The sequence below is a fragment of the Magnolia sinica genome, chromosome 1, assembly GCF_029962835.1.
Source record: "Magnolia sinica isolate HGM2019 chromosome 1, MsV1, whole genome shotgun sequence".
Lineage (NCBI taxonomy): Eukaryota > Viridiplantae > Streptophyta > Magnoliopsida > Magnoliales > Magnoliaceae > Magnolia > Magnolia sinica.
In genome coordinates, this window is record NC_080573.1 from 108,490,619 (window position 1) to 108,634,797 (window position 144,179).

The following is a 144,179-nucleotide window of genomic DNA, read 5'->3' on the forward strand; positions in this document are numbered from 1 at the left end:
GCACTAGTTATAATGCATTTTTCTCCCATTGGAAGCACACGTATATCTGAATTTAAGCTTAAATGTTGGCCCATTGAGGTATCCACAAGCCTAAAACTTCAACAAAATGGGTTTTCTGTGGTGCCGAGTTTGATGAATGGTATGGATTTTAAACACATGGCACATATGAACATGTGTATGAGTGACCATCAATCCCATGTATGGCAATCCAGTCCATCTAAAGGACCACACAATGGATCAAACGTGCCCAAAAGTGTTTCCAAACTGTAAGATCCAAATCGTGCCATTTTTTGGCCTCTTTCAAATTAAATGTGGACAGTTGTGATATTTCTTTTCTTAACCGTCTATATTATGGCCACCTATGGAAGGACCATGATTGTGCTTTTGAGAAATTGTCCATCAAGTGTGGGCCTATCTTACAGGTGGGAAATGAGCTTCACCGATCTATCTTACAGGTAGGACCCACCATCCAAATTCTCAACCCACCAGTGTCAGATGCCTCCCTGGATCCAGCCCAATTAATCACTCAGGCTAGGGTCCAAACCAAAGGTCTTGATGATCAAACTCGATCCCTAAATCTCGATTACAAAAGTGTAGGCCGAACAATACGAAGCAAAGGATATAATCAGCTCTAGGGCTATTAGCGGGCCAAGCTGAGATTTGTCCAACTCCGGTCCGCATAGTAAATCCCTAAACCGAGCCTGTCCTTGTTCATGATGGGCCACAACAATGAGGACCAAGCCCACCCCATGATGATTATGGGCGCCCAGAGTCCGAGTTCAGCCACCCAGCTTTGTGCAACATCTTGGTTGTTCATTACATGTGCCTCAAAACGCATGATATATGACAAAAGTCCCATTAAAAACCTAAATGGTTGACCTGATAGCCTAAAAAACACAGCTCTAGCCCAGCCCAATTAATAGACGGGGTTAAAACCCAGTGGGCCAGCTATGCACATTGATAACCCCAGTTAGGCCTAGGTGGATGCATCATTTTGATCATCTATCAATTTCTTTCATTGTGCAGGTTTACACATATAATCTAATTACTTGACATATAGGAAGCGAGCTTAAGACATGCCATCCTTGATGTTGAAAACTGGATACATGCCAACTTTACTTAGTATGACAATGATTATGGGCTAGGTGCGACCATGGGGTGTAACACCCTGGTTCTCAACCCGTGGATAGCCGCTCCTTATTGAGAACCCGAGTATTATGTTATAAAATGGACCATCATATATCCAATTAATAATCAATTTCAAAACATAAAGTAAAGCAATTACTATATAAGCCAAAGATATCAAGAATAACAAAAAGAAAGTTTAATACATGTAAATGGAAGCAGAATGAAATCCCACAACATGAAAATTTTTATTACAATCCAAGTAAAAGGTAAAGTATGAAACATGAAAATATGTAAATCCAAAATTATCTGTTGAGCTCCAATGGCTCAACTACATCGGTATAAAGGCTCTCCTTGCCAAGCTTCTCCTCAGTTATCCCTAAGTTCCTGTCATAGGAGTCTCCACCTGTCATCAATCCTGCATCTATTTGGTGCAACCGCATGATTGAGTGAGTGAAAACTCAGTAGGAATTTTCCGCAATGATTCATACATATCAAGTCATTCCAAAATAGTTCAAACCAATATACTAAATCACAAAAAGAAGAATATGAACTTATATGTAATGTATAGAGGTATGAATGTATGCTCAAGTGGCAGTCTGGGGATGCACATCCAGCTGTCAAAATAAAGGGTCGCCCAAGGCGAACTAGTCACTCGGAAAAATACACATAGGTACGTCTAAGGAGAACTAGCCACCCAGAAAAGACCATACAGGTGAGTGCGCTTAAGGATATCTCTTGAAAAAATACACGAGGTACATCCGAGGAGTGTCTAATCCCAGAAAAGCCTCATGTAAAGAAAGAGCACCCAAAGTGGCACAAATGCACATGTTCTATGAGTTTGACTGAAATATTGGAACTTTCAGTAAATCGAACAGAGTGTGGCTTACATTGGGCACTCGGAAAAGCTCATATGTCATGCGTGAATGTTATGCACCATGATGCTCATACACATTCTATAGGATTAACAAGATTACTCTCATAAGCATGATCGAGACCTGTAGTCGTGTAATAGGATATCTAGCATTCAAACATGAACTCACTATAATTTCATTTACTTTTCAAAGGTCCAAAGGAGGGCCCAAATATAATATTTCAAACACATTAGGATAGTAACATGATTACTACCTATCTTAAAAAAAGAGATATTTGTTTGTATTAAACTATAACAATTTTAACCCATATAATGAGAAATGGAGCAAGCTTATTATTATATGGAAGCAAGAACTCTTACATTTAATGCAACTAGAAGATGTATATATGTACTTAAGTAATTTCAAATGTGGTATAATGAATGTGTAACAAGTAGAAATGTATGTGTACATAAACAATTCCCAATATGGCATGGTGATCTTAAAGCAATTCTCATAAGATATTTTGGGGTAACATAAATTGAGGCATTCCCACATGTTTATTCATGTCAATTCAAAGTTAAAGGAACACAACTACTATTTGCACAATTATAATATCTTTCTACAATTATTTTAGAATTCCATGAAATGATGAAGCCATGTGGGATATCCCTCACCTCTCGAGTCAGGTCCACTTTTCAACGTTTGATGGAACTTGCGTGTACACTTTAGGATCAAATCCTAGCTAGTAGGACGGAAATGACCCCACCATTGGCCAAGATTGGCTGGATTCGATGACCAGCTGAATCAACTCGGAGTGACTCAGCTCTCCCCTTTCTCTCTCCTCCTTTCTCCACTCTCTTCCTTCTTTGCTCCTCTCTCTCACTCACTGTTTTCCTTCTTTCTTTCTTGCCCCCCTCCCCCCCATTCTCTTCCTTCTTTGCCACCATTGGCCAAGATTGGCTGGATTCAGCGACTAACTGAATCAACTCGGAGTGACTCGGCTCTCTCCTTTCTCTCTCCTCCTTTCTCTTCCTCTTTCTCCACTCTCTTCCTTCTTTACTCCTCTCTCTCACTCACTGTTTTCCTTCTTTCTTTCTTCCACCCCCCCTCCCCCTTTTTGAGATGTTTAACAGCTGTTGGCCATGAACCAGCCTGCAAAATTGTCTGACTCAGTGAGTCGATTCATAGAACTTGACAGTCAGTCGAGTTGACTCGGCTAGCATAAAAAAGTTCTCTCCACATATCTTCTTTTTCACAATTTTCTTCTACCTTCTCCCTGGGATGACATGTACTGAATCTGAACTCAGTCCAGATATGCCAGACCCAACCCATGACTTGAGCGAGTCGAGCCGAGTCAGTGCGTCACAACCAACACGCATGCTCCCTCTCCATCTTTCACTTCTTACTTTCTTCTTTAGCTCCCTCTCTTCTACCCTCTCACTTCTTTTCTCAGCATGGATGGGTCTGGACTCGACCCAGACTCGGATCGAACTGGGCTGACTCAATGCGGTAGTCGGCTGGATGGTGCTCTCTTTCTCCTTCCATCTTCTTTCTCCCTTTTCCTTCCTTACTCTTCATTTTTTCTGCTTCTCTGCTGCCAGGGCCCAGCAACTGGACTCGTTGTAACTCGACTCGCAGCTACTCAACCGAGTCATTACTTAACCCGATGCGGCATGAAGAGCGGCGCATTTCTCTCTCTCTCTCTCTATCTTTTCCCTTTTCGAAAAGGATTGCCCTAAAAGGCAACCTTTTATAGGGTGTATTAATCCTCTTCTAGAGGATTCGAATGCAACTAATCCAGGGAATTAGTTACGATTTCTCGGTTTCAAAGTACGAGATTTTGGGACGATATAATCGAGCTTTGGTTGGGTGGATTCAATCAAGTGTTATGGATGCACATCTGGCACCATGGCCCACCGGATGGACGGCCTTGATCAAGAAATGGGCCCCATCACTAGGTGATGGGTTTCACTAGCCGGTTGGAGAAGAAGTGTGGTTGATCATGGCGAAATCTCATCAGAGGGCTGATCTCTTGATCTAAGGCATATGGATGGTTTGGATAGGATCAATGATCATCGTAGGACCCACATTTTGGAAGGATAGGAGCGTTTTCTAGATAAGGCATGAGTTTCCTCCACCACAAACCATCCCGAATAGTTGTTTGAAGAAAACCCTAGTCCTGAGCTCTCTAGGCTCTTGGAATTGTCTAAATGGACGGGCAGGATTAAAGGAGTCTAGCTAGCTCGGTTTGCTAGCCTGGCAGCAAAAGGCGGAACGGCTTCCGTTTTTGGAAATGTGGTTGCGCACAGTCATCTTGCACGTGCGTTTGTGTCTGCAGCAGAGCAATCCAATGGGTGAAAATGGGTAGAGTTGGGCAACTTTAGGTTCTCCATAATATGGACGGTTCAGATCATTGGTCAGACCTCCAATGGAGCCCACTTGATTGAAATCTGCGAACATAGTATGCTCATTATCTAATTTAAAAGAAAATGGAGGGAAGTAGCTTCCCTATTTCAGAAATCATCGGATCAACACACGGTTGACTCGCTTATTGGTTTGGTATGTTGTGGGTGCACATGCACAAGGCATACTCAGCTCATAAGTGGGGCCCACAGTGATGTCTTTAATCAATTTATTCCGTTAATTTGACTCTACTACTACTGCTAGACCATCAGACTAATTTTCCAGTGGATCCATCCGTCAGATGACCCATAAATTTAGGTTTTGGCCCCTTAATTGTAGATTTTTGTTGATCAGATGGTTTGATGTGAGACCCAACCCTGGTTCTCATATGTGCATGTATGTGTGTGAGTATGCATCTCGTTTATTTTGGTCCCGCGGTCCTACCGGTCAAATTCCGGCGACCCGCGACCCTCGAATTGTGTTTGTGATCATCCTTGAGTTCGGTTATGTAGACTCGACTCGGATCGACCATAGACCTATGCCATCTCGTTCGTATCGTCGTTGCAGTTCCAACGACGCATCTTGTGCGTTCATCCGACTTATAAATCAAAAGTTATGAGCATTTCATTTGTGGCCCACTTTTTGTACAAAAGCATATGGACCACTCCCATGGCACAAGTTCCCATGCACACCACCCACACACACTACAATTCTATGGAACAAACACCGCTTATTCTAGATACCACCGAAACCTATAAGTCTACAACTTTGTTTATATCACCCTACTTGCCATGATGAGTTTTCCTTCCCAAGGCAAGAGGGCTCATGATTACCCCTCTACAACTCTCCCTCACTCTCTCTCTCCTCTTTCATTTCTTTCATTTCTCTCTACTCTCTTCTCTCTCTTCTCCTAGCAACATTGCAATATTCCAGCCCCTCATCTCCCATTTCTCTCCCCATCCATCCATCAAAACCCCATCTCACCCCTTCATCTTGCTTTCTTGGACCCTTAGAAGCTTGGAGTGGAGTTTTGGATAGAGATCTTAAGGTGGGTGCTCCTACAATTGCCAATCTCCTTCCTCTCTTTTATTTCTTTTGTTTCTTCATGCTTGAGACATGTGGGACCCACCAATCCATGGTGGGGGCTCCATCTAACCCTTTGGATGAGCCCATTGGCTATCCTTCATGCATGTATCACTCCATGATGGGGCCATTCTCCATGGACCCCATCATGATGCATTTCATAATCTCAGCCCTTCTATGGTCATCTAGATAGTGGGGATGACATCCCCACCTCAGATTTTTATTACAAAGGTTCATGCATGCATGATCTATAAGATGAGTATTGTATGATTGATTCTCTATTCGTGCATAGGGGATTTATAGTGGCAAAATCTTTCTTAAATGACCGATCTTTCTTTCTTATTCTCTTTCTCCCTCTTTTTCTGTCTAGTGTTGCTGATCATGGTGGCTCACCTAATGTGCAAGGCACATCCAACCGTCCACACTTGATGAGACACCTCTATGTTTTGTTAGACATATGGAGACCCATCTTGTTGTCCACTTGTACATGCAAGGTCCGGATCGGTTGAGAGCATGTTCCGGATGTGTGTGGCCCATCTAGGTGGCCCCACCTTGATGTATATGAGGATTTTTCTTGCTAGATTTCTATTTATGGGCTGCCTTAGGCAGCAATATACCTTGTTGTCCATAAATTATATGAGTTAAATAAAATACTTTTAATATCTCAAAAATTTTAAAATTTTGTAGGGAGGTGTTTCACCCATGGTAGGACATACCTGCAAAATTTTAGGGCCAGTGGACCCCATTTGGGCATCCAAAAGGGTGGGCCAACATAGTGGACTACCGGAAATTTCTGCTGTGCAGTGCAGCAGCATAGTCCCATAAAAAAAATCTTAAAAATATTTTTCTCAAAAGGTGGGCCATATTTCTGAGTCCCACCTTTTTGTAGGCTTGATGAGGGACCTTAGTTCTAAATTTCAGGAATTTTTGAGGCCCAAAACCCACCCATTTGGATGGTCCAAATTCAGGACAGTTATATTTCCAGCAGTATTTCACTCTAAACAGGTTATAATTCCAAAATTTATTAAAATACTTTTAAGTATTCAAAATTTATAAAAATTTACAGAAAAGTGGAGCACCTATGGTGGAACCCACCTATAAATATTTGGGACCAATGGACCCCTGTGCACACTGTGGCAAAGGCTGGATTGGCCCACCACATTGGGACGTCCAGGATGATCAAAATTTTTGGGTAGATTATTTTTTATAAATAAATTAAAATATTTCTAGATGTCTAAAAATCCTGAAATTTTGTGGGGGTGTGGCCCACCCATGGAAGTATCACTCTGAAAATTTTAGAGTTATCAGGCCCTTGTACTACCCGTAGTGCAGCCTGGAGTGGCCCACCAGGCAGGGACGCCTAGGCTGGGGCGGCATCCAGCCTTGGCTGGCAGTCCAGCCCAGCCTGCTTTGTGGGCCCACCTAAATGTGTTGTATATCCCATCATCCATCCATATGGGGTTCTTAGGGGACTTGATCATCTTTCCCTTCGGTGGTTTCTAATTGGGGCCCATTTGGATGAGCTTTTGGGCTAAATACCCAGGCCCATAGGGCTGTCTACACATGAGGCATCCCTGTTTTGGGCTGCTGTTGGGCCTGCACTCCAATGGCTCGTCCCACTTGATATATGAGTTGTATGTCCCCCTATCATCTGGTGGGACCCACTTTTATGTATGTAGGCCATTAAAAATTTCATATACTATAAAATAATTTTTGTTATTGAATTCCAACCAACCCAGAAAATGGGTGGGTTGGAATTTGGCAATGAGCCCAATAATTATTGTTTATAAATGTTTGTGTTGGGGTAGTATGGCCCACTAGATTTGAAGAGGATTTAAATCAATTATCTTACCATTCTTCTATAATATTATTGAGTGTAATTAGGGCCCATATGAGGCCCACCCAAGTTGAGTTTTAATGGAATATTGTATGTGATTGAAAGACTAATTCCTTAGGCCTTGTGGACTAAATCCTTTTAGATGGGTCTATTAATCTTGGGCCAATACGGTAGTGTACCATCATCCATGACCATTTGATCCTCTACACCATGAGGACAGAAAATAGATATTATATCTATAGGTCTAGACTTAATATTCAATTGCAGATCTAACAATATGATGTCATTTGAAGAAAAAATGTTAATGAAAATTAGCTTTTATACATAAAAATTTCTTCAGAATCGTCATACATATAAGAGAAATAAATTCTAAAACAATTAGAGAGGTGGTCATATTATAATTAATTAATTATAATATATATATAATTAAAACATTGATCTTAATATTATGGTAATTGTATTATATTAATATCTTGATCTAATATAACTATAAGTTATATCTTACTAATAATTAATTAAAATTACTTTAATAATTATATGAAGAGTAATAGTTGTGATTATAATTTAATATAATTAATATTATGAATATATATATATATATTATATTATATTATATTAATTATAACATATGAAAATGTATATTTAACTATATACATAATAATTAACCATTTATATGATAATATTGTATTTGGAATAGTAAGGTTATACTTATAATATATTAGGTAATATAATTATTATATTAAATATTTCACATCAGGTGGGTCCCATGAGTGGTCCACCGGTTATATAATATATAATTATTATATATATATATATATATATATATATATATATATATATATATATATATATATATATATATATCATTTGATATATTATAACATATAAGCAGTATATATTATACCAATAATATTATATGGCTATAATATAATAATTTATATTATATAAACTCTGCTAGTAATTATTGCTAATAATAATAATAATAATAACGATAATAGTAATAAATGTTAATTATTATAATTATTGTTATTAAATTAGTATAATATATATAGTATAATAATCGAACAATATATTAGTATATATTAGTATGTATATTTATGTGTGTGAAATACCTAAAATATACATATATTAATAGTGATAATATATGGTTAATATTATATGTGTATCTGTGTGTGTGTGATATTATAGTATACTGTATGTATCATATATAGTATATACATAGATATATAATAATATTAATTATATTATCAAATAATATATACTATATAAAATATAATATAAACTCAGATTTAGATATAGTGTGTGTGTATGTATATATATATATATATATATATATATATATATATATATATATATATATATATATATATATATATATATATATATATATATATATATATAGGCATACTCTCCTACTCACCTACGCACGTGCGCACCTTTGCACACGTGTCATGGGTGTCGAATCCGAACGGTCCATTAGATGCGGAATTTCATGAAATCTTAGGGGGTAAATTTTCACCCTGATCTAAGATTCTATTGGGCCATAGTAAAGAGAAATTCAAATCAAGGGAAGAAATTGTTTGCATTTTTATGACCCACCGAAGTTTTGGTTCAAAGTAAAAATTGGTACCAAGGGGTTTCATGAGGTTTTGCTTCATGTGGACCGTTCAGATTTTCGAGAATCATCAGATATGATGAGTTCTCAAAAAAGTTTGTAGGTAGTCCGTGCGAACTGGGTCGCAGGTGAGCGTTCCGCATATATATATATCCACAAGTTACATCTATTTTGGTCCATGTAATAAAAAAACTATTACATTTAAACTATTTATTTAAAATCACTTATTGTTTTAAAATATGGATCATTTACTTATTGGATAGTTTTAATTAACAAAATGTTGTTTGTAAATATAAAAATGATAAATTTATCTTCTTCAGAATTGACCAATCATAGTGTAACGCCCTGAAAATCGGGGGTCGAGTAAAAGTCCAAATCTCGAGTTCCAACGCATCACTTATGCAACATATTTAATGATGGTTAAATGTTGTCTGTATTAGTGCATAAAACATGAATAAAATTAAGCCAAATCAGCAAAACATAATACAGGGACAGTTGTAATACGCAAGCAGAAGACTGAAACAAATATATATAAGTTTACAAATTAGTATAAGTCCCCAAAGTATGTGTGCATTGCCCGGTTAATAATTACATATTTGGTTTCAAAATACAAAATGCCAAAATATAATAATCTACTATAAGTATAACCCTTAAGCCCCGCCGATCAGAGCGGTTTATGTAAACCCGCCTAAATAGTGCATATATGAGAATGCCTCCTCATCATCCTCGAAGTCCGGCTCCGCCTCGCAGGCTGCGCCATCATCTGAACCTACAACAGGATCTGGTTGGTGTTTAAAATATCATCCCGTAACGTGGGAGTGAGTGATCAACTCAGTGGAACAATAAAGCAAAGGTTAAGATGTTATCAATTCAGTCAAGCAGTAATGATAAAGCAATACAATCGAACATCCTTAGATACTCTGATTAATGCAGGATGGTATGAATAAATGATGCATGCTCTCGCCTGCACTCCCTCAGCGATCTTCATCTAATGGTCGCGCATGTCAGTCACTTCCCCGTGCTCTCTACACATCGCCAAACGGCACATGCAATGTGGTGCATGAGCGTGATTATCAAGTTCTTATTAATCATTTTCATACAGCAGGATTGGGAAGTTAAGGTATCTCCCTTATATCAATTCTCAAATGATGATCCAATCTAGGGTCGTCAATCCTAGTAAATCTCATACGATGTTATAGTTCTAAGTCGCTGCATAGGGCTCGTCACCTTATCAATGCATGCCTAATATACTCATGTTGCTACGTAAGGGCTCGTCGCCTCTACGCAGTCTTAGCGTACGCTCGAGATCACTACAAAAGGCTCGTCACCTTATCAGTGTAGGCCGATAACTCGAATACAGTGTCCCATACCACTGTATTCGGCTCATGAGTCTGGGTTGCTCACTAGTCACTACGGGGAGGCTCGTCACCCCAGCATAGGTCGACAGCTCGACTACAGTGTCCCATACCACCATGCCCAGCTCATGAGTCTTAGCGGATCGAGGTACCAAGGTTAAAGAGATTTTCACTGGTGAGTTTGGTACCTTAGATTCAAACAATAGCATCCATACATGGTGAACATACATCGGGTCAATCGGGTTACTTGACGAACTCGACTGGTACGAGCGCACATCGAATTGATCGACATGAAGTGCATGAGAACTCCATGTGGCCTAACCACTGGCGACAATTGAAGTATGACTCAAACTCATTGAACACATCCTGTGGGGCGAAAATAACCTCAGCCACCAAATCAGGGCCTGTTACCGATTGCTTGAACTATATCGCAGTCCCAAACACATTCAATGATAACAAGTATTCGTATGAAATAGTCAAAGCAGTAATAAACATATAATTCCAATCCTACAACCATTTGAGCATGTTATGAAGTACATCATATACAGGAATTCACACATGCGCATTTGATAAGTAAAACAGACGATATAATATAAATTGCATGGAGGAAATCATACACATAGTCAAGGTAGTTGAGAATCTTATCTCAACACCCAAATAAAGTACATGTTGCCAAGTACTTGCTCATTCAGACATTTCTACAAACACTTAGACTACATATTCCAACATATATGACGTATGTTGGTGATAGCACGTATTAGGGCAAATCTTTTCGCCAAGGAGTTGTTACACATACAACTAGTATAAATACACGACAATTAATTATGGCAAACATACTTTCAGATTCCATACATATACGGTCCTTTCTACAAATTCATGGAATACACTAGACTCCACATAGTTCATACATATCTGCAACGCAAAACAAACATCGCATTTGGCATGTGAAATAGCACTCACATCAATAATAAACCATTAATCGACATTAAAAGCCTTGAAAACCATAACCTATACGTTTATAGTCCTCACCTTTCGCCGGTAGACTTGTAACGAACTCAGTTTTAAAGCAAAGTCTTTGTCTACAACAGATTGACAACCTATAACATAAATTAGGTTAGCTATTTCATAACTTACACTATTTGAAACCTTAAAACAGATTAGGGTTAGGTTTTCTTACCCAAGTACGTTGTCAAAAATGCCGAATTTGTGATACAGAGGGGGTGGTTAAGTGCGTGGAGTAACGGGATCGAATCCCAGGAAGAACTTCCAACTCTCTCTCTCTCTCACTTTCTCTCTTTTTCCTTTCTTTTTCCTCTTCTCTCTCTCTTAGGGTTTTAGAATTCGTATGGGATAAGAGGGAGAGGGTTTAAGGTCCTTATATAGGCCCAGGTTTGATAGAAGGGCCAAGGTATACTTAGGTTATATCCAAATATGGGTCGTTCTGGACGGAGCACTTCTGATGGCCCATTTTTCACGTGCGATCGGACTTAAGCTCCTTAACCATGGATTAGTCAGTAATTTTGTTCGATCGGGTTTGTAAATACCATTATATCGATATTTTGAATATAAGGTACTCACTCGAGTCAATGTCTAAAAATAACCGACATGTATGAACATTTACTCGAATCCAGGTGTATTTGGGTCGGATTAACATAAGCGAATCCTTATATTTGGCTATGGCAAATGACTGTATTACTTAAATTGAATTTTATTTCTAAATATTTTCACGTTTTTCACACTTTGCATTGAGCTCAAGTTGTACATTTCTTTTTAAACACAATTAGGACTTGATTTACGAGACCACGTCAATAAAAATATATATAATAGTATATCAGTATAGTTATATGTAATCGGACTTTATTTAACGTTGTGGTCAGTCTACTGTATACAGTTTACGGTGTGCTCGATAAAGAATGTGATTTTAAGGTACGATATCTAGTATATATTGATAATGTAGCGTCAATGATTCTGCACGTTTTGGGTCTCGCAGATCATATTTAAAGTGATTAGTGCTAATTTCACAAGCACTCTAGTTTAGCACTTGCTAACATTAACCTAATTTTCTAAAGGTTTTGGTCTTGGGTAATTTCTACTTGAGGTGGTACTCGGGTCCTTGTACGGATTTTTCTGAGATGTTACACATAGTGATATTTAAAATTTTACTAAATATTTCTACCGTGATCATGGGCCCCACTGTGTTATTTAAGAAAAAACTAATTTGTCCATCATTTTTTCCATATGATTTTAGCATTTAGGCTTAAAAATGATCTAGATCTAAAGCTTAGATGGACGACATGGCAATTAACAATGCATATTAAATGCATGCCCTTTGAACAGTTATGAGGCCACAAAATTTTGATGGTTGCTTCAACCACTTGAAACAACATTTTAAATGGTTAGAATGTCATTTTAATGATTTTGAGGACCGATAAATATGAATAATGGATTATTGGTTGTTTTATGATGGTAAGTCACCAACCCACTTATTCATCTTGTGAGACCCATATATGTATTAGATCTAAATGGATTTTGGACTCATTCCCTAAAATAAGATGGTGAAAATGGTGGATGATTCGGATTTACGACAACCATCATAAAAGTGTAACCTGTCAAGATTCAGTGGATTCACGCCTAGTCTCACATCTTACTAACTCCTCATGTCAGTCTCACTACATATGGTTTTCATGATCGTGGGACCCAACGTGATTTTTAAGAAAAATCCACCCTGTTTACAATTTTGGTCATGTGATTTTACTTAATGGAATAAAAGATGAGGTAAATCAAGCACTCAAATGGGCCGCAAACTAACAAATAGTGACCATTAAAGACCATTATCAATTATTTTTCTATTATGTGACCTACCGGTGAATTGGATTAGCCTTGATTTTGTGCCAACACCTTAAAATTAAATGGTTAAACTAGTGAACGGGTCAGATTTATCATAAACATTAAGAAAGTGGCCCCACTGAGATTCAACAACAGCTGACGCCTTGTCATAGCTCTAACTCAGCGTCAAATTTCATTTGAAGACGAGTGCCTTGATCATGGGGCTTACCATGTTATTTAGGAAAAATATATGCTATGAACTATTGTCCTCATACGTTTTCTTGACTTGGGATACAAAATACTACAGACTCGAAGCTTCAGTGGGTCAAATGATAAGTAACAATGCGTATTGAATGTAAACCCCTCAATTCATTGAGTGGCCATAAAATTTATAACTATTCGTAAAAAATTCTTTAGATTATATATATAAATCCAGTGGTTACATTCGGCCCACTGAAAAATGACCTTTTGAACAGTCAAAGTATCATTTCAACCGTTTGGATAACCTATAAATATTTTAAAAAATATACCATTAATAGTTTTAACAACGTTAAGTCACAGACCATTTTTTAAAAAAAAATCATGGAACTCATCAATGCATTGACTCTACTTTTATTTTGAGCCCATACCTTAAAATGAGATGTTAAAATAGTGAAAAATTCAAATCTGTGACAAACATCACAAAAGTGGCCTCATCCGGATATAATAGATTAATTCATGTCATATCTCACCAACTCCTCATGTCAGTCTCATTGATAATTTTTTTTCATAATCATGGGACCCATCGTGATGTTTGAGAGAAATCCACCCTGTTCACAAGTTTGGCCATATGATTTTACCTAGTCAACCAAAAGATGGGGTAGATCCAGTACTTAAGTGGGCCAAAATTTAATAAATAGTGGATCGTTAAAAGCCTTCATCTAACATTTTTATGTTATTAGACTCGCATATACATTGGATCGACCTTAATTTTGAGCCTACACCCTAAAATTAAATGGCTAAACTAATGAACAGGTTGTATTTCTCACAAGCATCACAAAATTAAGCCCCACCAAGATTAAGGGTTGCATGATAACAACTAACACATCTGTTATACTTTGAATTCATGTCAAATTTTATTAGGAGATTGTATCCGTGATGATGAGGCCCACCATGTATTTTGAGAAAATCGAAGTTATCTACCACTTTTTTAATATGATTTTAGAGTTTGTGTTATAAAAATAATATATATGTAAAGTTTAGGTGGGCCGCATGGCAAGAAATAGTGCATATTGAATACAAGACTTTTAAACTAACGTGGGAACACAAAATTTATAGATCATGTGTAAAAATTAGTTAGTTATATTCATCCCATTGGGAATGACCTTCTGAATTGTTGGGAATGTCATTTCAACAGTTTGAATGTCTTAAAAACATGATAAATGAGCCACTAGTAGTTTTCATGGTAGTAAGGCACCAAGTCTTTTTTTTTTTTAAAATAAAAATAAAAAATCATGAGGTCATTTGTGCATTAAATCTACCTGCATTATAGCTTACGCCCTAAAATGAGATGATGAAAATAATTGATGGTTTAGATTTAAAACAAATATCATGAAAGTGGGCTTCACTTAGCTTTATTTATTTCTTTAAAATATTTTTATGTTAAAAAAGACATGCATAATTTCATAATATGAAAATATATGCTGACTGACAATAAGCTATTTTAAAACTAATGATGAAAATAATAGATAATCTTATAGATATAGTTTAAAAGTAACACATTTTTCGATCAATTAATTAAAACAAGGGCAGTTTATAGAAAAAATCATTAACAATATAATTAATTATAATATGTTTATATTATAATATTATAATACCTATTACTAATAATATTATAATATATACTATTAATAATTTTATATAACTAATAGGGCACACTATGTTGTGCCTTTCGATCTTTCATCCTTACAAAATCAATTGAATTCCCCATAGGTGAATTCACCACCATTATCTGTCGTTAACACTTCCATCTTTGGCTTTAACTATTTTTTCATCATCGTCTTCTAGTGTTTAAAGCTGGTGAAAACTTCAGATTTATTTTTTATAAAATAAACCCATATTTTTTTTGGAATAGTCGTCAATGAATGTAACAAATCATGATAACCTTTCACTAAAAATGACGGGCGACGGCCCCCATACATCAGAGTGCACATAATCTAGAATCCCCTTACAAACATGTTTTCCAGATTTAAAAGACAACTTTAACTGTTTACAATATATACAATGCTTGCATATATTAAAATCAATGCTTTTAAAAATCGAAATTAAACAATGGCAAAAAACTATATTCATACCTTACTTACTCATGTGGCTTAAGAGTGCATGCCACATACGCGCAGACGTGGAATGCACTACGAACACTGTAGTTCCACTCAATGAAATACTCTCGATTAACTTGTAAAGGTTTCTATTTTTATGTGCTTTTATGACTGTAAGTGCCTCCTTTGAAACTTTAAGGACGTGATTGAATCCAGTGAATTTACACTCTGATGCCTTGAGTGCACCGATAAATATCAGGCTATTCCTTAACTCAGGAACTGTTCACACCCCAAGTATTGGGTTGTGATGTAGTAATGAACTCGGTAAGACCGAGGTCGAATCTACAGGGACTGAACCTTATACGTATTCTGAAAATAACCAGAACTAGAACTAGACTAGGATGAAATTTAAATCAAGAGGAGTTAAGGGAATAATTGTGAATTTATTTAACTTAACTTGTAAAATTTAAAGGTAGGAAACTAGGGTGTCAAGGATCCACTTATTGAGATCAGGGAGATCTATGCTTGATTCATAAACACAACTGGATTTAGAGTCCCATCTTCCTCCAGTTGGAAGATATTTCATTAAAACCTAGTCTGAACTTCCTTTGATCCAGTTTTCAAGAGATAAAAAAGGATGTAAATTAGAATGGATTCCATCACAAAACCATGCCCATAAGACAAAGCAAACAATAGAATTTAACCAATCCACAACTAATCTGAAAAATGTATGAATGTTAAAAAGGATTCCATTATCCAACTACGTCCAAGGGGCGATGGTGAACAACAGAGCTTCCTAACTTCATAATCAAATTAATGAAAAAGAAATACTCAAAACCATCGCAGATCTATTGTATTTTAAGTCACAACAAACTATTAAAAATTAAAGGTGTTCCTTATAATCAAACTAGAATCAAAATCCATTCATAAACATGAATCAAAGTCGTAGAAATCACCCTATCACGGTACAAGCTTCACCTTTTAGCCCTAGCTAAAAGGTTTAGCTGATCATAATCATGATCAAACTAAAGATCTCATAAAACATTGATAGGAAAGAATAAACTAAAGAATAAGAGGAGGAGAAATTCAATAGAGATGGCCTGCTCCATGGCTCTCCTCTCTCGCTCTGTCTCATGTCCACGCCTCCACGGTTGCCCTGAGATCTGCCCTGAGATGCCCCTCCACGTTCTCTCTCTCTTTCCTTTTATAAGAGAGGAGAAAGTCGGTGGCTGGAGTCGGTTCCTGCATAAGGCTGTTTACGCAGTCAAGAAAACAGCCATTAAACCTCCCACTTTCCTCGTATCTTTTCCAAAGAACCAACGTCCCTTAGGACGTTTTTGGACGGCCTACACGATGGATGGTTTAGATCGGTCATCTGATCAGAATTGGTGGCCCACAACTGATCGGAATGTCTAGAAATTCCGGACGTGTATTAGTCTTCCAACCGACTTACACTGACGTGTTCGGTGGGCCCCATAGTGATGTTTTATGAGAAATCTAACCCATTCATTGGATTCCTGGCGAAAAACCAGTCGGAAAGGGATAGTTTTGGTTGAGTTTTGGTGCGGTCCACTGATTTTTTCTTCCACCGTCCATCTTACGTTTGAACGATGATCTTCTTGTCTGTACATATATGGGACGAAGATTTCACCTTTGTGAGGATCACGCCCCCCTCTGGACACAATGGACGGTCCAGATCATCCGAACGGATTCTGGGTGGGGCCCACTGAGATCGACCAACGGTGGTAGCGTTGGACGCTATCTCCTGGCGCGAGATGGATCGAGTCAAGGCAGTCAAAGTTGCCTTGATGTTTTGGTGTGGCGCGGGAGTGCACCACACCGTGCACTCGCACAAAACAGGAGGGGTCCAATATGACGTATATGTAAGATTTGCTTTGTCTATTTGTTGTGCCACCCCATTTAATGTGTTGAGACCAAAATTGAAGTATATCCAAATATCAGGTGGGCCCCAAATCAAAGATTTGTGGCCTGATATGTCCATTGGACCACTTCCACAAGGATCCAATAGCTGAAATTTGATGTGTATGGTTAATTTATGGTCCTCAAGCCATATATAAAGTTTCAAGCCGAACAAGTAGTGGAAACCCTGTGATCTTGCATTTTGGACGATTTTCAGGCCCGTTTAACTTGAATGACAGGATTTTCTCGGATTTATGGCGTGTAAATTCTTCCATCTCGGTCCCTTAGGGTCCGTCCCTTGCCTTGGTGACTTCAGAGCATTAAATTCATGCTTTTAGTACCCTTTTTCAATCCAAGCTCATAAATACACTTTGCATTACAAACACGATTAAAATAAGATGTTAAGCATTATTATGTACGTAAAATCAGGTAATAATTGAGGTCTAATATACAATATTTGACCCTCAGTAGGAACATGTCTCACATCGATCAAGATACACTTCATGCCATCAAACATCTTGATATGAACCGATCCAACACCAACCACTTTACAAACATTATCGTTGCCTAAAACACCTTGCCACCGTTGCATTCATTATAACCAGTGAACCAACTCCTATGAGGGGATATGTGATACGAAGCCCCCGTATCTAAAATCCATTCACCGTTGAAGTACCCAAATTTTGATGTGGTCAGCATGTTGCTACCATTCGTCTCCTCACTAGATTCTGCAATATTAGTATCTTTGAAGAACTCTTTGATTTCTTCATCATTGACTTAAGATTCTACCAATCATTCTTCATGTACCCTGTCATACCACAATTCCAGTACTTCAACTTGTCTTTGCCCTTACCTTTGCCCTTGGATTTGAATATCGATCGTGAAGGTCTATTGTCCTACTTAGAAAATTATCCCTTCGTAACCAGTACATCTATAGAAGCGCTCATGTCACCTCTTTTTTTTCTCATTGCTCTCAACTAAAGTGTTGTGACAACAGTTTCAATGTTAATAGTCATCCTACTAGTGCACAGATTTTTGAATGACTCATACAATGCTGGAAGAGAATTCAACAGAATACATGCTTGATCTTCATCTTTCATCGTCTCATCCACATTCAACACTTTACAAATAAGCCTATTGAAGTTACTAATGTAGGCCTCAACGTCAGCCCTCTCTGTCATCTCCAAATTGAACAATTACATCTTCAATTATAAGCGATTCTTAAGACACTTCTTCGCATAGATATTATCTAGTTTCGCCCATATATCCATTGCAGTTTTCTCTCTCATAATATTATAAAGTACCTCATTCATTAGACACAATTGGATTGAGATATTTACTTTTTTTTTTATCTAACTTGTTCCATTTATCTTCTTTTATAGTTTCAAGCTGCTTTCTAAGAAGTACTTCGTCCAATCCTTGTTGAACTAGGATGCCAACATCTTATCTTTCCATAGTTTAAAATTGTTTTTTATCAGAATACTTCTTTATATCGAACTTTATGTTGTATGCAATTGATAGATGTTTTCAGATTCGATCTGCTTCCCAATGTTAGCTCTGATACCATTTGTCGGGACTCGCAGAAGCACGTAAATCAGAATCAAGTAAATAATTGCAATCGCACAAACAAACCTAACGAAGAACAATCCGATTTTTACATGGAAAAATCCTCGTGGGAAAAAAATCACGACACAAAGCGACGAGTAATGCACTATGAAAAGCACTATTACAAGAGATAATCGATCTTACCGATTCGAACAACACCTTGCATCTCATTTGAACCTTAACTATTACCTTGAAACCCTTATGAACATCTTGGAAAGCCTTTAATATGCCATAATTCTAATTACACTCGATATAAATATATATACACACACACACACACACACACACACACACACACACACATTTACTATTACAAATAAAATAAAATAAAAATCACGCACTTACGCAATTCTGCACATGCCATCGATCATAGTGTTGAGCAATCGACACTGATCGAGCACCCTTCGATCACTCAAGCAGACCAAAGTTTGAGTGAACGAACTAGCCAAAAACTATCTAGAGAGTAAACAAGGATATTTTGAATATTCTTGATCGATCAACTTAGAGGTTCGAGCGATCGGGCATGGTCCAAAACTGTCTTGCAAGCAATCTATCTAATTCTGGAGATATTCGAGCTATCAAATCCCCTGATTTTGCATAGAATGAAGACATCCATTAACAATTTGTTCATTGTAGTTCTTTTAATAGATTTATTACATTTATTGATGAAAGAACAAGTTCTTAAACACGGAGTAAAAAGAATTCATTAAGAAGGATTAACCTACACTCTTTCACAAATTGATTAGTTGTTGATCACAACTGGGTTTTAAAAGGATAACTGAATATCCGTCCGGATTCAAATCAACTAGACTCATCAAAGGGCACAAATGTCCAATCAATCAAACATCGGGTGTGAGTGTTTGACACTCCCAGACATCTTAACCATGTACTAAATCTAAATTCAAGCCTTTGCTAACCCATGTGGCATCGTATTTGATTGAATTCAACCAACGTATCTAAATCTCAATTGGAACACATCAGAGGAAGCAGTGCTGATAATGGTGGCCACCGTTGAAACTGTCCTGGGACCACCGTGATGTTAATTTGCCTTCCAATCTGTTCGCAAATTTATACAGGCCTTGATGAAACAGAAGGGAAAACACAAATATATGCTTGTTCGGGACTTCTGCAACTCGCGTTAAGTTTTTAACAGTGTTCCTTCAATTCCCATTCTGTGGTCCACTTGAGCCGTGGATCTGCTTGATTTTTAGGCTCATTCACTAAGGTGATATGGAAAAATGGATGGACGGCGTTGATAAAACAGACACGTCACAGTAAGCCCCAGCGCCACGGAGTCCCTGTTAGGGCTCGCAATCTGCGTCCGCTTTAAACCTACTGTAAACTTCAAAATTAGATTAGCCGAATAATCCTAACCGGTGATCTGTAGACACCTTTTTCTTGAAATAGGCCAGTTGCATATGGAAGCGGATTGGCTGCTGTACCATACACCAAAGCTGATGTGGGTACGCGTCGTGCGAAGACGAGGACTGACGCTCCTCGAGCTCCGAGTTGTACGGCCGGTTCAAAGGGGATCAAAGTTACATGCCCAAAAATGGTGTATTTATTATATCTACACCGTTCATCCATTTTTGGAAATCATTTTAAGGGCATGCTTGGGAGCGTGGATTTGGAACCCCCTGGATTCGCAACCCCCGGGATTGGAAATCCCCTGGATTGGCAATCTTCTCGGTGTGTTTGGCACCCTGGAGTGTGAATCAGCTTTAATTCAAAAATACCTATACATAATATATTCAGGGGGGTTTGAATTTAATTACTAAATCAGCTTTAATATCCCCAATTAGTGAGATATATAATTTTTGACACTATGCTTGTGATAAGCCCGCTAAAATATATGCTTTGCCTAAAATTGATGAAATTCCAAGTCTCAGATGGACCGCAAGCAAAAGATCATGTTTGAGTAACTAACCAACGATTTTTAATCGTTGATTAATATGGACAATGTTTGGATGGTCTTCAATCTCCCAATCCCGAGCATCTGGTCCTGTGCCAATTCCACTCCATGTTGGGGAAGAATGAGAAATTTGCGACTTTACGACCCATTTATGGCCCATTTAGGAAACTACGCCCACCTCATTTTCCTTTGCGAGAATACGCCCCGGCTGTACGGAAGGCTTGCCAAAGGTCGAAAATGCCCCTGCTTGTTCCTTCAAGCGGATATGTGGCGCTCGAAGACGAGCGCTGACACTCCTCGAACTCCGAGTTGTACGAACGGTTCAAAAGATATCAGAGTTACATGGGCCCCACAGTTACGTATTTATTATATCCACAACGTTCATCCATAGTTCGAGATCATTTCAGAGCATTATCAAAAAAAAAAAATTCCTATCCAAAGATCAACTGGACCACACCATAAAGTGCAAAGGGAAAATTGATTTTAACCGTTAAAAATTTTGTAGGGCCCACCATAACATTTATTTTCCATCCAATATATTCATAATGTCACAAAGACCTGGATGAAGAGGAAAAACAAATTTTGTAATGATCCAAAACTTCTGGGACCCCTAAAAGGGTTTCAATGGTAGACGTTCAATATTCCACTGCCTTTTACAGTGTGGTCCACTTGATAGCTAAATCTGTCTTATTTTTCTTCCCAAGCGTTAGTACGAGTTCGCCAAATAGATGGATGGTTTGGATATAACACATACCTCATAAAAGGACCCACAAAGGTGGTGGGGATTACAACAGGGAAAAAAAAGAGCTGGTATCTTTGGCTACGGATTATAACCGTAGCGATAACCATAGCCAATGCTTTTTCAATATATCCTCTACTATACATCGAAGGTCTTTCGATATGTACTTCGATATATCAAATGTCTTTCGATTAATCGGAAAAGGTCCAAAACTGCCCAGCAACTTTGCATAAAAAATCCTGCAATTTTCGATTAATCGAAGTGTATTCGATATGTATCGAAGATATAGCTACAGATTATAGTTGTAGCCATAATTGTAGTCCGAAAAAGTCTATGCAAATTTTTTTATTTTTTTATTTTTTATTTTTAAGTTTTTATTTTTTACATGGAGAACTTTATTCTACTTACAATTTTCTCTAATACATATCTATATAAATATGTATATATAAGCATATAAAAAAAAATTCTCTCTTTTTTTCTTTTATTTCTCTATTCATTCAACAAGAATATCTTATAAACCAAAATTAGTTACTTGATGTACCCTATATGATTTTGGGGTAGGAGAAGATACTTTAGCCAACTAACCTAGTTATTTTCTAAGATTCCATTAGGTCGATGGTCGAAAATCCATTTCATTCACTTTGCGGTCAATTTCAATCAGTTCGTGGTCATTTCTATGCATTTCACTGGCAATTCCCTCCACTTCACGGACAATTCCATGCATTTCACGGTCATCCCAAACTATTTCGTGTTGATTCACGGTCGTTTCGAGGCATTTCGCGGTCAATTCCCTTCACTTTCACGATCATTTGCATGCATTTCGCGCTCAAATCGCTTCAAACCATGATCATTCTCATGCACTTCACGGTCATCCAAAACAATTCCGTGTTGATTCACGGTCGTTTCGAGGCATTTCGCGGTCAATTCCCTTCACTTCACGGTCAGTTACATGCAACTGACCGCTGATCATGAATTGATGCGATTTGACCGCGAAATGCATGCAAATGACCGTGGAGTGAAGCGAATTGACCGCGAAATGCCTCGAAACGACCGTGAATCAACACGGAATTGTTTGGGACGACCGTGAAGTGCATGGGAATGATCATGGTTTGAAGCGAATTGACCGTGAAATGCATGCAACTGACCGTGAAGTAAAGGGAATTGACCGCGAAATGCCTTGAAATGACTGTGAATCAACACAGAATTGTTTGGGACGACCGTGAAATGCATGGGAATGATCATGGTTTGAAGTGATTTGACCGTAAAATGCATGCAAATGATCGTCAAGTGAAGGGAATTGACCGCGAAATGCCTCGAAACGACCGTGAATCAACATGGAATTGTTTGGGACGACCATGAAATGCATGGGAATGATCATGGTTTGAAGCGAATTGACCGCGAAATGCATGCAAATGACCATGAAGTGAAGGGAATTGACCGCGAAATGCCTCGAAACGACCGTGAATCAACACGGAATTGTTTGGGACGACCGTGAAGTGCATGGGAATGATCATGGTTTGAAGCGATTTGACCGCGAAATGCATGCAACTGACCGTGCAGTGAAGGGAATTGACCGTGAAATGCCTCAAAATGACCGTGAATCAACACGGAATTGTTTGGGATGACCGCAAAATGCATGGGAATATGCATGAGAATGATCATGGTTTGAAGCGATTTGACTGCGAAATGCATGCAACTGACCGTGAAGTGAAGGGAATTGACCGCGAAATGCCTCGAAACGACCGTGAATCAACACGGAATTGTTTAGAATGACCGTGAAATGCATGGGAATGATCATGGTTTGAAGCGAATTGACCGCAAAATGCATGCAAATGACCGTGAAGTGAAGGGAATTGACCACGAAATGCCTCGAAACAACCGTGAATCAACACGGAATTGTTTGGAATGACCGTGAAATGCATGAGAATGATCATGGTTTGAAGCGATTTGACCGCGAAATGCATGTAAATTACCGTGAAGTGAAGGAAATTGACCGCGAAATGCCTCGAAACGACCGTGAATCAACACGGAATTGTTTGGGATGACCGCGAAATGCATAGGAATGATCATGGTTTGAAGCGATTTGACCGCGAAATGTATGCAAATGACCGTGGAGTGAAGGGAATTGACGGTGAAATGCCTCGAAATGACCGTGAATCAACATGGAATTGTTTGGAATGACCACGAAATGCATAAGAATGATCATGGTTTGAAGCGATTTGACCGCGAAATGCATGCAAATGACCGTGGAGTGAGGGGAATTGATCGCGAAATGCCTTGAAACGACTGTGAATCAACACGGAATTGTTTGGAATGACCGTGAAATGCATGGGAATGATCATGGTTTGAGCGAATTGACCGCGAAATGCATGCAAATGACCGTGAAGTGAAGGGAATTGACCATGAAATGCCTCGAAACGACCGTGAATCAACACGGAATTGTTTGGAATGACCGTGAAATGCATGGGAATGATCATGGTTTGAAGCGAATTGACCGCAAAATGCATGCAAATGACCGTGAAGTGAAGGGAATTGACCGCGAAATGCCTCGAAATGACCGTGAATCAACACGGAATTGTTTGGAATGACCGTGAAATGCATGGGAATGATCATGGTTTGAAGCGAATTGATCGCGAAATGCATGCAAATGACCATGAAGTGAAGGGAATTGACCGCGAAATGCCTCGAAACGACCGTGAATCAACACGGAATTGTTTGGAATGACCGTGAAATGCATGGGAATGATCATGGTTTGAAGCGAATTGATCGCGAAATGCATGCAAATGACCGTGAAGTGAAGGGAATTGACCGCGAAATGCCTCGAAACGACCGTGAATCAACACGGAATTGTTTGGGATGACTGCGAAATGCATAGGAATGATCATGGTTTGAAGCGATTTGACCGCGAAATTCATGCAAATGACCGTAGAGTGAAGGGAATTGACTGCGAAATGCCTCGAAACGACCGTGAATCAACACGGAATTGTTTGGAATGACCGTGAAATGCATGGGAATGATCATGGTTTGAAGCGAATTGACTGCGAAATGCATGCAAATGACCGTGAAGTGAAGCGAATTGACCGCGAAATGCCTCAAAATGACCGTGAATCAACACGGAATTGTTTGGGACGACCGTGAAGTGCATGGGAATGATCATGGTTTGAAGCGATTTGACCGCGAAATGCATGCAACTGACCGTGCAGTGAAGGGAATTGACCGTGAAATGCCTCGAAACGATCGTGAATCAACACGGAATTGTTTGGGATGACCGTGAAATGCATGGGAATGATCATTATTTGAAGCGATTTGACAGCGAAATGCATGCAAATGACCGTGAAGTGAGGGGGATTGACCTCGAAATGCCTCGAAACGACCGTGAATTAACATGGAATTGTTTGGGATGACCATGAAATGCATGGGAATGATCATGGTTTAAAGCGATTTGACCGCAAAATGCATGCAAATGACCGTGAAGTGAAGGGGATTGACCGCGAAATGCCTCGAAACGACCGTGAATCAACACGAAATTGTTTACTAGATGCAATATCACATCCTCCAGTCCATTATCATATCCTTCTTTGAGCACTTCGATCAATAGAGATTCTTTACCAGATGATGATGGGCAATCATTCTCAATTGACCCATACAACAACATACCCTCGATTCCATCACCATCTCCTCCCCCTTCTTCTTTTAAATCGAGCTTCTCGATTAGCGAATGGTGACCCATCTCCTCCACTTAAAACCCTTTCCCAGTCAATAAGATTCTGGTTGCTGGACCATTGAGGTACATTTTCGATATATCGATATTTACTCGATATATACTTACTTCAATATATCGAAATATCGGAGATATAATCAATAATTGCACTAAAAAAGCAGTTTGACACTCGACATTTTCTGACAATTTTCGATATATCGAAATCTAGTTGATATATCGATACCTCGATATATCGACATCTACTCGATTATATCGATAATACAATTTAAAAAGTATTTTGTCGCTGGACAGTGTGTGACTATTTTCGATCAATCAAATAATAGTCGATATATCGGTCGGTTGTAAAGATGACTTACTAATATTATATCGACTAGATTTCGATATAATCAACAACTTACTCTACCATTAATCGATTAGGTTTCGATTATATCGAAGAGGTTCGATATATCGTGTTCTATTCGATATATCGAAGTGTAATTTTTCTGTTTTTTTTCTAATGTGTTTTTTTAATTTTTTTTTTAATATTTTTTTTGTTTTACTTTTTTAGGTTAGCTTGTTAGTACACACCCATGTCGGTACACACTCCATGTTTTCCAAGTTGTGTTCATAGTGTGCTTCTTCTAGTCTCTTAAGTTGCATGGTCATTTGCATGCATTTTGCGGTCAAATCGCTTCAAACCATGATCATTCCCATGCATTTCACAGTCATCCCAAACAATTCCGTGTTGATTCACGGTCGTTTCGAGGCATTTCGCGGTCAATTCCCTTCACTTCACGGTCATTTGCATGCATTTCGCGGTCAATTCGCTTCAAACCATGATCATCCCATGCATTTCCCGGTCATTCCAAACAATTCCGTGTTGATTCACGGTCGTTTCGAGGCATTTCGCGGTCAATTCCCTTCACTTTACGGTCATTTGCATGCATTTCGCGGTCAAATCGCTTCAAACCATGATCATTCCCATGCATTTCGCGGTCATCCCAAACAATTCCGTGTTGATTCACGGTTGTTTTGAGGCATTTCGCGGTCAATTCCCTTCACTCCACGGTCATTTGCATGCATTTCGTGGTCAAATTGCTTCAAACCATGATCATTCCTATGAATTTTGCGGTCATCTCAAACAATTCCGTGTTGATTCACGGTCGTTTCGAGGCATTTCGCGGTCAATTCCCTTCACTCCACGGTCAGTTGCATGCATTTCACAGTCAAATCGCTTCAAACCATGATCGTTCCCATGCATTTCGCGGTCATCCCAAACAATTCCATGTTGATTCACGGTCGTTTCGAGGCATTTCGCGGTCAATTCCCTTCACTCCACGGTCATTTGCATGCATTTCGCGGTCAAATCGCTTCAAACCATGATCATTCCCATGCATTTCGCGGTCATCCCAAACAATTTCGTGTTGATTCACGGTCGTTTCGAGGCATTTCGCGGTCAATTCCCTTCACTCCACGGTCATTTGCATGCATTTCGCGGTCAAATCGCTTCAAACCATGATCATTCCCATGCATTTCGCGGTCATGCCAAACAATTCCGTGTTGATTCACGGTCGTTTCGAGGCATTTCGCGGTCAATTCCCTTCACTCCACGGTCAGTTGCATGCATTTCGCGGTCAATTCGCTTCAAACCATGATCATTCCCATGCATTTCACTATCATCCCAAACAATTTCGTGTTGATTCACGGCCGTTTCGAGGCATTTCGCGGTCAATTCGCTTCACTCCACGGTCAATTGCATGCATTTCACGGTCAATTCACTTCAAACCATGATCATTCCCATGCATTTCACTGTCATCCTAAACAATTCCGTGTTGATTCACGGTCGTTTCGAGGCATTTCGCGGTCAATTCGCTTCACTTCACGGTCGATTCCATGCTTTTGCGGGCAATTCGCTTCAAACCATGATCATTCCCATGCATTTCACGGTCATCCCAAACAATTCCGTGTTGATTTACGGTCATTTCGAGGCATTTCGCGATCAATTCCCTTCACTTCACGGTCAGTTGCATGCATTTCGCAGACAATTCGCTTCAAACCATGATCATTCCCATGCATTTCACGGTCGTCCCAAACAATTCCGTGTTGATTCACGGTCGTTTCGAGGCATTTCGCGGTTAATTCCCTTCACTTGACGATCATTTGCATGCATTTTACGGTCAAATCACTTCAAACCATGATCATTCCCATGCATTTCACGGTCGTCCCAAACAATTCTGTGTTGATTCACGGTCATTTCAAGGCATTTCGTGGTCAATTCCCTTCACTTCACGGCCATGTCCATGCTTGCGGTCAATTCGCTTCAAACCATGATCATTCCCATGCACTTCACGGTCGTCCCAAACAATTCCGTGTTGATTCACGGTTGTTTCGAGGCATTTCGCGGTCAATTTGCTTCACTCCACGGTCATTTGCATGCATTTCGCAGTCAATTCGCTTCAAACCATGATCATTCTCATGCATTTCACGGTCATTCCAAACAATTCCGTGTTGATTCACAGTCGTTTCGAGGCATTTCGCGGTCAATTCCCTTCACTTCACGGTCAGTTGCATGCATTTCGCAGTCAAATCGCTTCAAACCATGATCATTCCCATGCATTTCGCGGTCATCCCAAACAATTCCGTGTTGATTCACGGTCGTTTCGAGGCATTTCACGGTCAATTCCCTTCACTGCACGGTCAGTTGCATGCATTTCGCGGTCAAATCGCTTCAAACCATGATCATCCCATGCACTTCACGGTTGTCCCAAACAATTCCATGTTGATTCACGGTCGTTTCGAGGCATTTCGCGGTCAATTCGCTTCACTTCACAGTCATTTGCATGCATTTCGCGGTCAATTCGCTTCAAACCATGATCATTCTCATGCATTTCACGGTCATTCCAAACAATTCCGTGTTGATTTACGGTCGTTTCGAGGCATTTCACGGTCAATTCCCTTCACTTGACGATCATTTGCATACATTTTACGGTCAAATCACTTCAAACCATGATCATTCCCATGCATTTCACGGTCGTCCCAAACAATTCCGTGTTGATTCACGGTCATTTCGAGGCATTTCGGTCAATTCCCTTCACTTCACGGTCGATTGCATGCATTTCGCGCCAAATCACTTCAAACCATGATCATTCCCATGCATTTCACGGTCGTCCCAAACAATTAGGTGTTGATTCACCGTGCATTTCGGTCAATTCCCTTCACTTCACGGTCATTTGCATGCATTTCGCGTCAAAGCGCATTAATTCATGATCAGCGGTCAGTTGCATGGAACTGACCGTGAAGGCGATTGGACCGTGAAATGCCTCAAACGACCGTGAATCAACACTAATTGTGTTTGGGAGGACCGTGAAGTGCATGGGAATGATCATGGTTTGAAGCGATTTGAGCGCGAAATGCATGCAAATGATCGTGAAGTGAAGGGAATTGACCGCGAAATGCCTCGAAACGACCGTGAATCAACACGAAATAGTTGGGATGACCGTGAAATGCATGGAATTGTCCGTGAAGTGGAGGGAATTGACGGTGAAATGCATGGAAATGACCACGAACTGATTAAAATTGACCGCAAAGTGAATGAAATGGATTTTCGAACATCGACCTGATGGAATCTTAGAAAATAACTAGGTTAGTTGGCTAAAGTATCTTCTCCTACCCCAAAATCATATAGGGTACATCAAGTAACTAATTTTGGTTTATAAGATATTTTTGTTGAATGAATAGAGTAATAAATGAAGAAAAGAGAGAATTTTTTTTTATATGCTTATATATACATATTTATATAGATATGTATTAGAGAAAATTGTAGGTAGAATAAAGTTCTCCATGTAAAAAATAAAAACTAAAAAATAAAAAATAAAAAAATAAAAAAATTTGCATAGACTTTTACGGACTACAGTTATGACTACAACTATAATCTGTAGCTATATCTTCAATACATATCGAATACACTTCGATTAATCGAAAATTGCAGGATTTTTTTATGCAAAGTTGCTGGACAGTTTTGGACCTTTTCCGATTAATCGAAAGACATTCGATATATCGAAGTACATATCGAAAGACCTTCGATGTATAGTAGAGGACATATTGAAAAAGCATCGGCCGCGGTTATCGCTACGGTTATAATCCGTAGCCAAAGATATCAGCTCTTTTTTTTCCCTTGTAATCCCTACCGCCTTTGTGGGTCCTTTTATGAGGTATGTGTTATATCCAAACCGTCCATCTATTTGGCGAACTCGTACTACGCTTGGGAAGAAAAATAAGACAGATTTAGCTATCAAGTGGACCACACTGTAAAAGGCAGTGGAAGATTGAACGTCTACCATTGAAACCCTTTTAGGGGTCCCAGAAGTTTTGGATCATTACAAAATTTGTTTTTCCTCTTCATCCAGGTCTTCGTGACATTATGAATATATTGGATGGAAAATAAATGTTATGGTGGGCCCTACAAAAGTTTCCACGGTGAAAATCAAATTTCTGCTGCTTTGTGGTGTGGTCCAGTTGCTCTTTGGATATGATTTTTTTTGCTTGGATAATGCTCCGAAATGATCTCGAAATATGGATGAACGTTGTGGATATAATAAATACGTAACTGTGGGGCCCATGTAACTCTGATCTCCCTTGAACGGAACGGATTGGCTACTCCCCACGACACCAGCCAATGGCTAACCGTCCATTCTCTCGGGGCCCACCATGATGTATGTGTGCCATCCATGCCGTCCATCTATTTTTATATATCATTTTATGACATAGAAAAAGAAATGAAGTATATTTCAATCTCAAGTGGACCACATTACAGGAAACAGTGATGAATAAATTTTAACCATTAAAAACGTTTTGGTGCCATAAAAGTTTTTGATTAAGCTGATATTTATTTTTTCTCTTCATCCGGGTCTTTATGACCAAATCAACATATTGGATGTCAAATAAACAGTATAGTGGGCCTTAAGAGGATTTTAATGGCGAATATCCATTCATTATTTTTCTCCTGTGGTGTGGCCCACCTAAGATTTATATCCCTATAATTTTTTTTTATAAAAACATAAAATGATCTTTAAAAATGGATTAACGGAATGGATGAAACACTTACATCATGGTGGGGCCCACAGAGCACCGACCACCAGCCACGGGGCTGGTGTTTGGGGGAGTAGCCAATCCGTCTCCCTTTTGAACCGTTCGTACAACTCGAAGTTCGAGGAGTGTCAGCGCTTGTCTTCAAGCGCCACATATCCGCTCGAAGGAACAACCAGGGGCATTTTCAACCTTTGACAAGCCTTCCGTACAGCTGGGGCGTATTCTCGCAAAGGAAAATAAGGTGGGCGTAGTTTTCTAAATGGGCCATTAATGGGTCGTACAGTCGCAAGTTTCTCCAGTGACATACATTTATACCTATAACTATTGAAATAATTTTAGGTGTAATCCAAGCTCTCACCTTGGATTACAAACCCCCTCAATGAGGGGATTAGGAACCCCCTAGATTGGCAATCCCCACTTACTTTATGCTGCTAAACAACTAAGGGCCCGTTTGGACGGGAGTATTAGGGTGGAGTACATTGCAGTGGGTTGGAGTGCACAGAAAACGAAGCTGAGTACAGTCGCACAGGTGTTTGGACGGCAAGGGATTGAAGGCCGATGGGATTCACCAGCGATCCAGTTGGAATCAGCAGCTGGATTGGATTTCTCCTGCTAGATTTGGCACAACGCCTGGTCGCCTGGTCATCTGGTGTTGGATACCCCTATTCTCTAGCTCGTGGCCCACTTGTATACCCTCAGACCCTGGATGACTGACACCTGTCGCCTTGTGCCCACCCAAAATACCCTCTTCTCTTGCTCGTGGCCCACCTGTACAGCCTCATACTCCGGATGACTGACATCTGTCGCTTTGTGCCCACCATAAAATACACAGACAAATCAAAGTTCTAAAAACAATGAAATCCATCTAACGGCCTAGATTTGCTACTGCTCAGTTCATCTTGTGTCCATCATAATGTAAGATTTGTCATGTGTGGGCCTGCATAAATCCCGTTGCTTCAGAAAACCGGATCCAGACCACGATGAGTGGACTAGATGAGCCGATTGATGGTTGTGATTGTATTTCTATGTAATAGGCTTTGGTGGACCTCATACCACCCTATAATTCTATTTAAAAAGGCTTTTAGTGAGGATGTCACCAAAGCCTGTACGATGGATGGCTCATGCGGTCCGCTCATTACCATACAGCGTATCAATCGATCATCATCTCAAGATATGGTGCACAAAAGCCCATAATCACAACCGTTGATTGTCTCTATCTAGTCCACCACACGATCCACCAAGTGAAATGACCAGAATATCCTTAAGAAACATCAAATATACTAACGTTTGAAATGACTGGAGTCCCATGCCCGGCCAAGCACGCCTCCGCATCTACAACGTTTGGAATCGTTGGACTGCCCAAACGTACACACCATACGGGCGCTGGATCGTCACTCCAATTGGATAGGAGACAATCCGCTGATTTTCAATAAAGAGCTTCGTTTTATGTGCACTCCAACCCACTGCAACATACTCCACCCTAATACTCCCGTCCAAACGGGCCCCAAGTGAAATGACCAGAATATCCTTAAGAAACATCAAATATACTAACGTTTGAAATGACTGGAGTCCCATGCCCGGCCAAGCACGCCTCCGCATCTACAACGTTTGGAATCGTTGGACTGCCCAAACGTACACACCATACGGGCGCTGGATCGTCACTCCAATTGGATAGGAGACAATCCGCTGATTTTCAATAAAGAGCTTCGTTTTATGTGCACTCCAACCCACTGCAACATACTCCACCCTAATACTCCCGTCCAAACGGGCCCTTAGGATTTGAAACCCCCCTCTAATCCTCTCCAATCCAAGGTGCCAAACGTCCCCGAAAGCATGAGCTAAAAAATAATCATATCCAAAGGTCAGATGGATCACACCATAAATAGCCGCGGATATAATGATTTTCACTGTTGAAACATTTGTAGGGCCTACCACAACGATTTTATTCCATCCAATCTGTTCATAAGGTCTCAAAGACATGGATGAAGAGGAAAAAAATATATCGATCTGGTCCAAAACTTCTGTGACCCTGAAAGGGTTTCAATGGTAGAAGTTCAATCCCCCACTGCTTTTTTGCAGTGTGGTCAACTTGATCTTTATATCTGTCTTATTTTCCTTCTTAAGCCTTATGCCGAGCTCGCCAAATGGATGGACGGTTTGGATATAACATATACCTCCTGATGGGACCCACAGAACTTGCTGACGTCAATACACCAGCTATATCGCTGATGCGTGGTACACCAGCCCATCTGCTTCCGATCTGAGGTAGGACTGTCATGAAAGAAGAAGAACGGGGAAGCTGCCATTATCTGCAAAACAGAGTCTGATTCTTCGAAGCTGGAAAGAAGGAATTCATATAGAGAAGGCCATGAAACCCTGATTCTCACTCAGAAATCTCTCTCATTTCCTTTCAAAAGATGGAGGGAAAGAAGGAGATAGCAGCGGCAGCAGAGAAGGAGAAGAAGGAGAAGAAGGAAACGGATCCTGAATTCTTCAGCTGCTTCCTCCAGCCATCAAATGCTGATTCCGATCCCAATTACATTGGGATCCGCCGTCTCCTTCTCTATAAGAAGGCCCAGTCCGGAATTGATCGCCGCAAGGTAGGCCATTGGTGTGTTTTTCTTCCTTCGCCTCGATTTCATTTCGCTCCGCCTCTTTTATCAGGCTTTTGATAATTTCCATTTCTTTTGAGTCGTTTGGCAAACTGGAATTTGAAATTTACTTAAGAATCCAATTCCAGGAATTGAATCCCTGACAATACATTCTGTCAGTTGTGTTTGGCGACCTGGAATTGGAATCTAGTTCTCAAGAATTTGCAAGCTGCCGTTTCAGCAAGAATCATTAATGGCTTAAAATTAGGTATTGAATTCCTGCAGAGACTGATTTCTGGCTAAATTCTAGGTCGTCAAAAGTGAAAATTGGCCCCGGAATTCCAAAAGAGCAAATTCCAGGTTGCCAAATGATTCCTAGGGGTCTTGTTGGCAACCTGGGATTTAGAAGTTTTTAACGAATTTATTTCCAGGATACATATTCTCTGCGAAATGATTTCAATGGTCATGTTTGGCAACTGTGAACGTTGTTCTGTGGAATCCAGAAATTTTGTTGGGTACTGGGAATTCATTCCCTTGGAAGGTCTATTTATAAATCAGATGAAAAAAATATGACTGTTGCGAGGACATTCATTCTGCTGGATTTGCAAGTTGGCCTCTGGCCAGGAATTAGAGAACTTGCATTTTGGTGGGATTGGATTACAACTTGAATCCATTTCTTACATTTTCAAGGCTGCCAAATACAAGAATTTTCCCTAGTTGAGGTTTCCATTTCCAGCAGCATACTTTTCCAGGTCGCCAAACGACCCCTAAGAAATGCATTGAAATGATAATTGCATAGAATTCATCACTTTTTTTTTTTGGGGTCAAGTAACAAGAATTGGAGGGTCGTTTTGGTTCCCAATGTGTTTACACCTGATCTAACACGGTTAAATCAGATGATTCGGAAGATGCCACGTGGCAACATTATCTCGATGAAAATCTTTACGGCTGTTAAAATGACAAATTTGGCCATTAAGACATAAAATTGGCCATTAAAAATGGAAAATGGCCAACTAACGGTCACAATGGCTGACAATGCTCATAATGGCCAATGACAGACGACCAACCATGGCAGAAACGGCCTAATGACATAAACAGCTAAAATAACGACATAAGCGGCCGAAATGATGACATAAATTACTAACGACTGACACGGCTGGATGAAGGAAGGTTATTGTAGGAAATCAGATAAAGACTAAGTCAAAGATTGCCATGGTTGTGGGACACCTGTCACACAATTGAAGCGATAAGAACAAATAATCACAACTACATGTGACGAAATAGGCCATGACTGCTTAGTGTCCTAACTGGTCTAGTAACCATCCACAATAAAGAAAGTGACAAAACAGTTACATAACTACCTCATGTCATCTTAACGGCCGACAACTGATCATGACCAACAACAAAAACGACCAAAATAATGTTAAAAATGGCTGTTTGAGTGACAAAAATGGCTGTTTTAACGTCAGAAATGGCCGTTTCGACAGTAATTGCTATTTACATGTGGCAAATAGTAATATTCTACAATTACTTAGTGGCCTAAATGATTGCTCACTAAATAAGGTGGGGAAACGGTTACATAAGTAACTTTCTAATCACCACCCACAATAAAGAAGGTGGCAAAGCAGTTACATAATTAACTCTCTAGCAACCTCACAAAAACTTCTATAAATAGAAGAATGATTGAAATTCTCAAGGCCCTTGCTAACATAATCAAACCGCAATGCAATGCTGCTTATCTTAGCTTAGTTTAATTCCTGTCCGTCTACACTACCACACTGGACCGACTTTAGTTTAGCTTAGTGCAATCCCATCCGTCTACACTATCATGCTAGATTGACCTTAGTTTAGCTTAGCATAATCTTGTTCGTCTACGCTACCACGTTAGACTAACTCTTTAGTTTAGTTTTTATGTAATTCCCCTCGTTTATGCCACAATCGCTGGATTAAGGAAGATTGTAGTTTTAGGACTTGCCATTTACGCCACAGCTGCTGGATTGCAGATGATTTACTTCTGTTTATAAGTGTTTATCTTTGTAAACATTTATCCATGCAACTTTATTTTCTTTTGGTTACTCTTGCTGTGTTATTGATTAATTAACTGTTGCTATCACGGTGGAAAAAGTCCTTTCGGTTGAAAGGCAGAAAAAACTCATTAGAAGGATAGTCCCTCTCTTTTGCAAATTGCCTGATCTCTCTGGCAGGTGGCTGGATTGATCCGTGAGGTTTTTGGTCTCTCTGTCTATCTCAATGCTTGGGGTTAAAGGTGTTCGATTTGGATCGTGTCGCATTAGGCTTTGGCACACCCAACATATCACACAACCGAATTCGAGCCAAAACTGTTTTTGCCACGCCTGGTAGGACAAGTGTGCAACAGCTAGTTCAATAATATAACAATATAACTAGGAGATCTAATCGGCTTAGTATAGGCCCGGACGAGCAAGAAGTGCAACATGTGCAATAAAACATGCCTGTAGAGGCCGAACCTCAAGCACATGAACCATTTGAAACTGGATCTTCCTCCAGTTCATTGGGGAGTGTCACGCCCTAAACTCGGGAATTAGGCTCACTAAATTTCGGTGTTGACAACCTTTGTAGTATCATATTCTTGGCTTCTAGCTCCCATACGGCAGGTTTCGATACTGGGATCCTGCAAGAAAGATTTTCAAGTTTTTTTTTTTGGTAAAGGAGCATAACCACAAGTGTACCCAAGTCACAAAATATCATCACCACATATATACTAATATAATCTTAGAGTTTAGTGCTGGAAGGGAAAAAGGGTGATGGGGGTAGGTGATGGATTGATGGGAAGTGATTGAACTACTTAGAGATTTGTGCAAGTGGGGCTCGCACCATGCGTGTGTTGCATGGCCTACCTCAGATTGCAACTTCTAATATGGGTGTTGGAATGGAACATGCCGCACAACATTTTAATCACAGTGCTTGCGCGGTCGCAAAGGTATATGTCTTGGGTCATTACAGTACTGAAATAGGTCTATGATCTAAGCTCGCCTGTTTGGTATGTCGGGAATATGTTGGCATCGAAAACGAAGCATATGGTTGGTCTCACAGGGTGACAGGTCTTACAGGGAGTGTTACAGAGGCCTTACATAATGTGCAAGTTAGCCTGCAACAAATGTTTGAGCAAAGGAGGATCCAGGCCGAACAAGCAATAATTTAGGTTGAAAATCTCAGTAGATTAATGAAGGTTCTCTTAGAGAGACTACCTGATAATCGGTCATGTATTATGGACATTAACCTTTCAGTGAATCTTGGATATGATCAACCGACTAATCCTCAAATGAGAATTGGTCAATTTGATCAACTCGACTTTAGCTTGCCACTTCATGAAGGCATGGGGGGAAACGACCGAAATGGCTGACCAAATGGCCATTTTGACTATGATATCCTTTATAATAGGAATTGTTAAGGGCAATTCAACCTTGGAGCCGAACAACTTGAGGGGTAACTTCTTTTGCCTCTGGTTCCTCCATTGGTAAACTCCATGGCTCTAGAACCACAAGTAGAGCGGTTGTGGGGAGTTGTTGGCCCAATTTCCTATCAAAAGAAACATCTATTCACATCCTTCAAATCCAAACAGATGTGGGGGGCATTGTTTACATCTGATTTGACACGGTCAGATTAGACGGACACTTGATCTGACACGGTCAGATCAGACGGTTCAAAAGACGCCATCTATATGAAAATCTTTATGGCCGTTAAAATGATAAATTTTGGTTGTTAAGACATGAAATTGGCTATCAAAACAGAAAATGGCTAACCAACAGCCACAATGGCTGACGATGGCAAAAACAACCACAGTAATGATAGAAACAACTGAAATAATGACAAAAAAAACCAACGATCGATGGTCGACACGCTAGAGGAAGGAAGGTAGTAGGGAATCAAATTAAGACTAAGTCAAAAATGGCCGTGGTTGTGAGGCGTGTCACATAACCAAAGCGATAAGAATGAATAGCTGCTACTACACGTGGTGAAATATGAGAGGCTACAACTGTTTAGTGGCCTAACTGCTCCAATAACTATCCACAATAAAGAAGTAGCATAACGGCTATGTAACTACCTCACCTCATCTTGACGGCTGATAACTGTCGATGATCGACCATGGCCAACAACAAAAATGACCAAAGTAACGGTAGAAATGGCCGTTTTAACGGCAGAAACGACGGTTTTAACGGCAGAAACGGCTGTTTTGGCAATAACTACTAGTTACATGTGGTGAAGAATAATAGGCTAGGATTACTTAGTGGCCTAAATGGTTGCTTACACAAATAAGGTGATGAAACAATTACATAATTAACTCTCTAATAACCACTCATAGCAAAGAAGGTGGTAAAGTGGTTACATAACTAATTCTTTAGCAACCACCCAAAAAAAATCTATAAATATGAGAATGATTGAAGTTCTCAAGGCCCTTGTTAATACAACCAAACCACAACGCAACACTGCCTATCTTAGTTTCGTTTAATCTTGTCTGTCTACGCTATCACGCTTGACTTACCTTAGTTTAGCTTAGTGTAATCTATTCGTCTATGCTATCACGCGGACTGACCTTAGTTTAACTTAGCATAATCCTATTCGTCTACTATACCACGTTGGACCAACTCTTTAGTTTAGTGTTTAGTGTAATTCCTTTCATTTATGTCACAATTGGTAGATCAAAGAAGATCATAGTTTTAGGACCTTACCATCTATGCTAGAACTATTGGATCGTAGAGGATTAACTTTTGTCTGTAAGTGTTTATCTTTGTAAATATTTATAAATGCAAGTTTGTCTTCTTTTGTTTACTTTTGCTATGTGATTGACTGATTAATTGATGCTATCTCAGTAGAAAAAGCCCTTTTGGCTAAAGGGTAGGAAGAACTCATTAAAAGGATGAACCCTCCCCTTTGCAAATCGCCTAATCTCTCTGATAGGCGATTGATCTATGAGCCTTTCGGTCTCTAGGTCTATTTTGGGGCTTGGGGTCAAAGGTGTTCAATTCAGATCAAGTCGCATCAGGCTCTGGCACACTACACAAGACCGAATTCAAACCAACCACCATTTTACTCTAGCAAAAAGGTTTTTTTTTTTTTTTTTTTAAAATTTTTTTAATTTATTTTAAATGATGTTTAACTCGAATTTGGTCGTGCACGAGCATGCTAGAGCCGGCCGCGGCTCAATTCGAACTAAATGCCTTTAACCCCAAGTGTTGAGATTGACCGAGAGATCAAAGACCTTGTGGATTGGCTGTCTATTCAGCCACTTGTTGAATGAAATTAGGCGATTTGCAAAGGGAATGGTTTGTCATTCTAATGATTTTTTTTTTGTCTTTCGGTTGAAAGGACTTCAAAACTTTTGTGATTGCATCTGTAGTTCAACAATGAAATAATAAAGAAAGAAGAGATAATTTGCTGAAAGTTGAAAGTAACTTTATTGATGATTCACAATAATCATACTTAAAATCACCTGGAGTAGGTAATGATAATTTGTTCGTTGCTTGGTCGAGACCAAGCTTTGTCAGCGAGACAGTCATCGAGTATAGGAAGGTTGTCTGTTTGTTGCTCAAAGCGATCCAAGCTTCGTAGTTGAGACGGTCAGTGGAGGGCGAATCTTCGGTAATTTGTTCGTCACTCGGCGCGAACTGAGCGTCGTAGGCGAGAGAGTCGGTGAGGTTGGTTGTTTGTTTGTCACTCAGTGGAGCCCAAGCTTCGTAGGAGAGACGGTTGATGGAGATGACTATCGCTTAACATGTAGCAGAAAAGCCTCGTAGCATTCTGTTCGAAATTGAGCACGATCTTCCTTGTGATCTAACGGTGTAATCGTAGATGAAGGGTGGAGAGATAAAATAAAGATAAAAACTAGGATGCACGTTGATGAGTGATGGGGAGTTAAACTATAAATTAAAAGATAGACATCCATGGGAGATGAAAGGATAAACAACGTTGCGTTGGGTTTGTTTTGTTGGCGAGGGCCTTGAGAACTTTAATCATTCTCTTATTTATAGAATTTTGAGTAGTTGTTGGAAAGTTAGTAATGTAATCGCTTTGCCACCTTTTTTGTGAGTGGTTATTAGAGAGTTATGTAATTGTTTCACAACCTTTTTTGTGTAAGCAACCATCTAAGCCACTAAGCAACCGTGGTCTATTATTCTTTGCAATGTGTAAGTGGCAGTTATTGTCGAAATGGCCATTTCTGCCATTAAAACCACCGTTTCTGTCATTATTTTGGTCGTTTTTGCCATTGGCCAATGTCGGCTATTGGTCGTCAATGGCGGAAATTGGCCATTAAGATGAGATGATGTATTTACATAACCATTCTGCTACTTTTTATTTATTTATTTATTGTGGGTGGTTACTAGAGTGATTAGGCCACTAAACAGTCATGACCTCTCATATTTCGCCATGCGCTTTGGTTGTGTGACACATGTCTTATGACTACAACCATCTTTTACTTGGTCTTTATCTAATTCTGTATGACCCTCCTTCCTTTGGCCTTGTCGGCCTACGATAATTTTCGTTGTTATTTTTGGCTGTTTCTATCGTTATTTCAGCCAATTTTGTCGTTACTCCGGCCATTTCTACCATGTGATGAGGACATTTGCGCGCCATCCATCTGAGTGTATGCAAGGAGGAGAGCACAGGTGTCTTTATGGTTGGATGACCCGTACATGGGGCCCACTGGGCCTGGATCATCATGAGCGTTTTGTTTTGAGGAGCATCAGGCCATTGATCTTCATTGACATATTATTTTGACTATTGGATCGTGATCGGGGACCATAATCACCGTTGGATCCTGATCGTGACCACTTGTGGGGCCTAATGGATGACATATACGCCATTTGATGGCATAGGATTCCTTTAGGATATATTTGATAGTTTGATTTATGTTATGGACCATTTATGATCGTTGTATTACATTTTTTCTTAGATTAGGGGTGATTTAGTAAAAAAATATAATTCATAGGGATATTTTTGTAAAATGTGAAACTTCTTGAGACTATAAAAGAAAGGGGGGCATGTGACCTCTCCATGGTGTTATTATTCTTAAAAAATTCTTGATTTTTCTCTCCAATCTTCATGCGATGTGAAGGTACTTTCCAAGCGATTTGAAACGAGGATCGGTGCGAAGCCCTTCTTCAACAACAGGAGTGCAACGCTTCCATCTATCATCCATAGTTCATATTCTCCATCAAAGTATTTCTTCGAGTTCTCACCTTCCCTCCTTTCCAAACTTCCAAAACCCATTAAAATCTTTCTCCATTCTTCCCCCTTGACCTTCCCCCCTAAAACCCCACAGTTGGGAACCCAAACCCTAGCCCCAAGACCTACATGTGTGACCGTACAGCCACACGTGTGAAGCCTCAAGGCTGGCCATATGTTTTCCCTCCTTCCCCCTTGATTCACTCTTGTTCTCACACCAATAACCCTCCATTCCTTAACCATAACGCTAACCCTAAACCTAGATTCCCTACTTTTTCAATGTTCCTCAAATCCCCCAAACCCTAGAATCCCAATTTTCCTAATTAACCTAAAACTCCAAACCTCCACCCACTCAAATCCCTAATTTACCCAAAACCCCAAAATCCCTTAACCAATTAAGTCGTCTAAATCCCAATTTCTCATTTTCCCCAAATTCCTCAAACCCTACGTTAGCCTACATTCTAATTGAGCAAACCTTAAGTAGTAATAGTTCCTCACTTTTGAAATAGGCTTATTTCTATGATATTTAGGTGTTCTCACATCCATTAGATCATAATTTCTAGTATTCAATGATCATGCATATTGTTAATTGTGGCCTAGACTATTCATAGTTTCATGTTGGATTCTTGAGATATTTGATGATTTTGGCGTGATTTGTGATTTTGATTATTTAATTTAATTTGCTGCTTGATCTCACTTCACTATTTTGCAACATGCATGTGTTTTGCATCACCATGGTTGGCCGAAAATCGGCCATTATAGGCATTGTCGGCCGTTTTGGCTGTTGGTTGGCCATTTTTCATTTTAATGGCCATTTTTTAATGTCTTAACGACCAAATTTATTATTTTATCAGCTGTAAAGATTTTCATTGAGATGATGTTGCCACATGAAATCTTTTGAGCCATCTGATTTGATTGTTAGATCGGTTGTAATCACAATGATGCCTATTTTTGAGGATAGGGAGTTAATATGTGAAAAAAGGAGTTGAGGCGTACTGAGGAAAAAGATGAATCATTTGATGTGCATCCAACGGCTTTGGATGGTATGCGTGAGTATTTGGTTCTGATAAGATCTCCCGGATTGGGAAGTCCTAGATGACCCATCTTGGGACTTTTTCAATTGAATGTGGAATTGAGTTGTATTTCTCCTCCTAACTGTCTTCATGTTGGCCAAAAATCTAAAGGTTAATGTTTTCATATTGAGGAGCTTTTTGGGGCATGGTGCATCGAAGGTGGGCTGCAACGGATCAATGGTCTGGCTTAGCTTACCATTTGTTCTAGTTGTCAGTATTTAACCTGTGTAGGAAGTGCGAGATTGGTCATGTATTATATAGTTCTTAAGAACAAAAAAACAATCATTTTACAATTGGGAAGTTGATGTATTTTTTTTTTTGGGTTAGCTTGTTAGTACACACACTCCATGTTAGCCACCCCCACTAGGGATCGATACCAAGACCTCAAGTGTTGAAACGAGGTATCTCCACTCCGTCTGCCAGTTGAGCTATGGATCTGGGTGTTAAGTTGATGTATTTATGATGTTAAAGCCAAGCTTGGTCTTAGGGTGGACTGATCTTCAGAATGGTGATTTTGATGACTGCTAGCAACATCCGGAACTATGGTCTGTAAGAAAAAGGATGGACATTGAAGTTAGTGAGTTTTCTGGTTCTAATGCTTGCTTACCAGTTGATGTGTGGACTGCTTCCCAGTTGATGTGTGAACTGGAATGAACACCATTTGAGACTGAACACAGAGCATGCTCAGCCTTTGGATTTTATGAGTTATATTTTTTGGGTGATTAGAAGGCTTATTGAGCTGCCCAAACATATTATGGGTGCATTTGGATGCTCAATTGCACTGAATTGCAAGTCATTCAATTCATTATAGAGGAAATAGATGGCACCATTATAATCCGTAATGATGATCAAAGGCCTATAGAATGCTATGTACTGTGTATGTGGTTCGGTGGTTAGTGTAAGTGCATGTGCACACTTCCCTTTTCTCCTGCGGTGTACTATATGCTTTATTATAATAAAATATTATGTATTAGGGCAAGTAAGCTTAGCACAACATCTCTACCAAACTCTCATTCTTCTTCTTCTCTCTCAATATTTTCCTCTCTTCTTCACATTATCATCATCAAATCTTTCTCTACTTGGTATCAGAGCATAGATCCAGGCATTCCGCATCCAACAAATTGAGAGGCGACACGTCACCTTGCTGATGTCAGCAGCCGTATGGCTGACGTTAGCATTGTACGGACACATGGACTCCATTTAAGCTAAAAGTTTAGGAGTTTGATAGATCTTGATTTTAGAAGATTTGTCATGATTTTTTCAGAATTTATTAGATCTCCTTTCATGATATTTTGGGCGAAATAGAGAAATTTGAAAATTGGCTTTATATTCCGTTTTTCTTCGATCTACCTCAAATCGGTAAGCTTTTCTTTGGTTTCTTTGCTCAAGATGGACCGAAATCTTCCTCCGAAGCTACCCATGGTGGATTTTTTTACTTAAGATCACTGTTTGAGAGGTTTTTAACCTCAAACGGACGTGCGTTTGGGTCGTTTTCACTCGGTTAGGGCTTTTTTTAACTGCGTTTCATGGTATTTTTGGATGATTGATATTTGTTTGAGGTTTATCTCTTATTATCTTGAAGGATTGAGTGAGATAGAGTTGTTTGAATCAATCTTACTTGGCGTAGGGGCTCTCTTGGCATAGATTTATCTCTCTTGGATTCTCCTATGGCTGACAAAGGGCCCTCATCTCTTGGCATAGGTTCTCTTGAATCCAACCCCTTGTAGATTACCTCCACCGAGTTGAATGGTGACAACTATCTTGAATGGGCACAATCTGTAAAAGTATTTTCAGGAGCCCATGACAAGTTGTCGTATATTTTGGGTGATCCCCCAAGCTTTACAGATGTTATTTACAAGTCTTGGACAAAAGAGAATTATCAAGTTATTACATGGTTGTTGAATAGTATGGATTCCTCGATTAGCCACTCCGTGATGTTTTTATCCTCGGCTAAAGGCATTTGGGATATGCTTCATGATATGTTCTCGGAATCTCGGAATTTTTCACGGGTATTCCAGCTTATTCAAGAAATTGGTCGGTTCCAACAAAACTCAAGATCCTTAAAAGATTATTATTCGACGCTTCGTGGTATATGGGATGAGTTGGATATGTATCAACCTCTTCCTTCCAAATGTAAAGAGGATCATGAACATGCTCATAAGCAGAGGGATGATACTCGTATTATGCAGTTCCTAGCTGGGTTGAGTTCTGATTATCTTTATGTTCGAGATCAGGTTGTTATGTAGGATCTTCCCCCATCGACGACAGTCTATGCCATGTGTTAGCGTGCTACTGTCTCTACTCTTTCTTCTCATTCATTTGTGCCACCCGAGCGTTCGGCACATCTTGCTGGCGATCAGTCCTCTCTTGATTTTCGGGTACCATCCTTGAGTTCAGGGAGCATTTCTGGTTTTGGTGGTCGTGGTAGAGGCCGCGAGGGAGATCGTAGTCGTGGCGGGCGTAGTCTTCGTAGTCGTGGTGGATGTGGACGAGGACGTGATGGTTCCCGCATTTGTTCACATTACGGTGGAACTAATCACACTGTTGATTATTGCTGGCAGATACATGGTCGTCATACGTATGCCGCTGCTTCTGTTGCATCTACTATTGCTTCTGAGACAGTCTTCCACCTCGACAACTGAGCAGTCTACTTCAGGGGAGTCTTATCATTCTCCGGCTGCATATGATGCCCTTATGCGGCTTCACATTCATGATATTCCTGAGCCTTCTCACGCAGCTTCGGCTCAGTCAGGTACTGCCGTTATTGCGTCATCCTCTCCTACCTCCTGGGTCATCGACTTTGGAGCTTCCTCCCATATGACTGGTAAGTTTCAATTCTTTTCTTCTTATTCTCCTTCTCCCACTCAGTATGCCACAGTTGCAGATGGAACCCAATCTCCCATCTCTGGAATTGGTTCCATCCCTCTCTCTTCTTCCTTGTCTTTGTCCTCAGTCTTGCATGTGCCTTGTTCTCCATTAAACTTATTGTTTGTTAGCTCTCTTACTAAATCACTCAATTGTTCCATTACCTTCTTCCTTTTTTATTGTTTGTTTCAGGACCTACAGACGAAGAGAGTGATTGGTGGGGGACATGAGCGAGGAGGCGTTTATCTTCTCGATGATACACCTGTTGCCGCTTCTAGTTCCCTTTCTCTAGATCGAGAGTTCATGACTCGGTAGCATTGCCGCTTAGGCCACCCATCCATAGCTAGATTGAGACTTTTGTTTCTCTCCTTATCTGTCACTAAACTATTATGCTGTGATATTTGTGAATTGTCTAAACATCATCGTGTTACGTTTCCTCCTAGCTCTTCTGGGGACTAGCTCCGGTTACCTCGACTTTTGAATTTAAATATTTTGTTACCTTTATTGATGATTATTCACACATGACTTGGATTTATCTTTTGAAATCTAAACATGAAGTGTTTGATGCGTTTAAAGTGTTTTATCATGAAGTGTGCACTCAATTTCATTGTTTTATCAAATCCCTCCATTCTAATAATGGGGGGAATATATGTCTACTGCCTTTCTATCCTTCTTGCAGGAACATGGTATCTTGTCTCGGACGTCATGTGCTTGCATACCTCAACAAAATGGTATTGCTGAACGAAAGAATCATCATCTTTTTGACGTTGCTCGCACCCTTCTGCTTAGTATGCATCTACCTAAACATTTTTGGGGTAATGCTCTCCTCACTGCTACTTTTCTTATTAATCGTATACCCTCACATATCCTGTCTTACAAATCTTCATTTACTATATTGTATCCTCATGATAATCCATTTCCTCTACCACCTAAAGTTTTTGGTTGTACATGCTTTGTTCAAATTTTGGATGGGAGTAATGATAAACTTAGCCCTAGGGCAATTAAATGTGTCTTTCTAGGGTATCCTCGGAGTCAGAAAGGGTATAAATGCTTTGACCCATTGACTCGCAAGAAATATGTCTCTGCCGATGTAACTTTCTTTGAGGATATTTCTTTTTTCTCCGCTCCCGGCCGATCCCTTTGTGATCCTCTTGCGAGTCAGGGGGAGTATGACTCTTATCCTGTTTCTACTAGTGATCATGGGAAAACTCCTCTCCTCTATTCAGCATCCTGTTGGTGATATGGGTGAACTTAAGCCTCTGCAGGTGTATCATCGTCGAGATAAATCTTCACATGCTCAGCCATCCACCTTTCCACTCACTTTGGATGTTGGCTCAGGTGACTCTCCTACCTTGAGTTTAGATCTTCCTATTGCTTTGCGCAAAGGATCACGATCTTGTACTCAACACCCCATTAGTAATTTCATTTCATATGATCATCTTTCACCGTCTTTTCAGTCGTTTGCAGCTTCCCTTTCATCACAGACTATTCTTAGATCTCTCTCACATGCTCTTCAGAGTCCTGATTGGACGAAGGCAATGATAGAAGAAATGTTTGCTCTTGAGAAGAATCATACTTGGGACCTTTGCCACTTCCTTTAGGCCATAAACTTGTTGGCTGTCGATGGGTTTATACGATCAAGTTTCTTCCAGACGACTCAATTGATCGCTATAAAGCCCGTCTTATTGCTAAGGGTTACACACAGACTCATGGTGTAGATTACTTCGAGACATTCTCTCCGGTGGCTAAGCTTAATTCGATTCGCGTTGTGCTCTCTTTGGCCGTTAATTTATCATGGCCCTTGTTTCAGCTTGATGTTAAGAATGCATTTCTCAATGGGGATTTTGCAGAGGAAGTTTACATGCATCAACCTCTTGGCTTTGTTGCTTCTCACGACTCTGCACTTGTTTGCCGGTTGAAGAAGGCTCTTTATGGACTCAAACAATCCCCACGTGCATGGTTCGAAAAATTTAGTCAGGCTCTCTTAGAGTTTGGCTTTGTTCGTATTCATGCCGATCATTTTCTCTTTATATGTCGACGATCAACAGGCATCATGGTTCTCATTGTCTATGTGGTGATATTGTTCTGCCCGGTAATGATTCTGCTGGAATGAAGGAGGTCAAAGATTTTTTAAAGACCAAGTTTGAGATCAAGGATCTTGGTCCTCTTCGCTACTTCCTCGGAATTGAAGTTGCTCGCTTATCATCCAGATTGGTCTTGTCACAACGAAAATATGCGCTCGATCTTCTCATGGAGACCGGCATGTCAGGGTGCAAGCCTGCTACCACTCCCATGAATACTTCACAGAAGCTTTGACCAGATGATGGTGCTCTCCTTACTGATCCCGAGATGTATCGATGACTTGTGGGTCTGCTTATTTACCTAATTATTACTCACCCAGAGCTCTCATTTGCGGTGGAGGTTGTTAGCCAATTCATGTAAGCTTCTTGTACTTCCCATCTCATGGCTGTCTACCGCGTACTTCGGTATTTAAAATCAACCCCGGGTCTTGGCCTCCACTTTCAGTTCCATGGTCATCTTCATCTTTCTGGATATTCCGATGCTAATTGTGTAGGTAGTACTTTTGATCGCCGCTCTACATCCGGCTTCTGTACCTTCCTAGGTGGCAATCTTATAACTTGGAAGAGCAAAAAACAGCCAGTTGTTGCCCGGTCCTCGGCTGAAGCAGAATATCGTGCTATGGCTCATGTGACGTGTGAACTCATGTGGCTTTGCAACCTTCTTGAAGAACTTGGCTATCTTCTTTCGAATCCTGTTCCTCTTCACCATGACCAAGCGGTCATCCATATTGCTCGTAACCCAGTTTTCCACGAGTGAACCAAACTTATTGAGGTCGACTGTCACTTTATTTGGGAGAAAGTTTCTTCTAAGGAAATCGTCACTCCTTTTGTTTGATCTGGGGATCAACTTGCTGATATTCTTACAAAGTCCTTGAGTCGAGATGCTCTTCATCGTATTCGTGATAAGTTGGGCATGATCAACATCTATGCTCCAACTTGAGGGGGAGTATAGAATGTTATGTATTGTGTATGTGGTTTGGTGGTTAGTGTAATTGCATGTGCACACTTCCCTTTTCTCCTGTGGTGTACTATATGCTTTATTATAATAAAATATTATGTGTTAGGGCAAGTAAGCCTAGCACAACATCTCTCCCAAACTCTCCTCCTCCTTCTTCTTCTCTCTCAATATTTTCCTCTCTTCCTCACATTATCATCATCAAATCTTTCTCTACTAGGCCTAGGTACAATTCAGTGCTTTTTAATTGAACATGAAACAATAAAATGGGGGCCAGCCCCTCATTATGATTCTAGTGGGGCATGCCCTTCTTTGGTCATTTGCTATTTGTAGAATTAAATCATTGCAATTCAATTCAGTTGAGCATCCAAACTCACCCTGAGGGAATCACACTCACTCTAAAGCTGCTCATTAAAAATAAAAAAAATGGTCCTTCCGACCTCAGCAAATGTTTCAAATGACAAGTGTGGCCTGCTTTCCCTGAACTTGGTCCTATTCATGCAAAGTCAAGTAGAGCCATTAGAAGTGAAATGGGGGGTTGTCCTCTATGGTAAAACCCAGAATTTCTAGTGGGTGCAAAATGCAAATTTTTTTCATTAATTTTGAATTATGGGAAACCTGTTTCTTACATTTCTTGGACCTCGTCAGTCTTTGACCTTTGTTAGAAAAATGGAAGTCTGACTGTAACGCCCTGAAATTTGGGCGGGTCGAGCAATACTCGTCTCCCAAGTTCCTGGGTGTCACTTATCTTAGAAGTTAGTAATTTCGGGTATAAATCAAACGGAATGAACAATAGAGGGATCAAATGGATCATAAAACACAAACCACAACTAAACTACTGAAATAAAACATGATTAAGTAAGTGCAGATCCAACAAGGAAATATCATACGGGACGCACGAGGTGATGCCTGGCAAAATACACAATTATCCAAAAAATGGTATACAATTATCCCCTCGTCCAACGGCCCATCACTAAATCTAAGCGATCTATGGAGATCTGCCTGATAGCTGGAAATATGAAAGCTCCTCTTCCTCATCTATGCTCGCCCTATCCAACGCGTTGAGCTCCGGGACACCTGCATCTAAAGAAGGGTCTGGTTGGTGTTTTAAAACACTGTCTTAGAGTGGGAGTGAGTAATCAACTTAGTGGGTGCCATTAGTAATGAGTTACACAAAATATCAATTCTGAAGGCGAAATTAATGAAAGGTATACAAACACCAATTCCTAACTACTCTTGTTAGTGCATATGCATGTATTATGGAATAATGCATGCTCTCACCAACAACACTCCCTCGAGCGACTTCGTCTAACGTTCGCGTATGACAAACACTCCCTCATAGCAACCTCAACTACCGAGTCACCAACCTACCTAGTGCGATGCGATCATGAACGTGTTAGTCGAGTGTTTAGTTATGTTCATTCATCCAACAAATTTGGGAAAACTGGAACACCCTGACGAAGTCAATGTCCTTATCTATTTGCGAGGCCTAGGCCCCACAATCCTTGATCCCATCGGGTTCCTCACTCAAAATGAATGCACACGAGGAGTGCTAGGAAGGTGGGTTTACTCGCGGTTACTACGGGGAGGCTCGTCACCCCAGCGTAGGCCGATAGCTTGGGCATAGTATCCCATTCCACCATGCCCGGTTCACGAGACTTGTGGATCATTTCCTAACTGTTGTCAGTGGGCGTTCATGGGCGTGGGGTGATTTAGGTTCCAAGCAAGCGTGATCAAACATGGTTAACGAACATGGTTGGTCAGTTAATGGACCAATCCGTCCAAATTCAGGCGAGCATAGAACGCACGACATCGGGTGCAGGCATCCCACGTAGTCCCACTACCGTCGTCCATTCGTGATCGCCCCAAATTGGTCAGTTTGGCCACGGGACGGCCCAACTGGCGGGGCTGCCCACACGGTCCTGTAGCTCACTGGCCAACCCAGAGAATGGGCTATATTTCTTAACGTTTAGAGACAATTAAGGACTATTCTCAGTTAGAGAAGAATTTAAAGCATGCATTTAATCATGGCATAGATTGCAAGGTATTCAAATAGAGAATGCAAACTACTCCTAATGACAGTAACTAGATATGTATGCAGATAGGGTTAGATTTCCTAATAATAAAGAAAGGATCACTTGTTACTCTTATTTGCAGGAAATTCAGTCATGCATGCAACAAACAGGGAACATTCGAGTAAAATCTGATTCATAGACAAACATGCAACACAATTTCCAAGTTCAATCATTCATGATAAGAAGGAAAATTAAGGGAGGAGGGCAATGCTTAATTTGGCCTAGTCTGTTTAACTTGGAATTGAGCATTGACTTCCCTATGCATGTTTAGGCAAATTACAAGGATAATTCATTAATGAAATTCCTACAGATCACACATGCGCAGCAATTTCAGCAACCACAATCATTAACTTCATCATAGGATTGATAATTGGCCACCTAAAGATAATGGTCTGCACCTAGGGGTCGATGAGGGCTTGCGAAGCCGTCCTAAGGGTGCCGAATTCGTGAGTTGATGCGCCGGGGTCCTGAGTCAATTGAATTCGAATGTTAGGACACATGCATGGGCCTAACTTACTAAAATTTGGGGGAAATTTTGGGTGATTACCTCTCAATCAGCGACAAATCGCTTCTATGGCGGTGGAGGCGTGGTCCCAAACGAGTGGTTTGTGGAAAAGGGAAGGAGATTCCTTAAGGTTTTAGCTCCCTTGGGCCCCTCCTACTCTCTCTCTCTCTCTCTCTCTCTCTCTCTCCCCGCTGGGATTTTGCCGTGGGAGTGAGTGAGAAAGAGAGTTAAAGGGTTTTATACCTTGGTTTTTGGCTCGCCTTGGGTTTTATTAATTCCTTCAAAAGGTCTTGTGGGACCCACTTTATGGCTGTTGGGGTTGCCCTGATGGCCTCCTGACCCATTTAATTTATGGGATATGTGCCCCATGAAGGGCTGTGCAAAGTTTGATGGCAAATGGACGCGGGGTTTTATTGTAAGGGTCCGAATTGCGATCAACGGTCACCATTCCTCGATCAGGGTTCATATTTTGTGGACGCATGCAGGGGAATATTTTTAGCCTTCGGTGTAAATTTGGAAGAAATCCTATGGCTGATATGCCCCAATTTACTGTTCGAAGCAGAGGGCCATTTGATTTAAAATTCAAACTTTAGGCCAAGGCTAGGGCGATTCGCACTTGGCAAGTGCTGACTGGACGGCGCGAATTGTCCATTTCCTGGCATCGCCTGAGTCCGTAGTTTGTGATGGACCACAAGCCTAGTGAGGCCCATGGCCTCCCAAAGTTTTAGATATTTTCTACCCTTCCTGGGGCGTTGCATGGCCCGTACAGATAGTCGCCAAATACAGACAGGCAGATCGGCTCTATGGCCCGCGTTTGGCCTAAACACAATCAGATTCGATCGCATTAGAGGCGTAACCCGGGTTAATTTGTTGGTGATAAGCCTCACACGAGCGATCGAATTGTGCGGTCCTGAGGCAATTCATACGTGGGCGCCTCAGGACATTGTTCTGGTTAGGCCGGGTGTTACACTGACTATCTTGTAGCTGCATAATTTATTACTAGTTTTAAACAAAGTCGTCAAGGAATGGATTGTATGGACATTGGCTCAAATAAAAGCTGGAAGTGTGTAAAGATCCAACTAGTTCTGGACAAAATTGTAAAATGTCCATCAATTGGCTGACCGTTCTATCTTTGACATTCCATGTTTGGGCTGGAATTAGAAAGGGGAATATATGATGCTGAAGGAATAGAAATAGAACTTAGCAGCAAGGGTCTTCTACTGAAGGCACAGATCCTATGATCGAATTCCGCCCTTCTCCATACCATTCTCTTGCTCCTTCCTTAACAACCACTGCCATGACCATGACCATTGAGCAAATTTTGGCTTGTCTGGATGTAGATAGTGTAAGTTTATAGTTTATTCGTAGTTAAAAAAAGTTGCTCTTTGCATTATTGTAATTTGAATGCATATCATTGAATCTTATATACCAATTCATGTAGACACCTTGTTCATGAAAATTTGGCAAGCCTGCTTGCAGTTCTTGCAGACACAGTCCAATCAGAAATTTCTCTTTCTTTGCAGAAATAAGAAAAGTAAGGAAGAATATTGGGAAGGACATGTTGAGAAGACTTGATGCTCCCATATCCACCTACCCTAAGGGTGATCAGTACGACAACACAACAATCCCTTCTAGTGAGAGTGATATGTGGGAGTTTTATGGAGAGTGTAACATTTTGAGACATGTAGAGCTTGCTATTTTAGACTCAATACCGCCGATGGCCTTTTCCCTCTGAAAACTGATAAAAAAAACCATCATGCAGAGTCATATCCGTTGTTTGTCTGCTACCTTGGGATGAATGGACAAACCACATGTAACAGAATACTTGTTCCTAAATGAAGATATTCCAAGATGTATAAAATACAGTTGTTTTATTTCTATATTTTAGTTGATACAGAAACATATTTGAACTCTTTAATACTATAATACATACATATATATATATATAAAACAATTTTTAGATGCTTCCACCAAATTTCTTTTCTTTTGAGAATCTCTGCTTCCTTGCTTGCACTCGAAGCTGGTCAGATCTTGCTCCGGTTTCATGCAATTCATCATCATCTAAGCCTTATCCCAATTAATTGGGGTTGGCTACATGAATCCTTTTCTGCCATTCCTTTCTATCAAGAGACATAACTTCAGTTAGACCAAAGGTCATTAAGTCTTTTCTTACTACCTCCACCGACGTTGTTTGGGGCCTGCTTTGTCCTTTTAGAGTGTCCAACTTGTGCCAACTCACTCCTAACAAGCATAGTTCTTGGTCTCTGTTGGACATGACCAAACCATCTAAGTCTACTTTCCCTTATCTTATTACCTATTGATGTTATGCAAAGTTCCCTCAAATTTATTCATTTCTAATTCTATCATGTCTTGTCTTGCCACCCATCCATCTCAACATACTCGTTTTAGGAATACTTGTCCTATTAACATGTTGTTCCTCAACCGCCCAACATTTTAGCTCTTAAAGCTGGTTGGTCTTATGGCTATCTTATAAAATTTCCAATTCACTTTGAGTGGTATATGATGATCACATAAAACTCCATAGGCACTTCTCCATTTCTTACACCCTCCTTGAATTCTATGGGCAACATTGTACTCCATCGCTCCACTTTCATGAATTATGGACCTAAGCTATCAAAAGTCGTAATTTTGGGAAACTTCTTGGTCAATAATCTTAACTATTTCCTCATCCCCATTCCTATTTTTACTAAAATTGCACTCCATATACTCTGTTTTAGTCAATATGAAATGCTTTAGATTCTAAAGCACCCCTCCATAAATCTAGCTCTGTGTTTACTCCCTCCCTCATCTTGTCAATCAAAACTACGTCATGCAAACAACATACACCATGAGATCTCTTCTTGCAAATGCCTTCTTAACTTGTCCATAACCAATGTGATTAAGTCTCTCCTCTCTCTCTCTCTCTCTCTCTCTCTCTCTCTCTCTCTCTTCTTCTTCTTCTTCTTCTTCTTCTTCTTCTTCTTCTTCTCCTTTTTTTTTCTGGATTTGGCAATGAGGTCAATAATTTGGCCATCAGATTGGAGGACTTCACTATCATATATATATATAGTATGCTTAAAATTCCGCAATAGGGTTCTTTCCTGAAGATATTAATATTATTAAAAAACTTATTTCATATTGATGGAACCCAATAGTTTGGCCATCGGATTTGAAGACTTACATATTTGGGAATGAATCCACTAGCCCAGTTCCATATTTGGGACTCAACCCCCTTTTAACATATTGGTTTAAATCCATCAGATTCGACATTGGGAATGGGCCTAATAGTCTGGCCATCAGATTTTAGGACCTCGACTATGATTGCAGTAGCAATTTGTTGGTAATCTCTTAAGGATTTCGATTATTGGGTGCATCAAACTTGTACCTGTACTTTATGTTTTTCCGAGGAAAAGAAAAAGGATTCTTACCTTTTAATTATGATTCTTGAGTCACACACCAGATATTTGGGAATGAGCCTGAATGCATGCATATGTGTGTGCGTCCGCATGTCCTGTTCACTATCCTATGTGTGAAACCCTAAGATCTGTTTGAAACCCTAAGATCGTACCTTTTAATATATTGGTTTGAAACTTCCAAGTTCCAATTTTAAAGCTGGTAATGAGGTTTTCTTTTGAAGATATTACTAACAAACTCTTTTTCATTTTGAACTTTGAAGGAGCTCGATAATTTGGCCATTGGATTTGAGGACCTCCATATTTGGGAATGAGCTCAATTGTCAAGTTGGTACCTTTTGATATATTGGTTTCATCATCATCATTTCATATGGGAACGATCCAATAGTTTGGTTGCCAGATTTGAGGACTTCGTATGTAGGCTATAGAACTTAGGGTAGCTCTGTGGTGGTTGTTTCTTAACAAGCATCTTGAGTTCTATGATTTTGTTCACTGGGTGCATATAATGTGTACCTGTACTTGTGTGTTTTGCTGAGGAGACAAAATGATCCTTACTTTTAATCATGATTCTTAAGTTATATTCTTATATACATCCTGTTCGTTATCATATCTGTGATATATCTAAAAATTCCTTTCAGATTTTTGTTGAAAGTCTAATATCATAAGCCGGTAATAGGGTTGAATTCCAAAGATATACATAACAAACTTATTTCATATTGAAGGATTGGAAATGCAATGGAAGAGCTTATGTAGCCTACCGTAACTACATCCGCAGACCAAGAAATTGGGAAACTTTGGTTATACCAAGCCAGCCAAGCACACCAGGACACAGGTTAGTGAAATTTTTAGCAGGTGATCACAAATAATTTGAAGTTATTTCCATAATTGTACTTGAATTAGCTAAATCAAATCCTTTTCTTTTCTTGTTAATGATTGGAAATCCACAAGCAAAGTAGCACTTGACAAGTGATAAGAAAAACCTCGACATTGGGTCATACTACATCTTTATGTAAAGCTGATGATTTTATAAAACCCTAGAAGCTTATGCTTAGAACTAAAGCCGATGATAACATTAGCATACTGCAAGAAAGATGAACGATTAAAAGCATCTCTCTCAAAGAAATATTCCTATGCGATGCTCTAATTATCTCTTTCCATTTTGGAAGAAAAAGCATGGACTCAAATTCACTAGTCTCCCTCTCCCTCCCTCCATTTTGGAAGAAAAAGCAAGAACTCAAATCCATGGGTCCCCCTCCTTCTCTGCTACGAGTGAAAGCATATCTCGTAAAGAAATATCCCTGTGTCAAGTTCTAATCTCCTCTCTCGATTTTGGAAGAAAAAGCAAGAACTCAAATCCATTGGTCCCTCTCCATTTTGGAGGAAAAAGCAAGAACTTGAATCCATTAGTCTTCCTTCCTCACCTAGACCATTGACCTGGTTGGTCTTGTTGTGGATGGATATGTGTCTTGGGTGATCTAGACAGTTGAGGTGATGTTCTCATTAGATCAATGGCCTCTATCATATTGTGCCATCACATCAATGGCCTATCATTTAATTTAATTTTTTAATCCAGCACACCGAATCATGACACACATGATGGGTACTGTACCTAATGAAAAATACGGATCTTACATAAAGATGATAATGCAAGACAATTAACCACTTGCTCTAAAAGCTCGAACTGATAGAGCATGGCGAATCAATCCCTTTATCTCATAGCCAAAGCCCCACATCGAATGGGTTAGGACCTCGGCCGAACCCCCCTCGTGGGCCCCACATAACATGGGTATCGCCTCATACGAGCCGCCCACCTCACACGGGCTGCCCACCCCGAGTGTGCCCCTGCATCCCATAGGCAACCTCACTCGAGCCTGGTGTGAAAATGCCCCTACATTAATCACCCTTGCTGAGGAATCTCGAACACAAGACCTCCTGCTCTGATACCACTTTGATACATGACAATTAACCACTTGCTTTAAAAGCTTGAATTGATAGAGCATGGCGAATCAATCTCTTTATCTCATAGCCTAGTCCCCACATCGCATGGGTTAGGACCTCGGCCAAACCCCCCTCGTGGGCCCAACATCACACGAGTCACCCGCATCACACGGGTGGGGCCCGCCTCACACAAGGCATCCCACAGGCAACCCCACTCGAGCCCTGTGTGAAAATGTCCCTGCATTAATCACCTTCGGTGAGGCATCTCGAACATGAGACCTCCCGCTTTGATACCACTTTGATGCAGAACAATTAAGCACTTCCTCTAAAAGCTTGAACTGATAGAGCATGGCGAATCAATCCATTTATCTTATAGCTTAGGCCCCACATTGCATGGGTTAGGACCTCGGCCGAACCCCCCTCGTGGGCTCCACATCACATGGGTGCCACCTCACACGAGCCACCCACCCCACACGGGTGGGGCCTGTCTCACATGGGCTGCCCGCCCTGAGTGTGCCCTTGCATCCCACAGGCAACCCATCTCGAGCTCGGTGTGAAAATGCCCCTGCATTAGATGAGCATCTATTTTACATCACAAATGGTTGGGCTTGGGCTTATTGGTTTTGGTGCACCACAGGCTTGGGCCATGCTAGGGCCCTAGTTAAGCTTTACGGATCAGGCTTGGACATACCTTGGCCTAAACATGTTGCTAATCAAAGATACACTCAAATCAAGGATAAACTGAGCCTAAAATATCGTATCATATCTTCATTCCTAACACAGGTCACTTTCGAGCAAGCTTCTATTAGAGTGGTCCGATCAAAGCCTTTGCCTACTCTAACTTAGGCACAATCTCTTGGGGAATCTTGCCTCTCATGGGTCCATCTCACCCTAGGCTATTTCAGTCACTCACCAAAAGACACCCACCATCATTGGCATCAACATTGCAGCTCCAAATAGGCTATTAGAGAAATGTCTAGACACCAAATGTCTGTAAATGATTGGTCACCCAATAAATGCTTCCCAACCACCAATAAAGAGCAAGCTGAGTTGTCCTCATGAGACTGAGTGCCTTGCATCCAATATCACATGACTAAATTTCTAATGTAGCTTCCAACTCCCTGCCTGCAACTTTGTTTTTGTTGTCCCTAGATAGTTCGTCCTCCCAACACCCATTTCTCATTGTATTATTATTATTATTTTTTTACACACGCACACGCACCCCACACACACACGCTTACACATGCACACACACCCCACACACGCACGCCGTGGGATTTCACTACCGGTGGGTACTCGAACCCTTGACCTGGTGTTGAAACTCCTGGGAGTCTACCACCCGGGTAAGAGTAAGGACCCCATTTCTCATTGTATTTTAGGATTCAATTGTGTTTGCGTATTAACAATACCCACTTCTTACTTTTTTCATTTTGAGTTCTTGTTGTAGAGCCTGCAAGCTTCTACACTTTCCCCCCCTTCTGGTGATATCACCCTATACAACCATTGTGGGCTTAGGCATGGATGTGGGAACAAACACACCCACTTGTTATAGTAACCTGCTCAGGCAGAAGTGTTTATTTTCCAACCTTTTTTTTTTCATCTCTTCTTGACCCCTCAATCTCCTCTAGCACACATGTTTACTGCAGATGTAGGCCAGCACTGAATGGAATTGACAGTGACTACCATGGTTAACAGCATCTGATTAGTTTCATTTTTCAGCATGTGCTCCTTTTGCCAAGGAGCCCCACAATTTGGACAGTCTGGAAATATATGCATGCTGTGGACGAGTCATCACTAGAATGGAAGCAAACACACATCAGTCTAGCCCCTAATAACATAGTTAGAAGCTAAAAATATTACAAATTGCTTCATTCTGTAAAACTAAAAGTTAATATCATGGAAAATACATTCTAAGAACATAAACAAATCTGAATGATATGTACACCTGTATTCTGGTCATCAACTTTGAGAATTACCTCATAGACCTTTTCTCCATAACCATTTGTGTTACTCGGCCTAGCAGTCCATATGCCAAAGAACTGTAGAGGACAGCACACCATAGCAGCCAATGACTTGCTAGATTGGATTGGTGATGGCTACCAGGTCTCCAATGGCTTTACATTCCAAAAAGAGCTTATAACATGACTGCAGAAGGGGATTGCCTGGCCATGCACTTTGGTTATGAAATTGCAGTGTTTTTTTCATATGTGACACTTCGTTCTACAGCCAAAAGGCCCTGCAAGAGCCAACTGCTCCCGTCACTCCCTTTCCTTTTGCATGAATTTTTATTTTATTTATTTATTTTTTGTGTCAAAAGCGATACTTTTATTAAGAAATGGCCGAAGCCAAAAGAATTACAAATCAGACCAAGAAAGAGGAAACAAAAACTTTCACTTAATACATTTGACGTTATTGCCCACTTCATTACATTTAATTTTGCCCAATTGAACATCTCCGAGATCTTCTCACCCCGATTCCTAAAAGAGTGACTATTCCTTTCCTCTCATATCAATCACAAACTATCTGACATCCCCATTCTCCATATCGATCTCTCTAATGATATATTCTTGAACATTTGACTCCCCTTTTGGTTTTATCAAACAAGGTAATGCTCTTTAATCTTTCCAGCATGCTAAATTTTATGAAACTTTGTGTTTGCGAAGCTTTTTCGTAAGACTTTTTACAATTTTCTTTATGCATATATAGTACTTAGAATAGAAGAAAATTGTTGCAATTACAGCATGTTTCAGTTAAACACATCCTTCAGGTATCCTCATTGTTATTGTGTTGTGTCTAACACTACATATTGAGCAGGCCTAGGACTGATTCCTAGCTTTTTCACTAGGCTGAATGTTTCATGCTATTGATGTTTCCATATCTTGCATGTACTTGAGAACACCAGAACTTTATCTGGAAAGCACTATCATAGTGTTGTTGTGAAAATGCATACTGGAGTTTGTTTCTAGATTTGATGCAGGACATGAAATTCAAGTATGATGCGCAAGAATTTAGGCTTAGATCATACCAATTCAGAAACAATTACACAAATTCCACATCCCACATGATAGTCCAAACATTCAATGAAAGGGGAATCTATGTGGGTCCAGGCCAAAACAGGCTAGGGCTGGACCAATAAAAATTATAAGCCAAACGATGTCAAAGGAAAATAGAAATCAACTACACATGCATAAGAATCAGTCCCTAATCCAAGGGATTCCCCAATTTCAATTCAAGGAACCCTAGAGTGAAAAAAATGGGCAAATAAATTAGGGCTAATGCAAACTAAGGCTAGGGTTTAGGAAATAGGAATGAAAAGAGGAAAACCGGAGGAAAACCTGACCCGGAGAAAGCTCCTGAGTGCAGATGGTGACCCGGAGCTGACGCACGTGCGTGGGTGGGCTGGCTGCATGTGTGATGGAAGCCCGCCTCCCCAAAGTGACACCTAAGCCTTAGTCAGCTGGGGGAGACTTCCAATCCCTCCAAGTTTGACGACAATCCGACGTAAGGTGAAGGCGTAGTGCTCCGCCGAAGTTTCAGCTCTCTTACAAGTCCAGATTTTGGAAACTGGCTATAGGGGGATGAATAGCTACAAAAGTTGGAAAATTCAAAGCAATAATAATGATAGAAGATGAGAGATATGGATGGAAGAAGGTAGGAGCGGATGAGGATAGATGTGGCTTCGCACTATGATAGTTAGCCCTTCGAAGAAGAGAGGGCTTCGTACCCACTTTTGAATACTTCCACAACTCATGAAGAGAGTAGAAAAATAAAGTAGGAATTTTTATTAAACTTGAATGAATGAAAAGAACTACCAGGGGTGCCTATTTATAGGGAAAATCCTATACCCCAAAAACTCGCACCATGTGCACAACCTATTACTTGGTGATGAAGTAAGCTAAAATAAAAACCAAACATAGAAATCTAAAGCGTTCACGATGTTCTAAATAATAACAATAAGCAAAACCTAAAATATGAAATCAATCCGACGAGTGGGCCACAATCATGAGACCCCATGATGGTCTTTTCTTGACTATCGGGCCCACTTTTTTGAACCAAAACTTGTCTTCTAGCTAGGAGGCCCTCCCTGCACGTTGTCATCGAGCCAGATCGATGGTGGGGTCATCCTTCTGCGTACCTACATGCGTAGGGGTGGTGGTGTGGGTGTGCTTGTGCGTATGATGTCCCCATCAATTCTCCCCGGCTGCGAAGATTTCGTTACTGGAGAAATAAAACTCCTAAACCGATTCAGGATGTTAGGATCAAGTCTCTGAAGCTCCTCCTCAGTGAGCCACGTGCTGTCTGAAGATGAGCGTGACTTCCATTTAACCAGGTACTTCTGAAACCCGCCGTCCGACGTGGATATTATCTGATGGTCCAGAATATTCTATATTTCCTCTTTAGGTGTGGGAAGGGTAGGTATGTGAGGTAGAGGCTGAGAAAATGGGTCGGGAAGGGTATGTATGGGACGTAGTAGCTGGGAAGATAGGTCAGGACAGGTAGGTATGGGAGGTAGAGACTGAGAAAATGGGTCGGGATGGGTAGGTATGTGAGGTAGAGGTTGAAAAAATGGGTCGGGAGGGGTAGGTATGGGATATAGTAGTTGAGAAGATGGGTCGGGACGGATAGGTATGGGAGGTAGAGGTTGGAAAAATGGGTCAGGAGAGAGCCATTGATTAAGGGAAAGGTTTGATAAATCAGGATGGTTAGGCAAAAAGCTGGACAATGCATCAATGACCCCTTGAAATGCAATTAGATCCTCCACATTGAATGTGGAACTAATTCCCATGGAGGGTGGAAGATTTGCCACATACGCATTGAGACCGTTTTGTTTTATAATTTTGACGGGTCTAACGCTATGCGCGTGTAACTTACGAACGGACCCCGGAGGATACTGCTCGGGCCTGATGCGGACCATCACCGAGTCATTTACATTGAATTCCTTGAAACATTTATACTGGTTTGCAGAAAATTTGTAATGTTCATTACTAGTAGCGATCTTCTGCCTGATTTCTTGATGCCATGAATGAATGTGATGCACAAAAGACTCTGCAGGCTCTAACGGCCGATGGGACAGTGACATAGGCACAAGATCAATAGGTTTCTTAGGTTTATAACAAGTAACGACTTCATAAGGACTGAGACCTGTGGACCTATCGACGGAACTATTAAACGCAAACTCAGCTGTAGGTATTACGGTCTCCCATGTTCTGGTGTTCTCTATATCCCTCTTAGGGTGAAACTCATCCAGTAGATCATCAGGAAAGACATCATGAAACTCATCCACTACCGGAATGGCCTCAGTAGGTAACTCTACACTAGCCTCTGGTGCACTCTTTCTAGCCACGAGGCCACACATGTTGTACCCCTCAAAATTATGTTCTTGATGTCCCTCATGGGGTGGGGGTACAGGTGCACGCCCATGACTGATTCTTTGGCCACCTCCATTCATTGGTTTATCCTCTTAGCCACCTGCCTGAGATTGGCCATCTTCCCTAATGGTGGGGTTTGTCCTGAGGGAGGCCTCTATTTGGTCAAGGCGTTAATCTACATCTTGTTCCAAGCGCTTACCCCAAGACTCGATCTGCTCGGACAGCTTGTTTAGTAACTCTAGCAGTTGTTCCATGTTTAGTGTAGGGTGCTAGCCAAAACCATGACCCGTACATGTGGGCGTACAACTTGACTCCACCTAAGGACTTTCTACGACGACTATATGGGACTAAATGATCCTATGAGACTCTATATGAGGGAAACTACGCAATGCTACTAAAATCCAACAATATAGTTGTCAAAATAAAGGAATAACAGAAAGTTGCAGCAATGTAAATTGCTAACTTCCTGTTAACAGAAATTTCAGCAACTAATATCAGGGACTATAGACTCCTAAAAGCTACATATGATGAACTGAATGCATGATGGATTCAAACAAGCTAACCCTAAACATGTAATGTATTCCCCTATAAGAACCCTAAGCTTTGATACCAAATTTGATGCAGGACATGAAATTCAAGTATGCTGTGCAAGAATTCAGGCTTAAGATCATACCAATTCAAAAACAATTACACAAATTCCACATCCCACATGATAGTCCAAACATTCAATGAAAGGGGAATCTATGCGGGTCCAAGCCAACACAGGCTAGGGCTGGACCAATAAAAATTATAAGCCAAGCGATGTCAAAGGGAAATAGAAATCAACCACACATGCATAAGAATCAGTCCCTAATCCAAGGGATTCCCAAATTTCAATTCAAGGAACCCTAGAGTGAAAAAAATGGGCAAATAAATTAGGGCTAATACAAACTAAGGCTAGAGTTTAGGAAATAGGAATGAAAAGAGGAAAATCAGAGGAAAACTTGACCCGTAGAAAGCTCCTGCGTGCAGATGGTGACCTGGAGCTGACGCACGTGCGCGGGTGGGCTAGCCACATGTGTGATGGAAGCCCGCTTCCCCAAAGTGACACCAAGGCCTTGGTCGGCTGGGGGAGACCTCCAATCCCTCCAAGTTTGACGACGATCTGATGTAAGGTCGAGGTGTAGTGCTCCGCCGAAGTTTCAGCCCTTCTACAGGTCCAGATTTTGGAAACTGGCTATAGGGGGATGAATAGCTGAAAAAGCTGGAAAATTCAAAGCAATAATAATGATAGAAGATGAGAGATATGGATGAAAGAGGGTAGGGGTGGATGGGGATATATGTGGCTTCACACCATGATAGTTAGCCCTTCGAAGAAGGGAGGGCTTCGCACCCACTTTTGAATTCTTCCACAACTCACGAAGAGAGCAGAAAAATAAAGTGGAAATTTTTATTAAACTTGAATGAATGAAAAGAACTACAAGGGGTGCCTATTTATAGGAAAAATCCTATACCCCAAAAACTCGCACCATGTGCGCAACCTATTACTTGGCGATGAAGTAAACTAAAATAAAAACCAAACAAAGAAATCTAAAGCGTTTATGATGTTCTAAATAATAACAATAAGCAAAACTTAAAATATAAAATCAATCTGACGAGTGAGCCACAATCATGAGATCCCATGATGGGCTTTTCTTGATTATCGGGCCCACTTTTTTGAAACAAAACTTGTCTTCTAGCTAGGAAGCCCTCCCTGGATGTCGTCATCGAGCCAGATCGATGGTGGGGTCATCCTTCTGCGTACGTACGTGCGTAGGCATGGTGGTGTGCGTGCCTGTGTGCGCATGATGTCCCCATCAAGATTATTATTATTATTATTATTATTTTTGGAAAGGTAACGGCGTAAAAGTCTCGAAACAGTTACAAACCAGATAAGAATCACCAAGCCCTTTGGTCAAACTCCTTAATACAAGAAACCCATCCAATTTCATCCATCTTACCCTCTTATAAACATCCGCCTCTGTCCCACTTTTATTTTGAAAGCATCAATTGTTTTTCTACCCCCAAATAGCTGAAATAACAGCCATCAAAACTAACCTCCAGGCGACTTCCTCTTTCTTCCCCCCATCCCCTGGCACCCAAGATTACTGAAGCCATTCCAAAGAGTGGTTCCTGCACCTTTCGTGTGTGAACATGCAATAGATAAAACAAGTGATTCACCAATTTCACCCCCCTTAGGCACAACACAACAATTGTTTGTTCTAGATTCACCAAGTTAGATGCAAAACATACTATTTGAGGGATGAATTTTACTTCATGCATAAATGCTTCCTCTAAACCTGTTGCCTATAGTTATGATTGACGTTTTGTGTATCAATATCACACTTGTTTCTCACCCTTAGGATATGGACAATGTTCCAAATACTGGTGATCAATAATATCGCCGATATTATCAATTTCTTTGGGTTAGCGATATCTAAACCCCAAGTAATATAGAAAATTCCAAATACCGCTGATAATTCCGTTATTATTTGCGGTATTTGGCAATACCAACAATATTTTGGTCTCTGTCTCTCTGAATAGTGTCAAATTTACCTTGTATTGACCACACAAGCAATAAAGTTACCAGGGATGCGTTTGTAAAAAGCCAGAAATTCGTGAGAAAGTTGGGAAAAATACCAAAATTGAAAAATCATCATTTTTGGTAGGATTTCTTTTTGGGATTTTGTTCCTTAAGTGATTTCGATCACTCCTTTTGGTTTTAGTTGCATCAAAGCTTGCATTTGGGGGGGAAATCTTGACTCAAAGCATAGACAAGCCAGAATTCAAAGGTGACAAAAAATTTGTAGGAATTTGTTTTTTTTTTTTTTAAAAAAAAATAATAATTTTTTTATAATAAAGTTTTTCAAATGTTAGCATGGATTGCATGTCTATTGATGATTCTCATGCACTGACATCGATTTATGGCAAATAGATCAACATTTGAGTGGTTGAATGGTGGGGGAACTGGAAAAATCCTAATTCTCATTTTTTACCCCTAAAATTGAGAATGGCTGTTTTATGCTTGCATTATATGGTATTTGCATGATATGAACTCATTTTGGATATACTTACACTGCCTTTTTTTTTTTTTTTTTTGCAACAACACATGGTTTGGGCCCCTTTAAAATGAAAATTTATTATGTATGGTTTTTTTTTTTTTTTTGCAATATTTTGATTCTTAAATGTGTAAATATGTGTCTTTTAACATTTCCTGAAGTTTCACTAAAAAATTCCACATTTTCCCAATGTTTTCCTCAGTAAGCGATATTTTTCCGAGTATCGGTGATATCTATGAATGTTTCCGTATCTCTGGTCATGGATACATGTAAAGATCTTGATACTCTGAACACTGGTCATACAGAAACATATCAGTATCAAATATGTATCAGGAAATGTATCATAGTCTTAAGGGGAGCATAGGGAAAATGATGAAATTTTCAACTGAACTTCCAAGGTTAAAAGACAGCTGATTACACACTTAGAACTCAAAACTTAGAAAAAACAAGTATGTGTAATAACTTTTCATTGTATAGGGACCTAAGCTATGCGCTGTCTAACAAAAATAATGTAGTTATATGCAAAATGAGTTCATATCATTAAAATATCATGCAATAAAAGTAAGAAAAAATTTCGCTATTTAATTTAATTTTTTTTCCCTATAATGTCGAGAAAGTGTTGCCAATCCATAGATAAACATATAAGTAAATGTCTATAACTTTTGGACACACTTGCATTTTAAATGGGTGAAAATGGAAGCTCTTCGGATTTTCCCTGTTTCTTCTATATTCCGACCTTTAATTCAAAAATACAGGTCCAAAATCCATGTCTATGCATGCAAAACATGCATGGATATGGATTTCTAACTTCTTTCGGCCCAATCTGTTACAAAGAATCAAATATAAATAGGCAAAAATTGAAAATTTCTTATCGAATGACTACCAGCCCATTTCTGCTCTTGGTTATTAAAGACGAAGCATTGTGCCTAATGCTGCATTATTCTATGACATTTTGACTTAACAGCATTGATTGGTAGTGTCACTTTACATTGCTGATGCAGAACTCCATGTGCACTAATATTGTATGCAAACCACTAAAAGCCTCTACTCTGTCATGTTTTGGTTCTGATCACTAGGTATAATGAATTTTCTATAACTTTGACCGTACTTGTCTCTAAGTGTTCTGCCAATTTATGTTTTGATAAATTCTGACATCAGGGTAATTTACTGGTTGATGCATCAGTGGGCGCTGGGCTGGTACTCCAAGTCCACTCTCTCTTTTGTTTGAGGTGGAAAGCTGGACTTCTAGCAGGGTATGCATGATTTACATGCTCTTAAAATTTTCATTTCGTCTTCTCAGGAGTTAGTTTGTTCTTTAAAATTGCTTGACTTCATGCTTTTAGAAAACAAAGTCCTTGGATTACTAGATTTTAAATGATTCAACATACTGTAGATTTGGTTTTCGTAATCCATAGTAGGCCTCCTCCTTGACAGGATTTGCGAGGTGGCAATCCAGCTCTAAGCCATCGGACAAGTTTCAGCTCAAGTATCAGTGAAGCAGATCGCCCACTTCACTTTGTTGAACCTGCATATTCCTTTGTAGGAATGCATTGCATCTTTGACAATTGCAAAGCTTCAGGTTCTTTTGTTTTTGTTTTTGTTTTTTTTTTTTTTTGTTTTTTTTTAAAATTTTAATTTTTAAATTCTTTTTCAAATAAGCAAGAGCTGGTTCTATCACTCTTTGCTCTTCTCTGATGATCCTTGCTAGAGTGATTAGGTGGTCTTTCCAAGGGAAATGTATTCACTCCTTATTTATTTGATGCCAGTTACAGTCTTGAAATTTGGGCATATGAGATCAGATCTACTTGCATATGGTGCATCTGATGGCAGCTTGACAGTCTGCACTGTGTCTCAACCTCCTTCAGTGTTGCAGCAGTTGAGAGGGCATTCAAAAGATGTCACAGGTTGGATTAGGTCATATTAGTTTGGGAATATTCCACTTATATTTGTAATCAGACTTACTGTAGAAGGACAGTTTTATTGTTAGTGCATTGTTTGCGGACTTAATTGCTTCCTAGATGTTCTAGTTTTACCAAATTGAGATTAAAAAAAGGAGCTTTATTGTTATATGTATCCTTGCGCACTAATATGGCATCCAGAGTAGGTTTATTTCTTGAGAGACATGCATGATATTCTACCATCATGATGTTTCGGCTAAGTTATTCAACGGTTTCTTTTATTGGTGAACAAGGTTTTGAAGATGATCTTGAAATCATTATTTATTTATTTATTTGTCTTTTCAGTAGTTGGTTCTTGAATACTTTGACTTGAATAATTGAAAAATCTAAAGCTCTCCGAGGCTCTGACCAATAACAAGAAAACTCAACCACAAGGTTAACCAACATTGTCATAACCAATGTTTTAAATATCGACAATATTGGCCGATATATCCCACAGTATATCTTGTATCCCACTAGTGCGATATGAAACGCGCAGGTAGTGCCAACTGCCAATATATCCCATATCTTCGATCTAGTGAGCATTTTCAATTTCTTATCCCTTTTTTTTTTAAAAAAAAAAAAAATTATGTTAATCAGCGTCAAATGGTTCCAAATCCAATAGTTCTTCATGTTTGCATGAAAAATCATGGAGTTGGAGCTTTGATTTCGCTATCCATTGGATTTTCATGTTCTCCATGCTTTTTTTTTCGAAAATTTTCTTCAACCAACTGTTAGTTGAGTCTAATTTCGAAGTATTTAGGCGTATTTGATGAAATGATCATCACGTACACTTTGATTTTGAAATTTGAGTGTAGGTGGTCCGATTTGGGGAAAATTGGAGAAAATTCGTAATTTCCCCAATTTCTCCCAAATTGCTTGCAATGTCGCACTCCAAACATGAAATCAAGCATGTATGAGGGCTGATCTACCGATTTGTTAAGTCCTTGTCAATTTTCGAAAAATAAAAATAATTTTTTAATTAAAATTTATTAAAATATTATTATATTTTTCCTGAAATTTCCCTTCAACCAACCGTTAATTGAGACTAATTTCAAAGTATGTAGAAGTGTTTGATGAAATGATCATCATATACACTCTAAATGTTATGCATTCAATTTGAATATGGTTGCATTAGTTCAGTCAGACAATGCATAGCTTAGGACCCTATACAAAGGAAATATATTATGTGCACGTCTTTTTTGAGATGTTATTATTTAAAAATGTGTATTAAGGTCTTTTCTAACAATCCCTGAAGTTTCCGTAAAAAATTCAACCATTTTCCTAATGTTTCCCCATGTTTCCCAAAAAGTGCAATAAATTACCCGATACAAACGATATATCCCATGCGATAACCGATATGTATCCGTATCCCAAGGATGCGATATGTAACGCGATACCAATATTTCGAACACTGATCTTGGCTCGTTGTGGCTTGCCATAGTTTTGTTTCGGCCTCTTAGGTGTCTTAATAAATATAAATTACCTTTTAAAAAAGGACACGCTTCAAGTTGCAAATAATTTACAAATACATGAGAATTTATTCACTTTTACTCAAGCATGTTTCTTTGCTTTGAAAATATCCTCGATACAAATTGAAGCAGACTTCAGTTATAGGGCTATAATCTTCTAAGGCTTTCAATTGAACGAGAGAATTGCAGGAGTGCACTGAGAAGGTCCCTAAAGCTAATAGTCTCCACACAAGCCCATCAGCCTCATTAACCGAGGTTGAAATGCCCTGCAATCGAGCTAAAAGAGCATTTGGACTATCAACCTCGCTACCCCAGGGATACTTCTCCTAAAAGGAGGAGACCGAGATTTAGCTTCATCATTGGAGTTCAAGCAAGACACAACTGTGATATCAACATCAATACTAATTGCTACAAGATCTGAGAAGTCATCAATAAGAGGATTATCCTCGACCCAAGAATCAATCCAAAATCTAAACCTCTGACCATTGCCTAAAGAGAAACTAGATCTTTGGAAGACAGAGGAGGCTGATTTGGTGATAAATTTCCAAATATAAGAGGAATGATATAAAGAAGAACTTTGGTCCACCATCCCAAAGGGAAAGTTCCACCATATTTAGCTGAAATCAGGGATCTCCACAAACCCTCATTGGCAAAACACCACACCCATTTCCCAAGAAGAGAAAAATTGACCACATTTAGGCTCTTTATGCCCACTCCCCCTTGAGAGTAGGGGCAGAAAACCTCCTTCCAATTTAATAATGGGAATTTCTCGAGCAGGATCCACCCTGCCATAGGAATTCCCTTGTGAATATATCAATTTTATCGATGACGGATTTCGGGCATTGAAATAGGGACCTAAAATAGACAGGTAAATTTGACATTTTTGCCTTGATGAGGGTCAATCTTCTTCCGAGGGAAGGAGTTTGCCTCTCCAGGAAGATAGTTTTTGCTCAAACCTTTACATTTTGCCCCAAAGATAAAGCAATGTCTCACCTAAACATAACAACAACCCAAGATGAAAAGTAGGAAGACAAAATAGACAGGTTTTTTTGTCTTCATAATTTTTCAAATTTTGATTTTGATTTTTTTTTTTTTAAATATTAAAAAATGCAACACATCACTCATCAACATCCATCCATAAAAAAAAATTAATACGTTTTTCATGAAATAGTACCATTATATTTAAAAATAAAACAATTTTTTGTTGGCATTTTCAAAATTTTAAATAATTATTTTCCCCTTCCCGATTTTCCCCCAAAATGAAGGATTTGATTCCTACAAATTGAAGAGGAGTGATCAAAATCCACTCCCTAACCAAATCCCCATTTTTTTTTTTCTTAGAAAAAAATAAAACAAATTTTCTATATATATATATATATATATATATATATATATATTTTTGCTACTTACGTTTTCCCCCTTCTCAATTTTCCCCCAAAATGAGGGATTTTATTCACAAAAAACTTGAAGAGGAGTGGTTGAAAATCCACTCTCCAATCAGATCCCTAAAAAAGAATTCGAGAAAAAAAAAAAGAGAACTTTTTTCTGATTTTCACTGTATTTATAGATTTTTTCCCCCCAAACGAGGGATTTGATTCACAGAAATTGAAGAGGATTCGAAATCCACTCCCCAAGCAAGTCCACAACAAAATTTTCATAAGGAAACAAATTCTTTTTTTCAATTACTGCCTCTTTATGGACAGTCACCCCTGTGTTGACCTGTATTAATGGTAATATTGTCGATATAGGAGATGCACGGGAGAATTTACAAATGGCTTGTGGCGATATTTTGGCAATTTTATTGCTCAACGATACAATAGTGATAAATCAGTGATGTTTGGAAAAAGGAGATTCCCGGGGGTTTCAGTATTGCGGGCCTAGTGATACCGATAATAGCACTGATAACATAGATATTGATATTTGGAACACTACTTACAAACACACACTCACAACCCATGGTGCTGCAAGTGAGGCTTAATATATGAATTACCGACCCTTGCAGTCCGGGTAATGATCTCTATAACTCTCCCACCATAAATTTGTTATTATATAGGGAAAATAATTAGTAATATAAGTTAAAGAATATGTTTAAATTAAATAAATTAGGATTCTTAATGTATAATAAAATAAAATGAAAAAAAAAAATTGCTTGGTCCTATATTCTTCTTAATTAATTTGACCATCTGTCTTTAAAATACCGACAACTTTTTTGAACTTGTCCATTTGGTTGTCGATTATGACTCGCTCCCTTGAACTTGGCAATATTCTTTTTATGTACTCGTATAATCCGGTGTTAATCTCCAAATCTGCTTCTAAGTCATCCTTGTATTGAAATCTCGGATTTGTAAAGTATCTGGTCGCGTGTAATGGCGTATGGAACTATATGTTTCATTGCCTGTCGATGATGTTCCAAAAGGTTACATCATACATGTACTTTCTTTCCATCTCCAAGATTCTTTTTCATAGCTTTCTTGGCCCAACCCATGGACGGCCTCTCATTAGTCTATTAATGTCAAGACTTTTGCTAATTAATTCTAATCTTTAAGCATTATTTAATTGATGTCCAAAAGTCTTGATTGGTGAGCACTATGTGATGAACTCTCTTTCCTTGGAACCTTTTACAAATATGCTCTCTTTCCATGCCTTAGACGTAAACATTAATCTTAACCTGACTTTCTGTTCTTGGATAGTCCTCAAAGTGAGGAAACAAGTGGGAAAGCATGTCAAGATGGGTCTTGTGAGGTCACTATTTATAACTTTTCTTTTTAAACTTAAGACACATACATGCTTATAGATGTACACCTTAATCTCCATTGCTTTGGTTACAGTCTCTGCATGGACCGGTGACTTCTCTATATCAGTATGCATAAGGTCAATGTATTGTGCTGCACATGGTGACACAAAAAAGTTGCTGCTTTTTTTCCATATGCATTTGACTGGCCTTCACATAGGTCACTTCATTGTCTGTAATCTGTTGAATCACATTATTCTCTCCAACCTTTCAACTACTGAATTGAGAAGTTAAAATAAATTGTCCACATTCTTGGAAATGTTTGATGTATCAACAGACCTCAAAAAAACTGTATTGACTATTGATTAAAAATTAGCAATAGATATCTGTTGATTGTACATCCTGTTTCACCCACTCCTTGTATGTTTCTAAACTCTTCTCAATGTTTTCCGCTTCCAACTTTAAGATGTGTATATTTGTTACTTCATGATAGCTTTGAAGCATCAACCTGGTTCCGAAAGATGTAACCGGTTCCATCATAGCAAATAAAGTACTTTTAACAAGATTAAAAGAAAGGGTATTTGCATAAAGAAATATAAAAATTGAAAGACACATTTTCTTTATCTCCCTTGTTCCAAATTTGATTTAGAGTGGATTGCTTTCCTGTCCCTCCACCTTTTTTTTTTTGAAAGGTGAGGTGAGAAACACACACACTCTTACACCCCACGCATGCATGGGTTCTTGAACCCATGACCTCAGCGCTGAGACACACAGTGTCTACCACTGAGCCAAGAGTGGATTGCTTTACTGTCCCTCCACCTTCTCTACTTATTAAATATCATTGACTTGTTTCTTTTGCCTCTGCCCTGTTATTGATTTCCCCCCTTGTTGATGTGTATAATTGGAACCAGTCCAGTTATACACAGCTTCTTTCTTTTGTTGCTTCTCTTCATCCATGCTGCTCAATAACTTCTTAAACTTTTCTGCCACATCGCAACTTGGGGACATACCACAAAATTTCTTTGTTTGGCTAGTCGATGTTTCATTCAAAACAGACCTCCTGGATACGACTTTCCACAAAAATTTATATCTAAGATGGAGGTTGTTAGGCTCACTTTAGAGCAATATTCTCTTGTAATGTCATTATCACTTTTCACCTTTACTATCTTAACAACCAAACCCAAAAGATCCAAATGAATGCCTAAAAATGAAAAACATGAAAAGGGAAAAGCATAAGGGATTTTCAAGGAAATTACCTTGAAAATCAAATAAAGCTAAAAGAAAACATTTCTTAAAGATTATACATTCTTTTGTATCTTTTCTTTTAACATATAAACACACAAGATCATATGCAGAAATGAGAAATATATGTGGAGTTTGAGTATTAAAAAACCCCTCATCCTTTCCTTTTTATCTCAGAAGTCGCAGACGACTAATAAGAAGGTTGGACTTTAAATAGTTCTCCCCAAAGTTGCGGCAGGCCCAGGCCTGGATGGTTTCCTATCGTGTTTTTCCAGTCTTTCTGGGATTTCATCAAGGCTTATCTGATGAGTTTCATTGCTGACTTCTTTGAGTTTAATAGGCTGGCTACTGAACTGGGCAACACTTTCATTGCGCTTATTCCTGGAAGGGAAGGGGCTCAGAACATTAAGGATTTTCAGCCTACTAGTTTAAATTGTTTAATTGGCAATCCCTATAAGATTTTGTGTAAAATGTTGTCTCAGAGGCTGAGGATTGTCATCCCTGAGATTGTCTCTCCTTTTCAATATGCTTTCATGGCAGAGAGACAAATCCTTATCCCTGTCCTTGTAGCCAATGAATGTCGGCATTCCCAAGCTAGATCCAAATTGACAGGTATATTGTGCAAGCTAGATCTGGAAAAGGCATACAATCATGTTGATTGGCAACTCCTAGATTATATGCTTGATAGATTGGGATTCAGATTCAAATGGAGAGTTTGGATGAAATCGTGTGCGAGGTTGGTTAAATTTTCCATTCTCATCAACGGCTCTCGTTTTGGTTTCTTCAAGGGGTCTAGGGGACTATGTCAGGGAGACCCTTTGTCTCCTTTCCTTTTCGTGTTGGTTTTGGAGGACCTTAGTGGTATGCTGTCTCGTGGTCAACAAATGGGTCTTTTTAGTTAGGGTTGGGAGGTCAACCATAAATAGATGTGACAAATCCAAAACTGAGGGCAATCCTTGGAAATCAGAATTACCAAAATACTATAGGATGTCTACCATCCACCATGAATCACCTATCTAACTAGCCTATCTGAAATATTACCTTTCTAACCTGAACCTAGATCTTTTACATGGAAGCCCTCAAGCAAAGGAAACTAACTCCTTGCATTTAGAAAACACCAATGTGTCAAAAGAGAAAATTCTGCAAAATTCTGAAAAATCAAAGAAATTAGGCATGTGGGATCTCTAGGTAGGGAGAGAGAAATCAATCTACCCACTGAGCTAATGAGGAGAATTACCATGCCTATTGTAAGTATCATCCTTTAGTGGCTCTTGGGATGTAACTTTGTCTACTCTCCCTTCCCTTGCCTTAGCCTCTTCAAGCACTCATAGAAGGACAAGACCTTGTGAAAATGATCTTTAGACCTCAAATGCATGTTGAGTTTCTAGCAGTGAAACTCCTACATCTTTTATTCCCCTTGCCAATTACCTTTATATTTATTATTGTATATTTTAGTCTAAATTCCAGAAGCTTCCTATTCAAATGTCCCTTTTCTTACTCACATTTTCTTCATCATTAATATAGTTGTTTGTCTATACTTCTTTTGTCGAAAATGCATGGAGTATACAACAAAAAGCACAGAATAACATTTTGTATCATTGAGCACCATGCAAATTCTGTACCTACCAGAAACAGATGCCTAGTTTTTTTTTTTCTTTAGCTGGTCGTTCAAATTTTTGCATCGAATTAATGGCATTTGAAATCTGGTTCTTTTAGTGGCTGAGAAATTTTCCCTCATGCACACTGCACCATGGATGTAAAGGAGTTCTACTTGTTCTTTGTAATATTTTGTGTTTTTAAAATACTGTTTTATTTACAGATTTTGATTTTTCCTCCAACAACCAGTACATTGCGTCATCATCGATGGATAAAACTGTGAGAGTTTGGGATGTAACAAAAGGCCATTGCATTCGGGTGATATATGGAGTTTCTTCACAATTATGCATTCGTTTCCACCCGGTGGGTACCCACTGCTTGGTTTGGTTCTTTATTTGTGTGTTATAAACTGTGGAAATATTCAAACATGCTACTGAAGTTTTATTTTTTACAGTTTCTTTCCAAGATTTCAAAAATTATATCTAACAAGGAATCATAGGATCCTCTACATAAGCCTTTAACAACATGTTGAGCGTTTCAGTGCTGAAAAGTGGCGCGATGGCTAGTAGTCCATACCATGGTTTGTTGCGTACCACTATGGATGGACCATACCCCAAAATTTTCTCGGATTGAAAGATCCTAATTGCCAATCTTGGGCCTTTTCTGAGTTGAATGTTGACCATTTTTGTATTGCTATCAAACATCTATCTGTAGGCCAGAAATTGACATGTTCGGATATCCTATCCAGGTGATTTTTGGGGCATTGTCCTATCTTGGATTCAACATTGTTCATGTCACTAGTGAGGCAAGCGAGGTCACTAACGCTCTTGCTAGAGTGACGAGAGGGCCATTCATGAACCAATGGCCTCTTGCATGACTATATCCTCTACTTTCTTGTGAAATTTGTGTTGCTCATAGAAATGAATTGCCCGTGGCCTTGGGTGACTGCCTTTATGTGGGGCAAAACCACTGCCCTTGCCCATCATATATTTACCTATGACCTTGGCACCTCCTAACCCCCTACAACCAACTTCTTCCTTTTTTAAATTTTAAATTTGTAGTTTTTTAAATTTTTTTATGCGAAACAAATAGACTGAACCACATTTCAATGCCCCAATCTCTAGGGCTTGTTTGGTTGCAAGCAAAGTTGTGTTCTAGATAGATTGTTTGGGTCACGATGTCTTGGATAGGCTGGCTAGGTGATGTCATCTTGGACTGGCTACATTGTTTGCTATTTGTCGCATACCGTGGAACAAGGAGTAAAGATGGATTGTTGCACTCATGGGGAGCTTAAGATGGATGGGAGCACATGTAGCACTAATGACGCATGTGCACATTGACATATTGGCGCATGTAGGGCATTTGAAGATTGATGGTGGCATGTGTCACATGTGGGGTGCTTGTACATGGGCAGTTGCACATGTGGCACATTTCACTTAGATGATGAAGGTGCTTATACATGGGCAGTTGTATGGTGCTGTTTGCTCTTGTAGTGATGAGGTAGCTGCTTTGGCGGGGCTTTTTGGGTGTAGGGCGGGTATTGGCGAGCCTACCAAACATTTGTGGAATAAAGTAATGAAAAAGGTCAAACTGAAACTGTCTTGGTGAAAGAGCAGACATCTTTAGCTGGGCGGAAGGTTGACATTGATCAAAGCTACGATGTTGAAACTCCCAATCTATTTCATGTTACTTCTCAAATGTCTGACAGTGGTGGTGGATAGGTTGGAAAGGCCGAGACATAATTTTTTGTGGCAAGGCACTAAGTTGAAGCATAAATTCACACTTCTTGAATTGGAAACAGGTGTGTAAGCTGTGTAAGGGGGAGCTGTTATAAGGAATTTGGAGCATATGAACCAAGTGTTTCAAGGTAAATGGTTTTGGAGGTTTGGTTCAGAGGAAGGATGGCTGTGGAGAGAGGTAATTGTTTGCAAATACAGTGTTCAAGAAGGGGGATGGTGGGTGAAGGATTCATTCCTTTACAGGGTGTTAAGGCTATGGAGGGGGGGTCCTTCATTTGCAAAAAGTTAAAGGGATCCAATTCTCTTGGGTTGGTGGGAAAAGGACTGGAAAGATTTGTGGATTGGGGAGAGCCCGCTTCATTCCATCTTCTCAAAGGTTAGCCAAAATTGGCTCAGATTTGGATGTGACCATTGACTGTTGTTACTCGATTGCTAGTGATCTCGTGGTTTGGGCATCTTTGTACCAAAGGAATTTGTTGGACGAGGAAGTGGAGGTTTCTTTGGCTTTTGGAATGGCTTCAAGATACTCAAGCTGTCTCTGGGTGAGAGGGATTCTATGATTTGATCCTTGGAGAAATTGAGGTGTTTCTCAGTCCACTCCTTCTACAAGTTGTTGTGCCATCCCCTAGTGGAAGAGAGTAAAGGTCAGTTGACCTTTGTCCGGTCTTTCGGTGCTCCTCCCAAAGCGGTGGCATTTGCTTGGTTGGTAGGTAGGAACATGATTCTCACAATCGATGACCTTAAAAAAAGATGGTGATCCCTAATTGTTGTGTTATGTGCCTGAGGGGGCAGAATTGGTAGATCAGTTGTTCATCCATTGCCCATTCGTTTGGAAGGTGCGGGAGAAGTTCCTGGCATTCTTTGCAATGTCTTGGGTTATGCCGGGGTTCATCGTGGGCCTTTTTCTGGCTCGCTTAGGGGGAGAGATCGGGGAAAAAGAGGAGGTGGTGTGGAGGTTAGTTTTGATGGCTGTAATTTTGGCCTCTTGGGGGGAGAGACAATTGATGCTTTCAAAACAAAAGCAGTGGAAGAGGATGTCTATAAGACGGGGCTAAGTTGGATGTAATAGGGTGGGTTTCATGTATTAAGGATTGTTACCAAAGTGTTTCGTCATTCTTGTTGTGGATGTAACTGTTGTTCTGTTGCTTTGATCCTGTCGTTCTCTTTTAATAAAATCTTTGTTACCTCTCCAAACCAAAAAAGACAAAAGAAAAATACTCCTTTCTCTTGAAGCTAATTCTCTGCATGGAGCAAGGTATTATGTGTCTCCCAAATTACTCCTGTGTGTATTCTGCTCTGTATCAATATTGCCACCACCAAAAATAGTTCTTGTTGTTTCAACTCAGTGTGATATCCATACCATCATGACGGTATATGGAGTTGTGGATTGGCCAGTGCAGGCAACACGTTCTGGATCATTGATGTAGCACCATCTGATCATCGATGGGAGACCACGAGTGGTCGCATTGCTGGTCATTGAAGATCAGGCCATCTGATTGTGGATCGAGCCTGATTAGGCCCATCCAAAGGTCTAAAGTACAGATCAGATTTATCCACCGTTCAGATACAATATTCAGTTACCATCATGTATCCAGTTCGACCTGATAGACCATAATGATTAGGTCAAGGGTTCCAATGGTTATGCTGGGCCAAATAAGTTCCCGGATGAGTGGTCTGGACTTATCCAGTGGTTCAATCTGACTGTGGGGCCCACATATCCAATCAGATAGCCCAAATTATGAACCATCTGGGCTATAGGGCCCGCTAGTCCAACCATACTTTTTTATTATTACCTACATATAACCTGTACAAGGAGGCTTGATACAAGCTGTTGTTTAGTTAGTGCAGACAGTTGCATATACTACCACAACTTTTCAAAGTTCAGTTGCATTATGCGTCTTATTTAGTTCCATTATTTGTTCACTGTCTTTATTTCAAGTTGAAATATTATTTGTAGAGTTTTGTGCAAGGCAATAGGGTTTTAGTATTAGCCTTTTTTCTTAAAAAAATCTGATTAGGCTTCTTAAAAGGCTTTATGCACACATGCATGCAATTAGGACTTGTAAAAGCCTAAAAGGAAAAAGGTTTTGCACATGACTGTGTTTGGCCATATGTATGAAACATATTTGGAAGTGAGGCTCTTCAAAGTGAGGCAAGTAGCATATTTAGAAGCGAGGCGTTTCGAAAACTCCTGAAGTGGGGCTCTTTTAGGCTATCTTGATTATGAGACTCCACTATTTATCGTGTTGCCCCATATTCTTTCCTATTTTCTGGTTACATTGGAAAGATTTGTTGCAGTTCAAGGTGGATTTAGAGCTTCAAATTGGTAAGTCATATCTTATTCAAGTGAATTCTGCATGTATATTGTCGCTGCATTAAATTGGTATGCTAGCTGGTTCCTTTAATCTGCCCCTAATACCACACAAATCTGTCCACAGCTTGACCAATAACAGTCCCTAAACACAACTGTAGTAATACTGTTATAGCACAATCTATCCAAAGCTTGAACAATAAGGGCCCATGTCAATATTCCACTCCTTGCTTTGAAATTCCACCACCATAGGTTGGTTATTTGGAGACGACATAATTACAATTCGATGACTTGTGGTAAAAAGCCAGATGATGGATCAAAGAAGATTGAGAAGATGATTGGTGAGAAGTTGAAGGAGTCGTGATGCAGGATGAATGCTTTATGATGTGATTTACTAGAAGAGATCAAGGTTCAAATTTTCACAAAATAAATCAAGTATAAAAATAAATAATTTTACCACAAAATCAGAAAATTTCAGAGATTTAACTATTTAGGTTTCAACCAAAAGTCATCATCCCACAATACATAATCAATATAAAATCATGAAAGAAACGGCCCTACGAGATGTAGGAATCTCGTTCTAGCATAGGAAAAAAAAAATCCCAACATACCAATAGATTCCAGATTTCAGGTTTTGAAACCCATTTAGGGCTTAGGTTCAAAATTAGAAACTTAAGGTTTAGAAATTGGGAAAATTTTGATTAGACTTTAGATTTGGGATGGGTTAAGGTTTCATGGACGGAGTTTTTGTGAGGAAACAAAGAGGAAAGAAAAGAATAGCACAGGGCTGCCATGTGTGCACCCTCACACGTGAGTGCATGCATGTGCACGTGTGTACAACACTGAGAGAGGTTGTATGGATGGGTTCTCTTGGGTTGTTTACGATGAAGGAAGAAGAGGATCAAAGAAATGGAAGGTTTCTAGGGTTTTTTTTTTTTTTCAATGAAGAGAAAGAAGAATGAAGATGGAGGCTTACCTTGGAGAAGAAGAAAAGATAGGAAGAGAGGAGCACCATCGGGCTTCGCACCCTCTCCAATCGCTGGAGATCTTCAAGGAGTTAACCTGCAAATCACATGTAGAAGATGGAAGGAGAGAATTCTCTCTTCGTATTTTCTCGCCGCACCCACCCTCCTCCTCTAATTTATATTTCTAAATGCTAAATTTTACAAAAATACCCATTGTCTCTTGAAATAAAGTGCATACCAAAATATAAGAATTATAAACTACCAAATACTAATCCAAATCACTAACGAGTCCAAAAAATATATGAAAACATAAATGGCTAAAACCAGGGACCCATTTAATATAAGAATATCGATGATCTAATGGCCCATAGAACATGTCTAACGATCAGATGTGCCAGTGGGCGTGATCCAACGGTCCAATACTCCTATGATCGCAGCTCACATGCATCTTCCCAATGTGGGGTCTTCCATATGTACGTACTATGCATTTTGGGTCTTCAAAAAGGCCCGCTGGTGGGCTCCATGTACAGATCATCCATCCACAATGAAACTGGGGGCCTCCTCCTCTGGGAGACCCTATATGATGGTCCGATGTCCTCATCAATCCTCCTGGGTTGAGAAAGATTCGCCTCTGGCGAGCAGAATTACAAAAACCGCTCGAGAAGATCAGGGTCCAATCTCTGGAACTCTGCCTTTATGATCCACATGCTGTTTGAAGTTGGTCTATTCTTCCATTTGACAAGGAATTTCTGAAACTCCGCTTTGTCTCTTGGAAACCAGGTGGCGATCTAACACATCCTCAATTTTCTCTCCTCTTAGGTAAAGATGGTAGAGAAGGTAAAGGATGGGATAAGTGGCTAGGCAAAGGGCAAGGACTCGGGGACAAATCTGGTACACTGGGGTTTGTGGGAGGCCTAGCAGGTGCAATAACAGGTTCATCACAAGAAATTAGGTCCTCTAAATTGAATGTGAAACTAATGCCCATGTTAGATGGAAGATCTACCACATATGCATTAGGGCCCATTCTTTGCAAGATTTTATAGGGACCTACACTTCGAGCATGTAACCTTTTAACGGCTCCATGGGAAAACCGCTCTGGTTGTATACGAACCATGACGTAGCCATCAATATGAAATTCCTTGAACCTTAGGTGAGAATCAGCATGACTTTTATGCTGTTCATTACTAGTGTTAATCCTTCTTTTGATCTCAACGTGTAAATCATAGATATGCTGTGCAAATGTAGATGCCAACTCAGATGGCCTCTGTGAGATGGATATGGGGATAAGATCTATAAGCTTCCTAGTTTTGTACCCATGCACGACTTCGAATGGACTCATACCTATGGACCTATTTACCAAATTGTTGTATGCAAACTCTGTAACAAGTAAAATTGCATCTCAAGTCTTAGTATGCTCTCCCACTAAACAACGCAATAGGTTTCCTAGGCTCTTATTTACTACTTTCGTCTGCCCATCAGTTTGAGGATGGTAAGCCGAAGAGAATTGAAGTCTTGTGCCTATTATATGCCAGAGTGTCTACCAGAAGTAACTCATGAAATGCATATCCCTGTCAAACATTATGGTTTTCGAAAAACCATTTTCGGAAAACCATGCAAACGAACTACCTCCCCAAAGAAAATTTTAGCCACATTTGAAGCGTCCGACATTTTAGAACGCTGCAGAAAGTGAGCCATTTTAGAAAGACGGTCCACTATGACAAATATGGAGTTGTGCTTCTTAATCGTCTTTGGGAAATCCAATCACGAAATCCATATATATATATAGTCTCCTGCGAACCATCCCACAGGATGCTTTGATGCGGTCCAATTCCCAGTGGTATTGGGAACTTATACAAGGTGGATGTAATATAATAAGTTAAATCCACTCTAACTATTATATTATTGATGGAAATTTATCCATAGGGCTAAAAACTCATCTAGATTAATGATTCAGGTAGGCCACACCAAGGGAAACAATCAAAGAGGGGATGCCTGCCGTTGGATTTTTACATGGCTCATAGTGATGTTTATGTGAAATCCAATCCAACTATTATTTTTTTCATGAAAATTCATACATGGGGACGAAAAATTAGGCCCATGAGTGATTTATGTGGGCTACACCAAGTGAAAAAATTTGAATGAGGGATATTCTTTGCACTATTTCTTCTTATGTGGGCCCACTTGAATTATGAATGTGGCTAATGTTTTAGCCCTATATCTAAATTCGCATAACACACCTTGTGATTGGAGTGGATTTCAAATACACATCACTATGGGGCCCATCCAAGCTCTTCTCATCTTGATTTGCTCGCGCAAAGCTCTTCCCATCTTAATTTGCTGGAGCACCCACCAACTCTGCCTATTGCCTTGGTCAGCATCACCGCACGCCAACTAGGGTGGGCTAGGGGTGGCCCCACCATGATGTGTATGTGAAATCCACTCTGTGTATAAGGTTAGCAAAAAAAAAAAAAGTTTAGCTATATGGCTAAAAAATCAGCTAAATCAATAATTACGGTGGGCCACATGAAAGGAATAGGCAGGGGGATGCTCACCATCTAAACTGTGTCATTCAGTTTGGCCCACATAAATCAAGCATGAGTATAATTGTTATACCACATATATGAATTTTTTCAATAAAGCTAATGGTTGGAGTGGATTTCACATAAAAAGTACGATGGACCATGTAAAAATGCAATGATATGCATCCCTTCTCCCATTGTTTCCTTTAGTGTGGCCCACCTTAATTATAAATCTGCCTGTTATCTTAGCCCTACGACTAAATTTTCAACAGTTACCTAATGGTCGGAGTAGATTTCACGTACGCATCACTATAGGGCCCACCCTATCTGAGTTCCCAAGAGGATAGGGAGGTGGAGTGCACAAAGGGGACGCGGATTAGATACTGACAGGTTGAGTAGCGAGACTCAAGTTCTGTGGACCCCACTATGATGTATGTGTTGTATCCATCCACAACGTCTATCCATTTGGAGATATTATTTTAAGCCATGAGCCAGAGAATGAGGCAGATCCAAAGCTTTAGTGGACCCCACCATAGAAAACAGTGGGACGATTGATGCCCACTGTTGAAACCTTTCTAAGGCCCACCGTGATGTTTTTTCGAAATCCAACCTGTTCAAAAGTTAACAAAGACAATTAAAGAAGGGAAAATACAAATATAAGCTTGATTGAAAACTTTTGTGGCCTTTAGAAGTTTTTAACGGTGGCCTCACTCCCCCCACTATTTTCTGTAGTGGGGTCCACTGGAGCTTTGGATGTGACTCATTCTTTGGATATTACCCTAAAATGCTCCCCAGATGGATGGACGGCATGGATACAAAACATATATCATGGTGGGGCCACGGAATTTGGTGACATCACTTCAGTTGTAGTCTCGCTATTCAACCTGTCAGTAGCCAATCCGCGCCCGCACAAAGGTCTCTTGCGGTGGGAATTGGACTGCATCAAGGTATCCTGCAGGATGGTTCGCAGGAGACCATTACTCTCTCTCTCTCTCTCTCTCTCTCTCTCTACACACACACACACACACCCCATATTCTGCCTTCTCTGCTTTGCCAGTTGACAAGCTCTGCATTGCCCAATGATTTTGGCCACATCTTTCTTAAGGCTTGACCAATAAAATATGTCCTCCACAAGGGCAATAGTCTTGTCCGTCCCAAAATGACCAACTACCCCTTTGGAATGAAGCTCCCACACTAGAAAATCCCACGATCATTCCTCATCTGATCATGTAGGAATGACGCAAACACATCTCCAAAATCTAGGCATGAAGAATATTCTTCCTTTAAACGCTAAAACCCAGTGACCTCAACACTCATGAATTGGAGAAGCATCACCCCATGGCTAAGGGCATCGACTAGTTTATTTTCAACCCTGGCCTTGTACTTCAACACAAATGAATACTCCTAAAGAAATTGAACCCACTTGGCATGCCGTTGATTCAATTTTTTTTTGGGAGTTAAGATAGCGCAAGGCTTCGTGGTTAGGGAATAAGACGAATCTTTGCGATAGAAGATAATGACACCAATGGCGCAAAGATTGCACAACCGCATAGAACTCCTTATCATAGGTGGAATATCGTTGCTTTGCTTTGTTCAATTTCTTTGTAAAGTACGCAACGGGGTGCCCTTCCTAAGTGAGAACTCTACCTATACCAACGCCTAAAGCATCACACGCAACTTTGAAGACTAGAAAAGTCGGGAAGGCGCATGACGTGAGCCTCTGTCATCTTGCCCCTAATCTCCTTAAGCTTTGGAGGCTGCCTTAGTCTGTTTAAACTCTCCTTATGCAATCTGTGGTGGGAGATACAATGGAACTAAACCCTCTAGTGAACCACCTATAGAAGGTGGCTAAGACGTTAAGGCTGCGCACCTCATGAATGTTCTGCTGTTCAAGCCAACTCACTATGGCCTTGACTTTCTCGGGGTCCACAGACATACCCTCGGATGATACGACAAACCCTAAGAAGATGACCCTGTCTGACATGAATGTACACTTCTTCAAGTTTGCAAATTACTTCTCTACTTTTAAGGACCATGCAAACATGTCTCAAGTGGTGGAGATGTTGTTCCTTAGTGGTACTATAAATAAGAATGTCATCAAAGTACACCACTAGGAACTTCTTAATGAAGGGTCTCAACACTTAGTTCATCACCCTTATAAACATACTTGGAGCATTAGTCAAACCGAAAGGCATAACCAACCACTCGTAAAGTCCATCCTTCGTCTTAAAGGCAATCTTCCATTCATCTCTTGGATGAATGCATATTTGGTGGTATCCACTCTTGAGGTTGATCTTCGAAAAGATTTTGGCACCGACCATCATATCAAGCATGTCATCAAGACGCAATATGGGAAGCAGATGCTTGACTGTGATCTTATTGTTGGCGCGACTATCCACACACATGCACCACATGCCATCTTTTTTTGACATGAGAAGGGCGGGCACGACGCATGGACTCATGCTCTCCTGGATGAAACCTTTTTTGTGGAGCTCGTCTACTTGCTTCTTCAACTCCGCATGCTCCATAGGATTCATCCGATAGTGAGGAAGGTTTAGTTGAATCGACCCAAGGACCAAATCTATGTTATGTTGTATGTCCATCATGTGTGGAAGCTCGTCCGGCAAATCATCAGGAAAAACATCTTTAAATTCCTCGAGAACCAGACTCACCTCACATGGTAACTCTACATTGACCTAGGGTGTAACATCTCTAGCTACGAGGGCATACACCGACAAATCTACCTTAGGCTCTTTCTCAAACTCTCTAGCATTTATGATACGTAGAGATTTAGGATGGGACTTCCTAGAGACTTTATAATCACTTTTCTTAACATACTCTCTTTTCGGTCGTGCTCTTGGTTGGAAGAGCGATCAACTTGATCTTCTTGCCCTCATGTATGAATGTACAAGTATTCGAGCGGCCGAATATCGTTAAATGATGATCAAATAGCTAGGGCCTACCCAAGATGATATGGCCTACATCCAGTGTTCGAAATATCTGTATCGTGTTACGTATCTCATCCTTGGGATACAGATATATATATATATATATATATATATATATATATATATATATATATATATATATATATATATATATATATATATCTGTTATCGCATGAGATATATTGTTTGTATCAGGGTAATTTATCGCACTTTTTGGGAAACATGGGGAAACATTGGGAAAATGGTTGAATTTTTCAATGAAACTTCAGGGATTGTTAAAAAATACATTAATATACACTTTTAAATAATAACATCTCAAAAAAGAAGTGCACATAATAGGTTTTCTTTATATAGGGTCCTAAGCAATGCGTTCGTCTAACTGAACTAATGCAACTATATTCAAATTGAATGCATAACATTTAGAGTGTATGTGATGATCATTCCATCAAACACTCATAAATACTTTGAAATTAGTCTCAATTGAAGGAAAATTTCAAAAAAAAAAAAAAAACCTTTTTATTATTTTTAATTTAAAATTATTTTATTTTTCAAAAATTGACAACGACTTAACAAATTAGTAGATCAACCCTCATACATGCTTGATTTCATGTTTGGAGTACAACATTGCAAACAATTTGGGAGAAATTGGGGAAATTTCGATTTTTTCCCTATTTTTGCCAAATCGAACCACCTATACTAAAATTTCGAAATTAAAGTGTATGTGATGATCATTTCGTCAAATACTCCTAAATACTTAGAAATTAGTCTCAATTGATAGCTGGTTGAAGGAAGATTAAAATAAAAATAAAAATGAAGAACATGAAGAACCAATGGATATCAAAATCAAAGTTCCAACTCCATGATTTTTCATGCAAAATATAAAGAACTAATGGATTTATAATCATTTGACACTTATTTAACATAATTTCAACAAAAAAGGGATCGGAAATTGAAAATGCTCATCAAATCGAACATGTGGGATATCTCGGCACTACCTGTTTCGTATCGCACAGATGGGATACAAGATATATCGTGGGATATATTGGCCGATAACGTCGATATTTAAAACATCGCCTGCATCTATATGCAACATATTGCACCAAAGCTTGTCCTTGTAAGATCCAAACTGAATGGGAACCTGATACTGTTGGGTGACTGGTAGCGATGAGTTGTTTACCCAAGAGACTTTATACTGCTCAAGATGAGGACTAACTTTCAATCCCTAACGATCCAAGGTGCTAACGGAGATAACATTTGAACAACTCCCACTATCTATGATCACCTTGCAGTTTTTCTCTCCACACTTAGTGTAAGCAAGGTGTTCCGTATCCGATATGATATGCCCGTAAAGGCCGATACACATAGGTAACAACCATGACCATTATGCGACGCGGGAGTGAAAATGGGCAGTTAGTTTTTTGAGACCGTAACAGCCATTACGGTGGTCGTAAAGGCTGTTATAAGGCATAACGACCATTTATCCAGTAACGGTCGAAAAACAATCACTTTATTATTATTATTATTTAAATTCATTTTTTTCCTTTTTTTCACTCTTCTCATTCCAAAACTCTCCTATATCATTTTACAACAGATTTCGATCAACTATAGCTTTTAAGATTAAAACTGTGGATTGAAATGATTTGAGCGAATAGAATCTCAAGGGCCTTTTTTTCAAAAAATTGAAAAAGCAGTACTGATGCCTTTTTCTGTTTTCTAGTTTTAATCCTTGATTGTGATGTGTAAACATTAGAGACATAATCATATTAAGCAATTCACTAGATAGCCTGATACAACACTCTTACTAAAGAGCGGACTGTTACACAACCATAAACATGTTCAAAACAAAAAATATAAAAGCACTTGGTGGGGCCCACCTGAAATTTGGATGCTTCTGGAACTTGGTCTCACCCCTCATCCAAGTGGGACACACACAATGGATGGGCTGGATTTGTGAACCACATCTTGGTGGGCCCAACAAATGATTATGAATGTTTTAATGGGACGGTAACCCCTCTCAACTTTTGTATGTGGTGTGGCCCACACAAGTCATGCATTGACTTGATTTTTAAGCCCGAGGCCCACCATGGAATGGTGCATCTGATTGATGGGGTGGATTTTCAACACACATCATGGTGGGAAGTTCCCATGAGATTGGCCGCACAGAACCATTTCCCATATATATATATATATATATATATATATATAGAGAGAGAGAGAGAGAGAGAGAGAGAGAGAGAGAGAGAGAGAGAGAGAGAGAGTCATGCTCACGTGCACACTTTTGCACACGTGTCATGGGCGTCTAATCCGAACGGTCCATGTGATGCGGAATCCCATGAAACCGCAAGGGACAAATTTTCACTGTGATCTAAAATTCTAGTGGACCATAGCAAAGAGAAATGCAAATCAAGGGAGGAAACTATTTTCATTTTTCATGGCCCACCAAAGTTTTGGATCAAAGTAAAAATTGGGCCCGCGGGGTTTCATGAGGTGATGCTTCACGTGGACCGTTCAGATTTTGGAGTCAGTCACATCACGTATGATGAGTTCTCAAAAAAGTTCGTAAGAGTTCCGTGCGAACTGGTGCGCATATATATATATATATATATATATATATATATATATATATATATATATATATATATATATATATATATATATTTCTGATCTCATTGACCAACACAACTTCATTGGCTAAATAACTGGTAAGAAAAGGTAATGGCTTATATGGACCCTTGGGCCTTGATGCAGGGTACTGATGGAGATTCCACCCTTAGCAACTCATTAATTATACAATTGACAATTATAAATCTTGAGCCTTTTCTTCTCTCCTTTTCCTTTTTTGAGAAATCTGTCATATCTAGTACATTTTGACATTTCTCTTATGCCAGAAATTGGACCTCTTTCATCTTTCAACCAAACTAGTTCTTGGAAGTGAACTTTTGATTTTTATTGTATTTTTTCTTATTTTTTGCAGGTGAATAACAACTTTCTTTCAGTGGGCAATGGAAACAAGGAAATCACTGTAAATATTTCATACCTTCCGCTTGTGTTTAAGCGAAGTGGTTGTAAAATTGCTGCTTTTTTCTGTATTGTTGTGTGTCAGTTAAACTTTTCATCCAGGACTTGACAGAAACAATGAAAACTGCATGCGTTTATTGTGAGGGATTAATGTAGTGTATTTTTGTTACATCATTGAGTTTTGATTGCCTCCTTTGCCCATGTTTGTGAAAAATATATATGACTCCAGGTGATCAATTTTAGCACTGGTCGCTTCATTAACAAAGCTCTCTTTGAGAATGAGATCACTGCCATGGACAATGATCATACTGGTCAGCTTATTTTTTGTGGTGATGCCCAGGTGTGTGTTTATTCATTCATTTATGCACTCTATTAGTTTGAGAAATCACATCTCAGCATTTGTAGTAACATGAGTGGAATTCACAGGGATGCATATACACTGTCAATATGAACTCCCGCACAGGAGCACTATCCAGGATGCACCGCAATCGAAGCAGTAGTAAGCGCAAGTCTCCAATCACAACTGTGCAGTACCGTACATTTTCTTTGTTGGCACGGGGTCCTGTGCTGCTTGTATGTACTCAAGATGGGAGCATGTCTTTCTTCAGGTCTGTTAATGACACTTCCTTTTAGACCATGGTGTTCGTTTCTTCGAATGGATGGAGTTCTAATGTTGTAATGTCATTTCCTGTAGTGTTGCGTTGGAGATACAGGGTTATTTGACTCTCCGTTGTTCGCTCAAATTAGCTCCTCGGGTGCACAGTATCCATGCTTCCTTCTGTCCACTGCTTTCCCTAGAAAAGGGGGAATTCATAGGTTTGTTTATCTTTAAAGATAATTATTCAGTTAGAGTTTGCATCCAACTGATATTATATACAATAAGTTCTAGAAGTACTATTATTGTTTGTGTTTTCCAAGTGGATATGATGCCTAGGCAGCAACCAGAATGCATGTAAAATAGTAAGAGACAGGCTAGCTCCCATTGTCTTTCTTAATAACCTTGATCACTGTTGTCATCTAACAACTTCTCCAAACTTCAATATTGCTAAATCGAAAAAGTAAAAAGGAAAGGAAAAAAAAGGGTACCATATTAAGTGAATTTAGTGATGAGCATGTTTTAGCACTCCGTTGGCTTAATTTTCCTATGCTTTCGCCAATCACCCTTTACCCAAAACCTTAACTTGCAGTTTTCTATTGAAAATCCTAAAATTTTTGCTCCCAAAAAAAGTTTCTCGTATAACCCTACTGAGGGAGGGAGGGAGTCTCTGCGAAATTGTGTTATTACCTGTCAATGGCCCGGATTTTGAACTGTTTCGGGTCCTATTCAAAATTCTGTTTTTTCAGGCTCGAGCCTGGCCAATTGACACCCCCTAACTCTATGCCTTCTCCATACTCTAGTCCACACATTTTTTTCTCCTGAACTTTTTTGTACCTGAGAAACCGTCCTATAATGACCATGTTAGGTTTCAGTGCTAAAAATGTGGGTCTTCTTAAGATCATACATATGACATTCCTCTATGTATGATCTGCTGAGCTCCTGCTTATTACTTGTCGACCTCACCACTACCTAAGATAAGCCATTGCCCACAAGGTAATACTGGAAAACATGTCAATTAACTCTCTCTATATCTTTTCTTCACTCTTCATTTAAACATAGCCTTTGCCTTCTGATCGTATCTTGCTCACCACCAGCCAGTGTTGTCAAATCAGTCATTAAAAAAATTGTCGTATGGAAAGGGTAGACTATGACTGCTCTTGGTTAAAGATTAACAGGTCACCGTAATGGATCCAGCAAAGTATTTGCTTCCATCTGACAAACCTGTTTATGGATGGCCAATGGCTAGATCCTTACTCTTGCTCCGGTAGTTGACTCTTGAGAGTTTCAACGCCATGTCGGGGTGTGTGTGTATTAAAAATAAAGGCTAGATACCGATTCCATTCTTCTTCTTCTTCTTCGTCTTCTTTATTTTATTTTATTTTTATTTTTATTTTTAAAAGCCATTAGAAATCCTCAAATGAGTATGTTGGAAGTCTTGACATAGGATCATGAAAACCTTCAAAATTGCTACTGGATTCAGGAAAGCCTTGACCAATGTTTTAGATATCAACGATACGGCCGATATATCCCACAACATATCTTGTATCCCACCTATGCGATACGAAACGCATGGGTAGTGCCGATATATCCCACATGTTTGATCCGATGAGCATTTTCAAATTTTGATCCCTTTTTTTTTTTTTTTTTTGTTGAAATTATGTTAAATCAGTGCCAAATGGTTATAAATCCATTGGTTCTTCATGTTTTGCATGCAAAATCATGGAGTTGGAGCTTTGATTTTGATATCCATTAGTTCTTCATTTTCTCCTCTTTTTTTTTTTTTTTTAAAATCTCCTTCAACCAGCTGTCAATTGAGACTAATTTCGAAGTATTTAGGAGTACTTAATCTTAATGAAATGATCATCACGTACATTCAAAATTTGAATTTGAGTGTAAGTGGTCCGATTTGGGGAAATTTCAAATTTTCAAAATTTCTCTCAAATTGCTTGCAATTTTGCACTCCAAACATGAAATCAAGCAAGTATGAGGATTGATCTACTGATTTGTTAAGTCCTCAATTTTTAGAAAATAAAAATCATTTTTTAATAAAATTTTATTTTTTCGAAATTTACCTTCAACTAGCTGTCAATTGAGACTAATTTCGAAGTATGTAGGAGTATTTGATGAAATGGTCATCACATACACTCTAAATGTTATGCATTCAATTTGAATATAGTTGCATTAGTTTAGTCTGACAACACATAACTTAGGACCCTATAGAAAGGAAACCTATTATGTGCACTTCTTTTTTGAGATGTTATGATTTAAAAGTATATATTAAGGTATTTTCTAACAATCCCTGAAGTTTCATTGAAAAATTCAACCATTTTCCCAATGTTTCCCTAAAAGTGCGATAAATTACCCGATACAAACGATATATCCCATGCGATAACCGATATGTATCTGTATCCCAAGGATGCGATACGTAACACAATACCGATATTTCGAACACTGGCCTTGACGAAGGAACTTCTCTCATGTTTCCAAAGTACTCTTCTTGAGAGGGATTATTAAGATGGTGAATTTTCAAATCCTCTAAATTTATTTTCTTCCAGTTTTACCCTTATTTCTTTGAGCAATTTAAGCTCACCCTTCCACATGAAATTCGGCCCACCACTCTTGGAACTTTTGGAATGAAGTTGCCATCTTCCAATCAGGCATGCCCTATGATGGTGCAAGAACATAAATTAATTCATTTTTTGGTAAATAACTATAATGCAACGCACTGGAGTGCAACTGCAAGTTAACTGAAGTGTAAGGTGGACCTATTGATTCAAAATCCTCCAACGATTCCTCCAAATGTTGAATAGAGTTAACAAAAGTGCCATTGTGGTGGAGAAGGGGAGGAAGATGGAGGGTGTGAATCCAGAAAGGGTCCTTTCAGCCTCTTCGTTGCTAACATCTCCTTTGAGATTTCTGGAGACAATCTGAAAGGGACCTTTATAAAAATACGAGGAGACAATCTGAAAGGGACCTTTATAAAATTCTCCAAAGCCATAACTTTGTTCATCCTGCGACTCAAAAACCCTGGCCATAGCAGAGGTTCTGCATTTGTGAGGTACGAGTCTGCATGATCAATGGAAGTGATGAATGACAAAAAGCTTGGGGGAGGTGGTTACAGTGTGTGGGGCTAGGGATTCTGAAAAGGAGCTCAACAGCAAATCCCGATAATTCATCTTCTGTTGGGATTAGTAGGGAGGCCAGGGCCATGGGGGTAGAAACTCATAGGCGAAAGGAAGTAGTGCAGTTGGCCAAGGAGGTTTCTGATAGAAAACTTGGCTTTTGCTCTCATGTAATCCCCTTTTGTGCCTCTAAATTACTCAAGACTGGCTAGATTTTCGACATTGTTCCTATTCCCAAGATAGATGGCAATGGTTACAGTCTGTATATAGAGTTAAGAAACCCTTATTAAAAACCCTAAGGATGACTTTCCTTTACCTAAAACAGAGGTGTGCGAAAGAAGGCTCAAGTTGACGATTCTGCTCATGAGCGTAATGATGTAAGCCTGCTTCACTGTGAGACCAATTAGTCAAACAGGCACAAAAGTCGGCCATAGTGCTCTGGGAGTACCATGTGGAAGGGTTCGCTCTACAGACCAAAGGTATGCTGGGGATAATAGGCTAATGACTCAAACGGACGCCAAGCTGAAAGTTATGCCCTCAGAAGTCGGGGCATTCGCGCGGCATACTAAAACATCATTGGTTGAATTCATTCTCATAGCTGTCTTTTTCATTCAAATGTTGTCTTTCAGAGGCCTCCTTTTCCATTGCCGAACCTCGTATGTTGTCTGTATCTACTGAGAAGTATCCTCTGAAGGTGATCTCCTTGAATGGAGGGCCAAGGAACATGAGAAGAAGTCTAATTTTTTTTTTTGAAAGATCACTTGTATTAAAGAGCAAAAGAAAACAAAGGAAAAACGGAATCTGCTGAGAAGGCAGAGACCATTAGTCCTTGGAAAATAGAAAATCTACACTGATCCCATCTATATGGGTAGCCCATTCAGCATTGTTGCATTTAAACAAGGAGCACAGAATGTGGGGAGGCTTTGCTTTGTTTTGAAAACACCTATTGTTCCTCTCAATCCAAACAGCCCCCCAAGTAGCCATTATAGCCGTACGCCAAACCCGAGTCTTTCGTTTTCCTATTCGTATGCCATGCCAAGCCTTGAGGAGAGTGTCCACATCTTTAGGAAAGCACCAATGGACCTTGAAACCGGGGAGAATGGCTATCCAGATAGAGTGAATATACGGGCAGTGGATAAGAAGATGATTCACCGTTTCTTCAGCTGCAAGGTAACAGATGCAAATATTGGGAATGATCAGGCCTCTTTTCCGGAGATTATCCACAGTGACGATTCTGTTGTTTCCAGCCAGCTACCCAAACACTTGAATCTTAAGAGGAATATCGTATTTATAAAAAGAATGAGGGTACTGCTTTGAGGATGCTCCTCTGGATGAGTAGAGGAGCTTGAAGAGGGACTTCACAGAGAATAAAGATGAGCTTTCTGCTTTCCAGACGATAATATCCTCATGGGTGTGGGTAGGGTGAATGTGATGGATGCATTCCATGGGATCTGCCAGGTCATTGATTTCCCAATCCTCTAGATTTCTTCTAGTTTGAATATTCCAAACCATTTTATTAGCTACCATAGAGTAGTTGTCAGAGATGAAACTATTTTTCTTTGCTGCTAACCGGAAAACAGAGGGGAATCTGTCTTTCAATGGAGATTCACCTACCCAAACATCAGACCAGAAGCGAACAGAATTTCCCCTTCCCACTTCAAAACCAATACCTGGCACAACCACTTCTTTCATACGACAGATACCTTTCTAGATTGAAGAGGCCCTATAAAAGGAAGCCTCGCTTGTCCACCATCCACCAATAGATCTTCCATATTTTCCTTTCATAATTTTATTCCATAGGCAATCCTTTTTGTTACCCAATCTCCAGATCCATTTCCCTAACAGAGCCTGATTCATCAGCTTTAAATCTTTTATACCAGCTTCACCCTCCTCAATTTGCGTGCATACTTGCTTCCATTTCATGAGAGGGAATTTCTTATTGTCTTCCCTTCCTTGCCATAGGAAATCGCGATGAAGGGCATCGATGGATTTGAGAACCTAAGTTGGACAGTGAAAAAGCGACATGAAATAAGTGGGCAGATTGGATAGTGTGGCTTTGATCAGTGTGAGATGACCCCCACTGGACAGATAATGAGTTTTCCAACTAGCCAGATGGTGATGGAATCTTTGAATGACTCTATCCCATTAGCGAGGTTTTAAATTACCTACACACAAAGGGAGGCCAAGAAAAGAAGTTAGGAACGACCCATAGGAACACCCCAGAACCTCTGCTAGGTTGTTGACCTCGTGAGGAGACAAATTGATCCCAAAATTTTTGGATTTGGTCATATTTACTCCTAGGCCAGTGACTACCTCAAAGCATCTAATCGCTGTACGCAGATTGGCCACATATTCTGAAGAAGCTTCAGAAAATATGAGAATGTCATCCGCATACTGAACATGGGAGATAGGAACTTGAATACCTTTCATTGGAATTCCCATGAGGATTCCTTCCATTTGGCCTTTGTGCAACATCGCAGAGAGGACTTCGCTAACGATCAAAAAAAGGAAAGGGGATAGAGGGTCACCTTGTCTGAGACTGCGCGTACTCTTAAAAAAACTCTTCGGAGCACCATTTAGAAGGACAGAAAAACGGGCTAAACTGAGACATTCCTGAATCCATCTTCTCCATTTAAAACCGAAACCCCTTCGAGACATCAGATATAGAAGAGCGTCCCATTTGACATGATCGTAAGCCTTCTCCATGTCCAGATTGCAGAAAATGTATTTCTTCTTGGATCGGTGGTAGGAATGAAGACATTCGTTTGCGATGAGGGCTCCATCTATTATCTGTCTGCCCCGGATGAAGGCACATTGATTGGGGGCGATGATTGAACCTATGACTTTCTGTAGACGATTGGCTAGCACCTTGGCTAGGATCTTGTACAAACTACCGATGAGGCTTATGGGCCTGAATTCCCTGAATTTAGACGCTCCCTGGGACTTAGGGATGAGGGCTAAGAAGGTTGCTCCGATGTTTTTCGATAAAATTCCTCTGGCATGAAATTTGTTGAAGAATTCCATCACTTCTTCCTGTTGTAAATTCCAGAAGACTTGAAAGAACAGAATGGGGAAACTGTCAGGCCTAGGAGCCTTGTCACCAGCTAGATTCATGATAGCCTTTTTAACTTCATCTAAGGAAAAGCTCACTTCTAGAAGATTAGCTTCCTCATCGCTCAGACGTTGAAGGGGGAGATAGTCTAGCCAAGGTCTGGACCATTCCTCTTTCTGCAAAAGACTTTGGAAAAAGGAAACGGCTTCATTTGTGATGGAGTCTCTGTCATCTGTGCGATTTCCGTTGATCACCATGCTGCTAATACGGTTAAGCCTGGTGTGCATGCTAGCAATGCTGTGGAAATATCTCGTATTCCTGTCCCCTTCTTTAATCCACTTAGCCCGAGCCTTTTGCTTCCACGACAATCCTTGTTGCAGAACGATAGCTGAAAGGGCTTGAATGAGATGGATTCTACACGCTAAGACTTCTTTTGACATCGGATTGGATTTGGCTTGGGCATCAATCTGCTGAATCTCCAACAAGATCGAATTGGATTCTTCTTCCGATTTCCTCCTATTCTCCTTAGCCCACTGCTTGATTTTATCTTTCAACAATTTTAACTTGGAATGGATTCGATATCCGGCAAAGCCATTTACGTGAAATTCTTTCCACCACTCAGACACCTTTGCTTTGAAATCTGCCACATGGAGCCAGGAAATATCAAAGCGGAAAGGCTTAAGACCCCAATCTTCCTCCTCAACAGATAAAAGGATGGGCCAGTGATCAGAGGTAGTCTTGGGGAGGGCTGATTGAGAAGAGGAAGGGAGGCAATCCAGCCAGTTCGGAGAAACAATAAAACGATCCAGCCTGGACAAAATGGGATCCAACCTCCCATTTGTCCAGGTATAGCGAGCGCCAAGAAGCGGAAGATCAACCAGACGATTGCTGTTGATCCAATTAGAAAAAGCATTCATGTGGGATTTAGTGTTGGTACCAGACAATTTTTCCGCCGGAAATCTGATACAATTGAAATCACCAGCGAAGCAAATAGGGCCACTGAAGCAATGACACACGGAAGAAAGTTCTTTCCAAAAGCCTTCCCTGCAGTCATTGTTAGTAGGCCCATAGACTGAGCAGATTAGGATGTCCGTCACCATCATGCTGCTGCTCAAAGTAGCTGAAACGGAATAGTTACCAATAGAACTATTCTGAAGAGTCCAGAAGGCTGACCTCCACGCGATCAGAATACCCCCAGAGCTGCCGAAGCACCTTTTTCCACCCATTTGACATCCGAAGCCTTCCAGATCGTCCTCATCAGGGGATCATCTAACTCCTTAACTTTGGTTTCCTGAAGGTAGAGGATCTGAGGGTTACGCCTGCTGCAGGACTCCTTAATAAGTCTTCTCTTTTGCTTCGAGCCCACCCCTTGAACATTCCAAGAAATAATATTCATGGTTTAACTATGTCTCCCCGCGAACCCTCAGCACCTGATTCATTCGATGCTATAGATTTGCATCCCGACTTGAGACATTTCCTCTTCGATTCCCTGTTTTTGCTTGCCCTTGAGCCTCGTTTCTGGGGGGTTCTGATGGGATCCAACGGCCTTCGTCTGTTCTCTACACATTGGAAGAGGGCTAGGAAGTCCTCCGGACAGTCACGGAACAATAGCCCAAGAAGCCTCCCGATATGATTCATCGCATCACGGATCTATTTCTTCCTTTGGATCTTCTTGCTCAACATCTCCCTCTGTTCTTCTTCCAACAGGGTAACTTGAGGGTTGCCATTTCTGACCTGAAGGGGCCCTGCATTAATGACGTTCGTATCTGTCGGATCTTGGAACAAAGAAAGGAGGTTGATATCCGAGTCGTCGAAGGATTGGCAAAGGCGTTTAGCTTGGGAAGTGGTTGACGATGAAGGAGATTGCGGGTAGGAGGACGATTCTTCGTTGAACATAGGTTGTTCGGACGGGATGTCGAGGGGGATAAGTTGCAGCTGAAGGTTCATATCTTCCTGCGAGGTGGGCTTGGAAGTGTGGAAGCTGTTTTGGTGGGCGAGAAATCGCTCGAGATCTAAAACTGCTATGGGCAAGGGAGGGTCTTGAGTAGGGCGGAGATGGGTCGATATAGGGCCCGGGCGAGGTGAACGGTTTAGATCAAAAGATGAGGGCTCGGGCTGAGAATCTGTCGTCGAAGCTATATCCCGAACCCTGGAGTCGAGAATGGGGTGAGGATCCATACCCCTACCGACCTCGGACCCAGGACTAGGAATGGCTTCAAGAATGAATAGAGGCTCGAGCGATATAGAAGGCTAGAGATGGACTGTTGGATGTGTGCCACTTGGATCTCTGCTAACGTCGACCCCGCCTCTCCTTTCAATGCAATTAATTGCGTTCGCACATGTGATCTTATCGAGTTGTGAAGATTTATCATTGATGAGCTGTATGGCTTTATGAGTGCCACTTGGCGATCTCGAGACACGCTCTCTGACCGGGCGAGCATCTTGATGCTGGGGGGAGAAACGAAGCTCGCCATGTGGAAAGGTGTCAGTCTGTCTCGGAGCAGGGCGGTTTCTGATATCCTCCTGTGATCTGCGGGAGCACCGAAGTGACATGATGTCTTCTTCCCTGTCGTCAGCGAGGTCTGTCTCCGGGGGGAGGGATGAGGGGACTCTGCTTCTCCAAAGGTCTCCCCATCGTGGAAGGGGAGAGTTTGGTTCTTCCTTTTGGATCGGGAGATCAAGAGTTCTATCTCCGACGATGATAGATATGTTAGCAGGGAGAGGCGCACCTTTTCTTCTATTGATGCAAACCCTAATCACACCCATTTCCACTCCCCGTGTTGTCTTGAGATCTAATTCCACGAACGATCCGAGGCAGGCTGCAACCGCGTGGAAAAACTCTTCATTCCACAGTTCGATGGGGACTCCCCAAATCAGGACCCAAACATCCTCTGTACCGAACAAGCTGAAAGAATTCCAGGATTTCACCTCCATTACCGGGCCGTCCTTATGGATCGCCCCTGCCATGAGTATGGCCTCCAAATTCACTCCCGGATCGCCTTTTACCCATACCTCGTTATACCCTATAGGACACAGGCTGAAAGATCCAGCTCGGATGTTCGTGCATTCGTCGATCCAATCGTTGATTTGGGGAATGGTAGCATCTTGGCGTGCCACAATCACCAACGTTTCCGACAGAGCTGCCCTAGCTATGAGAATGTCCTCCTCACTCACCTGGATGGAATTAGGGATCTTCTTGCCTTCGTCGGATGGGGTATACTCCTTCCCTGGGAGCGATTCGGTCGGGCTAGGTTGTTGCCGGTGATGTAGAGATGAGCGAGTTAGGGCATCCCGATACAATGTGGGTTGAGAGCCTGGATCTTTGGTGACCGATTTCTTCTTTTGAGAGGTTAGGGGACCCTTTTGCGTGTGATTTCTCTCAGGACCATATCTTGCTCGCTGCACTAAGAGTTTCTCTCCCTGGAAACTCTGTCCATGTAACATAGCTACCGCTCGAGCAAGCTCAGCCTCAGTGATAAGGGCGAAGCCCCTGTAATTTCCTGTCTTTTTGTCCCTGGGCATAATGACATCCATGACTGCCCCTGCTCTTCCAAAGACTCTTTCTAGATTGAGGGGGAACCAACCTGATGGGTATCCTTTGACAAATAAGGTTGGGAAGGAATCGTATTTGTTCTTCTGCAATCGGACCCGCACTTTCCTTTCCACCTGAATCCATTCTCCATTCTTGTTGCCGAGTTCGCTCGCACCTTCTCGGTGCGAATGTGCCGATTCTGCCGTCGTCGTCCGCTCAGTCATTCTGCCGATTCCGGTCTTCAACCACTGAGACATGGTGATTTCAAAATGCAGAGCTCTTGCTTCGAATCGCTGAAGCGGTTTTCTGTCGCTTCCATTACCTGGGGAAGGAAATGAACTTTATAATCCAAATACGTGTTGTGAGACTAATTGCCAGCTTCAGAACCTGATCCATCCCCTAAAAGATCTCAGTTGTGAGACTCATGTGGGATAAATTTCTCATGACTCTCAATTTGAGGGTAGAAAGGTCTTCTCCTTGGAATCAGCGTGAAAAAAGTTATGGATTCGGGGAGTTTGGTGGTGTGGAATCCTTTGGAAATGTGCATCAACAAGGGGAACTGGTTACTAGTTTTTGGCATTTTGGTGCATCCTAGTTGGAATCAGTGATCATCAACCTGGGCTCCTGTTTTAGCAAAGTCATTGAGTGATAAGAGGCCAGTGAATAAATCTTTCGTACAGTCGCCAGGATCAGGGTACTCCTAAGCTCTGAGGCGGAGGGGAGGGTGGTGGACCTGGAAATTGACGAGCTTTCCTTCCTTTTGCTTACATGATTGGAGCTGATATCAATGATCAGAGCCATTGGTTTTGCTTAATCGAAATAGGAGCATTTGCAAAGCTTTTCATTATGATCATCATCTAAGTCTTTTCCCAACTAATTGAGGTCCGCTACACTGATCCTATTCCCCCATTCCACTCTACTAGAACAACAATTTGTTATTAGAACAATATGTACCTAAATTAGAAGCTTGGCTAACATCAATTCAGAACTTCTTGACTGTACCATTTACCTAACTAGAGCTGATTGTTGATGATCCTAGTTGATTTATCTTCAAAAAGTTCAATTACACCACTTGTTTCCTAAATGCTGAGATCTTATTCAGATATCTGGTTGGAATATTTTATCTTAAGCTAGATCCACGGTTGCTCATTTACCTCATTATGAATCTGGTATTACATTAATGTTTGCATTGATAAAACCAGCCATTTGTTTGATTTGCAATATCCACATTCTGATAGGGCTGTCAACTGGCCAGGTTCAGGCCATGCTGAGGTCTGTCTAAGCCTGGCCCACAAAATAAAACCAGGCCCGAGTTCAGCCAGGTCCATGATGGGCCAAAACAAACTGTCTGAACCTGGCCCGTGGTGATTATATATGGCCGAGCCCATTGTTCAAAGTGTCTCCGATATTATCAAAATATCGCCGACATTATCCGTATCTCCAGCTCGGCGATACCGATAATACCAGTGGCGATACCGATAACACTGGTAGTATAAAAAATTTCAAGAATTGGCGATATATTGCTAAGTATTGCCAGTGTATCAATATTGCCAATATTTTCAACTGTTTAAATTCCAAGCGTCGCTTGTATTGCCAATGTATCGATATTGCCAATATTATCAACTATGTAAATTCCAGGCATTGCTTGTATTGCCAGTTTATTGGCAATATTTTGATAATATTGCCAATGTATTGATATTGCCAAAATTTTGTTTATTAAAAAAAATTGCATTTCAAATTTTTATGGGCTCATGGTTGTATGCAGTGTTCAATTTGTTGATGATAATATCCTGATATTATCGTTATCGCAAAATGGGCGATATCGAGACCACAATTTTTTGTTTCTTTTCTTGTTGTCGATGATTTCTTGGTGAAATTGTGTTGTCAATATTTTGAATTGGATGGAAGGTTGGATGGTTGGATGGGTAGATGAGATGGATGAGATGGTTGGACCAATTTCTTACGACAACACATGCTTTTAGGCCCTTTAATGGAAACTTATTATGTATGCATTCTTTTTGCAATTTTTTATTCCTAAATATGCAAATATGCGTTTTTTAGCATTTCCTGAAGTTTCAGTGAAAAATTCCATTGTTTTCCCCATGTTTCCTTGCATTTTCGGTCATCAGCGATATCGATATTGTTCCGATAGCCCCAGCCAGCAAAACTTGTAACGAAACCAATACTCCCAAGCCCGGCCACCCTCTTTTGCATAAGAACTAGGCTGTTCGTTATCCATGCCTAATCATGCATGATATTGACAAAAATGCCCTTGAAACCTTAAACGGGCAGGGCTGGGTCGGTTTTGGGCCAGACTGATGGACTCTTAGACACAGCCCAACCCGTTAATATACGGGCTTAAATTTGAGGCCTGTGTCTGGCTCGTATTTCAGCCCAAGCCTGGCCTGAAGTGGACCAAGCCTTAAAGCTCAATGCACTAGGCTGGACCATCGACAGCCCTATGTTCAGTTTTCACTATGCCATAACAAAGTAAGAATGGCAGTTAGCCCTACCATCTTCCCATGGAAATGCATGCCAACTGCAACAATGCGATGTTATCTTGTACAGATCTTGGCTCTGTAGTGTTCCCTTGTAGGACTTTATTTCTAGTTCCTGAATCTGTTGTGGGTTCCTTGGTAGCTCATTTCTGCTTACTGATGGTTTGATTCGTTGGTGATGAAGTTTCTGGGAGTGAGGATTCAAATGTCTACTTTTATGACTTGACGAAACCAAAGCACACGTGCGTGAACAAGCTACAGGTTTGTCTCATTCACACTATTAAGTTTTTCCCTCTTTGCTAAGACTCTTGTATCTCCTCTCGAGTTACCAGAACCTTTGGTTACTGCAGGGCCATGGATCTCCAGTTATTGGAGTAGCTTGGAATCATGGGGAGAATTTCTTGGCTTCATCTGATTCCGAGGGGACAGTTATTGTTTGGAAGAGAGCAAAGACCAGCTAAACAACTATACAGGAAGGTAGACTCAAGCACATACATGGTCATGAACTGTTAAATCATCAGATCTCACCCACCCAAGTTGGTATTGTTTATTTGAAATAACGAGTCCAAGCTTGGAAATATCTTTAGTCGGGTGAGGAGAGGAGCGTGTGATCCCTTCATATAGAAATACAAGAATCAAAGATGAAAAAAAAAAAAAGGTTCAGCTTTCATAATTATAGATGCCCATTCTTTCTAAGATATATTATCAATATGTTATAATAACTCGAAAGAAACAAACATGGAATTCAATGTATTGTATTTTCCAATGTTGTCACTGAGCCTTTTTGTTGTGGAGTTCGATTCCAAGTCTGTACGGAATTCTGTTGACATATTGAACAATTTTTATATATTAGCATATATCAAAACTTAAAATGGCAATAGTTTAAGATACTTATTAGAAGAACTGCATGACTAGAGGAAAGGAAATTGAAGGGCACAGATTATTTTTTTAAATCTTTAATTAGAGCTTTGCTAAGCTCACACGCTCATATACAAGGTAAGTCAAGTACACCCTATCACAACTGCTAGGGTGGCCGACAGGTGCAGTATTCAAGCCTTCCATCAGGTATCTCTTACCTTGTAGATGTTGTTGCCCAAAAATAACTCCGGCCCATTCGGCAGGTGGGTTATGATTGGTAAGAGAACTTTATCCAAGTGTTTTTTTTTTTTCAGTAGCATTTGTTTCACAAACTGTGGCCCTACTGGACTAGTGGACCCACCTGATTCCTGAGTGAGAGCATCTGCATAGTTGTATCCATCTTATGAATGGATTGGATCTAGTGCCAATTTACCACGATGGCACACGTGTGTGGGGTGTGCAAGATGTGTATGGGCTTAGCAAACCATCTTTAATCAAATCATTTTTCTCATTAAGCAGAGTATACCATCTCTCTCTCTCTCTCTCTCTCTCTCTCTCTCTCTCTCAGTTAGAACTTGCAAGATAATGAGCGCACAGAGCATGGAAACTGTTAAGAACACAAACAACCAAAGGTAACTGATCAACCTCAGCATATACTAGTGTACTTCGTTGTAGGTTTTTCGATGGAGAGTCTTAAGAGGGGGAGTCAAGCCCTCAACCTTAAGTCAAATTCAACGACCTTAAGCATTGTGGTATATTAAGGTAGTTACTTTTGGGTTACTGTTTATATTACATATATAAGACGCAAGTATTTTTAACATCTATTCAACATTGTGAATTTTTTTATTATTTATAATTAATTAAATATCGAGTTGGGCCAGGTCAAATCTTTGAGTCAAACCATCCCGGCTGAACATCAACTTGAGTTGTGTTTTCGAATTTTTTATGTATATATCGTCATTTTTGCCTGCTTAGATTAATAGATTAAGCCTTATGGATCTTCCTTTGAATATTATCAAATTCCTACAATTAGTTAAAACATAGATTCTAGATCTAGCCATATCTTTTGATCACTATTGTTGAATACCGTTGGATTGCCTATGTTAGACCTCCAAACTAGAAGATTTTCTGACATTCCTACGATTAGTTAAAACATAGATTCTAGATCTAACCATATCTTTTGATCACTAGTGACGAATACCGTTGGATTGCCAATGTTAGACCTCCAAACTAGAAGATTTTCTCCCAAATATCTTAAATGAGGAGAGGAGTAAAACGCAAAAACCCTAGAATGGGGTTAGGGTTACACCAGTAGAGACACGGACGGAAGGCCACTTGCGTGGACCTGGGCGCAGGAGGAGAGAGGAGAGAAGAGAAGCAAAGTCTCTCTCTCTCTCTCTCTCTCTCTCGGTAGCGATGTGCCTAGGGGTTTGGGTGTCTAAGGCTTTCTTTTATAATGCGTCCTCTTTCTCTGGAATAAGAATCTTACGTACGAGGAGTTATGGTTGAGAGAGAGAGAGACGTCAATTAGGTACTCTACTACCCTATTAGAGTTTGGTATATACCTCATGTTGGGGAAAAATAGGACGAGCATAGAGACTCGGCTATGGAATGGATCAACTCTACTGACACTGCCCGGGATCTCGAGGCAACAAGCTCGACCGAGGTAAGAATACGAAAAGCCTAAAGGAGAGACTTAGCTCAGATTATAAGGAATGAATCCCGACCAAGAGTTACAAAGTCTAGAGCCATAAGGCAAAGTATATGAGATGCATAAAGTTGACTCAATAAACGAGGTAGCAACATCCAAAGAGGCCAATTAAGGCCTAAAACTCAAAAGCCACCTGATCGACCATAAAACCGACCCATCTTTAGGTCAGTTACAAAGTCGGTTATCGGATTAAGAGAGTACACTAAGTACGAACCAATCTCATCCCTCCCGACAGAGGGCAAGAAGCTTAAGCTTAAGCCAGCCGAGACTCGCTCATCAGTAGAGTTGGCCAGGCCTAATATAATCTGCAAAATCTACCAAGAAAGGTAGAAACGATGTATGAAGAAACACCTTCCCAAAAATCTAGTAAAAGGATCCCCAATCCCGAAGATCTCGAAATCGGCTGGAGTCCTAAAACGGATTAACGCCAAATCTCCAAGATATCAGGAAAAGAATCCTAGCACGATGGGATCCTCCCCTTCCTATAAATATAGGAGATCTCTAAGGTGAAAGGTACGCAAAAACCCTCCCAAAAACCCTCTTATACGATCATATTCCTGACGTTAGCATCGGAGGGTCCCCGACTCTAGCCAGGGTCTCCTTTGTCTCCTTCTTGTGTAGGTGAAAGGACGAAGGAGGATGTACCAGTTTTTTGCATCAACAGTTTGGCGCCGTTTGTGGGAATCAATACGTAAAGTCATTTTCTTAGCTCTATCAAAAAGCTTCATTGAAACCTCTAATGGCAAGAACAAAGAGACCGTCTAGAACGAGCCCAACGAGGTTATTGTCACTGGACCACCAGTGACAGAAGGCCCACCAGGTACGAACGGAGCCCAAGGGGCCCAGAACTGACCCGATAATTGACAGAGTTCCGCGGCCCATCCGGCGACCTCCATTTCGACCAGGAACACTCAACGGAATTAAGGAAACGGACAGTTAGACAAGGAGGTCCAAGAACTTAAGACCGATATGAACTACATGAAGCAAATGCTGGAACAGATCTATTGCCAGCAAGTTCCGCCTCAGCATGATGGCGGACGAGCAAATGCCCCATAACAATTCGCCAATCCTCAGCCTGTTGCTCCGCGATCTGACTATCAGGGTCCAATCGAGCCTGCCCCCTCTAATTCTATGATCGCCCTGCTGCCTACCACCGATCTTCGACACGAAATAGATCGGAGAAGGTGCAGTAAGCCCCCGGTTGAGGGTACGACTGATAGCGATGAACCTTGGAAAGCTGACCTTCAGGATTTCCGGAGGGAAGTGCAAGAAGAAATCGCCGATATGAGACAAAACCGTAATCTGGGTCAGACAAGACTCGAGGCGAAGGCATCCTCGTTTACAGAGGATATAATGCAAGCTCGGTTGCCGGAGCGATTCCGCATACCTCAGATTATGCCCTTCACTGGCAAAACCGATCCAACCGAGCATATAGAGTCCTTTCGGACGTATATGGAATTGCATGATGCCTCGGACGCCATGATATGCCGAGCTTTCTCCCTCACTTTAGTTGACGTGGCTTGGCTTTTGTTCAAACAGCTAAAACCAAAGTCCATTAGCTCGTTTATAGAGCTCAGTGATGCCTTTCGCATCAATTTTATCAGTGAGAAGAAAAAGTTGAAGCCATCTGCGCATCTGAACAATATAGTCCAAAAGGAGGGAGAGCTACTAAAGGATTATATCAAGCGCTTCTACTTCGAATCGCTTCAAGTCCGGAAACATTCGAACAAGACAACACTTAACTCGATCATGCAAGGTATTAGAGATAAGCCGTTTCTGGGATCCTTGGATAAGAACCCGCCTACCACTTTGGCAGAATTCATGTCTCGATCTAATAAGTATACGGATGTCGAAGAAATTCGAATCCTGCGTGAGGCCGCCCAAAATGCGAAAATTTCAGCCAAAGAGTCAGCAAAGAAAGAAGTTGACTCGGTTGGTTGAAAGAAGCGTAAAGACGATCGATCTCACGATGAACGTAGGTCGGGTAAGCGGCGCGATCACAAATTCTCAACGTACACCCTGCTCATTAAACCACAGGAGCAGGTATTAATGGAAATTAAGGGCGAAAGGTTCTTCAACTAGCCAAATAGACTCGGAAGCAATCCAAAGAGGTGAAATAAGAGCAAATATTGCCATTACCATCGTGATCATGGGCACAATACAAGTGATTGCTATCACTTGAAAGAAGAAATCGAGAGACTCATCTGAGAAGGCCGTCTTAGAGAGCATGTCGAGAGAACCGGGACAACGGAAGAATGCTCGGGCGATAATCGACCCACCGAAGAAATTTGAACTATTGTTGGTGGTCCCCGAGGCGGGGGCGACTCAAACAATGCTCGAAAAAATCACGCTAGGAGCATCAGTCGACCTGAGTCCGAGATCCTGATTTTAGCTCGACCTTCTAAAGAGAGGAAAAAGGAGAAGTACTGCATATCGTTTACCGATGAAGACGCTCGGGGTATTCATCATCCGCATGATGACGCGTTAGTCGTTACCCTCACTATAGCAAACCGCAAGGTGTTTTGCATTCTCGTTAATATAGGGTCATTTGCAGATGTACTGTTCACTCAAGTGTTCGACAAAATGGGCGTCGAACGATCAGCGTTGCAGCCAGTTCACACCCCATTGATCGGATTCTCTGGTGGACAAACCCTCCCCGAATGGGTCATCTCATTGCCACTCACTGCTGAGAATTCCTCGCATCAAGTGACGGTGATGGTCGACTTGATAGTCAGCCTACCTTCAGTCTACAACGCCATCCTCGGTCGACCCTCTTTATGTCTTTTCCAAGTTGTAGTGTCGATGTACCATCTCTCCATAAAATTTTTGACCGAGTTAGGAGTCGGAGTCATTAAAGGTGACCAACAAGATGCAAGGCGCTGCTACGCGACAGCGGTAAAAGCACCAGTCGAGGTAACCATAATCGAATCATTGGACCCTCGGGCCGAGACCCATGAGCGAGGACAACTAGTAGAAGACCTCATCCCAGTACCTTTGGTCGAGACAGACGAATCCAAAACAGTTCGGATTGGCTCACCCCTACAGTCGCCCTTGAAAGATAAGTTGGTATCTCTACTCCGACAATACGCCGACGTGTTTGCATGGAGCCATGAAGATATGCCTGGGATCGATCCATCGGTGATGACTCATCGCCTTAACATCGATCCGATTTACTGACCAATCCGACAGAAGCGACGACCACTTGGCCCCGAAAGGTATGCCATCATCGAAAAAGAGATTAACAAGCTCCTCAAGGCTAAATTCATCGAGGAGATATACTACCCGGAATGGGTAGCAAATGTCGTACTCGTTAAAAAAGCCAATGGGAAGTGGCGAGTCTGTATTGATTATACCGACTTAAATAAAGCCTGCCCAAAGGACAACTTTCCTCTTCCGAGGATCAATCAGTTGGTGGATAGCACGACAGGACATGAACTTCTTAATTTTATGGATGCTTATTCTGGATACAATCAAATTGTAATGTATCAATTAGATTAATTCAAGACTACCTTTGTCACTGACAAAGGTCTTTACTATTACCGTGTGATGTTCTTTGGTCTAAAGAATGCAAGAGCGACCTACTAACGATTAGTAAACAAAATGTTTGCTCGATAGATCGGCCGGACCATGGAAGTATACATTGATGACATGCTCGTCAAAAGTATATATGCAGTCGATCATATTACCGACTTAGAAGAGATGTTTCTTATCATTTGCAAAAATCAGATAAAGTTAAACCCAAGCAAGTGTGCCTTTGGGATAAGCTCGAGTAAATTTCTCAGATTCCTAGTCAGCCAGCGAGGGATCGAAGCGAATCTGGAGAAAATCAAAGCATTGCTCGACATGGAATCCTCAAAAATGATCAAAGATATACAAAGGTTGACTCGATGAGTAGCCGCACTCAACCGCTTCCTCTCCCAAGCTACCAATAAGTCCTTCTTGTTCTTCAAACAACTGAAGGGACGACAAACGGTAGATTGAACGGAAGAGTGTGAAGCAGCGTTCCAGTAGTTGAAGTAGTATCTCGGATCTCCATCTCTCTTATCAAAACCTGAGCCTGGGGAGGCCTTGCTGTTATACCTGGCGGTCTCCAATGCAGCCGTAAGCTCGGCTTTGATACGCGAGCATGAAGGAAAACAGTTGCCGGTAGATTATGTCAGCAAAGCATTACTACCGGCAGAAACCAGATATCTGCCTCTGGAGAAAGTGGCCCTAGTCTTAGTTGTCTCCTCACGACAACTTTGGCCATACTTTCAAGCGCATACCATCATTGTTGTAACTGATCTCCTGCTCCATCAGATCCTTCAGAAACCAGAAGCTTCCGGTCGACTGACGAAGTGGGCAATTGAGTTGAGTGAATTTGACATCCAATACAAGTCGAGGGTAGCCATTAAAGAACAAGCTGTGGCCAACTTCATAGCTGAAGTTACTCCGCAAACCGATCCATTTACCAAGCTCGTACAAGAACCCGTCGATCCGCCACCGGTTGTAACTCCCGAGTCTTCACCCAACCCAATCCCGAGTCTTCACCCAACCCAACCCCCTGACAACTTTGTGTCGACGGCTCATCCAACACTGAGGTAAGTGGGGCAAGAGTCATCCTGGAAACTCCCGATCAAACCTACATGCAATATGCCTTAATACTTGGATTTCAAGCCTCGAACAATACAGCAGAATACGAAGGCTTGTTGCTCGGCCTTCAACTAGCAGCCAGTCTGAGCGTTACTCATCTTAACGTATTCAGTGACTCGCAGATGGTCATCAATCAGGTTACTAGCATGTATCAAACACGTGAAGAGCAGATAAAAGCATATATGAAGAAATCCAAAGAGTTGATCGATGGTTTTTAACGATATATTGTCACTCGGATCCCTCGAACAGAAAACGCTAAAGCCGACCTGTTGGCAAAACTTGCCTTTGCCGACGAAAATGATTTACCCAGATCCGTTTCAATCCAGTACGTCGCTAAGCTGAGCATCGACAACTCTCTTAGTTCGACCGTACACTCAATCGACCTGGAACCCACTTGTCTCGACCCGATCGTCCAATATCTCGACAGTGGAAAGTTGCCTGAGGTTCGTGCCGAGGCCCGACGGTTGAAGATCTGAGCCTCTCGTTATACCATACTCAACGAGGTATTGTATAAGAAAGGATTTTTTACTCCTTTGCTATGCTGCCTAAATCATGAAGAGGCTAATTATGTACTGCGGGAGATCCACGAAGAGATTTGAGGAAATCATTCAGAAGGACGATCGCTTGCACATAAGGTCTTACGACAAGGGTATTACTGGCCAACCATTCAGCACTATGCAAGCAAGCTCGTCCAAAGTTGCGACAAATGCCAACAATTTGCGGTCGTTCTGAGATAGCCACCCGAGGAGCTGACTCCTATGGCCGGTCCTTGGCCCTTTGCGCAGTAGGGAATTGACATCATCGGACCGCTCCCTTTGAGGAAAGGTCAGACCAATTTTGCCATTGTTGTGGTGGATTACTTCACAAAGTGGGCCGAAGCCGAGCAATTGGCTAGGATAATCGAACAAAAGATCACAGATTTTGTTTGGAAAAGTATCATCTGCCGATTCGGGATACCTCGAACCATTGTTACCGACAAAGGGAAGCGATTTGACAATAGGCAGTACTGAGAGATGTGTGATAATTTCGGAATAAGGAATGTCTACACGTTTCCCTATCATCCTCAGACGAATGGACAGGTCGAGGCAGTCAACAAGATCATCAAACAACATCTTCAAACCAAACTCAACCGAGCTAAGGGATCGTGGGCCGAAGAACTTCTTAAAATACTATGTGCAAGTATTATATTTTCTAACTCCTTGATTGTCAAATTTTGTAGTGCCAAAACCTCTTGGAATCTTTCTTGTGTAGCTCATCTACAAATTCAAGACATTGAATCTCGTGTGTTAGATCAAAGGTCTTTACTTCAAGAACTTTAAATGTAAGATTACATGTTCATGTTCAAGTACAACACCAAGTGTGAATTCAATCTTTCAAGCTTCGAAGTTTAAGATTTCAAAGCTTTGTCCAAGTCAAGAAAAAGTTCTTTTCTTTGAACCTCAAGCTCAAGCTTCAATGTTAGTCATATTCAAGCTTCAAAAGTCTTAAGTTCAAAGCTTCATCATCTCAAGCTTCGTGAACTTCAAAGAACGACCATCAACTGAAGCAAAAGAAGATTCAATGTTCATACAACATGTATAAGGTATGAATGACCCTAGATTGACCATAGGATAGGTCATTTTGAATACATAATTTAATTGGGTCATTTTATAAGTACATAGTCTGTTTTTCGACTAGTCTTAGACTAAGTTCGACTAGTCCTAGCACTGGCTCGACCAGTCCAAGAAATCCTCGACCAGTCCTAAGGTTTTTACTTATTTTCAGAATTTTTTGTTAAAGCCTCAACCAATCCTGGAGACTGCTCGACTGGTCGTGTGAACAGTGCTCGACCAGTCCTACAGGCTCGACTCAAAATCCAACAATTAAATTGAGTCCCACACGACTAGTCGTGGAGGCCACTTGACCGGTCGAGCAGGTCCTTCGACCAGTCATGGAATGGTCTGATCTGATCGCGCTCAAATTTTTAAAAGTTTGTTGGTTCTTCGACCAGTTGTGTCGACCTCAGGACCAGTTGAATATGCAATTTCTGCACTTATAAATAGAATACGAAATTCAGAGTTTGATATCCAATTCAAGCAAAATCAATACACCACTCTGAGAGATAAGTTAGTGATATTCTTAAGCTATTTAATGCTCATTTCATATTCTCTTTAATTAGCTTTTTGTATTTGATTTTGTATTCTGCATTCCAATTATATTTAAAAGAGGGATTGAAGTATTCCCATTTCTTGGAATCAAAATCAAATAGAGCTAGCCCAACTTGATTTAATTTAAAAATCATTTAGAACCTAAAACCATTTCATAAGTGAGTGTGAACATTGAACTTCTACGTTGAACTTCGACTCTGATTTGGATCCACCGGGTTGCATCAAAGGAGAATATCCAGATAAGTCTATTTACTTTTCTGGAAATTTCTGTTTTGGTTTTTGAGATTGTGCCAGAATAATCTTTGTTTTGGTTTATCTGAGGTGATCCAAAAAACTCGGAGTGTGGAGTTTTTGAATTGTGTAAGCCCACTTGAAAGACACAATTGTAAGGGTTTTAGGTGAACCTTGAAAAACCTATTTTCATAGTGAACGCTAATATCCACTGTGTGAGGATATTAGGAGTGGAGTAGTTATGTGGCTGTTTTTCTAAATAGTTGGTGTACACACAAGCGAACCACTATAATTTCTGGTCTTATGGTGATTGATTGAATATTTCATTTTGTGGATGTTGTAATTTCCCTTTATGCATTTGTGGAGAATGTTGTAATTTCTTTTATGCAAGTTTGGGAATATTTTAATAGCTTAGTTATTTCCTTTGCTATTTATTTCTTTATTCCTCTGTATCGGTTTGAGATTTTGATACATAGACCATTCTAGAAATCAGGTTGTCCTACTATAAGCCATTGGTTTTTGGTATAAGGTTATCCTTAGAACAACATCTGTATCAACCTCTCAATACTAGTACACTTGAGGTTGTTTTACATTTCCGCATTGTGGATTGTTTAATTGCTATCTTTATTTATATTTTTTTAAATTTTGAATTTAATTTTTAACCCCCCCCCCCCCCCCCCCCCCCAAGACTCTTAGCTCGGCCTTTTCAAGTGGTATCAAAGCCTAATAACTCGTTTTAATTATTATTTCTTTTAGATTAATTTCCTTAGCTAATCGATCTGAGCTTTATAAGATGTCAAATTTTGATAGCCTTTCAGTCACTAGGCCTCCACCATTTGATGGCTCTAATTATGCCTATTGGAAAGCCAGGATGAGAATTTTCTTAAAATCCATGGATGAGAGTGTATGACAAGCCACGGTGACTAATTGGACCCCTCCTACCACTGAAGTAACTGGTACCGACGGATCCAAAACTATGAAAGTCACACCTTATTTCTCTTGGACCACTCTTCAGAAAAATGAGAGTAGTGCCAATGCAAAGGCTCTAAATGCAATCAGTTGCGCACTATCACCAGATGAATTTAAGAGAATTAGATCCTGTAATACTGCAAAGCAAGCCTGAGATATTTTAGAAATGACACACGAGGGAACAACGATTGTCAAAAAAATCTAAAGTCCAAGTCCTCACAACCAAATTTAAGGAAATACATATGAAAGAAAGTGAAACTTTCATGGACTTCTATACAAGATTGAATGATATTGTCAAATCTATGTGGGGTCTCGGTCATAGAATCCCAGAAAGTAAAGTCTGTGCAAAGATACTATGCTCACTGTCTGAACGGTTCAATTCAAAGGTGACTGCGATTCAGGAACTTCGTGATACGGATAATATGAGGGTAGAATAATTACTTGGCTCATTACAGACCTATAAGTTAAACTTTAAAGCTCCTAAAGGTAAATCCATCGCTCTTAAATCTTCTAAATGTATTTCTCAAGAAAATAGTAGTAATTCTGATTTTAAAAATTCTGAAGATGATATGACCCTTTTAGCTAAAATTTTTTATAAGATTTTCAAAAGTAAAAAGAGGGTTGATTTTCAAAAGCCTAATGAAAAGAAAAGATCTAAATCTAAAACCTGAAAATCTTTAAATGACAGTCAATGTTACGACTGCCATGAATATGGTCATTTAGCAAACAAATGTCCTAAAAAGGATAAACCTAAAAAAGAAAGGTATGTTGGCTACTTGGGATGAATCTTCCGGTTCTGAAGCCTCTTATGAATCAGAAGATTCTGAAATTGAGTCGGGTAATGAAGTCAAAGCCCTCATGACTCTAGCCAAGTTCACTTTTTTCAGATCATGATGATTCAACTAGTGAAGAAAATCTGAATAGTGATCATAAAAATGAAGAAGATCTTCAAGATGCTTATAATGCCCTATACAAGGAAAGTTGTAAAATTGCTGTAAAACTAAAACTTCAAAAATAAAAGTTTTCAAAACTTAAAGAAAATTTTGATAATCTTCTTTTAGAAAAATCTCACATTTCAAATAGTTTTGAAAAAAATAAGTGCAACTTAATTTCAAAACCTCCTAAGTTGAAAGCTCAAAATGTGGTGATCGATCTGGATTGGGCTACGATAAAAGTATTCTTCCTAAACATAAGAATACTCCACCTAAATTTGTGAAAGGGGAGTCTTCGAACTCAAAGGGGAAAAGTTTAAATCCAAACAATTCTAAAAATGCTAAGACTTTTCAAACCTTAAAACATAAAAGCAACCATATCAACTATAAAAATTAGAATCATAATCCTTTAGCTGAGAAAATTGTTGATTTACTTAAGGAGCTCTTAAAATCTAACTCAATTGGTCGGTCTTATAACAACTACAAACATAAAAAGATCAACTAAATTCCAAAACCCAAGACTGTAATGAAATGGGTTCCTAAGGTTAGTTGCTTAGTTGCCCACACTGCTTTAAAAGCTACAAACCATTCAAAGTGGTACCTAGACAGTGGATGCTCCAGACACATGACTGGTGACAAAGGTCTGTTCACCAATCTTAAAGATAAGACTAATGGTTCAGTCACATTCGGTGATGGTAGCAACTGTGAAATTATTGGCCAAGGTACGATTCAACTCTTTAACCTCCCTTTATTTGAGAATGTTTTATATGTAGAAGGGTTAAAACACAACTTATTAAGCATCTCTCAAATATGCAATAATAATCATAGTGTAAAATTTACTAACCAAGGTTGAGAAATCCTAAATAAAAATGGTTCTGTAATATTAACTAGTCGCAGAACTTTTGAAAACTGCTACATTGTGAGTGATTCAAGCTCATCTAATCTATCGTGCTACATGGTCCATACCGATGACACCGAATTATAGTATAAACGCCTCAGACATGTACACTACCGTAACTTGTATAGATTGAGCAAAAGAGAGTTGGTAAGAGGTCTACCTAAATTATAGAAAGTAGACAAAATATGTAGCGAATGATAGATTGGCAAACAAACCAGGAGTACTCACAAAAGGTGAACTCCAATGCCACATCTAAACCGCTCGAACTTCTCCACATGAATCTTATTGGACTAACCAGAATGGAGAGTCGAGGAGGCAAAAAGTATATACTAGTAATTGTTGATAACTTTATCAAATATACGTGGGTAGTCTTCTTACGGGACAAATCAGAAACTCTCGATGAAGTAAAAAAGGTACTTAAACGTATCCAAACGGAAAAAGGATCTCAAGTCTATAAGATCCGTAGTAATCATGGATTAGAATTTGAGAATAGTAGTTTTGAGAAGTTTTGCAGTGATCAGAGAATATCACATGAATTCTCTGCGCCCAAAACACCACAACAAAATGGTATAGTAGAAAGAAAAAAATAGAGTGCTTCAAGAAATGGCAAATGTAATGTTAAATAGTATGAAGCTCCCTAAAAATCTTTAGGCCGAAGTTGTAAATACTACTTATTATATAATTAATCACGTTTACACTAGAAAATCAAATGATAAAACGGCTTATGAAATATGGTTTGATAAGAAGCCTACCGTCAAATACTTTCGAGTTTTTAGCAGCAAGTGCTACATTTTACGTGACCGAAAAAATATGGGTAGGTTTGACACCAAAAGTGATGAAGAAATATTTTTAGGGTATGCTCTGAATAGTCAAGTGTATCGAGTGCTTTATAAGAGGACTGGTGTAATTTAAGAGTCTATTAATGTAGTTATTGACGATCACTTAAATGCACCTGTCTCAAGTTCAAAAAATGATGAAGTTCTTTTAATTGATAAACCAGATACTTCATCAAGTCAAAATAACTCTGAACTGAGGATTATTAAAGACCGCCCAACTAATCAGATTCGTGGAAACCCTCTCACTGGTGTGCGCACTCGTAAACAACTGGAAGATATGTATAATTATATGTGCTTTACATCTCAGATAGAATTGGCTAACGTAAAAGAAGCTCTTACCGACGAAAACTGGATAGTTGCGATGCAAGAAGAGCTCAATCAATTTGTTAGAAATGATGTTTGGTACTTAGTGCCTAGACCGAAAGATAAACACATTATCGGAATAAAATGAATTTTCAAAAATAAGTCTGATGAACTTGGTAATATTATTAAAAATTAGGCTAGGCGGGTTGTACAAGGGTACACTCAAATTGAAGGCATCGATTATGATGAAACCTTTGCCCCAATAGCTCATCTTGAATCAATCAGACTATTTATATCAATTGCATGCTTTAAAAAGTTTAAAATATATAAAATTGATGTAAAGAGTGCTTTTTTAAATGACGATTTGCATGAAGAAGTGTATGTTGAACAACTAATAGGTTTTGAAGACCTAAGAATGCTGATCATGTATACTGCCTACAAAAGGCCCCTTACGGTTTAAAACAAGCTCCCAGGGCATGGTACGAAAAGCTGACTAAGTTTCTACTAAGTCATAACTTTATAATGGGAAGTGTTGATAAGACATTGTTTATAAAGAAACATAATGATCACATTTTAATAGTGCAAATCTATGTTGATGATATTATAGATGGATTTACCTATGCTAACATGACTATTGAATTTGCAGATCTTATGAAGTCTAAGTTCGAAATGACCATAGTTGGAGAATTAAATTATTTTTTAGAGTTGCAACTTAAACAGCAACCTGATGGTTTCTTTATTTCTCAAACTAAATATGCTCTGAACTTAGTTAAAAAGTTCGGATTTGAGAATGGAAAAAATTTTGATACTCCTATGAGTACTACCTTAAAACTCTCAAAAGACTCTACAGGTAAAAGTGTGGATCCTAAGCTATATCGCAGTATGATAGGAAGTTTACTTTATTTAACTGTGAGCCGACCCGATATTGCATTTAGCGTAGGAATTTACGCTAGATATCAATCTGACCCTAAAGAATCACATTTAATTGTTGTTAAGCGCATTTTTCGATATGTCACTAGTTCAACTAATCTCGGTCTCTAGTATCCACATGATACTAGTGTGCAATTAGCTGGTTACACGGATGCTGATTGGGCTGGTAACATTGATGACCGAAAATTAACCAGTAGTGGTTGTTTTTATGTAGGGAACTGTTTAGTTTTTTGACAAAGTAAGAAACAAAGTTCTGTATCGCTCTTAACTGCTGAGGTTGAATACATTGCAGCAGGTAATGCATGTACTCAGCTTGTGTGGATGAAAAGAATGTTAAGCGATTACAGAATTGCGTAAGATACTATATTTTATATTGTGATAATTCAAGCGCAATTAATATCTCCAAAAATCCAATCCAGCATTCACGAACCAAGCACAATGACATTAGACATCACTACATTCGTGAATTAGTGGAAGAAAAGATAATTTCTTTGGAATATATTCCGACCAAGACTCAACTTCTTGACATATTCACAAAACTGTTCGACAAAAGCAGGTTTGCAAAATTGAAATTTGATCTTAGTATGTGCAATTTGAATTGATTATTTATACATTTCTATATCATAATGTACATTTTTATTATTTTAATTGTTTAAAATTTTAAATTTTATTAAAATTGCATATTTTGGGCTATGCATGACCAGTCGAGTACATACTCGACCAGTTGTGGCACGACCGGTCAAGCATGTACTCGACCAGCCGTGTAGCGTGGGTTTGGTGCTTTATTTGCAGAAAAAATTACTTTTTCCTCATTTTGGGTGTCTTCTCCAATGGCTCCTAGGTCGACCGGTCGAACCCATCTCCTATTTCTTCAAGGTTAGTGCATGGTTTTCATTTTTCTTATAAAATCAAGTTCTTTACACTCCCTTTTCATCATTGGTGTGGCTTATTTCTTGTTTTATAGTTGTTTTTGGGGTTTTTTTCTCAAAAATCTGATCTAGTGAAAACCCTCTCTACCTTTTTTGTAATTTCTTTGTTCTTTGTTATCTTTGGTACAAATAAATGGTAGAAACAAGAAAAAAGGATCTCATGGTCCTTCTGCTTCTCGATCAACTCCTATAACAGTGCGACACCTTCGGTCACCCGAAGATGATCCCTCTTATGTACGGGATATTAGGTTGTGCAATGTTATAGTTGAACGACCTGTTAATGTTGATCATTTAGCTCCATTTGATATCCTTCCTCTCTTTCAGTCTGTAGGATGGGATAACATATTGCATTGGGATGGGCCGGCATACCGCTCCATTGCGTAAGCTATGTATGCTTGTATTACTGATTTTTCTACTGAAAATCTGACATCCACTCTCTCAACCAGAGAAGGTCCAGTTGATGTGGATCGACATCTTATTTCTGGCTTAATGGATTTACTTGTCAATGATGACGGTATTCCCATTAGCACTCTAGTAGTAAAATCATTTGAAACTGAGAAGCGAATGCTTACTAGAGAGTTATGCAATATAGATGCGAAATGGAATACTACTAGAAATATGCTTGTCTCAAAGTATTTGTTACCCAGATACAGAGTCATTTACAGGATATTCATTTCGAATGTTTATCCTCGTTCTGGTAATAAAACCAAACTCACTACATTCATGGTCCATATTCTTCATTCCATCTTCTCTGGTACATCTGTATATCCTCCTTTGATTTGTCATTGCATCATTCAGTTCCGTCTCTATCCAGGACACAATGACATTCCCTTCGCGTATGTTATGACTGTGTTGGCCACACATAGTTTAGTAGCTATGCCTATAGGAGAAGCTCCCATCCATCACCTGCCATTCAACAACTCCAATATTATCAAAATGAATTTGAAGTTGGCCCCTGGCCAAGTTAATATGGGTGTTGGTGGAGTTGATGCCGCTAAGGAAGAAGAAGGTGATTTGCCTCCAGATGACATCAATATGGACGATATTTTTGATGATATCGAATCCGATTCAGTAGATGATCCTGATTATCAGCCATCTAACTTTGATGCGCGGTTGCGCTTGCTTGAGGAAAAGGTAGAAAACATGAATGTGTCTCATGATTTGTAATTCAAATATATGCGCAAATATATTAGGCGCCTTAACAAGGGACTTATCAGCTTGATCCTACCATACCTGCTCCATCTTCGGGTTCTGATTAGTCTTTAAATATCTGGTTTGTAATAACTTTTAAGATACATGGATTTCTTTTGTTTTCTGGGTTGAACATGGTTGATCATGCTTGAACATTGCTTGTTTATAGATTTATTATCTTATTTATCTTGTTCATTTATTCCTCATTACTCTTCTTATTCTTCCTTAATTATCTACTTCCTCTCTCATTTATTGGTTCCTTCCTTTGTCATGTTGTGACAAAAAGGGAGAGAATTTTATCATGCTTATGATATGTGGCATGTGGTAGATTGAGGATTGTGAATTTTGGATGGATTGTGTGGAAAGGTTTATTTTTGTAAGGGGGAGTAAGTAAGGGGGAGTATGGTTGGGGGAGTAGATGCGTTTTGTTTTGACCGTTTATAACTGGTGCATGATTCTTCAACCAGGTTGTAACTGGTTTATATTAATAATTGATGCATGATTCTTGATTGTGCATATTATACTTATTTGAAATGAAGTGTGTTTTGTCACAAATTTGACAAAGGGGGAGATTGTAAGTGCTATATTTTCTAGCTCCTTTGATTGTCAAATTTTGTAGTGCCAAAACCTCTTGGAAAACCTCTTGGAATCTGTCTTGTGTAGCTCATTTACAAATTCAAGACATTGTATCTCGTGTACAAGATCAAAGGTCTTTACTTTAAGAACTTCAAATGCAAGATTATATGTTCATGTTTATGTACAACACCGAGTGTGAATTTAATTTCTCAAGCTTCAAAGTTCAAGGTTTCAAAGCTTCGTCGAAATCAAGACAAAGTTCTTTTCTTTGAACCTCAAGCTCAAGCTTCAATGTTAGTCATATTCAAGCTTCAAAAGTCTCAAGTTCAAAGCTTCATCATCTCAAGCTTCGTGAATTTCAAAGAACGACTATCAACTGAAACAAAAGAAGATTCAATGTTCATACATCATGTATAAGGTATAAATGACCCTAAATTGATCATAGGATAGTTCATTTTGAATACATAATTTAATTGAGTCATTTTAAAAGTGCATAGTCTGTTTTTCGACTAGTCTTGGACTAAGTTCGACTAGTCTTAGCACTAGCTCGACCAGTCCAAGAAATCCTCGACCAGTCCTAAGGTTGTTACTTATTTTCAGGATTTTTTGTTAAAGCCTCGACTAGTCCTGAAGACTACTCGATCGGTCGTGTGAATAGTGCTCGACCAGTCCTACATGCTCGACTCAAAGTCCAACAACTAAATTGAGTCTCACACGACCAATCGTGGAGGTCACTCGACCAGTCGAGTAGGTCCTTCGACCAGTCATGGAACGATCTGATCTAATTGCACTTAAATTTTCAAAAGTTTATTGGTTCTTCGACCAATCGTGCCGACCTCAGGACTAATCGAAGATGCAATTTCTACACTTATAAATAGAGCACGAAATTCAGAGTTTGATATCCAATTCAAGCAATATCAATACATTACTCTGAGAGATAAGTTAGTGATATTCTTAAGCTATTTAGTGTTCATTTCATATTCTCTTTAATTAGCTTTTTGTATTTGATTTTGTTTTCTGCATTCCAATTATATTTGAAAGAGGGATTGAAGTATTCCCATTTCTTGGAATCAAAATCAAATAGAGCTAGCCCAACTTGATTTAATTTAAAAATCATTTAGAATCTAGAACCATTTCATAAGTGAGTGTGAACATTAAACTTTTACGTTGAACTTCTAATCCGATTTGGTTCTACCGGGCTACATCAAAGGAGAATATCCAGATAAGTCTATTTACTTTTATGTAAATTTTTGTTTTGGTTTTTGAAATTGTGCTAGGAAAATCTCTGTTTTGGTTTATCTGAGGTGATCCAGAAAACTCAGAGTGTGGGGTTTTTGAATTGTGTAAGCCCACTTGAAAGACACAATTGTGAGGGTTTTAGGTGAACATTGAAAAACCTATTTTCATAGTGAACGCTAATATCGACTGTGTGAGGATATTAGGAGTGGAGTAGTTGTGTGGTTGTTTTTCTAAACAATTGGTGTACACACAAGCGAACCACTATAATTTCTGGTCTTGTGGTGATTGATTGAATTTTTCATTTTGTGGATGTTGTAATTTCCCTTTATGCATTTGTGGAGAATATTGTAATTTCTTTTATGCAAGTGCGAGAATGTTATAATAGCTTAGTTATTTTCTTTGCTATTTATTTCTTTATTCCTCTGTATCGGTTTGAGATTGTGATACACAGACCGTTCTAGAAATCAAGTTGTCCTACCATAAGCCATTGGTTTTTGGTGTAAGGTTGTCTTTAAAACAATATATGTATCAACCTCTCAATACTTGTACACTTGAGGTTGTTTTACATTTCCGCATTATGGATTGTTTAATTGCTATCTTTATTTATAGTTATTTAAATTCTGCATTTAATTTTTAATTTAGAATAGTCCTATTCAACCCCCCCCCCCTAGGACTCTTAGCTCGGCCTTTTCACTATGGGCATATCGAACTACCGCTCGAACGGACACAGGAGAGACTCCTTTCTCCCTTGCGTATGGATTGGAAGCCGTCACTCCGGTCGAGATCGAACTACCCTCAGCTCAGGTCAGTTCGTTTAACGAACAAGACAACGAAGAACTGCTAGCTCTTAGACTCGACCTCTTGAAAGAACAAAGGGAAAGGGCTCGGCTACGGATGATAGCTCGAAAATGACAAGTAGCTCGGTTCTACAATGCCCTAGTTAAGGTTAGACAATTCCGAGTAGGGGACGTGGTCCTCCAAAAAATGTTCCTGAACACAAAGGAGGTTGGTGCAGACACACTGGGACCCAATTGGGAAGGACCCTATGTTGTCTCGAGCACCATCCGACCTGGAACGTATCGGTTGGAAGATCTAACTGGTCAATTACTCCCCCATCCTTAGAATGCCAAGCATCTAAAAATCTATTATCCCTAAGTCGGCCGTTGGGCAATTAAATGAATTCATTTGTCAGACGAGCAAATAATGGAAAACATGTAAACGGAGTCAAATGAATGTGGAGATCAAATATATTCATTCATCAGTGCAAGTTTTACATTGGAATTACATTGACAAAATGACAAGGACAAATATGATAAAGAGTCGATTGAGACAAGCGATGTCCCCTCAAGGTAGTGAATGCTCTCGAACCCAGCTGAAGCTTGGTGTACTTGAAGTACTTAGCATGTTTTGCAATCCAAAATTAGCTTCAAGGTTCACCAGGAGCTAACTCAGGAGGTGGCTTGAGTTAAGCTATTGCCGCCACTCGGAGCAACCTCTGGCGCCGCCTCAGGAGCAGCCTCGGAAGCAACCTCGAGATCAGTCGCCGCCGCACCAGCAGACCCAGCTACCTCGGCCTCCGGACCTTCAGACCTAGAGCCACTTTCGTCAAATCTCGAAAGATCAAGGTCAGGGAAGGACTGCTTCATCAGGTCTATACACTTGATGTAACCGTCCTGATACAAGCGATCTTGCTCCTCCAAATACTCTCGGGACTCGAGAAAGGCCTTTACGGCTTGGACCTTGGCTTGCTCGATAACACCCTTAGTCTTGGTCTTGAGCCAAGACAACTTTTCTTTGGAAGAGGCAAGGGCCTGGCGATTTCGCCAACTCTCCTCCTAGGCCTCTTACAATTGCGAGGCCAAATGAGCACTCTTGGCCTTGGCTTCTTCGGCGGCCTTCCTAATAAGTCCTAAGTCGCCAGTCATTATGTTGAGCCGAGTCATGGCAGTAGCGAATTGTGCTTCCGCCTCCCCTACCCGTTTCTGAGCATCGACTAGATTCTAGCCAGCCCTAAGCGCACAAGGGGTGAACTGCAAAAGTAAACCGCAAGGTTAGATCAAGTTTGAGGAAATCGATAGAATAAACACAAAGTTCAATTCTTACCTCGAGAAGCATCTTCGCCATATGAGAGAGAGTCCGCCTTGGGGGAGCTTCGAAGAGGGTAATGAAGTCCTTTTCGCTCACATGGGAAATCACCCAGGGGACCATGTCCTTCACAGCCCATTGGAAGACCGACATCTTCTGTTGAGTCGTCTCCCCTCCTGAGGACTCCCCCCTCCTCTGCTCCTCCCTCTGCTTTGGAACCTACTCGGCAACAGGTCCTGGCTCAGGAGCTACCTAGGACTTGGGAGCCACTGCATCCGCCACTTTCGCCCCCTCCTCTGAGTTGGGGACTATCATGGTTGAGATGGTCGGGGCGGCTTGCCCCTTAGCCTTTGAGACTGTCTTCGACTTCTTTAGAGGCCAATGCTCTGACCTCGGAGGGGCCTTCATCTTGGAAGGCGGACGGAGGAAAGGCCGAGCCTCGGCCATCTCTGCATCAAAAGCAAGACAAATTAAATAAAATTCAAAGGGAATGGAACAAGACAGCCAGAAAGTATCTGTTAAGGCCGAGTCCAAACCCGAATAAAAAAGACGCTCCGGTTGGAGAAGTCTCTTTCAAGACCATTGCTCCAGACTTAGTGCCTTCAGATCTTTAAGCCGAGCTAAAGCGCCTACTCCAAGTTTCGGCCTTCGCTTGGGGATATCTGCAAAATGTATTCAGTCAGACTCAAAGATGTAATATTATGAGAAGATGGAGAGAAGAGCATATGCCGAGTCACTTGCTTGGGAGAACACCCGAGAAACACGAGATTTGATGGGCCCTAGCTCGACAGTCTCTCAGCGGCCACACGCCCTAAACTATATATCTCTCTAATGCTTGTTGGAGGTGGGAGGGTCGGTTATCAAAGGTCCACTCTTATTTCGTCAAGCACACAAAAAGTACCACCTGGGCTGCTGCGGCTTCGGCCGCACTTGAAATAGATAGAGAAACTCGTCGATAGTCAGTGAGGGCTGCTCCATCTCAGCCCACAACACCGAGCATCCGAACAAGTTCCTCCACCCATTCGGAACTATCTGCCCAGGCGCTATCCGGAGTCAAGAAAGAAGATCCCGAGTTATCCCTTGAAGGGGCAGACGCAAGCCACACTGCAAAGCGACTTGAAAAACAATGACCATCCCAACAGAAGGGCGGTCGGGTAACTCACTCAGAAGAGGGAGGTGAATAATAACCGAGTCCGGGACATGTTACCCGACCCTGATCTTGTCTAGATCTGCCTCGGTTAAAACCAAGGGAACGGGACCCTTTTGCTCATCTCCAGCCTCCCCTCCCTCGGCTACCGACTCAGCAGCCTTTGCTGATCTCCGGGCAGAGACTAACTCATTAACCCCTTCGGCCATCTCATCCTCTTCCTCTGTTTCCTCCCAGGAGGATTGGGCCTGCCAGGGGCAGTCGCCAATGACACCCCTCTGTGAAAGGGACCTGCAGAGACAAGGCGCTCCGCCGAAAGTCCAGCTACCCTTTCAAAATGCTGGAAGGCTACATTAGCGTTTATAGCCATCTCCGCCAGCAACAAAGGTGATTCCGATACGTCCCAGAGACGCCTCGCTTCACCTTCGTCACCAGAAGCTCCCTCCCGGGGGCTCTGGGACCTTGCATTGCTGCAGAAATTGAAAGTAAAAGGAAGGGAGAGAGTTAAAACTCACCGGAAACAGCGAGAATGACCGAGAAAGAGGCTGACGTGGAAGTAGAAATCGGAAACGGAAGGCAAAAATGGTGGATAATGGCGAAAATAGCAAAAATGAAAATCGGGGAGGAAAACGTGCACGTGACAATGGGAGGAGAGCGTCCCGCTCCCCCTTTTATATCCCTGCCATGTGGCAAGGGCATTTAAGGGGGAGTCGAGTCGACGGCTGCTTTGACTCCCTCGCTCGACTCAACTCCCCCAACACGTGGTGCACTTCGGATGATGCGAGCGCCGCCCTCGCCACGTGTCTGGCTCTCATAAGATGGAAAAATGTTCTGACGGCTTCCTGCTCGTGTGGCCTCGATCAACGAATCGACGCGTGTTTTGGACGATGCAAGACTCCTGTGAGCATTAAATGTTCCATCATAAAATCGGTCCCAGTTCAAACCGACCCAATAACTCTCTACTCCTTAGCGTCAACATAGTTGATGCAAGGAGTAGGGGGCTTACTGTTGGGGAAAAATAGGACGAGCCTAGAGACTCGGCTATGGAATGGACCAAATCTACTGACACCGCCCGGGATCCTGAGGTAACAAGCCCGACCGAGGCAAGAATACCAAAAGCCTAAAGGAGAGACTTAGCTTAGATTATAAGGAATGAATCCCGACCAAGACTTACAAAGTCCAGAGCCATAAGGCAAAGTATACGAGGTACATAAAGTTGGCTCAAAAAATGAGGTAGCAACATCCAAAGAGGCCAATTAAGGCCTAAAGCTCAGAAGTTACCCAACCGACCATAAAACCGACCCATCTTTAGGTTAGTTATAGAGTTGGCTATCGGATTAAGAGAGTACACTAAGTACGAACCAATCTGATCCCACCCGACAGAGGGCAAGAAGCTTAACCTTAAGCCAGCCGAGACTCGCTCATCAGCAGAGTCGGCCAGGCTTGATATAATCCGCAAAATCTACCAAGATAAGTAGAAACGGTGTATGAAGAAACACCTTCCTGAAAATCTAGTAAAAGGATCCCCGATCTCGAAGATCTCAAAATCAGCTGGAGTCCTAAAACGGATTAACGCCAAATCTCCAAGATATCAGGAAAAGAATCCTGACACGATGAGATCCTCCCCTTCCTATAAATATAGGAGATCTCTAAGGAGAAAGGTACGTAAAAACTCTCCCAAAAACCCTCTTATACGATCATATTCCTAACTTTAACATCGGAGGGTCCCCGGCTTTAGCCATGATCTCCTTTGTCTCCTTCTTGTGCAGGTGAAAGGACAAAGACGGACGTACCAGTTTTTTGCATCAACACCCCACTACATTCAAAGTTTTTGAATCCTACCTAATCATTTACCTAAATTGATTATATCCCTTCACTGAATATGAGGAATTAAGATTTAGGAAGGGACATTAGTAAGGTGCCCCACCATCTTATAGAGTTTGGTATATACCCCACTACATCCAAAGTTTGTGCATCTTACCTAACCATTTACTTAAATTGATTACATTCCTATGTTGAATGTGGCTATCAATCCTCAACACAAATCCCATGTAAGTCAAGTAATGGATCACACGATCTCAACCGTCAAAATTACCATCAAGCATGTTGAAAGCATTTGACAGTAAAAATCAATAGTTTAACACACTCATAAATCATTTGAAATCTTTGAGATACTGATACCAAAGAAAAATCACTTGACAGATGGTTTGACCTACCAGATCTCAGCCATGAGTGTACCTTAGAGACCCATTGAATTCATTGTTGGATCATATGGACATCAATCATATTCTTATGCATGAACCCCTTCAATACCCATATACGAGTCACTACAATTGACTTCGTGAGGCATACTAAAGCACGTTACATCAAGAACCTAAACTCCTCATATGTTCTCAAGTCTAAGGATTAGTCAAAGCAAGTTTAAGGATTAGTCAAAGCTTGTACATAGACAAGTCAATCGAAGTCCAAGCATGATGGGCTCTTGGTCTAAAAACTTGAATTGATTCCCATGACATGCTTACACTCATATAGAGTAGGACACAGTCACACTAATCATCGTAAAACCGAATGGAGTGATGTAACCAAATGACCACACAAGATGGTTGATATAAGATCTTATATATTCTATCCTTCAAATTGTCTTGATTGATTATTTGAACCAAATCAACGGTCCAATGATCAATCGGATACGATCAACAATCAACTTAAATTGTAAGGCCTACACGAGGTTCTAACAAAACCACTTATAAGATGACTTAGCCCTTGAAGTTGTTATATATCACCACACATTTTGATGGATGCCTAGTGACTAGAGTACTGGTTGACAATGGTGCCACCATCAATATACTGCTAGCCTCCATACTAGAGAAGCTAGACAAAACGGAAAAAGGTTTCATTGTAGCTGAAGTCACAACCAACAATTTTGCTGATGGTGTCACTGATGTTGACAGGTCCTACCTGTCTAGTTATTAGCTGACAACATCAAAGGACTGTTCGCTTTTCTTTTTTTTTTAATAATCGAATCCTCCGAGTTACAACACCTTAAGGGATTTTATTCACTCCAACTGATACATCCCTTCATCCTTGCATAGGTTTCTAATCTTTTGTAATAGTAACAAGGTCAAAATATTGTGGGCAAACAGCTGCCGCTTTGTATTTGATTCAAATTTGGTCGATGCCTATTTTATGGTGAAGAAATAAGACCACTTTATTTTACAAGTCAGGATAAGAATGGTTGACCCACATATATTACGGCCTCCCCTATGATGCTTGCAATGAACAACAAGGAGGCACTCATACCGAATCAACTAAGTAACGATCATTCCATGTCGGATGATGTCAAATGGGTGCATCGTCGAGGAGAATCCATGATGAGCGAAGTGTCATTCGTCAGCACACCGATTGAAATCATGGTTATTTTAGATAAAATAAAGAAGCACCTTCGATATGGAGGACTGTAGAACAATTGTTTTGTTAATATAGTCAAATGCGTCTTGAAAAGGGATGAAGTCTCCGACAATGGAATAGGCTTCTAAGACCTTGAAGCAGCACCCACCAAGTTAGATGATTCTTAGGCCGATGTTCAAGACCCTCTAATAGAAGTAACTCTAGAGACCAAACATGACCCTTAGCTGACATACATCGGCTAATTATTGGAGCTGCAAGTCAAAGTAGAAATCATTTCCCTTCTAAGGGAGTACTCTAATTGCTTCTCTTGGGACTACCACGAGATGCCTAGACTTGACAACAAGCTAGTTGAGCACCGTCTCCCCAATAAAAAAATTTATCGGCTATTTAAGTAGCCAACACAGCGAATGATGGTTGAAGTAACTTTGAAGGTTAAAGAAAATGTTGAATGGCTATTACAGGCGGGTTTTATTCAATCAATCAAGTATGCAAAATGAATTTCCAATATAGTACTAGTCATCAAGAAAGAGGTAAGCTAAGGATATGCATCGACTTCGGGAACCTCAATTAAGCCACCTTGAAAGATGAATATTCAATGCCAGTTACAGACTAGTTGGTAAATGTCACGCCCTAAAATTTGGTACCTAAGTATGGAAATTCCGATGCCAAGTTCCCAGGTGTGAACTTAACAAAAATGCATGTGCATCTTCATTTAAATTCACGTTCATTCCATATACAAATAATCAGAGTAACACATTTCATCTTAGCGAATACAAAGTAAGGTAGAAATAACAAAATTTAGAAATATATGACTAATATGCAAAGGTACAATTTCAAAAGTAGTGTCTGCCATATGAAAATTATACAAACCACTAAATTCAACATTTACAGAAAATACAACTACCAAAATGAATGAAGCTATAAGTTTACTAGGGTGCACCGAGCATACCACCATTTGGTCATATTCCTAAGTCATCTGCATGTGTTAAATAGAAGGCGTCAACCGCCAACATAATGAAGAAATATCTCCAAATATACCCAAAACATTTTAGTTATAAGTAGGTTCACGACAATTACATATTTTTACTTGTAATACTTTTAAGTGTGTTATCTCTAATGCATAAACACTAAGCAAGTTACACCTGTTCTCAATACAGTCAAGTATAGTTAATGAAAACAACATACCCACTAAATCCCTAAATGTGGTTGATTAAGTGTATGTGTGTCATGATATGTGAATCCATGTCTCAAGAGTAACCAAAAGGGTCATTCAAACAATGTTTTGGCCTTTAATAGTCAATCATGCACAATGCTCTAACCTTTAACAGTCAACCAGACACCCAATTACACCCATGCAACAAAAAGATTTAAGCAATGATTTGGCCTTTAACAGTCAACCAAGCACATAATAAGGATAATTTGGATAGTACACTGGTCTTTAACATAATAAGAATCATTTGAATAATACACTGGCCTTTAACAGTCAGTCAAGCACGCTCTAATATTTCCAACAAATGCATGTCATGATATGCATCTTTATTAGTCCAGATTCGAACAACATGTTAGCGAAGCTAAAGTACCATTGTTATATTATGAGTCTAACTGGATCACGAGGCTCGTTGCGGTCATAGTGGCTCCTCACACATGTCCCTTTATCCATTTTAAGGTTCATCACCGAAGGGCTATCACAATAAGGTAAGGGCTCGTCAGCCAATACTAATCAATGCGGAAATGGTTCATCACCCTTTCCTAATATACATGGTACGCTTGTTACCTCCAACAGTACTCACTAGTCACTACGGGGAGGCTTGTCACCTCAACATATGCCAACAACTCAAACACGGTGTCCTATACCATCATACTCAGCTCATGAGTCTTTGTAGGACCGTAACGCACCAATCGTTATGAGTGGATTCATCTAATATGAATAGTGGTATCGTATATTCAATCGAGTATTATCCATCAATGAGAATAGAAAATAATCAGCCATGCATTATACTAATCCGATTGACTTGGGAGAACCTCGGCATAACTGTCATTAGGTTTAGAACAACTCATGTATTTCCAAATTATTGTCAGTCGTTCGTGTTCTACTTCATTCGACTTAACCAGCCTATAATAGCCAACCCAAGTTTTGCTCCCTATAGGTGAGGGTTCGATTCCCCTCCTTGGCTTTACCCGATACACGTGGTTGTGGGTGATTGCGTGTATCCGTAGGGATTAGTCTCACTTAAAAAAGAGGTGGGGACACCCTGTGTCTTCATATATATATATATATATATATATAGCCAACCCAAGTTAGACAATATACTTATTTGACTAGTTTTAGAGCTTAATCAATAACAATGCGAATACATAATAAACTGAACATAATTATCGGTACCAAATATTGATATAACCTCAAAATCGTCACCTAGGAATATAACCAAACACCGAGTATGAAAAACTAGTAAGTTCATGTATTCATAACAATTTAGATGAATATTACTACACAGGGTTTCAAACACAAAGCAGTCCAATATAACATCATGATGAGATAATGGGATATACACACGAACATATGAATAACAATCTAAACAAATTTACATACTCACAATACATCAACAAGCATAGACAAATTCCAATATCATAAATCCATACCATTCAAACATTTCATCGAGCATATTATCCACTCATCAGCAATTAGCAATCAGATTATAATAATAAGGTGATTTTAGCATTTATGACATAGGCAAATTCAATAATTTTAAGTAATCACTAATTAAAATTTTTGAGAATAAAAACTTGAGGGTAGATCTTCACCTTATAGTCGAAAGCTTTCAATTCGGATGCAGCCCTAGTGTTAAGAATTTGAAAAAAATGCTCCAAACCTAAATTAAAGTACAAAATTATCATTAATGATGTGGATTTAATCCTAATTAATCATTTAACAATGGATGGGGGCTTACCTAACTCAATTAGAATTGTTCCTCAACTCGATCAATAGAATTGGGGCCCAGAATTGACGCACAACTAAAACCCTAACGGAGCAAAGCTCGATTATGGCTCCCACAAGAACATGAACCACCCCTATCAACAATTGAGACCCAAAATCTTGACATACACAAACCCTAACATTAGGGTTTATGAAAAATAGAGAAATATTAAGATTTTTATAACCCTAATCCTTAAGGCATTACTAAAATTAGGGGCAGGATGCACATGTGCCAAGGGAAGACTTCATACCTTGCAAATTGAAGGATTCTACAGCTGAAGAGGGCATGAAACGATGAACACATACCAGAATTGACAAAGAACAGCTTGGTGCAGTAATCCTCACCCGAATCCAAGCTCCCCCCACACAAGCTCACACTCCCCCTCTCACAATTCTCTCACTCAAGTCCTCTCTACCCTCTCCAAAACCAAGGGAAAATTCGTATGAAGGGGAAGAGCTACCCAAATATGAGTATTTATAGTGCCAAATCATATATATATATATATATATATTGCCCTAAAGACTAAGAAATTGGTATTATAACCCTATGGGAGGTCAATTCCAGCTTTTAAGGCCCATATGAAATATAGGGTCGATCTATACCGTATGATAGTTGCCCTTAGTGGTGATTTACGTAAAACTCTAATCGCCCTGAAATTCGGATGCAACAATCAGCGGTTATGTTCAGAAGTCAGTTCAACGGTTACCGATCATTGATCGGGTCGTGGCTTTAGGGATAACTACAGGATATTATTTTGGATTAATGCCCCTTACTTTATCATGATCTAATGGTACGAAAGCCACAACTTCAGCAAAGTCCGAATATGAACAATTAACTTAAAATTCTGGTTATTTCAGCAGAAACTCGCATATCTTATGCACTCACCTTGCAAGTCCAAGTTGAATGATTTAAAGCGCGATCTCAGCTCAATGTCTTGTTGTGGGTGCTAAGCCCATTAAAATGAACATCTTTCTATAGTTTTGAGATTAGGGCCTACTAACAAGTGATCTAAAGCTTGTTTGATTAATTCAGGCATTTCTGGAATGAATTGAGGAGCAAGATTTCTCATGCGCGACAACTAGGGTTCGGATTCACTAAGTTCACAGTATGGGCTTCTCGCAATTAGCAAAAACGGTGATTCAGTCCTAATCATGCTAATCAAGAGTCCTAATTCAATTAAACTGGAAGTTTTCCAAAATAGTAAAATACACTAAAAATAGAAAATCCTAATTTAATCCTACAGGATGATTCCTGGTATGATTAGAAGTAACTCCTATGAAAACACTGAATACTAAAATTCCAAGATGAAAAAGAAACGTCTAGTCCATTAATAACTTGCAATTGTAGAAATTTTCAGTTTCACAGGTCAGTTACCTGTAACGTTTTTAACGCTTTTAGTTACTAAATTATTTGTGTAATTTTCTGATAATTTATTATTAATTCTACTTTTGTCCCACCAAATTTCATTTTATTTTGAGTTCTAGAAAAATTATAAAAATTCTAGAAGTACTAGCTGTTTGAAACTAATAATTTTCTGCATAGTTCTAAAACATCTTAAAATTAACCTCATTTGAGCTTTTTTATATATAAAACTAAACTCATCAAGTTTCAATCTGGCTTTTGAATCACCTCAATTGGAGTTGTATAAAAAAATATATGTATTTTTTAAAGTCAGCATACTTAAGTTGTCAATTGTTTTACCTTGCTGTACATTGTTGCCCAAGGTTGCTCGGTCGACCAAAGATTTCTCAATGCAACCGAGCACTCCTATCTATTTTTTCCAAATATCCACAGTTTGACTTGGTTGCACTGGCACTGAGTTCCACCCAGTGCAACCGAGCCCCCTATCCATTTTGACTTGGGAATATGACTATCCGGGTTTAAACACGTATACACACATGCAATCACATATTTCTATCGAAAAATCTTACAATAACACCCGAGGATATTCAATACTTGAATTAACAAAAATATGGAGCATTACAGTAGATTGAACGACCATGCATAAAAAACTATCTTTCATGAATGGCCACTTAGGTTACAACCAAATTTACATTGCGGACGAAGACGTCCTAAAGACAACCTTTAGGTGTTGAGGGTCAAATATTACATATCAGACCCCAGTTATTGCCTGATTTTATGTACTTGATAATGCTTAATGTCATATTTTAATTGTGTTTTTATTGCAGGATGCAATCAGGAGCATGGATTGAAAAATGGCACTAAAAGTGTGGATTTAACACTCCGAAGTCACCAGAGCAAGGGACGCACTCCAGAGAACCAAGACTGAAGAATTTACATGCCAGGGATCTGAGGAAATCAAGCCATTCACGTTAAAGAGGCCCGAAATTGGTGAAGAATGCAAGATCACATAGTTCTCGCCATCTGATTGGCTCAAAACTTCATACATGGCCTGAGGGCCATAAATTAACCGTACATATCAAATTTCAGCCCTCGGATCACTATAGAAGTGCCCCAACTGACAGATCAGCCCATAAACCGTTGATTCTGGGCCCACCTAATATCTGGAGCTGCCTCAAATCTGGTCTCAATGCCTTAAATAGGGAGATTCATTGAATGAATGGATTGAATTTTGTAAAAACATTAAAGTGGGCCCCGTATGTACAGCGTGTGTACATAAAGTACACATGTGTCGCCGTGCATCGAACCGACTAACGCAGGTCAGCAAGCGCTGACCCGTGCGGCAATTGCCGTTTTGGCGCTATGTAATGGACAGACAACGTCTGTTTTGCAGACACTAGTGGGCCCCACAGAGTGAGCATACGGATAATCTAAACCGTCCATCTTGTAGAGGGCTATGAATACTTCAAATGTATGCTGAATTTTTGTACCCATGCAAGCACATATGCACGATATAGAGGCCATAAGTGGACTGCCCTGCAACGTTAAAATTAATTTTTGAATGATTTCTTCTCTGATTCTGAGTCAATGGACATTAAAAACCATCTGTTTCTAACCGAAGGGCAATCAAATGGACGGGGTGAATTTTCTCGAAAACACCTCTATGGAGCCCACCTATCACGTCAGCGCCGGACGTGCGAAAGGCTACGCACGTCTGCGAAATCTAATTTTTCAGGAGTTGTGGCCCACCATCTTTAATCATATGGCAGATCTGAACTGTCCATCGTGTAGGCCAGCCAAAATACTTCCAAGAGACGTTGATTTTACAGAAATAATGCAAGGAATGCGAGAGTTATGAAGCCCCGAACTTGGCTGCGAAAAGGCTTTCGCTGCGCGTGCGATAGCTTCGCAAATCCGATTTCCACCACTCCAATAGCTATAAAAAGAGTTCCAAAACATGAAGAAGGGGTTGTGCTTGAACAGGGGACGTCAGATAGAGAAAGAGAGGCGGAGAGAGAAGTGTTGGGAATTTTTATATATATTTTCTTTATTTTTCTTCTTTTTCCTATGAATTATGTTGAGATTTAGTCTGATTATGTTAGGCTAAACCTCTTAGCTAGGGCTAAGAGGTGAAGCTTGTGGCGTGATGGGACTGACTCTATGCCTTTGATTTATGCTAGACTGACTAATGTTGATTTTAATTCAATTAAAAGGAATACTTTCAGTTTTATTTAATGGTTTGTTGTGACTGAAATTACAATAGATCTGCGATGGCTTTGAGTATTTCTTCCTCCTTTTGATGTTTATGACATCAGGAAGCCATGTTGTTCACCATCGTCTCATGGACATGGTTGGATGACGGTATCCTTCCTAACTTTCATGCATTGTTGATTGGTTAGTAATTAGTTTAATTCTGTTGTTTGCTTTGTCTCCTGGGCATGGTTTGATGATGGAATCCATTCTAATTCATATACCTTTCATCTCGTGAAGACTAGATCAAGTAAGTTCAGTTTGATTTCCACTATTCTTGATGCAGGCATAAGATCTTCCTGATCTCTACAAGTGGATCCTCTGAATCCCTAGTTTCCTTCCTCTGAATTCCTTAAATTTTAGATTAGTATTTCACCATTATTCATCAATTTATATTTGATTTCGATTTCATCTTAGGCTATTTCTATTTCTACCTTGTTTCAGATAACGTACAGGTTTCAGTCCCTTGGGATTCGACCTCGGTCTCACCAAGTTTATTACTACATCACAACCCTATACTTGGGGAGTGAACATTAGGTGTCCTGGAGCAATAAATAAGGATATATTGTTGAGTTGTCATACCTTACGGTTTAAAGAACATTGGTACAACTTACCAATGTGCTATGAACGTCATATCCATGACATAATTGGCTAATTTATGGAGTTTTATATTGATGACTTGATCATAGAATTGATCGATGTAGCTAATCATTTTGTGGACCTAAGGAAATCATGTGAGCTAATGAGAGTAAATAAATTAGAGATGAATCCACTCAAATGTGCTTTCGGCACATTTGCTATGATTTTTTATTTTTTTATTTTTTTGAATTTCTCATACATCATGGAGAAATCGAGATTGACCGAAACAATGTTCGAGCAATCCTAGAAGCCCAATCGTAAATAATAATAATAATAATAATAATAATAAGGAACTTTAAAGGTTCAATAGTCAAATTAGGTTTCTTTGTTGATTTATATTCTAACTCGCCAAGAAAAATTAGAGCTTTCTTACCCCAAATCAAAATGAAAAGCAAATAATGATTTCAAGTGGGAAATCAAGCATAAGATGGCTTTCAAAAAGATTAAAGAATATCTAACGAGACTATAGATATTAATTTTGTCCTGCAAAGATTGCCTCCTTTAGCTATACATTTTAACGACCAAATATTATGTTGGAGCATTGTTAGCACAGGAGAATCACAAATGAAAAAAGAAAGAGATTTGTTATCTTAGTATAAGCAACACCAAGAGGTGAGACTCATTTATTGAAAAGTTATGTTTGTCATTGTATTTTTTGGCCTTAAAGTTGCAACATTATCTATTGTCCAACATAGTTTATGTAATTACTTCAACCGATTTAACAAAGTACATGCTAACATGGTATATTTTTAGAGGTCATATTGGCAAATAGATTATCGTTGTATATGAGTTCTATTTAAAATATATTCCCCAAAGGGCCATGAAAGGTTAGGCTATAACCAATTCTTTAACCAATCACTAGTGACTGTCGATAGTCAGATCCCCCAAGATGTGACTAAAACTTTGTTCGTCCTAGATCACACCTTGTAATTTGATCTTTGATGGATCACGAACCGATTGAACATTTAGTGTCGGTATAATTCTAATTTTTCCAACCGGAAAATGACAAGAGTACACATTTCAACTAGAGTTTGAATGCACCAATAACCAAGCAGAGTACGATGCTTTGATCATCAGCCTAGAGATATCGTTGGAGCTTGAAGCTAGGATGATTAGAGTTATGAAAGACTCCTATTTAATAGTAAGTCGGATCATGGAATCTTACAATTGCATGAGTTTAGCTTTGATGCCATGTTACGCAATGGTTATCCAACTGTTGGATAATTTTTACCAATTTGATCTAAAGTTTATACCTATAGAGTAGAATGATGATGCCAACAAAATGGCACATCTCACAATGAGATTACATTTACCTGAAGGGATAGACGAAATATTTTTGTTAATGCAAAAGTGATCTCTACCATCGGTTTTTCAAAGAGAGTTGTCCTTGGAGATGTGCCAGTTGGATCTACAAGAAGGCGATTGTAGATATTTGATGATCTAATACTTGAAATTCCCAAAGGGGTAAAAGATCGAATAATCAGAAGGATTGTGCCAAATTATATTTTATAGAATGATGATCTCTATCATAAGGGATTTGATAGCCTTCTTTTAAGATGTTTCAGGTATGATAAAGCAATGATAGTCATAGGAGAGATCCATGAAGGAATTTGTGGAGCTCACCAGCTAGTATAAAATTAAGGGCTTTGATTCGGCGTCACAATTATTTCTATCCAAAGATCACTAATGATTGCATTAAATTTACAAAGGGGTGTGGAGTGTGTCAAAGACATGGACTGCCACAACACACATCGGCCGTAGAATTTTATCTTATAGTCAAAATGTGGCCATTCCAAGGATGGGCCATTGCATTAATTGAGAAGATCTACCCTCCTTCGTTAGGATATTGTTTTATAATCATAGCAGCTAACTACTTTATAAAGTAGATTGAATCCACAATGGTGAAAGGAGTGGGACAAATCAAAGTGATAAAGTTCATTAGGGAGAATATCATTCACATGTTCAACTTACCAGAAATAATTATAGAAATAATTATAGTCAACAAAGGATATGTATTCTTTGAAGCCAAAGGCAAAATATTTTTTGAAGAATACACATTTAAATTCCTTAACACAACCCCCTATTACATTCAAGCCAATTGATAGGCCGAGTCTACTAATAAGATGATTTAGGACAATTAGCGGTTATGGCACTTTACTCTATTAGAAGTATTATGGGTCTATCGAACTTTGCAAATGATTAACATCAATGCCAGTTCATTCGCCTTAACAAATGGGCAGGACGTCGTGTTACTCATGGAAGTAAATGCGACTTTGCTTAGGACAACATTTTAATCTCAATTAACCCTGGCCAAATTCACTGAAAATATACTTATTGAATTGGAAGAGCTAAAGGAAGTTAAGCTTAGAATTTTGGATCTACTAAGGCTGAATTGAAGGTGACCAAATCTTATAACAAAAGGGTTGAAGGGAAGTCATCCAACGACGGGTCCCTAGTCTAGAAAGTCATCCTCTCAATTAGGATGAAAAGTTTTGAATATGGAAAATGGTCTCTAACTTGTGATAGTCCATAAAAAATTAAAGAAGTGCTTCGTAGAAGAGCATACATTTTGTAGGGTCTAAACGTGTGAGTATTTAAATCGGTTATAAATGGTCAGTTCCTAATCACCATGTGGGAATCGACTAGAAAATGATCAATGGATATTCGAGGTGTAAATAAAATCCTAAACTCATTAACTAAAAGAAGAATGACCAATGATTACGAAATTTGTTATCCAGACAAAACTAAATAGTATTACAAAAGATCATGTCACAAAATAATCGATAAAGCAACTGATGAAATAATCATTGAAAAGAGAAAGAAGACAATATCAGTGGCCACATGCCGATTCAAAAGAAAAAGAAAAACAGACCCTTATCGAATCTAAACCTATTCATCAAGAATCTTGGAGTGAAAGAATTGATAACAAGTCAATGGGACTATGCCACGTGGAACTACCTATTTGCCTTATTGTATAAGAGATCCACCACCTCACTATGGATAATAGCTACAGATCAATTAAATGCTGACACATGATAAGAGTTGGTATGACTTTCCATAAAATGTGAAGAGACACGTGAGAGGCGTCGGTACGACTCTTCACATTTTGGTCAAATGCAAAGAGACATGGGGGAGCATTGTTTATGTCTGATCTGACCGCATTAGATTTAGTGACTTAGATGATGCCTCGTGGTAGAAAAATCTCAATACGAGATAAATAGAATATTTGTTTAGCTACCCCAATGGTCGAATGTGATTAGATTATGAAAAAGTCATGAGTAGCCCAAAGGGGGTAACTCTAGTTGGCTATCGCCATAAGACGTGTTGCATATCCCAATCATATGGAAAATCCAACTATTCACCATAGTGGCCTCATAACCGAATATGGCTATCGATTGAAATACAATCACGACAAGTGATGGATTGGTTTCACAACGTACTACACATATTCACATGGAGAAAGATATAACTATTACCAACACAATATCTCGAGAGAGACTCATCCACGATACATGAGTAGGATGTACGTGCAACCAATGACCAACCCACAACAAACTATCAACATACATGGTTTTGCTTGATAGGCCACAATTGTCTTTGGGCTCAAATAGTTATTTCCACATCAACATACGTGAGGAGTGGCTACGAAGATCTCTCTCCAGTTACTATCTCAAAATTCTATAAATAGGGGAAAGATTGAAGAGCTCCGTACTCTTTGTCAACCGAGCACAAGCAATGCTACATATCCTATTGTATCTTATCTTACTGTTTTCCAACATGTCTATGTTATTACGCTGGACCAGCTTTTGCATAGGAGTAATGTAATCCCCTCAGTCTACGCTACTACGTTGGACTGACCTATATTAGTAGTGTAATTCCCTTCCATCTATATTAAATACTGGATCACAAGATTGACATTTTCTTTTTCTTTTTTCAATAATGTAATTCCTTTTGTCCATGCCCACGTTGTTGGACCAAGGAAGACTTAGATCTAGGGCCTCACCATAGACGCTAGATTGCCGAAAGATATTTTTACAAGTTTTTATTTATTTTTTTATTTCAATTAATACAATTAAGTTCCTTCTATCACATTGCGCAAAATGGATTATCTTAGCTAGCAAATGGAGTAAATGTCCTTTTGGCTTAAAGGCAAAAGATACTTGTTAAAACTTGATTCCATTTACATGCAGCTAAATAGATAATTAAACTGCTCTAGTGCTCAATCATAGACAACCATTTATGATCTCTCTATCTATCTTGGTTTTTGTGATCATAGGCATTTGGTTTGGATTGAACTATAGAGGGCGACAAAGCCACACCCACTGCCACACACACCAACTTACAATCAAATTTTAAGCCAAACCAGTCTCCTAGGAACATAGATCTAGATGGTAATGTACCATATGAAAGCAAATGTATCCAAATACAGTACATTAATTGCAACGCCCCGGTCTTGCAACCCATCACATGGATCCTGAACCAACTCACTTACGAATGCATCTAGAGCTTAAGCCCACGTCCATCTATTAGCCAACCATTTGGCCCAAGTAACACTTGTATAGCCCATTTCCAGATTTATTAGTACTAAGGGTCGCTTGGATGCCTGCAATTTTTTTAGATGTAAACACATTACGCTTGAAAAGAATTTCATGTGTAATTAGTTTACATGCTATTTCGCTTGGCTTTTAAGTGGTAATATATTTACAGGTGAATAGATTGTGTGTTTGGCTAGTCTGCAAAATGTTTACAATGAATAAAGTAGGTATTCATACCATAGAGCTTGGGCAATGAACCTTCTAAAATCTGTAAATCACATAAGAAAGACTTGATTTTTTTTAGGGTCCTAAGAAAGCATTAAAGCATGCACACACTAAAAGGAGTGGATGTCTTCCACCCATCACAGTGGGCCCCAAATACAATCTAGAAGTTTTTAATGGTGGACATCCCATCCTTCCCTCATGTGGTCCAATTGATAATGGATGAGCTGTTTTTTTAGGGCCACAAGAGAGCATCAAGAAAAGTACATGATGGATAGATTGGATGTACCATACACATTACGGTGGGCCCCACATATTATGAGTGTATATTAACCATTGTGTTCTAACATGTATAATTCTTTTTTAGCCATAAAGACTTTACCTGTAATGTCAAACACGGCTTTTTACCAGGTTTCATATTTACAGCTAAAATCTGTGATCCCTGTGAGGCAAATACATGCAGCCAACAGCCCGTGTAATCGGATTACCTGTAATCCCTTTATAATTTAAGGAGTTTACAGGCATCCAAACGACCCCTAAGGGTTCGGGGATTAACATATTAACAAGCCCAAGCCAACCATCGGTTTGAATCAGAGCCATCCAGAGAGCTCTACCCATTTACTTAAATGGTTTGTCAGTCTCATTTTCGGGATCAAACCTGACCAACTTCGAGTGATCATCGTTTGCACTATCCATTTATATAGTTGGAACCAATTATGTTAATGAAGAAACTTAAAATCATCTTCCAAAAAAAATGATATTTCATGAAATTGAGAAACCAATGCATTGAGCTCTTCTATGTACAGTATCAACTTGCCTCTGGACATGTGAGAAGAAATGGTGTGGCTTTGACTGAGCTTGGACCTATGGATATATCCGGGCTTGGGCTTCAAATGCATGACCTGATCAATTTTCAATGTTGGGCTTGGGCTTAAGATCGTTTTAGACTAACCCAACTTCGTATGTACATGTCTTATATCCTGCAAATATGCCCATTCCAATCCTCCATTAGGCAACTCATGCATCTTAAATGTAGATCGTTGGATTCATTCCTCCAAGTGTCTATTTCTTTGTGCATGTGTGGCCGACTTGATCAATGAGTAGATTTAGAAGATTCAAGTGGGAAATAGGGATTTTTATCAATTTTTATAAGCTTAGGCTCAGGCCTACTATGCCCAATACCAAATTCCAGCAGACCTCTATTTCTTTGGAATCATGGTATTAGGCAGTGGACTCTGTTCAGCTTTGCACTAGCCGTTTTTGGGAACCATCTTGGCAATGTATTGGTCATTTTGAGGCCATTTTAGCATTTGACTCATCCAGGACAAAGGCATGAAACCTGGATTGCCATAAAAATGGTTGTGGTTGTAATGGAAACCCTGCACTTCATGTTTGTCTGCCATTGAATGTATTTTTATTACATCTTATATATATATATATATATATATATATATATATATATATATATATATATATATATATATATATATATATATCATGATTCAAAAAGAGTTGGTATATCTCTCCATCGGCGAAGGCTAAAAAAAAAACCCCCTAGAAAATGTCTGCAAATTTAACTTTCCGCACAGAGCTTGGGAGCTGGGAAAAAAAAAGATAAAAGACTCACATCAGAGCTCATTACAAAATCTTAATTCTCTTTTAATTAAAATCTATTAATGGTTAAAGCAGGCTTGAACCTCGAAACCCAAGATATCCATGTTCTCTAAAGAGATCTCTTTTTTTTTCCCTAGATGAAACACAAAAATCAAACTTCTCATGGAGATATAGCCAGTGCTGGATGATGCAACCATGACCATACATGATCGACCAAATATGTATCCAGTCTACTCTGGTTAATCAAAAATATGGGCCATCCAACCATCTAGATTGGCCTGATTGGGGATCTGGATTAGATCATGCTCCAATTACAGATTGGGTCCCAAATCAACGGTCCGATTAGATTGTGCGGTTCCACAAGTCTTTAGGTTTTGTTATTTAATTAGTTGTTAAAGTAGCAATGGCTTGCAAACTACACTTCACTTAATATGTTTGTCACTTGTTTTATGGTCACATTAAATTGATCATTTTTTGAAAGTCTATAGAGTTAGCTTTCAAACGAGTTCAGGATCATGTGATTCCCATACCATTTGAGTTGTAGCCAACTTACATTAAAGCCTATATGGTTGTGATGGGATTCAAATCATTTTTGTCGATTTTTAATATTTCATGAAATACATGGCTGGGATTATATTAGGTTTTTTCTTGATTTTGGAATAAAAAAGTTATTTCCATGGGTTTAGAAATATTGCTTCCCACTGGTATAATTGACAGTTTGTGGCACATCATGGCCAGATCTGTAGAAGTCCCAAATTTAATAAAACCTCTTTCTAAAGAGGGAATTTTGGATTAGAATGTAAACAATGCTTTCTTTGTCTTGATAGATAAACGCATCCAAAATAAATTTTGATTACAATGTTCTTCATTTTGGGGTCATGCGCATACGCACACCCCCCTTACGCACGTACGCAAGGAGGAGGGCCCCACCTTCGATCTATATCGATGACGACATCCATGGAGGGCCTCTTAGTTAGAGGATTGTATTTTGGTTCCTTGGGATGGACCTGATCATCATGTGGATCCTATCATTGGATCTCATGATGGTGGTCCACTACTCTAGGTGACCTAGGACTTTGAGTTTTGCTTATTACTGTTATTAAGAACATCACGAACGATTTAGATTGCATTGATTAGTTGTTATTTTTTATTACTTCGTCTTTAAGTAATAGTATGCGCACATGGCGCGGCTTTTGGGGTATAAGTTTTTCCTATAAATAGGCAACCCCTTGTAAGGATTTTTTCATTGAAAATGATTAATAAAATTCTGCGTTTTCCTACTTCTCTAATTCTCTGAAGTGTGGAAACCTAATTGGGTGTGAAACCCTTCCTTCTTCACGAAGCCATACCCATCCCAAATCGCCCCCATCTCCTACCCTCCATGTTTTTCATCTCCATAGTCATCCCCTCATCAAATCTACCCACGTTTGCAGTTAATCTTTCCCATACGGCAGATTTCTAGAATCTGCGCCTGCAGAAGAGCTGAAACTTCAGCGGAACACTATGTTCAAACCAATCATCCGTTTAGCCTGAAATTTGGAGGGAATGTGGCCCATCCCTGGCCGACCAAGCTCTAGTTGGCCGATTCCAAATTTATGGGCCCCACACACCTGTGAGCCGCCATCCCAACACGTGCATCAGGCCAATTTGCTATCCACTCGTGTGGGCTGATCACAGGTTTCCTCTCGTCTCTATTTTACTCCTTTTTCGCCTTTATTTCCATAACTCTAACCCTAGATCATCTCAAATTCCCGAGTTCTATTTTACTTTTGAAACCTTAAGTTTTTCCAAATTTAAACGTGAGAATCCCTTGGATTGAGAAATAATCCTTTGCATATGTGGATGAATCGATTATCTTTTGAGCATTGTTTGGTCTATAATTCCGTTAACATGTGTATGCTTGAACCCTCGTAGATTTCCCTCGTTGAATGCTTGATTTTATGTGGGATGTGAAATTATTGTGATTGTTTCTAAATTATTATGATCTAAAGCCTGAAATCTAGCACATCATATTTAATTTTCATGTCCTGCAGCTGGCCTGCCTTTTGGACAGGTTGGATGTCATACACACCAGACACGTTGGAATCTAGGCACTGGTTGGACGATAACACCATCATTAGATTAGTGTGTAAGACCTCATGACTCACACACATACATGTTGGTGTCTGGGTGCTGGTTGGACAATAACACAATCGTCCGACTAGTGTGTGAGACCTTGTATATCACACAGGCACACGCTCCATTGATCCCCTTACCATTTGAAACCGAAATGTTCCCGAAAATCTTTTTATATCTTGTCTTTGTTCCAACACCCTCTCCTAGAGCTTTATAATTAATTTTTACTAAAAAGAGAAAAGGCAAACTGCAACTAGGACAGATACAAAATAACCTGAGTTAAACTAATTCATTTCCATAAAATAAGGGAGCAACATTTATCAAATTTGAAAAAAGTTTTTATAAAAAAATAAAAATAAAAATGGTTCAATCGTCTTATTTCTTAAACCAAGAGATCAATGAATCATGATCATGATAGACATGGATATCAATGATCCAATGGGAGAAAGAATTTCCAAGATCATTGGGAATGTTTCGCTTCTGAATGAAGTACCATTTTCAAGTAGTGTCCGATTAATGTTATGGATTCATCAACTTCCGCTGCACATTGCTGCAAGTTAAACAATTCTATAAAATCAAATATGCCTTATTATTAAAGCATCCACGTACATAAAGTTAAGTGGCCTCATGGCCCCATGAGAAGCCCATTTTAATTTCCATAAACTTCAGAAATTAAACATAGGATATCAATCTCATGCCAAATTTCTAATGGAAGTAAAGAAGCAACACACATCTAGTGGAGCTCTTATCTTATAAATACATCCCTAAAACTACAGCGCTCACCCCCCAAATGTTTATAGTCAAGTTGGATAGGAGCAATGACAAATTTGAAAATAAGATACAACATTTAGGAATAATATAACAGAAAGTATATATAAGCTAGAAACAAAATATACTGCAAAAATAGCATGCCAGCAAAACTACCAGATTTTATAAACCCCAGGCTTCAAACAACGAGTCCCAGGCTCCTATTTTCTGAACAGATTTCCTCCTTTCAAGCCCTTTCACTCTAGTGGCATTCCCAGTAGTACCCTGCAAACAGGAAGCCTTGTTGATGAGACCATAAAAGGTTAAAACAAGCTCTAGAGCATCAATTCAAACAAGGAAACTATTGGTAATGCTAATATCCACTGGGGATGAATGGAGAAAGAGTATCAAATCTTGACTGCTCATATGGCGGGTACCCACCATGGTCTAAAATCACGTCCATTTGGACGACTGGAAACACTCGATGGGTTGATCAATATAGAGAAAATGGAACGCTGGTCAGCATTTTTTGAACTTTGTTCTCAAATCCAGCAGTCAGGATTGTCTGACTTATTGATGCAGGACAATTAATCTACTTGCTCTAAAAGCTTGAACTGATAGAGCATGGCGAATCAATCCCTTTATCTCGTAGCCCAGGCCCCACATCGCATGGGTTAGGACCTCGGCCAAACCCTCTCGTGAGCTCCACTTCACATGGGTTCCGCTTCACACGATCCACCCGTCTTATATGGGCCGCCCACCCCGAGTATGCCCATGCATCCCACAAGCCACCCCACTCGAGCCCAGTGTGAAAGTGTTTCAGCATTAATTACCTCCAGTAAGGAGTTTCGAACACGAGACCTCCTGCTCTTTTTTTTTTTTTTTTTACAATTTGATGCAGCTAAAAGCTCAAACTGATAGAGCATGGCGAATCAATCCCTTTATCTCATAGCCCAGGCCCCACATTGCATGGGTTAGGACCTCGGCTGAACCCCCTCGTGGACCCTACTTCACATGGGTTCCGCTTCACACGAGCCACCCGCTTTACACAGCTGGGACCCGCCTCACACGGGCCGCCCACCCTGAGTGTGCCCTTGCATCCCATAGGCCAACCCACTCGAGCCCGCTGTGAAAGTTTCCCTGCATTACTTATGTGAAAGGGCCAATTAGACAAGTGGTTCAGATCTTGCACATCTGCTATGCTTCATACCATCGATAATCTCCCCCCAAAGAATTTGGCCAGTATCAGATTGGCTATCTGTTGCCACACTCTTGAGGTGTAAAAGAAAAAAATTGCCGCCATAGATTGGAGAGAGAGAGAGAGAGATCAAACCTTCAGGCAATACTTGGTGTTGATATCACAGATTGGATAATCCTGCGGGCAACAGTAATTCTTGTCCGAGCAACAAACTGCAGACTCCAGTCCACAGCAGCCCCATGATAAGCATATTCCAAGAAATCTCCAAGTACAACAGCAGGTTGCTCCTGCAGGGCAGTAGGAGAGAAAGCTGCATTTGGTGGGGCCTGGGGAAGGTGAAGGAGGAGGATTTGGACTGGTTTTAGTAGGGTAAGAAGCTAGTTTGTATATTCCACAAACCCCTTCTGAATTGCCGCTGTTACGGAGCATGTGAATATAACCACTCATTCCCCAACTTTCTCCCCACGAGTTCTTCATAATCCAGTAATCAACCCCATTTTCCGAACCATAACCTACGAGCAAACAAGCATGGTCCAGAGAAGTCGAACACGGGCCATTGAAGATCCCCTGTCAAGTTAAAACAAACAAATCAACATGTATCTAGCACACATGTGCCACATTGGCACATGCACTTCGAAGCCCTCTGCCCATCTACAGGAGTACAATCAAGATTACTCTTTTGATAGTGATACACACCTTGGAGTACAACTGGAATGCTCTCTCACTACCACACAAACCAACACTCACAGGTTGGCCTGCAACTGCCTGGAGTAACTGACTCTCATCGTTTGCAGGTACATCAACATAACCATCAATGGTTACAATTTGCCGTTTCCTCTGTGTGATAAAAGAAAATGATCATTTATGCCTTCCAAAAAAATTGATAAGAGTATAATCCAACGTACATGGAATAGTTAGAATCCATCCAAGGAAATTATTAACTGGAAAACAATTTACCTTCTCCTTAAGGCAGGTGCTATCCCTACCTTGAAATGGGTAGTCCCCTTCGGTATCAATCCCATGATTTTCTGTGACCCATTCGAATGCATAGTCCATAAGTCCACCCGAACAGCCGCTATTGTAAGATTTGTCACAATCAACTAGTTCTTGTTCAGAGAGACTGATGAGAGACCCCGTGACAATCTTATTTATGCCTTCGATTGCGCCAGTGGCTGAGAAAGCCCAACAGGCCCCTGAAATCAACCAATACACTATCTTTGAACAAAAATTTGATGGAAAACATGGAATAAGACCACAACACATGCAGTTGGGTTTTACACATTGCAGTTTCATTAAACATTGTAGCTATTATGTCCTCTTATTTCATGTTTTTTTTTAATATATATATATATATATATATATATATATATATATATATATATATATATATATATATATATATATATATATATTCTCTTATTTTGGTGCCAAAATTAGCATAGCAAGGCAACACAAAATCAAAGCTTTTGCCCCTAATCAAGCTCCCTTGAAAATCCAATGACCAATAACAACTTGACTCCAACATCAATCAAGGTGCCGAAGCTCTTTTGGAAGGTTCATTCTATGCACGACATTATGCCTATAAACCAGGACAAATATCACCAATATTTTGAAAATCTCGAGATATTTCCAGAAACTTTGATTAAATGATATTAACATGATAATATTGCAATATTTTCAAAATTTCAGCAGTCAAGTTTTATCGCAAAAATATTGGAAAAATTATTTTTGAGTTTAAAATAATTCATTCTATTCCTGTATATTTCAAGTATTAATATTATTTAGTAATTTATAGTAAACACTTTTAAATATTTCCAGCGAGATTTTCCTGATAATATCAAGAGAAAAACATTGAAACCCAAAATCTCCTGAGATTCTCAGACAGTGCCTAAACTAGATTTTTCACTATGTACCTATGTATCCCCAACTGACCTACAATACCAAAGGGACTTCATTGTAGGTAAGAAATATTAATATGACCACACAAACAACGTTCCCTGGAAACTCACAGGAATCGGTGATCACGCGCCATGAGTGGAATCACTAGCTTCAAGGAAAATATTCCCATTGAGGATAGAGAACAAAATAGTCACTGTATATGCATCTGGAGACAATGAAGCAAACCAGCTAAAAATCATAAAAGAATAGAAGCATGAGAATGCAATTGCAACGAATCAATGAATTTCAGATATGAGGTTAGTCATCTCATGTTAGTAAGATAACTTAGTAGTATAGAAAGAGTAATGTGTGTTTGTGTCCCCTTTTTTGTGTGTTTGTATTTAGTGTTGTTTGCTCTTGCAGAGTATGTTTTCTGTATCTTAGTCTTAAAAAAAAAGGTGTGTGTGTGTGGGGGGGGGGGGGGGCTAACACATGAAGTGAGCTTCTCTTTGTACTCTATCTTCTCACACCCCTTTCTCTTGCTCTCCTCCTTTTTCTCCTTCATTCCTCTTCCTAAATCATCAAAACCAACTTGGTATCAGAGCCTAAAACTTAGAAGTTGATTGGTTCCACAGGAATCATCGACCGTACGACTGATGTCAATATATGTATGTTTTTCATACGGACTGTTTTTTTTTTTTTTTATCAGGAAGGACAGTTTAATACATCTTGATTTTAAAAGATTTGTGGTGATTTTTGCAAGATTTTTTTAGATAAAGTATGAACCAGTTTTTACATTTGGCGGAAATCCCCCAAATTTCTGATTTTCGTTGATTCT

General features: G+C 39.8%; 2 protein-coding genes across 2 annotated transcripts in view; one reads left to right on the forward strand and one right to left on the reverse strand.

The window, feature by feature from the left end:
- The first annotated feature begins 32,592 nt into the window (after positions 1 to 32,592).
- Positions 32,593 to 99,662, forward strand: LOC131253478 (uncharacterized). The gene is made up of 12 exons (XM_058254486.1): positions 32,593 to 32,959; positions 53,843 to 53,952; positions 64,688 to 64,757; positions 64,939 to 65,083; positions 65,271 to 65,408; positions 72,706 to 72,845; positions 85,939 to 85,986; positions 86,212 to 86,322; positions 86,409 to 86,590; positions 86,677 to 86,798; positions 98,969 to 99,045; positions 99,135 to 99,662. The coding sequence occupies exons 1-12, from the start codon at positions 32,777 to 32,779 to the stop codon at positions 99,243 to 99,245; spliced, it is 1,437 nt and encodes a 478-aa protein (XP_058110469.1). The 5' UTR covers positions 32,593 to 32,776; the 3' UTR covers positions 99,246 to 99,662.
- A 40,588-nt stretch (positions 99,663 to 140,250) lies between these two features.
- The window catches only part of LOC131253481 (zingipain-2), a 17,635-nt gene continuing 13,706 nt past the window's right edge, over positions 140,251 to 144,179 (reverse strand). The window contains exons 2-5 of the mRNA XM_058254502.1: positions 142,421 to 142,656; positions 142,160 to 142,300; positions 141,599 to 142,030; positions 140,251 to 140,550 (exon numbers count right to left, since the gene is read on the reverse strand). Of these exons, the coding sequence (XP_058110485.1) occupies positions 140,449 to 140,550; positions 141,599 to 142,030; positions 142,160 to 142,300; positions 142,421 to 142,656 (911 nt within the window). The 3' untranslated portion in view covers positions 140,251 to 140,448. The remainder of the gene's footprint in view (positions 140,551 to 141,598; positions 142,031 to 142,159; positions 142,301 to 142,420; positions 142,657 to 144,179) is intronic.

Excerpts from the sequence above, each read along its gene's own strand:
- LOC131253478 (XM_058254486.1), top strand. The coding sequence starts at position 32,777 with ATGGAGGGAAAGAAGGAGATAGCAGCGGCAGCAGAGAAGGAGAAGAAG. Across the intron at positions 53,953-64,687 it reads CCAAGCACACCAGGACACAG|TGGGCGCTGGGCTGGTACTC; the intron begins GTTAGTGAAATT and ends TTGATGCATCAG. Across the intron at positions 65,084-65,270 it reads TGACAATTGCAAAGCTTCAG|TTACAGTCTTGAAATTTGGG; the intron begins GTTCTTTTGTTT and ends ATTTGATGCCAG.